Here is a 144,179-nt window from a genome sequence, read left to right as displayed (position 1 = left end):
AGCTTGTTTCTTCATACCATTTGCTTGGAAAATTGTTTTCCAGCCTTTCATTCTGAGGTAGTGTCTATCCTTTTCTCTGAGATGAGTTTCCTGTAAGCAGCAAAATGTTGGGTCTTGTTTGTGTAGCCAGTTTGTTAGTCTATGTCTTTTTATCGGGGAGTTGAGTCCATTGATATTAAGAGATATCAAGGAAAAGTAATTGTTGTTTCCTGTTATTTTTGTTGTTAAAGTTGGCATTCTGTTCTTGTGGCTGTCTTCTTTTAGGTTTGTTGAGGAATTACCTTCTTGTTGTTTCTAGGGCGTGGTTCCTGTCCTTGTATTGGTTTTTGTCTGTTATTATCCTTTGAAGGGCTGGATTCGTGGAGAGATAATGGGTGAATTTGGTTTTGTCGTGGAATACTTTGGTTTCTCCATCTATGTTAATTGAGAGTTTGGCTGGGTATAGTAGCCTGGGCTGGAATTTGTGTTCTTTTAGTGTCTGTATAACATCCGTCCAGGATCTTCTGGCTTTCATAGTCTCTGGTGAAAAATCTGGTGTAATTCTGATAGGCTTGCCTTTATATGTTACTTGGCCTTTTTCTCTTACTGCTTTTAGTATTCTATCTTTATTTAGAGCATTTGTTGTTCTGATTATTATGTGTCGGGAGGTATTTCTTTTCTGGTCCAGTCTATTTGGAGTTCTGTAGGCTTCTTGTATGTTCATGGGCATCTCTTTCTTTAGATTTGGGAAGTTTTCTTCTATAATTTTGTTGAAGATGTTTGCTGGTCCTTTGAGTTGAAAATCTTCATTCTCATCCACTCCTATTATCCGTAGGTTTGGTCTTCTCATTGTGTCCTGTATTTCCTGGATGTTTTGAGTTAGGATCTTTTTGCATTTTACATTTTCCTTGATTGTTGTGCCGATGTTCTCTATGGAATCTTCTGCACCTGATATTCTCTCTTCCATCTCTTGTATTCTGTTGCTGATGCTCGTATCTATGGTTCCAGATTTCTTTCCTAGGGTTTCTATCTCCAGTGTTGCCTCATTTTGGGTTTTCTTTATTGTGTCTACTTCCCTTTTTAGGTCTAGTATGGTTTTGTTCATTTCCATCATCCTTTTGGATGTGTTTTCCTGTTTTTCATTAAGGACTTCTACCTGTTTGATTAGGTTATCCTGTTTTTCTTTAAGGATTTGTAACTCTTTAGCAGTGTTCTCCTGCAATTCTTTAAGGGATTTTTGTGCTTCCTCTTTACTGTCTTCTACCTGTTTAGCAGTGTTCCTTTGTATTTCTTTAAGTGTGTTATTAAAGTCCTTCTTGAAGTCCTCTACCATCATCAGGAGATATGCTTTTAGATTCGTGTCTAGCTTTTCCGGTGTGTTGGGGTGCCCTGGACTGGGCGAAGTGGGAGTGCTGGGTTCTGATGATGGTGAGTGGTCTTGGTTTCTGTTAGTAAGATTATTACGTTTACCTTTCGCCATCTGGTAATCTCTGGGGTTAGTTGTTGTCGTTGTCACTGTTTAAAGATTGGAGCAGAAGCTGTGTTCCACTCACCAGCAGTCTCAAAATCCTGTGGCGGGGGTCGTGGGTAGCTGGCGGTACCCAGGTGCTGGTCCAGCCGGAAGAGGCCTGTGGTCCTACTCAGGCCGGTTTTCTGCTTCCCTAACTAATGCAGTCTCCGGTCCCGCGCGCAATTGGATTGGAGCAGAAGCTGTGTTCCACTCTCCAGAAGTCTTAAGATCCTGTGGTGGGTGTTGTGGGTAGCTGGCGAGTGTCAGCCGACCCTGCGCCCTAGCTACCCCGGTGCTTTTCTGACTGGAAGAGGCTTGTGGCCCTATGTAGGCCGGATTTCTCCCTCCCCAACCAAAGCAGTCTCAGGTCCCGCGTGATTGGACTGGAGCAGAAGCTGTGTTCCACTCACCAGCAGTCTCAAAATCCTGTGGCGGGGGTCGTGGGTAGCTGGCGGGTGTCAGCCGACCCTGAGCTCTAGCTACCCCGGTGTTCAAAGGTTAAATTTAAAAACAAAATAAAGACTTAGAATTGAAATAAAAGGAAGGGAAAGGAAAGGAAAGGAAAGGAAAGGAAAGGAAAGGAAAGGAAAGGAAAAGGAAAGGAAAGGAAAGGAAAGGAAAGGAAAGGAAAGGAAAGGAAAGGAAAGGAAAGGAAAGGAAAGGAAAGGGGGAAGGGGGAAAGGGGAAAGAAGAGGGAAGGGGGAAAGAAGAGGGAAGGGGGAAAGAAGAGGGAAGGGGGAAAGAAGGGGGAAAGGGGAAGGGGGAAAGAAGGGGGAAAGGGAAAGGGGAAAGAGGGGGAAAGGGGAAAGAGGGGGGAAAGGGGAAAGAGGGGGGAAAGGGGAAAGAGGGGGGAAAGGGGAAAGAGGGGGGAAAGGGGAAAGAGGGGGGAAAGGGGAAAGAGGGGGGAAAGGGGAAAGAGGGGGAAAGGGGAAAGGGGGAAGGAGAAAAAAGGGGGAAAGGGGAAGAAGGGGGAAAGGGGGAAGAAGGGGAAAAGGGGGAAAAGGGAGGGAAAGGGGAAAAGGGAGGGAAAGAGAAAGGGAAAAGGGGGAAAGGGAAAAAGGGGAAAGGGAAAAGGGAAAGGGAAACGGGGAAAGGGAAGAGGGAAGAAGAGGGAAGAAGGGAAGGGAGGGGAGGGGAGGGGAGGGGAGGGGAGGGGAGGGGAGGGAAGGGAAGGGAAGCCATCAAACCTCAGACTTCATGGCTTGGCTTAGGGCTCTCAGGTCTGGATTAGCTGTGGTTATCTTGGGCAGCAGACTTGGGAGCTAGATTCTTGACGCAGGTTAAGGGGAGGCAAATGGATGGTCTTCTGTGCTATGGTGGATTTAAGGGCACCAACTTCTAACCACCCTCTGCACCAGGGGACTTTGGGGGACACGGAGATATTTTGTGATCCGACAGCACACTTCACAGTGGGTAAGGTCGTCTGTTCTGAGAGGGTTGTCTGTAAGGCACAGGAGGAGGAAGCTGAACGTGATGGAAGAAAGAGAAAAACCTTAGATTGGAGGGGCCATGGCCGTTGGATTATAAGAATAAACAATTCCGGGAGCATCCTGGATCCATTTGAGCAGTTGAGTATAATAGGCCACTGTGTAGACCGCCTGACTTTTTCTTTTAAAAGAGACAATAGTTCAAAATGGCCTCAAATGTATAACCTTTGCAACTTAGCTTTCTGAGCACTGGGATTCCAGGGGTGCTCTCCCACTCTTAGCTCTTAGTTCCTTTCTTCCCACTACATGTACCTAAGAGACACCCCCATCACAACTGAATCTTGGCATCCCAACATCAAAACTGCAGTGTGACTATAGCCCGTGTTTCCAATAACCCAGATATTAATGTCAGTGACACCAGGGCTTTTGCCTTATGGTGATGTAGGTCTTTCTAAATGGCCACACAGTTTTCTCCTAAAATACTGGACCTACAGTTCTGTTAGCCTGAGCCTGAGCCATGCAGTCTAAGCCTATCACCCTGTCTCACCTCCGCTAGGGAATGTTCTCTCAGCCTCCCTATCCTGGTCTTCCATCTGTCTCCTGCTGTGACCTCCTCTTTTACAGTGACGCCAAGTTTAAAGACACTTTGAAACGTTATAGACATTTGAGCCTCCAAAGAGGACCTTAGCCAAGCCTGTGTTCTCTGTGCTGGGCCCTGGCCAACCTCGCCTCTCCCTCTCCCTCTCCGTCTCCCTCTCCCCCTCCCCCTCCCCCTCCCCCTCCCCTTCCTCCCTGCCCTCCCCCTCCCCCTCCCCCCCATCAGAATGGAAATTCTATGGGATAAAAAAGAACTTGACCCTGAAGAACCTTCACCTCTTTTCCATTGAAATACGTCCATGCTTCCCCTTCCTCTGATGGCTTGTAGGAAGCTTCCAGAACCCACCATTGCTTCTTCACTGGATCTTCCTGAGTCTGTCAAGTCACGATGCTATTGTATCAACCACAGGTTCTGGTATTAGGGGAACGGAACACAGACATATGGATTGGGCATTCCCATAGATGCTCATATGACTTCTTGAGCAACCAAGAGTTCGTGATTTCTGTATGCCAATGCTCTTCAGTGCAAGCCTGAAGGCTCCAGGAATCCAGATTCATCCTGAGCCTTTGTTTGGGGCTAGAGAGATGGCTCAGAGGTTAAGAGACTCTTCTAAAGATCCTGAATTCAATTTCCAACAACCACATGGTGGCTTATAACCATGTATAATGAGATCTGGTGCCCTCTTCCGGTCTGCAGGCATATACGCAGGCAGATCGCCATATACATGGTAAATACTTTTTTTTTTAAATAAAAGGAAAGTGTATTTGTCGACCTCAGAAAACAGAGCATTTACCTCTCAGTATCCATTCAACTCTTAGCTTAGTTTATAACTTTAAAATAAGGAAGTGTTGAGGAGAGTCTCTACTCATAACTCCTGCCCAAAGCGTTACATTCAAGGGGATAATCTGAGATTGAGTAACACACTGTAGATTTGTCCACTCTTGTCTTATAGACTCGTGAAGCCCTCACAGATAAATTGAGAAAGGTGTGAACGCTTTGATTGGCTTGGACTTGAGAGTCAAGAGTGGAGGCTAGTCTTCACGGGGCAGTAGCCCTGTGGCTTTGTGTGTCTTCTACAGTTCTTCAAATCCATGGTGTCCAGATGTTTGCAGATGTTCTTCTGTATCCATCAAGCTCAAGTTCTCGGAGCCAGCAAAACTCAAAAGCTTTTCAAGGGCTTCTTGAATCAATCGTTCACCCCTGCTCTTATCTGAAGGGTAACCACCTTTACAAACGTGTGCTTGAGGAATCCCTAGTGTGCTGACAGTGAGGAAGGGTCGGCAGCTGGACTGAGTTCGTTTGGTTTCCAAAGATGGATGGATGGATGGGCTTCCTTGTACTGCCGCCCTTCCTCTTCCCGTGGAAGGGAGGCCTGCTAGTTTCTACTGGCACACACCCACTATGGACTCACAATACAAAGTCATTTGCCAGCGAGAAGATGCTGCTACAAAAGAAGTGTTTCTCTGACGGGAATTTACACTTCAGGAATGTGTATTACGCAGAGCTCGGTGGTGCACACCGGTAATTCTAGCCACGTGGGAGGCTGAAGTAGGAGAACCTGCTGACCTGAGGAGTTTAAGACCAGCCTGGGGAATGGTTTTAAAAAGTGACCATTAATTCCTATTTGGTGGGAGTTTCTAAGAACTAATTTTCATCCTGTAAATATGCTTTAAATTTACAATAATATCTTTAAAAGAATAGACAGACTGCACAGTGTATGCACCATTATTGCAAATTGTACATACACACATACATGCACACACACACCTACATTTGATATATTATTTTGGGTGAGGTATAGAAGGTTTCCTTCTCCCTTGTCTGTGAAATCTGTGTGCTTCATACCTGGACTCTGAAATTCCTTCCGAAACAGTGACTGCTTTTGTTGTGATTGTCTTTAGCAAAACTCGAGTAGGTGAAGGATGAATCCAAAATAGTACTCACATTGCTTTGACTATTAGTTTCCCAAATTTGCTTTTTTTTTTTTTTTTTTTGCTTTTTGTCTTTCCCCCTCCCCACCCCCCATGCAAAATCTGGAGCAGTCTTTCAAAAGAAGTGTTTCACAGACCTTAGTTTAGCTCTTTCCTGCCTCCTCGGTTGAGTTCATTAGATAAAGCAAATGACGTTGCTTAGCACGCGATTCCTCAACAGCCTCAATACTACAGAGAAGCGGGGGTAAGGGGGCTCACGAGAAGTACATTCAGGCGGATTCCTCTGCTTTCCGTGGGACCCAATATGAATTTTTTCACAGTAGAGTGGACATTGCGCCAGACTCCGCTTGATCAACAGCTCCAGCGGCTCTTTCCCAAAGACAGGAGCAATACTGCCATCTGCTGTTCACAGTCGCATCGCCGAGCAGAAACTACTTTTAAAAGCGGAGACATTGAAAAGTTTTCGGGTTTTGTTTTTCTGTTTTGTTTTGGTTTTGTTTTTGTTTTCTTTTTCCCTATAAAACCAATAACTCCAATTTTATTTGTACCCCAGGATAAGTAGTTCTGCTGTACAGAATCTCAGTGTTTAAAACTTCCCGGGAAGTCCCTCAGTCCCCTCCACATTAAGCCTAGACCCTGGTTCAGTTTGGTCAAACGTCTCTCAAATTGTCTAAAGCGTATCTAACCTCAAATATCTGCCTTTAACTTCGGTGCATTTTGTAACGAGTGGCCATTTGTATGTGTTTTGCTGCCTCGACTCTGCAAGTTGGAGAGTCAGGAGATGCCAGGGAGGTGGCGTGAGAGATACCGAGAAGGAAACATTGGTGACCTTAGCTCAGAAGGATTTGTCATTGTTGGATAGAAATAAGAGCCTGCAAACGCGGACTCAGTCCCCTGATGCAGTCCTATGGGGTCCCTGGCACATCTAAATGACAGCAGTATCGTCGACTAAAACGCTTTCCTCTGCCGTTGGGGTGATCTCTAATGCACACTAACAACTGGCAGGCTCTGGACTTTGGGTTTTTTTGTTTTTGTTTTTTGTTTGTTTTGTTTCTTCTTCTTCTTCTTCTTCTTCTTCTTCTTCTTCTTCTTCTTCTTCTTCTTCTTCTTCTTCTTCTTCTTCTTCTTTTCTTCTTCTTCTTCTTCCCCTTCCTCTTCCTCTTCCTCTTCTTCTTCTTCTTGTAGGACTCCATTGTCTCAGGCTGACCTCCATCGTGCTACGTAGCCTAGGACGACTTCAAACTTCTAATCCTCCTTTGTCCTCCTTCCAAGGAATCAGGATTACAGGTGTGCTCCCATACGCCCATTTTATGTGGTGCTAAAGATTGAACTCAGGGCTTCGTGCAGTCGGAACAAGCCGTCGTCCAACTGCGCTGCATTCCCAGCCCCAAGCCGAGCTTTTTTATTAACTGTAAAGTGGTTTTGGAAGCATTTTTCATGAAAGGCACTTTGCAAAGTCAAAGGCACTTTTGCTGGACTAAAGTAAGAGAGGAGGCTCCGTTCTGTGTTGGTCTGCGAACATACTTGTCCGGCATGTTATTTTTCCATCACCTCACGCGGCTCAGGAAAGTATCTTTCATCTTGGTATGGCTCCCTTCCACGCTTCAATGCTAGATGGGTCCTTGGTGAACTGTTCTGGCCGTGGGCTGTGTTCCTCATCTACTAAGCAAAACTATAGGAATCCTATATAATCTGGGAGGCGTCAGCTCATTTTGCACAGACAATAAAATAATATAAAGTGCCTTTACCTCATCCCGGAATGGACTGCACACCCTCTCACCGAGAACAAGGCCCCCTTTCATACCACAGGCGTGAAGCAAGGTGGCTTACTCAGAGTGGGAATTCTCACATCTCAGAAACTGTGTTTGTCTCCACCACAGGACCAGATGGCAGCCCTTAGAGATTCCAGTTTCTTTTGGGGTCATTTCCCTCCAGGAATCGGGATCAAAGTGGTCAGGGTCCAGGGCCAGGCTGCGGTACACTCTCAAGGGAGGTGGCATCGTTTACTTTAGACCCGCACGGGGGAGTTTCCAAACCAGAATTATTAGGGAAAGCAGGGAGGGGACCGTTAGGGGGAAATGCTGCTAACACCTGATCCACACATTCCTTCCTCCACCTCTCCAGCTCGTAATCACTCACAGACATGGACTGTGTGGGAACCGAGGGGCCGCTTTGACTCACACAGTCCGGGAACAGAAAACCACAGAAGCCTGATCCAGACCTTGCTTCTAGCGTGATGAGAATTGTATTTTTATTTCTGGGGAAATAATTTGAAAACTGAAGTCAAACGCAATCTTACCGGTATTTTCTTCTCTGCATGTTTTTGTTTGTTTGGTGTGTGTGATTGGCAATTTTCTGCTTTTTCTTCTGCTGAGAGCAAAAAGAGGTCTGTTAAAAAACTCAGGTTGTGGATCTGTAGACAGTACAGAGTGCTGGTAAAGGGCTTGTGTTCCATTCTGTCTCCAGTGCCACCACAAATAATCTTTGCAAACTATCCATACAACAGGGAATTAGTGTTTAAAATATATAAAGAACTCTAAAAATTAAACACCTCAATTCATCCACTCAATAAATGGTTTTCAAAAGAAGAAATACAATTTGGCGTGGGAGCCGGGGAAGGGGAGGAGGTAGAACTAAACAATCGTAGTTACTTTTGAGATGCAGGGCAAATGGCTCAGTAGTGGGTTTGATTACCAGCACCCACACGGTAACTTACAACACTGTATAATCTTTTTTTTAATTAAACTAATAAAATATATTTTAAAATATACAACGCAGTATTGACATTTTTAAGTCGTCAAAATAATGTATAATAGTTAAATGCCTTTTAAATATACATGATATCTTCTGAAGCTAAAAGTAATATGGACTCAACCAGTTTTTAAAATCTATTTGGAACATTAAACATGATAAAAGTAGGGGGAAAAATCTCTTATGAAGTCCTCTATGAAAGGAAATTGTGAAAAGTTCCTGATTAGACAGAAATTGTTCCATCTCCAAGGAAGAATACTCAGTGTAACTGTGGCTTCATAGAATGAACTGGGCAGTGCTCCTTCTGTTTCTATTTTGTGGAATAGTTTGAAGAGTATTGGTATTAGGTCTTCTTTGAAGGTCTGATAGAAATCTGCATCTGGTCCTGGGCTTTATTTTTGTTTGGGAGACTTTTAATGACTGCTTCTATTTATGTAGGGGATATGGGACTGTTTAGATGGTTTATCTGATCCTGGTTTAACTTTGGTGTTTGGGATCTGTCTAGAAAATTGTCCATTTCATCCAGATGTTCCAGTTTTATTGAATATAGGCTTTTGTAGTAGGATCTGATGGTTTTTTTTAAATTTCCTGTTACTGTTGTGATATCTCTTTTTTCATTTCTGATTTTTGTTAATTTGGAAACTGTCTCTGTGCCCTCTAAGGTTAGTCTGGGTTAACCTATCTTGTTGATTTTATCAAAGAACCAGCTCCCAGTTTTTGTTGTTGTTGTTGTTTGTTTGTTTTGTTTATCTATTTTTTCGAGACAGGGTTTCTCTGTGTATCCCTGGCTGTCCTGAAACTCACTCTGTAGACCAGGCTGGCCTCAAACTCAGAAATCTACCTGCCTCTGCCTCCCAAGTGCTAGAATTAAAGGCGTGTGCCACCACTGCCTGTCAAAAATCTCTTGTTTGTTTGTTTCTGAGGCAGGGTTTCTCTGTGTAGCCCTGGCTGTCCTGGAACTCACTCTGTACACCAGGCTGGCCTTGAACTCAAAAATCCGCCTGCCTCTGTCTCCCAAGTGTTGGGATTAAAGGCATGTGCCAACACTGTCCTGCCCCACCTCCCATCCCTGCCATCTTTATCTGATCTTTGGTTGCATCTACTACCCTACTTAAAAGTCTAAAGCTCTTTAGTAATTCAAGAAGTTTGGATCCTTTTGAACCACCTTTCGTATAGTTTTCTGTTCCCTGGAGGCTTTTTAAGATTTTAAGATTTTCTTTTTTGTTCAAAAGAGAAAAAAAAAAAAACTTTCCTATTCTAAGTCTGTAAACTCCTGCAAGAGGCTCCAATGCGGTTCCATGTGCTCTTGCTTGTGAGCCAGGGTGTATCTAGTGTTCTTGAGAGAGCCATGTACCAGTAATCCATGGAGCAATAGAACTAGATAGCCACCCTTTCCTAGCATTCCCAGTATCAATATTCTGACATAAGGGTTAACCAAGTTCTTAGATCAATATTTTTAGACCATGTGGATATTGTATGTTTGGATTGCAAAGCCTTGTAAAAATGATTTTCAGCTTGTAATTCGGATTTTGTTTTCCCATTCACCCTGACCAAGAAATCACCCATCAATCCCTTTCCACAGTTAGCTGTTGGGTGAGCTTTCTTCTGGCTTGTGCTTATTGGACAGTTGTGGCTTTCTGAGGTCTGAGCAGCCTCTATGCCAGACTCCGGCCCTGAGTGCGACTCAAGCTGCATCTGCCATTCCGTGTACTGTGTGTGGCCCTGAAAACTGGAGCTCTGGCCGAGCCTGTGCCTTTCCTATAGATAAGCAAGCACAACCACAGTCGCTACCTACTTCTACTTAGTGTCTCTTAAATGGACTCAGTGCGTATAGGAAGTTCTAATGTTCCAGCATTGTGTTTTATAATCTTAGCTACACTGATGCATGAAGTGCTACTTCCCTTACTACAATTTGTGTCACAGTTTGTCTCTTCTTTTGAGATGTTTGATTTTATATTTAAAATTTTTTTAAATTAAAAATAGATTTTTTTCATACAATATATCTTGATTATGGTTACCTTCCCCTGACTTCTCCCAGATCCTCCCCGCCTCCCCAAATCCATATCCTTTCTTTGTCTCTCCCATCAGAAAACAAACAGGCATGTAAAACTAAAAAAAGATAAAATAAAACAAACCCGAATAGGACAAAACAAACAAAGAGCCAAAGAAAACACACACACACACACAAAGACCCCACACATAGACACAGAAACACACACATGAGCATGCACAGAAAGAAATCCCATAAAAACACAAAATTGGAAACTATAATGCATAAGAACAATACCTGTAGAGTAAGAAAGAAAAAAATGAGAACTTCCTCTCCCTCAAAAAACTCCAAAAATACTATTGAGTTCATTGTGGGTGGGCAATCTACTACTGGGCATGCGGCCTGGCCTTAGATTGGTTTGTCTATCCAGTGAGGCCATGTTGGAGAAAACAAAGTTTTCATTTGTAAGTGGTTATCATTTGTAGATAGTTTCTGAGTTAGGGATGGGAGCACACGTCCACTTCCCCTCTCAGCACTGGGACCACATCTGGCTTAGACCTGTGCAGGCCCCGGGCATGCTGTCACCATTTCTGTGAGTTCATATGGGCATCGGTGCTGCTATATCTAGAGGGGCTTGTTTTCCTGACCGTCACCATCCCCTCTGGCTCGTACAATCTTTCCGAGTCTTCTTCCACAGGATGCCCTGAGGCCTGATGGGAGACAATTCATTGTAGACCAAGTGTTCCAAGGTCTCTCTCTGTACATTGTCCACCTGCAGATCTTTATATCACTTCCTATCTACGGCAGGGGGATGCTTCTCCAAGGATGGCTGAGTGAGACACTCATCTGTGAGCGTAGCAGCGTGTCACTGGGGGTCATTTTGCTGCTGCATTTCTTTAGCTGAAGACTGGTTTGAGGTGTTTGTAACGGTAAGTTTTCGGGAGAACAAGGTTGCAATATTGCCAGGAGCTAAAGCCCTTAGCATCTTTACTTACAGTTTTTAACTTCTTTTGCATATTGTCCTTCAGAAAGACAAATCCTTGCGACAGATTACAAGATAATGACTTCCGTTCCCACACAGAACCAATGCTTAGAACTTGCCTAGGCCCTTTGGTAGACACTGTTAGCACCTCCTTGCTGCTATCAAGAGAGCTATACAAACAAATTGGACTCAGGAAGAGAACATTAGCATATATTGTTTCCATGTTGAGATACTTTCTAATTTACTTGTGAATCACACCTTCAATTTGATTTACTTTCCTTTGAATTTGTACCAGGGAATGCATTTTTTCCTAGACAAACCTTGGTGTCTGCTTACTGATATCAACTGGCATTTAAATGTCCTACGATGGCATTAAATTGTCACAATGCTTGATAATTTCTCGATAAAAAAAAAAAATCACCATTCTTGTATGCAATGAGCATTTCACAGTAGCCAAATAAATTTCTAGTAGATACCCAGGGGTTGGGCTCTAGAAGGCAAGAAATGACCTTTCCCTGAAATAGGGATGTGAAGGGTTAAATGAAGGGCACCACAAACTTGCCTTGCCTGGGACACTAAACAGAATCAAGTGTGGGTTAAGTTGAATTTGAGGGTTAATCCATGGCAGTAAAGTTAACTGAGATCTATGCGCAGGGAACTATGGGATAGTGGTTCAGGAAGCAAGGAGCCTGTACTCTTGGACCTGCATCAGGAGGAGTGGAGCATCGCCACCCTGAGAACAGAGCCTGCCTGGTGTGTCCCAGGCCCACAGGACAAATGATAGGAAAAACGGTGCCCCCCACACACACACACACACACCAACTTTTCATTCAAGGGAGTGGCGAAGGCATGAGTTCCTTCAGGGGCCTGTGGCTGCCGGTTGTTCTTGGACTTAACTCAGCAGTGGGTTTCATTGCCACAGAGCTGCCCTCCAAGGGTGAGCCGAGGGGACTGGGCTTGCAGAAAGCTGTTATCCTAGTTGGTTGCCCCTGTGATAGGAAATGCTTGCCAGCCTTTGGACTTCGCATGAGTGCCTTTCCAAATGACTTCCTGCTCTGAACTCTGGACCTCCTTGCTTAGCAGACAGTTCTCTGAAGAACAGGGGTTCTCGTGCTCTGAACAGCAGTCTGGCTTTCAGCAGGAGCTTAACTCTGTTTTCTCTGCCCTCTCTTTCTCTCCTCTCTGCCTTCACCATACATGGCTTATAGAGGAGAACATGGATGTGTTTTCCTTTTGTGATCTGCAAGCGCCACAGTCCACAGACAGGAAGGGGTTTCTACTTCTCAAGCAAACATTACGAAACTTTGTCAGCTGTGTTGCCATCAGGTGACACCTCTAATAAAATGGAGTTTCCTAGCCCCATAAATTACTATAAATAGCTATATAGCATCTGTCCTCCATCTCTACCACTACGTCAGCTCGTTTGGATGAGCCCAGCCATTCACAATCTGAAAGCCCATCCCAGCACTTGGGAGGTAGAGGCAGGTGGATTTCTGAGTTCGAGGCCAGCCTGGTCTACAGAGTGAGTTCCAGGAGAGCCAGGGCTATACAGAGAAACCCTGTCTCAAAAAACAAAACAAAACAAAACAAAACACACAATCTAAGAGCCCAACTCCTTGGATTGCTTACTTATGCTCGGTCACCACCTACCACAGGCATTCGAGAAAGAGTTAAAAGAGCATGTGTTTGCTTTCCACTCTGAAGTAGAGCTGAGTGCATGAATTCTGTTCCTCGGTGCACAGGATTGAGACACTAGCCATATATAACCCTTCTTCCTTCCAAGTCAAGCAGGTGCTATTGAACACTGAGCACACTGTCCTAACCCAACTGGCCTGTGAAACGTGGCTAAGGCAGCATTTAAGTCCAAAGAAATAATGACCTACAGCAGAGAACAATCACAAGGAAAATTTGCAACACTCTGAGGCAAAAAAATAATAAGCATCCCTCCTGGGCCTTAACTGCTGCACTTAGGAATCTGCCAAGGACAGCACACGCTGTGCTCAATTTCCTTTGACTCCACTTTCATCATAATTATATTTAAAATACAATACCATACTGGGCATCGTAGCCGGGCTGGGGCTGCCAACCTCTGTCACTGGGCCTGCTGCTCACCTTCTGGTTGTGACTGCCAATCCGTTTTCTCCTGGGGATTATAAGATTATAGTTGGAGCTGTGGACTATTTAAGATTTTCTATGCATTTCCTTTCTGCTTCTCTCGCTTTCCGTTGTCCTAATACTTCGTGATTCTCGGGCTGCTTCTGTGTTCTTTCCTGAGAACGTAGACTCTTCTCACTCATGGAGAGGTGAAGAGGAAGTTTCAAATCCACCACCAGACCCTCTGGGCAGAGTCATCATTTCCACCTATTTAGAATGCACATGTTAAAACTTAAAGAGAAACAAACCATCCCTGGAGATGCTTAGATGCCGGGCCTGCCGATCTGAGTTTGCTCTCTGAGGTCCAGGTGGTGGGAGGAGTCTACTTCTGCAAGGGTCCACCCTGGAGCCACAGCACACACATTCCCCACCCCCGAAAATGGATAAACGAAAGCACATAAAATATTCAGTGTGCACATCTCCTAATGAGAAAGCTCTTTGTAAACGCTAGCAGAGGCATTTCTCCACCCTCACATTGGGTGAAGCCATTTATGACACAGGACACTATTGTTTAGCATTCCTTCAGCTCCCAAACCATGAATCCAGCAGAATGAATGGAGAAGGATAGTGGCTGGTTCTATAAAAGTTCATTTGAGAGAGAGAGAGAGCAACTAGAAATGAATTAAGCAAACCATTTTATTCAACATGAACAAATTTTAACAACCACAAAATTCCAAGCTTTTATTCCCCCAAATCACAGTATGCCATTTAAACAAGGTAGAGATTCTAAATAAATGGAAAAAAGAATCCAGGCTGTAGCAGGAGAGCTGAGTTCTGATGGTGCCATACTACACTGGAAGAATGGGAATGACAAGAAGGAATGGAAGAAGGGAAGGAAGAACTTCTGGTCCACACTTCTACCTGCAATCACAGATCTGAACCCCCAATCCCCAGCCCACGGTTCTGCCTGCCAGCTGGGAAACCTGCTCCCACCTGGGACAATATTCCACCAGGTAGGATACCCACAGCTCAACTCCCACCCTATAGAGGCTGTGAAGTCTGCCCCATCCTTTCTGTGCTCCACCTCCCAATCCAAACCTCTACCAGCAACTGAGGATCCATACTCCCTGGGCTACAGCTCTGCCCATCTCCTGGGAGGCCTGCCCTCTTGGGAGTGGGGGTGGGTGGGTAACTAGTCCCCAGAGGCCTGCTACTCCAAGGGACTACCAGGCCAGCCAACACTAGAATAAAAAACAGATGGTTAAAGCCAATTGCACAAACATAATCAGCAGAAGCCAGTGCACTATGGCACCATCAGAACCCAGCTCTCCTGCTACAGCAAGCCCTAGATATCCTAACAAACCTGAAGAGCAAGACTGTGACCTAACATACCTGAAGAGCAGAGAAGGTACCCATCACCTACCAAGAACATATCAAAAACATCATCCACTGGGACCAAGTAGAGTTCATCCCAGGGATCCAGGGATGGCTCAATGTATGAAAATCCATTCAACATAATCCACCATCTAAGAAAACTGAAAGAACAAAATCACATGACCATCTCATTAGATGGTGAAAAGGCCTTTGGCAAAATCCAACACCCCTTCATATTAAAAGTCTTGGCGAGATCAGGGATACAAGGCCCATACCTAAACATAATAAAAGGAACATACAGCAAGCCAATAGCCAATATGAAATTAAATGGAGATAAACTTAAAGCAATTCCACTAAAATCAGAGACAAGACAAGGCTCCCCACTCTCTTCCTAGCTATTCAGTATGTTACTTGAAGTTCTAGCTAGAGCAATAAGATAGCCAAAAGAGATCAAGGGGACACAGATTGAAAGAGAAAAGGTCAAAGTTTCACTATTTGCAGATGGTATAACAGTATACATAAGCAACCCCCCCCCCAAATTATATCAGAGAGCACCTACAGCTGACAAACACCTTCAGCAAAGTGGCTGGACACAGAATTAACTTGAAGACATTGGTAGCCCTCCTTTATGCAAATGATAAGTGGACTGAGAAAACAATTAAGGAAACAACGCCCTTCACAGTAGCCACAAATAATATAAAATATCTTGGTGTGACTCTAAAGTGAAATACTTGTATGTCAAGGACTTCAGCTCTCTGAAGTAAGAGGTTTAGGAAGATATCAGAAGATGGAAAGATCTTCCCTGCTCACGGATAGGTAGGATTGACATAGTAAAAATGGCCACCTAACCAAAAACAGTATACACATTCAATGCAATTCTCATCGAAATTCCAACACAATTTTTTTTACAGACCTTGAAAAAGCAATTCTCAACGTCATATGGAAAAACAAAAATCCCAGGATAGCTAAAAACAATCCTGAACAATAAAAGAAGCTCTGGAGGAATCACCCTCCCTGATCTCAAGCTATACTACGAAACAATAATAATAAAAACTGCACAATGTTGATATAGAAACAGACAAGCTGACCGATGGAATCAAATCCACGACCCAGAAATACACCCACACAACTACAGACACTTGATCTTTGACAAAGAAGCCAAAACCATACAATGGAAAAAAAGAAAACATCTTCAACAAACAGTACCAGTCTAACTGGATGTCTACATATAGAAGAATGCAAATAAATCCATATTTATCACCCAGCACAAAACTCAAGTCCAAGTGGATCCAAGATTTCAATGGAAAACTGGATACACTAAATCTAATAGAAGAGAAATAGCCTTAAATTCATTGATACAGGAGACAGCTTCTGAACAGAACATCAATGGCTCAGGCTCTAAGATAAACAATTGATAACATGGGACCTCACAAAACTGAAAAGCAGCTGACTGTAACAGATGCACAAACCCATAGCCAAACATTGGACAGAGCGGAAGAACTCTTATGGAAGAGTTGGGAGAAGGTCTGAGGACCCTGAAGTGGATAGGAACTCCACAGGAAGACCAACAGAGTCAACTAACCTGCACTCTCTGGGGCTCTCAGAGACTGGGCCATCAAACAAAAAGCATACAAGGCCTGGACTGAGCTCCACTCCACCTCACCCCACCCAGCAGATACATAAGCAGATGAGCAGCTTAGTCTTCATGTGGGTCCTGGTAACTGGAGCAAGGGCTGTCCCCGAAGCTGTTGTCTGTTTGTGGCATCTGTTCCCCTAACTGGGCTGCCTTGTCTGGCCACAGCTGAGAAAGGATGTGCCTAACCCTGCAAGAGACTTGATGTGCCAAGGTGTGGGGATACCCACCCTCTCATAGAAGAAGAGGAGGAGGATGGGGGAGAGACTGTCTAAAGGAGTACTGGGAGTCAAGGCAGTGATCATGATGCATAATTAATTAATTAATTAATTAATAAGAAAGAAAGGGGGTGGAAAGAAGACAGAGAGGGAAAAGAAAAGGGGGAGGGAGAAGTCAGAGTTGGGGAGAACAGAAAGGTTGAGGGGTGAAGGAGAGAGGGGGTAAAGAGGAATGAAGAGAAGAGGAGAAAGGGAGAGAAAGGAAGGTAAGAAAGAGATAAATGAAAAAAGAGAAAGAAGTGAGAGGCAGGAAAAGAAAGAAAAAGAAGAGAGGAGTATTAGAGACAGGGAGGAGGGACAGAGGAACAGAGGGAAGGAGATAGAAGCAGGATAGAGGGAGGGAAGGAGGGACGAAGGGAGGAAGAGATGAAGGGAGGGAGAGAAGAACGCAGAGGGGAGAAATTACACCAGAAAGTCTTCTGTTTTGTACTGAGGTAAGTCCCTTGGTCCCCTGGTCAACTTTCAAGACGCAGAGTTAATATCCTTTGGCGCCACACGGGGGCGCCCCTAGCAGCGATTCAGAGCTCTTGGTTCTCTAAGCTGGTAAGCAGGAGATTTGCATCCCAGGGAGCCTGTGAGACCTGGTGGTCAAGTTGGCCCTCTGCAAGCTCCATTCGGTCACACTAAAGACAAAATAGGAAACAAAAGATGCTTTTAAAAATGTAAGACAAGGGGCTGAAGAGATGTGTCAGTAGTTAATAGTGAATCATGCTCTTCCAGAGGACTGGAATTTAGTTCATAGCCCACATCTGGCAGGTCACAACAGCCTGTAACTCCAGCTCCAAGGGATCTGACACTCCCATCTGAACTCTGCAGGCATCAGTACCCACGTGCGCATATCCACATGCAAACGCATGTAAATACAAAAAAAAAAGTCAAAATTTAAAAGTAATTAAAAATAAAGTTGAAAACATTTTTAAGTCATGTGCATACCCCAAAGCACGCTGTGTGTCCCAAACCATGAAACTTACGAAATAGCACAGAGAAAGCAGAGGGAACAATGTTGCATCGCAGCTATAGTCGCACGAAAATTGCGATGTGAACAGGCGTGAAAAGGGAAAGATGGAGAAGAGAAAAAAGAAAGGAAGAGAAGGAGGAGGGGAGGGAGAGAGGGAGGAGGGAGGGAGGGAGGAAGGACAGGAGGAGAGGTGCATTTTGCTAGTGTGAACCTGAGTTGGGGGACACTGCAGATTTAGCAAAAATGTCCCAGTTCTGTTTAGAACCCTGTGACACACCTCTGTTTTACTGCTTTTTTTTTTTTTTTTTTTTTTTTTTTTGGTCCTGTTTAGCTGTGGTCTCTTGGCAGTCTGCTCTTTTCTGGAGATGAGTCCAAGGAGAAAGAGTAGATGACGGGGGAGAGGGGAGTGGGGGAGGGGAGCTGGGAGGAGTAGGAGGAGAGGAACCTGTAGTCTGGATGTGTATTTGTGTATTTTATGAGAGACGAATCTATTTTCAATCAGAAAAGAAGGCAGGTTGAACGGAGGGTTTGCTTCCATTTCTTTGCTTGTTTGATTTTTAACACAAAGTTTTCCCAAAACAGTAGGGACTTTTAGGGCTGGATTATCCAATAATCCTCAAAGAAAAAAAGCCACCAAGACGCCTTTGAAGGTGCCCAAACTTGGACAAACAGGTAGCTAATTCCTTAAGCAAACACTCGGGCGCCTGACTAAATACTACCTCCCTTCCTTCTTGACTCAAGACATTTCAAATCAGGTCCCAGTGTCACCGGAGTTTGGGGAGTCAAAGCCCTGCCAGGGGGCAACCCCAGCAAGGGAGGTGAGGTCCTTGTACCGGTTCCTAAGACACCAACTGAAGAGACAAGAAATTTTGTGCAGCACGGGAAGGAGACAACCTCAACGAGGACGTCCTGAGAAACAAACCGCTGAGCCACCGCTGTCTCAATTCCAGGCTCTCCTGAAAAACAGCCTAAGTTGTCAGACCTGGGTTAAATCTTGCCCTGGGGACAGTTCCTCCTCTGGCTGAAACCTTCCGGGTGCCTATCCACTAACAGGGACTTCTGGGGAATGTTTAGTCATCCAGGAGCCATTGTTTCAATAGCCTGGTGGCTAAAGAGGGGCTTGAGTGTCTCTTTAGAATAGCTACTCTCCAGGCTGAGTGGCTACACCTGCACCTTTTACTCGCTGGGGTCCTTGAGGTCCTGGGAACACCTGGGAACACTCAACTCTGCAGACCTCGGCTTTACAGAAGCTGTGGCCTGGGTCTCTGTCCTATGTCCCAGCCCTGTCTTTCAATGCTCTTAGCCTCTTTTCTGTTCCTCCCAGGTCCTCTGGCCACTACCCCCTCCCCGTGCTCCTTCCACCAGCTCCTCCCCCAGTGCCCATCTCTTTTCTCTTTCCTGTTCTCCCCCATTCTACCAACGTCTCCTCGTCTCTGCCCTAGCTCTCCTCTAGTCTTTGTGATGTGGACCAGACAGAAAAAGGGGTTCAAGACCACTGCTATCTTTCAATTTGTTTTGATTATATATGTATATATACATATATATATATATATACATATGTATGTATGTATGTATGTATGTATGTATGTATGTATTACACACACACACACACACACACACACACACACACAGGTCTCATTATGTAGCTCTGGCTGACTGTCCTCGCTCATCTGCTACGTAGACAAGGCCAGCCTTGACCTCACAGAGATCCTACTTATCTGCCTTCTGAGTGTTGGGATTGAAGGTATCCATCATCACGAATAACTCCATCCCTATGTTGGCCCGGCTGATCTCAGACTCAGACAGCCCAGCCTGTCCTCCTCAACCTAAGCCCTTAAGCACTTTCATGCAGGAGGTGTTCCCAAGCCCACAGCACCAGAACCGGGGAGCCCTGGCAGCATCTTACTCTCATTTTTTTTCCTGAGATAGAAATAATGGGCATCACCAATTCTGGAAGCTCTGCTTTCTCTCTGTGAGACCAGGTAGTAACACAGTGATGGTAACCTGGAGGTCAGGAGCTTCCAGGAAATAATACATGAAAACAGTAGCTCGCTGTTCCCGAGTCCCCGTGACCGTGGGGCTTCCTGTCCCCAGTTTGTGAACCTGGTCAACAGAAAAGTTAACCTGAATTCCTGAGATCCTTCTGTGCTCCTCGAAGCCAAGCGTTCTGACCTTTTCCTCCAACAAGTGTTTTTCAACCAAAACCCTTGCGGTGCTATGTCTGGATATTGACATTACTTGTAGCTATTTATAACAGGCGGTTGGAACTTTCTCAGAGGTAGGAAGGACAGTGCCCCGTTCCTGTCCGTGCTTTGACAATTGACATGGCATCTGTGATGGGGCAGTTCCATAAATCTTTGCAATATTAATTGAACTGATGATTTATGTAGGTCATATGCATAATTCATTACCCTATCGGCAGATGGAGCACAATGAACCCCTGGGAGACAGCCAGTGCCCAGCCTGACTCTCCACCTCCTGAGCTCCTTGTCCAAAACCTAACAACTAGGGGGAAATGGCGTAAACGAGAGGCTTCTGGCCTTGGTGCTTTACAGCCCTTGTTCAGAGTCGTGTAGAACAGAGCAGGAGAGCAGGTTCTATTTATTTTATGTGCATTGGCATTTTGGCTGTCTGTGCATCTGTGTGAAAGGTATCAAAACTCCTGGTGCTGGAGCTACAGACAGTTGTGAGCTGCCATGAGGGTGCTGGGGATTGAACCCGGGTCCTCAGGAAGAGCAGCCAGTGTCCTTTACAGCTGAGTCGTCTCTCCAGCCCCCTATCTTTTAAAATGAGCTGGTTTTGTTCATTACTCCAAAACCATGTTTACAGAGTGTCTACTGTGTACCAGATACTGTCCTGAGTGTTAGGGATACAAACCATTGAGTGTTCGTTAGATCATGGCTTATTAGATAACCCCTTCTTGAAATAGCAGTGCCCTACTTAAGGCTAACATAAGCGGCACATGCTATCTTAGATACCTTAAACCAAATACTTTGAAAACAGGCCAGGAAAGGTATTTAATCACACTAGGATCCTTAATTAACCAGGCCAGAATAAACAAATGGACCTTCACGCAAAACAGGAAGGTCCCGAGCGTCAACTCAGTGGCCAAAAAAAAAAAAAAAAAAAAAAGTAGGGGAGCTATGTGTTTAGAAGCTTCACCTTGCTTTAGTGTCAAAAGAGTTTGGAATGGGAGGGAGAAGACAGCAGCAGATTCATTAAAAAAAATTGAAATTGGTCAACCTACAAAGCCCCCTCCAGAACTGGAGAGCTAAAATGATTTATGCTTAGTTTCTTAGGCCCGTGCTTGAGTTTGCTGAATAACCAGCAAGGAGACACTGTGGAGGTGTCATGGTATCACTCAGGGTTGGCAGACACAGCTCTGGGATCTCATGGGAGCACTTCAGTGTACACGGCAGGTGGTTGGAAGGCCCTAGGGAGAAAGAGGCCAGATAAATGCTCCGAATGGCATAGCCAGTCTCTGGGCTTGATACCTGATATAAAGGCGTGGCTCAAAGGGTGGATAAAGGAAGAGGGAGACTAAAATAGCAGGATCGGGTGAGGCACTGCACCTGGCTGGACTCTAGAAATCAGAGCCTACAGAGTATGCAGTGTGATCAAGAATTCCCAGTGATTCCAGAGACATGGGAGAAGTGGAAGCTAACAGCAATCACCACTGACTATATCGGCCTTATTGGCCTATTTCAACCTATTGAAACCCCATAAGAGCCCTCTGAAGGGGAGATGGCATCCCAATGCTAGAATTTAAGAGCAAAGTGCACAAAGGCTAGTGAGCATTGCCCTGGTCATTTGTTACTAATGAGGACAGCATGAGACTGAGACCAGCTTCCTGCAAAGCTAGCCCAGACCCCACCTTCTCTCCCAGGTGGGCTCTGGCATATTCTAATGTCCCACCTCTTACTGCCTTCAGAGGAAGAATGGATGGCCTTAGTTTACCGTGGAAGGCAACGCTACATTCTTACACAGATCTAGGCTGGCGTATTTTAGATCCTCATTGTAAAAGCTTAGGAGCGAACTCTGACTATTAGCTGGTCTGTATCTGGCAGAACATGAGTCCTCTCAGCATGATCTGAGACAGATCCACAGCCTGCTGCCAAGCAGCTAACTTGTGCCATCCCTTTTAGAGATAGGCTTGACTTTGATGTTTTGAAATAGCTAAGCCTGTACAAGATGTAAGGCTGACTCTTACATGGTGTGCAAGACAGTGGGGATTCTGGGAAAGCAATGGTTTTATCTCCAGAGTCCTATTGTCATGTGTAGTCATGGGCTTTTTCTGCGATCCAAGTGAACAAGCATATCCCATGTAGCTTACATCATTTCAGACAAGTGAGGGACCACAGGAGAAAGCCTCTGCTGATCCCATCTGCCACCATGACTGAGAACAGCAGGGATCAATACGAAGTTATCTCTTTCAGAAAACAGAAACAGATCTTACCAATACACGGGAAAATGAGTGTGCACCCAAACATGAGACCAGAGTGTCTATGGCTGCATGCTCTACCCAATTGTTTCATGTTTTTTTGTTTGTTTGTTTGTTTGTTTTTTGAGACAGGGTTTCTCTGTATAGCCCTGGCTGTCCTGGAACTCCCTTTGTAGACCAGGCTGGCCTAGAACTCAGAAATCTGCCTGCCTCTGCCTCCCGAGTGCTGGGATTAAAGGCGTGCGCCATCACTCCTGGCTGTTTCATGTTTTAACTTTTAGAAAATTTTGGGTTTTTGACACTGAAGATAAGCATTGGAACCATCTCCCCTGCTCCCTCCACACCCTGAATAACACAACCAGACGTCGCCTTCCACGATCCAACAATAATCAGACGATGTTTTCTCTTTCCTTTTGCCAGTTCCCCCACCCAACCACAGTCTGCTCCAATACTAATCCTGTTCTCTTTCATTATCAAAGGTTTGGTGATTAACATGAGGGCCTCTGGCCCAATACTCTTGTCATCTGTGTGCGTGTCTGTGTGTGTGTGTGTGTGTGATATGTCAAGAACTGCAGGAGGATAATTCTCCAGTGTAAAGAGTGGCCCAGGGCTGAGATGCATCATTTGGACACAAACCTCTGCCCATGTAGCAGGCCACAATCACCCCTATCCTGCACAATAAGCTACACTGGACTCAGCCTGGGAGACGTGACCCTGTTTGAACTCGACTTCCTTCAATGACCTGCTCTTGATGAGAAAGCTATCTCTGCTGTGGCAGCTTGGGTATGTGGCCTCTACTGTGTGGTGGGTAAAACTTCCCTTTCCACGGTAACAGCATACTTTTGGCTGTTCTGGAGATCCTACCAGTTTTGTGTAAGCACAGGTGGAGGTTGGGTTTTATGCAGTACAAAGGACAGGAGGGGATTTTGCAAAGAGCTCCTCACTGAGCAAACACAACTGGATGATATCAAACAAACGTTTCTCAGTATTCAAAATCCCAGTGGTGAGTTGTGGTCCAAAGTAAAGAGTGGAAACTCAAAACATGGGCAAAATTAGAAGATGCGGGAGACCTGGGAGTTCCGGCTATCTCTTCCTCTGGATAGCCTGCTCTGCAAGCCTCTCTAACCAAAGCAGAACAATCTGGTTGTAACTGGTGGGAACTGTCTAGAAGCTCAGGTGTTCTGCTGGAAGGCAAGGGTGGTATGGGTGATCTCTCTAAAGATCCTATTGACCTGAAGGAAATGAGAGGCTTCAATTCTTCAGACCCTACAGAAGTGTGGGATTCCTTGCTGTGGAAACTTGGGGTTTACGTATCATTTGAACAATAGGATCCCCAAAGTGAGCTCCAAGGCAAAAATACCACTCCCATCTCAAGGAGAATTGAGAGTTTTAATTCTAGAGCTAAATATGAATGGCCAGGGCTGGAACATAGACTCAGTTCTCAGTAACCCCATGAGGGCTCACATCCAGCTATAACTCTAGTTCCAAGGAATCCAGTGCCTTCCTCTGGCTTCTAAGGATACCCACATGCACACTCAATCACCTTCCCACCCACATTCAATTATTTTTTTTTAAAAAAAGATTTTGCTTTTATTTTTTTAAATTGTGTGTGTCTGTGTGTGTGTGTGTGTGTGTGTGTGTGTGTGGTTTCTGTGTGGCTGTGTATGGGTTTGATGATCAGAAAATATTAAAATTCCTCTTTTCCCATGATACAACTACCATGTGTCTAGCAGAACAGAAAACTTTGTATGTAAACTAAAAATGCTGACATTGTAAGACTCAATAGTCTGGAATCTGAACTTCAGGGCTTCAGGCAGCATCTCTTGGTGCTATGTATCGTGGTGGCAAGACACACACAGTGCACAGTGCATGCTGTGTGTTCAGTAGCAAGGCTGCATGGGGCAGTAAGATATGATACAACTGGAGACATTAGAGGCAGTATGTGCTTGAGGGGTTAATCCTTGGTGCTTGCATGCTCAGAAATCTTCTAACGTTGCCAAATTTCTCATGATATTGTGTGACATTCGGTCAGGATTGCAATTCAGAGTTTCAGACAAGTATTGCAGAACGGGTCCCTTGAGGGGACAGGGAACACGGTTAAGTCCTCTGAGCTCTGAGCCTTTGCTGCTGTGTGCGCTTGACCAAGCAATTCTGTTAGACATTTACTTTGTGCTAGGCATAGATGTTTGGGCTTAGTTACTGAATTGTCCGATGTGTTAAAGTTACTTTGTTAGTTTGTTTCTACATTTTCTGTAAACTCGTAGAGCTTCCTTCTAGCATTTGGTGTTTTGTTTGTTTGGTTAGTTAGTTGGTTGGTTTGGTTTGGTTGTTTGGTTGGTTTCGGTTTTTTGAGACAGGACCTCACTACAAAGCTCCTGCTGTCCTGCAATTTACTCTGTAGAGCAGGCCTTGAACTCACATAGAACTGCCTGCCTCTGCTTCCTGAGTGCTGGGATTAAAGGCAAGCGCCACCATTTGCCCACATTCTTAAAGACACTTTATTCTGGGTTTTATTGACATGAGTTAATTCTATTTACACCCATCTCAGCAGTGATATACACTAAGTTCCCTTCTCCTTACTGCCTCTTTCTTGTCACTGCTGGTGAGGGGTTGAACTGTCTGATGCTGGCTTCCTCTTTCTGACCGTCACATGGTGTGAGGCAGTCTTGCAGGCTTGTGGTGACTTGTATGTATAATTGTATTAGAAATTAGTCAAAAAGCTAGGAACAGATCTATATGTTGATGGGATTATTAAAAAAAAAACACCTTGACCTTTTCTGTGTCTAGTTTTATTTATGAAGCAATGTTAACTATGTGGGGAAAGTTAAATATACTTTGTGGGAGTCGGGCTAAAACCTGCTCCTAGTTGAAGTGGTAATTAACTTTTAGAAAATCAAATCTAGAAAAACATCCCTTGGAGGGAAAATAAAAGATTCTATTTAAGTACGACATTAGAGTTGGGGAATCTTTTCAGTAACTTCACAAAGAAAAAATAAAAAGCTGATAAGCTTGGCAGTGTACAAAGCTTTGAGTTTTCAAAGCTGGTTTACTATTACCTGGTTAGGCTAAAACCTGTTGCTGATGGGGGGTTGTAAATCAGTTTCATATTTACAGAATAATCCTCAACTAATGAACATGTAGTGTTTTCTGGCTTTAGGGGGGTTGGCAAGAAGAAAAGCCTAGGTGTTACAGTAATATATGAGTTTACTAGTGATAATTTTAGAGATGTGAGAAAATGCGGAGGTGTGAAGAGATGGTTTGTAAAACAAATGCATCTGAGTATGAAGATGTGTGTTTGCATGTATGCATGTTACATGTGTGTAATACTGTGCATCATAAAAGCGTGTTTTCCATCAAGCATGGTTGAAATAGCACCTTATGGTTTATATGTAATTTTCTGACTATTCAATGAAGTTCAGCTTCAGGGTACTTGACAGCATCAAAGCCTTGGTAACTATGCTGGATCCTAGCAGCCCCCCCAAGTTAAGAACTTTCAAGTGCATAACAGCACATATATTTGTGATAATGGGTTGATCTGTCGTCAGTCTCCTGAGATGTCTCATTTAGGGCCAGTGAGTAGGTAATGACCCTTTGTTACAATGGCCAGTGGCTATGGCTCAGCATGAGGAGAGCAGTTCCACAGCAGGCTGCTGCTGCCTGACTGAGATCGGTAAGCAGGGTGGCAAGAATTTGTTAGACCTACTGTGTACAAATAATAATATTATATCCTATGTAAGATTACAAATTAAGCTGACCACAGTGGCTTCTTCCTTCATCTCAACTTTTGGGAAGATGAGCCAAAAGGATCACCCACAAATTTGAGGCTAGCCTAGACTACATAGTGAGTTTCCAGGCTAGCCTGGGATACAGAATGAGACTCTATCTCACAAAAATCAAAAATCAAAACAAAAAATAAAAGACAGTAATATTCACCCAAAAAGTGAGACATTATTAAATAGTTTATGGACTATGTGTACTTTCTATAGGATTATGTACATGCTTGTTTGAATAGGGAATTATAGATGTTAGGTCCATTTCTACCTCTCAGTCTCCTGTTCCCACAAGTAAGACTCAAATTCAAAATACATTTATAAATACCTTGGCCATATAGCTAGACTAGATCATCTACTCTGACTAGATCATAACTAAAGATAACACATTTATTTTAACCTACATTCCTCCATGTGGCTGGTCACCTGTGCTCAGGTACCATGCCTCCATCTCCTCACATCTTCCCAGGCTGATCTCCTTCCTGTCTCTATCCCAGAATTCATTCTCTCTCTCTCTCTCTCTCTCTCTCTCTCTCTCTCTCTCTCTCTCTCTCTCTCTCCTTGCCTAAGCCATGGGCCATAGGCTTTTTAATTGATGGGTGATGCATCCATACAATATGTGAGATATTCTCTCTACAGGGAAGAGATCTGAATTCAATTAAACATTAATGTTTATTAATGTTAATTAAACATTAATGTATGATTTCTTGCACACATATACTATACATGAGGTAAGACACTCATAGAGTTTGTTGAAATTTATATTATTATGTAGTAATACTCATATAGTACTTGAAAACAACACATGTGCTTCAAGAAGACCCAGGGAATACCTGAAGATGCGTCTCTGATTTGGAAAGGCAACGGGCTTCCTCCTGGGCTGACCTACAGAAGTTATTTTTCCACTTTGCTTAATAATACCCAAATATCTGCTCTTGTTGTTAGAGAGTTTGCAGGTGTACTTTTATTTTTTTATTATTTCTATTTTTATTATATATCACAACAAACATAGTCAAAGTCAAAATCAAAGGACAGTGGTGATATGCTCACTTGCGATGTGCAATTATTAATAACCTCACACAGTTTTTGGATCTGAGCTTTCCCAGTGCTAGTGCAGACAGAAGCACAAAATCTAAATTCACTTGAAGGAAAAAATCTAATTCCTTTATGTCCAAAGGAAACCAAAACTTTTTAGCATCCAAAGCTAAGGGAAATTCTTCCAGATTATTAACAAAACTAAAAGTTCTTCTAAGACATAAACAAAATATCAAATCATGGTACAAATGACATAAATAGGCGATTCAGCACACTGTTTTGTATGGTTTTAGTGTAATGGAAACTGGATAATTCTATAGGAAATCAAAATAATGTAATCAACACCTGTGATGCCTAGGATTTTATTTTGATCCAGGACCAGAATATGAACAAGGAAAGAATTGTGAGGAGGATACTAGAAATGTATGTATCCATAGAAAAACTAATGAAATGACTCCACATAGGGGAAGGGAGAGTTGTATGAAGGAATGATGTGTAGACTGTCATTTTAGATAGTTGTGATGCACCAGGAATGAATTATGGTTATGTGTGGTTATGAGCATAAACAACTTTGCCCATGCCAGGCAAACAGAGTAAGTAATCTTTAGTGGTAGATTCTGATGTAAGCTTGCAGGTGACAACTTGAGAAACTTTGTTGGCATCAGTGTTTGAATATAAAACACACCTGTGCTGTGTGTTTACTGGGCTGGGTGGGGATCAACTGTGAAGTTTATGTCAATAATACTAAAATCCCAGATGTGAGAACATAAACAAAGATGACCTCCATGGGTGCACCCAGGAAGCAGGCCACGGGCATCATGTAGGCTGTCGTGCTGAGCCTGGGATCACGTAGCTCACAGGAGATGCTGATTGGATCAGTCTACCTTAAAAACCAAATCAGGGAATGAAATGACCTCCATTGTTTACAATTCTCTATTTTGCAGAGGGAGATGTAGCTGTGAACGCTTAAATTTCAAAGAAAAGGCAAACCGTTGACTCTATGAGCTTCTTGGGGTGAGTGTGGCTTTCTGTCCTACTGTCATGGGTGTCCTTCCCCGTTCCCAAATCATCCTTATCATCTTCTAAATATCGTAGCAGAGCATTTTAGGAATTCAAAGAGTATTCATGGTTTAAGCGGAATAATAGTAGACTGAACATTTTGTAGACTGAACAGTAATCAGTTTCATTTCCTGCTGGGCTGTGATTCCACCAAGATTCAGAGTCCCATGAGTTCTTTCTGGCTGCCTCTCTCAGTCTTCCCTTCCATCCAATCTCCGTTTCTTCATTTCACCCACTAAACCCCAGGAACACTTCCTACCAGGAACCTCCTTAGTACATATGCTTGGCTGGGGGGCAAATGATGATTTACAGTATCCTTCCTGACATCCATTCTGGTCTATCTAGACAGTACTGCTGCAGCCTGCTTGCAAGAGCTCCTTCCCTCCCCTTACCTTTATTCCCCGGGAACTTTGCCTCTTGGTGCAGACCTAAGGTCTCTCAATCTACTGCCCCCTGCCCCTCTCAGCCTTTCCTCCAAGTTCATCTCCATTCCTTTGTGTCACCTGCTGACTCTACCTGGGATATTCCAGCCACCACACTTGCCTAGAAATCCAGAGTGGGCAACAGCAACCCAACAGAAGATTCACCTGTATTAACGAGAAGCCCGGATAGCCACATTGAGAAGTAATCCAAACACCAAAGTTCGAATGCCTAGATTCCAGAACAACAAACACAACACAAACAAGAACAGCCAAAGCATTTGCATCATCCAGAAGCCAGAAATTTTATTGTAATAATAGGCCCAGAGAAAAGTTACTCAGCTGTAGCACAGGACAGTGACTTCAAAATAGTTAATTACTAGTATGTTCAAGAACCTTAAAGAGGATATGAATAAATGTCTTAATGAAGACCATGGAAACACAGTTGAATGAAATGAAAACAATTCAAGATATGAAAGTGTAATTTAACAGTGAAACATAATTATAGACGTAAACAACACTGAAATCAGCTAGAAATAAAAAACTTAGGATGTCAAACTACAATCTCCCAAGTAGGTCTCGCCAACAGATTAAAAGTCATGGAAAAGAAAAATTCAGGTCTTGAAGACTTGAATAAATGGATAGCTTACTCAAAGAAAAAAAAAGTTAAATCTTAAAAAAAAAAACAACAACAACAAAAAAAAACAAACCCAGTCACAAAAATATCCAGGAAATCTAGAATACAATGCAAAAACCAAACTCACAAATAACAAATAATAATATATCTTCCTCGGGTATAGAGGAAGGAGAAGAAATTCATACACAAAAAGACACAGAAAATATTTTTAACAAAATCATAGAGAAAAATTTCCCCAGTCTAAAGAAAGAGATGTTTAGTGTGTTACAAGAAGCATAGAGAATATCAAACAGAACCAAGAAGAAATTCCCCATGAAACATAATAACACAAACACCAAATGCACAGAACAACAAAAGCAAAAGGATACTTAAAAGCTGCAAGGGGAAAAAGACCAAATAACATAAAAGCAGGCCCATTAGATAATACCTCGCTTCTCAAAGGAGACTTTGAAAGCCAGGAGTGGATGAATGTTCTGTGAGCTAAGGGACCACAGATGGCAGCTCAAACTATACCCAGCAAAACTATCTGTCATAATCAATGGAAAAGAAAAATATCCTATGATAAAATCAAATCTACACAATATTAATCCAGCTCTACAGAAGGCACAAGAAGGAAAACTGCAGCCTGACGATGTTAGCTACACCCCAAAAGGACAAAAGGAGTAAATAACCTAAGAACAGAAAAATCAAGAAAATAAAAATATCCATACCACACCAATAAAATAGCCGGAATCTTACAGAAATACTACCAAGTATGGCTTTGGAACTGAAGTTTGTTCAAATATGACCACATGACTCCATCTAACTGCAAAGAAGGATGGGCAATCCCATCGTTATTCTATACTCAACTAAACACTGGAGCTGTCAAGCAGAAATAGATGGAAAAACTAGAGCGTTGTAAAAAATAAACAGAAATCAATAAATCATCACTCTTTGCTAATGGCTTTCAATATTAATTGCTTCGATTTTCTAAGGAAAACATAGAATAACAGACTTGATTAGAAAAGAGTATCCATATCTCTTCTTGAAGAAACACAACCAAGAAATACACCTCACCAATAAGGATACATATCACCTCAGGGCAAACATGAAGAAGTATTCCAAGCAAATAGACCCAAGAAGCAAGCCAGTACAGCTATTTTTAAATGTGGCAAAATAGACTGTGACCCACTACTAGAACAAAGTGCAGAGCATGAGAGAGTTTGGAGTACGGAGCCCTAAATGAGATGCCTTTATCAGACCCTACCCCTCAGGGCTCAGGAATTTATGCACAAGATGGGGCAGAAAGATTTTTAACAGTCAGAGGTGATGGATGACTCAGAAGAAACAGCATCTTCCAACTACAAGTAGTGCACACATAAGAATTTATAGATTGTGGAAGCACACACAAGCCATGGGTAGGTTCAAGCCAGATGGGATTCCAGCACTGAGAAGGAAAAGCAGACATGAGGTCCCATTCCTAACAAAGAAGTTATTTGCAACTGATAATGGAGCCAAGGGAAAAATAGTTTCCTCCAATAGATCATGGTATACCAATCACACTCCAGAGCAGGCCCCATGCCCAGTAGCTGCCCAACACAAAACAAACTACATTTATTTTTTGTGTGTAGACTTTTTGTTTCAATTTATTTGTCTTGCTGGTCTGTTGCTTGTTTTGATGTTTGTTTGTAATGGGTATTTTTGTTTTGAAAGAGAAAAAGAATATAATGCTGGGATAGTAGAAATGTGTAAAGAATGGGAGGAGTTGGAAGAGAGCAAAAACAAAATACTCAAAAGAAAAAAGAACTTGGGACTTACTGGCTATTCAATATACCCAGTGGTTCTCAACTTTCCTAATGCTTTAATACAGTTCCTCATGTTGTGCTGACCCCAACCAGAAAAGTATTTCCATCCCTACTTCATCACTGTAATTTTGCTACTGTTATGAATTGTAACCATCTGACATGCAGGACCGATCCCAAAGGGTTGCAACCTACAGGTGGAGAACTGCTCACTCTCAAAACTGGATTACTGCTTGGTTTCTTTGGATTTAAAATGTAAAAAGGCAAGCTCACTGTACTGGCTAGTTTTGTGTCAACTTGACACAGCTGGAGTTATCACAGAGAAAGGAGCTTCAGTTGAGGAAATGCCTCCACGAGATCCAGCTGTAAGGCATTTTCTCAATTAGTGATCAAGGGGAAAGGCCCCTTGTGGGTGGGACCATCTCTGGGCTGGTAGTCTGTTCTATAAGAGAGCAGGCTGAGCAAGCCTGGGGAGGCAAGACAGTAAAGAACATCCCTCCATGGCCTCTGCATCAGCTCCTGCTTTCTGACCTGCTTGAGTTCCAGTCCTGACTTCTTTCAGTGATGAACAGCAATGTGGAAATGTAAGCTGAATAAACCCTTTCCTCTCCAACTGCTTCTTGGTCATGATGTTTGTGCAGGAATAGAAATCCTGACTAAGACAAATTGGTACCAGCATAGTGGGTTATTCCTGTGACAACCTGACCATGTTTTGGGGAGGACTGTGGAAGGACTTTGGAACTTTGGACTAGAAGATCCATTCGGTGTTAAGAGCTCTGTCAGATGTTGTGTAGGAGCTCGGAAGATAATGTTGAGAACAGTGCAGAAGATGGAGGCCTGGCTTGTGAAATTTCAGAGGAAAAATTAAAGACTCTTATCAGGGCCATTGCTATTTTGGAGTTTGAATATTCTGTGGTTCTGGTTAGCTGGGGCTGAAGAATCAGCTGTGATTAACAAGATACCAGAACTACTAAAGCAAAACCTTTGCATTACTGGGACTATTGATGCTGGTTAGCTGGAGCTAAGAAATTAGCGGTGATTAAGAAGAGACCAGCATCGTTGAGGTGACATCTTCTGGGAAGTGTTTTCTGAAAGCACAAAGAGACTGTGTTCCAGAGATAGCCACGGTTGTACTCCTGCTGCAGCGGGACTTGGTAATGTATAAGGGTCACCCAGGTGGTACTTGTTTTGAAGGCATGAAGGGGTCATGCAGAGCAGCTGAGGCTCAGCACTCAGAGGCCATGGAAGGCCATTGGTGAAGGTGCAGCCTCAGTTCCAATTGGCGGCCCAGGACTGAAGGGGTCATGCAGTGTTTTGGAGATGTCAGTACCATGAAATGACCACCAAGAGCAGCAGCAGTGGAGTACAGGCATCTGGAGCCTAGAGGACAATACATGTGCTACAAAGGGCACGGCTGGAGAAGTGACCCAAGCCCTTGGAGGAGCCCAGAAGATCATGAGTTGGATCTCAGACATTGGACGGTTGGAGATTGATTTTTGCTTTTGATTGTGACTGTGCCCTGATATTTTTCCCTCTTGAAGGAAGAAACTATTTTAGTGGAGCCCACAGTTAAGAGACTTTTAATTGTAAAAAGACTTTGGGTTTTAAAAGAGATGAATATTTTAAAGAGATTGAAATTTTAAGAATATGTAAAGACTGTGGAACTTTTAAAGTTATCTAGATCTTGGGGATGAATAAGAATGTAAGGGTTGAGGCTTACTAGTGATGTGTTTGTGTGTCAAGTTGACAAGGAGTCAATTGTACTGGTTAGTTTTGTGTCAACTTGGCACAGCTGGAGTTATCACAGAGAAGAAGCTTCAGTTGAGGTAGTGCCTCCACGAGATCCAGCTGTAAGGCATTTTCTCAATTAGTGATCAAGGGGGAAAGGCCCCTTGTGGGTGGGACCATCTCTGGGCTGGTAGTCTCAGTTCTATAAGAGAGCAGGCTGAGCAAGCCAGGGGAAGCAAGCCAGTAAAGAACATCCCTCTATGGCCTCTGCATCAGCTCCTGCTTTCTGACCTGCTTGAGTTCCAGTCCTGACTTCCTTTGGTGATGAACAGCAGTATGGAAGTGTAAGCCAAATAAACCCTTTCTTCCCCAACTGCTTCTTGGTCATGATGTTTGTGCAGGAATAGAAACCCTAACTAAGACACTCACCTTCTATCTTCTTCCACATAGCTCTGTAAATATGAAACACTGCCTTTTAAACTTTAATATTATCTTTGTGTATGTCTGTTATTAAAGATGAGAAAGTTGAGTCTAAAGTTAGCCTATGAGATGTTTTTTTCTTTAGACTAAATTCCATCTTCTTCCAGGACAAAATCTTAACAATTTTCTAACAAATGCTTCAGCAATATTTTGATACAACTTCACTGAGAAATGAGTCAGGCTTTTAAACCAAGAATCACTCACTCTATTTCATGGATTGTAAACAGTTTAGCTTTTGGTTGTGGGTAGAGCATATGGGACATTTGTACTCATGGGCAAACATCTGGGAAATGGGTCCCTGGTCTGTAAAGACAACAGACTGGGGTACACCTACACACCAAGGAAGTGACAAGTCTACATCTTCTCTAGAATGACGATTCTGAAGTCTTATTTTGCCACCAGATTTTATAAAAACAATTAGACTGATCATCACAGCTCAGCTATTAACACACCTTGTCTATTTACTGTCGGAGACAGAATAGGGCATCTGAGGACTGCAGTGCCTTCACCATGGGCTGCTTCAGACTACTCTACCTACCTCCTGGTATATATTAACAATTGCATATCGACTGTAACATCCCCTCGTCAGGAATGAGTAACCCCTACTGGTTCTTCTTTAAAATTAAAATGTCATAGTGACTTTTGAATCCTTATTAAGTTCCCAAAGACCAAGTAAAGGGACACAAAGGGGAGCGTACTTGGAAATAAATGAAAACCGCAAGTGGACGCTCATACATGGCCTCAGATCTTTGATGCAACCTGGAACAAGGATCTATCTGCAGCTGTAATGTAAATGCTAGGCAGCCCTGAAGGGCAGGGTGGAAGGGGAGTTTGCAAGGCGTGCTGGGTCTCAGATGTCTCACTGAACAGCAGTGAATGCACAGATCCCTGGCTTGGGCCAATGTCTTTAGCAACTTCTATAACCTTTAGCAAACTTTGTAACTGCTCTAAGTTGCTTTCTTAAGAGTAAAAGCACGTGTAACACACTGAAGGGTCCCAAATGAGCGAGGGAAAATGCTTTGTAAACTGCAAATCAGCTTACCAGATAAACAAACAAACAAAAAAATCCCAGGAGCAAAAATATACAACTTAAGGAACATGAATCCCTTTTAATCGTTTAGTTTCCCCCTGAGAAGCCTGGCCCCAGACTAGGAATTAGAAAGGCTACAGCAGTGCCCTGAACAGTTTAGTAAAAAGTCAGAAGCAACAGTCAGCCATCCGGAGACTAGAGGTGGAAACCAGCTCGCTCCACTTCACCATGGCCACTTCAGACACAGGCACCTAAGTGACATGACAGGTAAAGGCAAGAGTAAGTATTAAAGTTGTGATGACTCCACTTCCTTTATTGCAGTAACTTCTGTACAAAGCAGCAACCGCAATGCTCAGGGTTAAAACATTACAAAGGCATCTGTCACAGGAACAGTACAGTATTATCAAAATATTACATTTCAAACTTAGCAGATAATCACCAGAGCTCAACTCTTTAAATTATTTCCATAGTCTTAAAAAAAAAAAAACCACACACACACACACACACACACACACACACACACACGTCAGAAAGCAATATGAAAAAAAGTAAAGAGGAAAACTTAAAAGCATAAAGAAAAAGACGCAACAAATAAATATCTGATTTAGTTACCTGTTAATAATCAACACCAATGTTCTCTTTGAACCCACCGGATTTTTTACCTAACATAATAATGAGCTCAAAGGCCACTGCATAATTATTTTTAAGTTATTATCAATGATTAGGACTAAAAAATAATTTGGCATCAAAATAATCAAAAGTCGGCATAAAATAAAAATAGCTTTAATACTAGCTAGCATCTCTAAGAACTAATGGTTGAGAATTTTCACTTTAGAGTACGACTGCAACCTTGAGACTGTTTGACCTGGCAGCCAGTGTTAGCCAACGTAATGGTAGTTTTTAAAGGTGGAAACCTGCTGCTAACATTACGTCACAAACAGTATCACCCTCCCTGTTAGGTGCATGGAGATCCATTGTGTGTCCTTTAAACACACGTGTAACATGTATGATATTTAGTTTCTGTCGTACAGCTCACAATGAAGTTCCTGAATGGGGGGAAAAAAGCTTTAAAAGTAAAAGGCAGGCAAGACTACCTGTGCACATTTCAAGATAGCAGCGCTCGGCCCACACCCTAGCTTCCATTCAGCAAATTCACGCATGGTATGGTTTCCTGATAGGACTCTTTTATACTGCCCTAAACTCTGCAAAATTTACAACAAATGGAAAATATTGTATTATAATGTAAGAAAAACTTTTTTAAAAAAAATCATTTAACCTGTTTTCTTAATATTCTGAATGGAAATGAGAAGATATCCGGCTGGTACTGACCCAGTGTGCACCCACGCAGCACAAATACCCCATAACTGATAATGCTTTTCTGACATTTCCCTTAAGATGACTAAAGTCTGGGTACGTTCTCTACCGAAACTTAGAGATCATCCACTTGTCAGCCCTTTACCTAACTGTATAACTGTATGAAGTCACACTATGGTCTTCAAATTGTCTCTGTCCTCCGTGAAATCTTTAATGTCTTGCTTGATCTGATTTGAATGTTTACTTAAAAAAAGAAAAAGAAAAAACTAAAACAACAACAAAACAAATCTGTAATCTACCAAATCATGATCACTTTAAAATCTGAAACACTGGCAACATAAATTTCATTACATATACACATATGCACCTGTGTATGTATATAACATACACACATACAGACATGTAGCTATGAATCCCTTGAAATGTTTTTAGAAAATCCTTCCTTGAAGCTGAGAAACTTCACACTAACAACTGTATATAAAGCTTTCAGGATAGCACGTGTGCACATGCGCGCTGTCTGTCTGCATATAAAGCTTTCAGGCAGCACATGTGCACATGCGCGCTGTCGAGTGCATTAGCAGACGACAAGGTCAAATGCACAAACTGGCAGTTTTCTTTAACACAAGTTTTAAAGTATTAAGAATGGATTAAATTTCAATGTTCAGAATAATCTGTTCAAACCTGAGTGTATTAAGACTAACTGTACTTGATACTTGAATAAATTAAGCCTAAAACCATTTCACTAAGGAAACAGTGGTCCATTTAACCATTGATAAAATTTTAATCTTTTTTTTTTAAATAAAGGATGGCATAGGACAGTGAAATCCCCATAGTGTTTATTGAAATGTTCTATTAAATGGCACTGCTTTGTCTAAATTTCCTCTAAAAAATATGTTAGCATGTCATAAAAGTCCCTCACATTTGAGAGAAAATTCTAAATCAAAAGAGATCTTTTAAAAATAATACAAATGATCTCACGGTTTTGTTTAAAAAAGAAAAACATGATTTTTTTTTTAAGCATTATACATGAAGTACTGGGTAGATCAGTCATCTCTTATGATTTAAAAGAAATAATAATAATAATTCTAACCAAAAGTTAGAAATGGTGGTCTGGGCCTCTTTTTCCTAGCTCTAAATGTATATATATATATTCATATAAACCTAACCTTGGGCTCCATTTTTTGGATACTTTCCCCACATATTTTACTAGCTTGTCTTAATCCTCTTCAGTATCTAACAGATACTTTGACAAAAGTAATACAAAACACACAGTTCTCAACACTAACTGGTCGGTGGGAGGAGAAAAGCAGTGTCCACTTAGGATGACAGAGATTAAAAACAAGAATAACATCTGAAGGCAGAGTTTAACATTCTAGAAATTTACAAAAGACGACAGATCTCTGGATGAAATTTGGTTATTTCAGAAGGCACCTCAAGGCTAAAGGCTTTGCACTCCTTTCAGCAATCAAAAAATAACTCACTCTTATTGCTTTCAAGTAGCAAAGGAAAATTTTACTCTCATGAACTCCAGTCCAACAAGAAAGAATTAGCAGTCATTAAGATTGAGATCTGGAATAGACTACAACTGAAGTCTCCATCTATTTATCAATGGGGCAACTTTCCATGTGCTTTCCAATAATGTAGTGAAGCAGTCCCTGTTTGCCACTGTGATGTTGTGGTGTTCCTGACGATTCAGTCACTTTGACTAGGCACAGAAGTGCCATTCTTAGAGGAAGTCCACGGTGCAGAACAGTTATGAGTAGAAGGTAAGGACGCTCTGATGATTCCCACGAACCAGGAGGACTGGTGGCAGGTCCTTCGAGAGAGCTTCTAACCAAGCCATGTACAGAGCACTGGACACAGCACCTTTCCGTGCGACTGGAAGACTCCTAGGACCAGAATGAGAGAGATACTGAGACGAAAATGAAGCCATTATTAATTAGGTCCCAATCAATGGAGGGATTCTGTATAAATGCAGCAGTGACTTCTTACAGACTCACTTCACTGTCCTCCGGTTTCTAGGTTTGAAAAGATTTTCAAACATTTGTCCATAAGAGTAAGAATTTGTTTGAACTTCAACACCTAAAATTCCTATTTAATATTGATTTCAAATTTTCCCTTCACTAAGGATTCTTTAGAGGAAAACTGTGAATGGAAGTTATAGGTGAAAGATGAATTATAATAAGCCTATTAACTTTACCTTTTCTTGTGAACTTGTATTTCTATCTACGGAGCATGGTAGTGACTTTTTGGCCTATAAGGATCCATTCTAAATTTCTATGGTTTACTGTCTCTCCCACCAACAACAGAAACTGAAAATGTGCTCCGTCACCCTAACAGTTCTTTAGTGTTTTAGTGTCACCATATTTTATCATGTGTCTTGGCATCTAGTTGCCTGAGCTCTTCTTTTATCCCAAGGTACACAGGATTCAGAGTTGAAGAAATCCAGGTTTAAGTCATGTCTACACAACACAGTTCAGCAGAGGAAACATAGGCTCAAACAGGCACTGGCACTTGTATCTAATTCATAGTCAGCCTGTCTGAACAGAAACCAGCTGCACGGGCAACATGGGGCAGATTCACACATCAACCACTACCGAAGTAAATCTTCTAAATAGCATAGAGTTATCTTCATGAGAAAGTTGTCTGGGATCCACATTCTACTGCCAGAGCCTTCCCCGTGCCACTCACACTTGTGGCCCCCCCAGGAAATTAAATATGAACATAAAAGTTCAGAATAACATAAAAAAATTACTTAGATTAATACAAGGGTACAGTGAGTCTCTTATCCATGTATAAATTGCTAGGTCCACATCATGAAAGCAACTATATTTTAAAGTTTGAGTTTTCCTGTTTATAGGTAATGTCCTTTTGACTAACTCCAAGCACTTATTAGCCAGGCCTTGTAGACTGAGAGGCAAAGGCAGAGAGAACTGCTCCAAGTTTAAGGTCAGTCTGAACTATAGAATAAACAAACACAAAATGTAATAGAAAAAACACAAACCAACCAACAGTGGTGTGACCACATGTCAGGATCTAAGGCCTTCTCTACAGGAGGGAAATCATGTCTGGTCCTGTGAACAGGGTTAGAAGCAGGGCTGGGGATGTCAATGGCCCTAGTGGGTAACCTGCTTCTACTGTTCTGCTAAATAATCATGTAGTCTAACTGCCTAAGCAGGTTTACACCTGTAGTTGGTGCTGCTCTCAGCTTTGGTTGGGGGTCTCTGCACAGGGCAGTCGTTAATGCAAACTCACAATTTATCAAAGTGCCTAGTGAGTGACTGAGTTCTCAGGCATAAATGGCATCTCTTATCACATGTGTGCCCTCCACTCTCCACCCAGGACTCAGAGAGCACTGAGGAAGGCATGGTCATAGTGTGCAGAACAACAGAACTCAGGGTACTCGACGCCACTTGATACATGTGTTCAGGGAATATGGCTTAGGAGGGGACAGGAAGATTGTAAAAGCTAGAGGGCTGTCCCATGTCCAACAGTGACGGGGGCTGTGCTGTGACGTAGGGCCTGACAGCACTCACTGGCCTGCCGGTGTGGAGGGGGAGCTTCAGGAGCCATCACCGGGATTAAGAAAGCTAAAGGTGGTTAGTCAGTCTTCTCCAGGAATAAGCCCCTCCTTCTTAGCCAACTCCAAGTGCTCAGACTTAAAAACATGAGTGACACTAAATGGACTTGGTGGTATATGTGATGACAACTTATTTTAACTATTATTATTTAATTCATCATAACAATAATTAAAGAAAAGGGCACAAATTTGAGAGGAAGCAAGCTGGACATGTGAGAGTTAAGAGGGGAGGGGGAAGAAGAGAATGTATAAATACAATACTCAGTATATGAAAATCTAAAAAGAATCTTTTAAGAATCATTAGTACTATTGCCATAGTATGTAGTTATAGCAGAAACAGACACAGAGATACACAGATGCACTTTCATAAAAAGCTTAAACCATATTCCAACAATACTTACATGACAATAATGTTAGCTGTGCTTGAATGCTCCTTTAATAATTCATTTAACCTGATCTGTCGATATGTCTGAAATGAAAAATGACAGAATCATTTCTAAATACCTTGCAATTAGAATTGTGCAGTGTAAGGCAGGTTATAACTTTGTGTGCAGTGTGCATGCCCATGTACCTATGGGCTAGATCTTTAGCACTACCAAAGAAGAGGGAGGAAGACAAACAAAGAAGAAAAAGAGGAGGAGGAGGAAGAAGACAATGAGGAGGAAGAGGGAGAAGAGGAGGAAGAGGAGGAGGAAGCAGCAGCAGCATGGTTTGTAAAACAGCAAAACAAAAATAGATTTTGTGTAATAAAGTAACATTTAGAAATATATTGGATGCTGCTTCATTCATATATTAAATGTCTTTAATGCAAGTTTAATTTATGTAGCTATATTAAATCACAGTGCTTGGTATTTACAGCAGCAGTAATTCTATTGAATTCTATGTAAGATTAATGAAAAGGACACAGGAGGGAAGAATAAATACCTTAGTCTTATAAAGCTCAAGCTCATTATCTGTGATTCGCCAAGGCTCATCTTCTTTCATCTTATCTGCAATGTCCTGTTCTTTATCATCTTCGTGAAGTCTGTACGGCTCGATCATGTCATCAAAAGCAACAATGCTTTAAAGAGTAGAGAGAATACCAACAAACTTATTTTGAATTACGTATCAAGAACATCTTAAATAGTAAACAATAAGTTGTAACAATCTTTATAATTTAGGTACAAAGCAGTAATTCCCAAGCTCACCCCCTAGGCAGACTTAGCTCTTCCCTGTGTCAGCCCCTCAACCAAACAGTGCTGCGTTAGCCAAAGTGACGCCTCAGATTGACACACCGAGTACAACTCTGCTCACAGCAAATCATCTCCAAATCAATGGGAAACATAACTCTTATCCCAGCTCTGTAACTTACTCAACATATGCCTAAAACTAATTACAATTATATCTAATAAAATATGCACAGACAGAAACTGCCTCTTTGTGCCATTTTTCAGGAAGACAATCCCAGGAGTAGTAACTTTGAATAAAAGACTCTTGACGACAATGGTTATAGGGAAACGCTCAGATTTTCACAGTAAAAGTAAACAAGGGATCTGATCGTATGAAAGCTGCGATCCTATGAAATGCTTTCAATGACTGTGGGCAAGAAATATCAGAAACTTAAACCTCCCTGGAGCTTCTGTTGCACTAACACTCTTCAGAAAGCGTGTAAAGAAGTGAAATCCCCTGAGAAAACTAAGAATTCCTAAAAGCCTGCTCCGGTACCACTGGCAAGCCAATTAGTAGTACATCATTTAATGTAACTCAGGGCAGAGAAAAGGCGCAGGTAATCATTTCAAGTCAAATTATCTGCATCGGCACAGGCTACTGGAATTGGAGATGTATAGAGAATAATTTATCCAGCAACTTACTTTTCTTTTTTTGGTTTGGTGTTGATATCTCCAAGGACCATGATATCAGAGAAGTCTATCCGGAATTTACTCAATAAAGTAGCCATCCTATGACAAGAACAGAATCAGACATGGTAAGGATGTTCACAAGCATCACTACTCCCTACACATGTGGTAAGATGACTTAGAGGGAAAGTCTATCAGCTGCTGCTCAAATTTCCTGAATTAGCTCATACTCTCCATTAAAAAAGAAAACATTGCAACTGCCCAAGTAGAGATGACTATAGTCTGTGTATCTCCCTGCTTACTGTACGTGGTAAATCTTCACCCCATCTGGAATCACTTAGGAGGCGTACTTTTGGCTGTGTCACTAAGTAAATTTCCAGAAAAACTGAGCAGCGATGCTTCTGTTTCCTGGCTGCAGACACAATCTGATCAACGGCTGCATAAGCAGCCAGCATGCCTTCCTCCTCTGATGGACTACTGTACCCTCGGACTGCGAGCTATCACAAGCCCTTCCTTCTCTCAACGTGTCATTCAGGCACCTCATAGCAGTGAGGAAGTAACGAATACAGCAGCTAATTATGGCTGAGCAAAGAAGGCTGTCCATAATGAAACGGGACAGCTCGCTTGATGAATTTTAGTCAAAGCATATTGCAAACATAGATTTAATAACAATAAAGCCTCTTTTAAGTTATCTTGGGTTATTACTTATTAGATTTATCTTAAAATATCTTAAGGCCCAAATAAAACCTTTAAAGCCATGTTTAAGATTCAGTTCATAAAAGAGAAAAAACTCATGCTATTGTGTTTGGAGATGGTGAGAGAAAGTACGCCAAGTCTGACATTTGGTAAAGACCATGTTCAAGGTCTGGGTCAGGAGTCACGAAATACTAGGGGTAACAACAGTAAGCTCGAGCACCCAAGAAAAGCAATTAATAAAACAACACCTATGTTTCATAAAAAGCTTTAAAAAGGAAGGCATGACAAGTATATCCTACACAATTTATTGTTGTAGTAAAAATACCTAACTAAATTCTAGTGTATCTTAACTACCAAGTGTTACAGTGCTAAGTGTTACAGAGCCTACAAGACTAACATTTAAGAAACGCAATGAGTGGTCTCAACTATTAATTAGTTACTTCAGGAAAGAAATGTGCTGGAGAGAGGAAATGGGGAGATACACTCAAGCCTAGTGCTGAAAACTGAGATGGGTTCAAAACAATGAAGCACTTTGTTGTATAACACTTTCCTCCCACCCTGATACACTCTATCTTGCAGAGAAGTGTTATCTTAAGTAGAAAGATAACTCAAAAGACTTCAAAACCAAAAAAAAAAAAAAAGGAAGTTCCTGAAACTGACCATATTCACTGGGCTCCTCTCTCCCAGAGGAAGCAATAAAGCTGCTGAGAGTCACCCTCAGGCAAGCCAAGCTGCAAAGAAGACCCTGAGACCAGAGGACCAGCTGTCTGGAAGCAAAAAGCAGCTAAAGCTGCCAGGATGAGCGTTAGACCTGAGTTTCTTGCAAAAGGCAAAAACAAGGCCACTCTTCAGCCTGCTGACTGCCTGCAGGCTGTGCAGTGTGCTCTAGGTTTCACAGCTTCTGTGAGCTATCACCCATGCTGGGGTGGGCTTTGGCAATGTAGCTGTCGTTGAATCACTTCTGCTCCTGCAAGTAACCCCTCACCTATACGTCTGTAAGTAACCCCAATAAAATTCATCGGTTCACAAGTTGGACATTGGTAGTATGTGTATGGTCATGTATTGGGATCCCTATCTGGAGTGAGTACATTGTGTGTTGTGTCTTGCCAGGAAAAGTCTTGTTGTACAGCACATTTACATAGAAGTGTAAATAAAGAGATATGTACAAGAGATAAAATGGGTCGACCAAAATGCCTAAATTGCCCAAAACGAGAACAGCATGAAGAATGTATTTCAAGTGGGGACAAGATGGAAAAAGAGGAGACAGACCATCAGAAACCCCCACTGCCACGCTGCAGCACTCACACTGTCTAGAAGTGGTTACAGGATTGTGGGAAGATGGGTCAAAACTCTCAGACTTTCTACATGAAACTGGGAGCAATGTGGGCAATACCCTGTGGGGACCAGGTCAGCAGAGAAGCACCAGAAACCAGAGTCCTGGCAGTGCGGACTGACACGCAGATGAAACAGATGCTGAACTCTGGGCATCTCCAAGTCCATACAATTTCTCCATATATAAAAAGGCAATTTCCATGCACTTTCTCTCAAAAGATTAAAGATCTGCTTCTAACATCTGACAGAGCAGGTATTAGTAAAGACTTTCTAAAATGCCAATGTGTTAAAATATAACATGTAAGGAAAGGTATTTATAACTTAATCATGGAGGTTAAATTAAAGAGAATCATGTTCTATTTAATGAGACTTTTGCAGTGTGCTTAATACTTCAGGGCCGATGTAGCTTTTATTTTATCAAATCTCTATCATGATAGGGCTATTTGATTAATGTTCTTCAACTTAAAACAAACTTACGCTCTCCGGTCATGGTCTATTCTGTTTATTTTTCCACCAATGAATACTCGGATCTTACAATCTTTCCACTTTTTCTTGGTAGTCAGAAGATAGGGTATCAACAATGTCAAACCTGAATTATAAAAATACAGTAAGTCCTTTTTTAAATGCTAATATTGCAAACATAAGAATCAGTTTCAACTTGGTCTCAAAAAACTACAATTCAAAGTAAAATTCTTTTTTTTGTCTTCCCTTGACAAGTCTGTCACACAAGGAGGTCCAAGAATCGAGGTCCAGTCTAAGAACGATAGTTCTTTATGTAAGCAATCAAATCAGAGGGTGTCCTAGGCAGTCAGAAAATTAGCTGCATATAGAAAGGGGTAGGAAATGAATACAGCCTAGTACGAGCAAGCTTCACACTGAAATAGAAAGGGGGAGAAAGTAGATTGGCATTGGCTTTGAAGCTCTATGTAGTACATACACATTATAAGTTTTCTCCAGTTTGGTTTGTGGCTGAGGGAGCCACAAGCATGGCTTCATCTAAGTACTACTCTTCATTAAAAGGAACCAAGAGTTTGTGGATAAAAGGTTCTTTCCACGACAAGGAAGAGATAAGCCTAAAATATATCTTATTTTAGGAGGGGACTCGCAAAATGCATACCGTTTGACAAATGAACACATTAAGTCAGCCTAGGGAAGCGAGGGAAGATCCTGCTGGCTGGATGTAGAAACGCATGATGACAACACATTATATCCTTTTGGATAAAGCAAGAATCAATGACTTAAAATGAAGAGACAAGCTCTTCGTTACAATGAATGCCCGACAGTTATGAAGAAGGACTGATGGGAGTGAAAATGTATCACCCAGAGTCACAGAGTTGGTTCAGAACCATGAGTGAGGAGAATGGTTTATTTGCAGAACTTCCAAAGCCCTACCACCACATCTGTATCATAAAGAGGATAAAGCAAGTTTTCAGGGGTTAAGCCTGAAAAAAAATACACTTAACGTGACACTCTTGGTGAGACATAGACAGAAATGCACAGTACCACTCCTGTGCAATTTCTGCTACAGATTCATAACCTGAAACTGACTGTGATCAATGTAACGGCATTCCAAATTGAGTGACAGTCCATAAACTGGTCTATAATAGTTAATAAAGTGACAGTCATAAAGTTCCAGGATGAGCCAAAGCCACCTGCTCTATGACAGACCCTGAGGAGACCCCCAGTTCTCATAGTGATTCTTACGCTGTCTGAGGATGCTAGTGAAACCTGAACACAGGAAGAACGCATACCATTTCTTAGCACTATTCTTACATTTTCAGTAATTTTTTTATAAAATAAATACATTAATGGCCTTACCTCCATCATCAAAAAGCCACCAGACATCTATAGTATTCTTCCCTTGTTTTTTCTGAAACTGTGTGCTAGCTTCAAGAAGCTTTTGGTCAGCTACATTTAAAGGCACAATAGGGCCTTTGGATTCTGAAGGATTAAGCAAAAAATGACATAAGGGAAGTAAATATGAAATCTCTTTTTACCATATTCCTAGAATTTCATAGCATTTCTAAATTCAGATACTGATATGCAGATAGCTGTATATGGCTTCCATCATAAGCCTGAAGGAGCTTATAACAGATAATTTCAGTACAAAAAAGTTCCTTTTGTTTTACAATAGGTAAACTTATCCAAATTATCCAAATGTCTAATATACTGGTGAATATGCAGGAATCCTAAATACCAAACAATTACTAACAAAGCTTGTTTTGATTTTTTTGGAGAAGTTATTTTAGGCTAACAAACCAAGCTTATACTTGTTCCTTAGTATTTCTTTTATTATCTGGTATCTCAGTGAGTTCAAAAGTATTAAATAAAAGCTGTAATTGCAAGATGATTGGAGAAATACCAATCACTCTTACAATTATCAGGGAGATGTGTTCATTTATCATCTGTCCCCTCAATATGGGATGCCCAATTTTAAAGCCATATAACTACATCTTTCTCTGAGTAACAGAAAGATGGTGGGAACTCCTTGGAAAGGATACAAACTTGCTGCATGTCTGAAAGAAGTTCCCAGTTACATTTCTAGGAATTAAAAAAAAAAAAATCAGCATTGACTCTGTGAGCAAGCAAATGACTATTATGAAACTCCAGTAGCACAATTGTAAAAACAGAAATTCATAGAAGGAGCTCTGGTCATTTCCCAGAAGTCCATCATTCACTTTCCATGCTGCCAGGGTGTAAGCAAACAGGACAAATGATTCTGTATGATGAAATATGGCTACCAAACCACACTGCTCCATAACTCTCACCTCTCTCTCCTTCTCATAAAATTCATGTACGCTGACATGACTGTATCTCCCAAACGCAGCATGACTGTGAGAAATATCACAATTTTTGAAACAAAAATATATTAGTACCAAAATCGAGAATTTGGCTGGGTACAACTGATGGTGAAGAATGCAAGTGGCACTGCACAGACCCTCCCGCAGTGTCTGCTTAGCCTCTCAGCCATGCAGTTTAATTAGGAAAAACCAGAAACAAAACCCCTGCCTTTCCAGGTTTGAGTATTTCAGAAACACTATGACGGTTCAAAAGACTGTGAAATAACAGCTTGTCCCAGTGACATTTAATGCTTTAGTTGGAACAATATTAATTTTGCTAATCTGCATTTAATAGACAACTGTAATATCACCTCACCATGAAAATTAAAACTAAATTAAAATAAAAGGAAAATAACAGGGTTGGAATTAAAGAGTTAACAATATGGAAGGGAATAAAATAAAATGATGAACAATGCCTGCCTTTTTTCAACAGTGGCTGAGTTGGAGTCTTGCCATCCTCTTCCTCATCTAGATTATGTTTAAAAAACACAAAATATGAAGTTAATTGCCTGTATAATCATAAAGTTTGGAAATGCAAATAGAGCACATTATAAACAAGACAGTGTGAAGCAACAGCCCAGGAGAAATGATTAAGACTGAAAATTAGTTATCTTTTTATACTGAGTGTTTAATATTTTAAAAACATATTTTCTATATACCACACAGAGTGAATGATTAACACCCACCCTGAAATTTTATTTCTGCAAAATTATTCAAAAAAGCCAGATTTTGTAAACTTTTAAGTTTTCATACTTGAAATTAGTTGACAATGTCAAACTACAGTGTGTACAATGGAAGCTGTTATCTCTGCAGATAATACATAGCCTTAAACATGTCACTATGTCACCACACAAGACCAAAGGCACCTGGTATTTGTACAAGTCAATCTGTACTTGAAATATTAAGGAATTTAATCAGAGATAGAAGTCTTGTATGTAAATGTCAGTTTGTAAAGGAGTCATTTTCTTCAAATTAAGTTCACATACATATGCATGTATGCATACATTTACCAATTTATGTTTAAATATTCACCAATCTGTTTTCTGGTTTTCTGTAAGCAGTTTTCCTAACTCCTTTCCCCCCTGAATTTAATTTGTTGCTGTTGTTGTTTAAGGCAAGCAAAACTCAAGACTTACAAAAGACAGACCATTCTGCAGTGGGATCCTGAGTAAGCCTCCCTGGCTTCCAATGCCATCACATGCGCTTGCCTAGTATGGGCCAGAGCTGCTTAGTTAATGCCTTGCTTTCTCAATGGTAGAAAACATACCTACCTCCTAAGGCTATAAAATTTCAGGCATTGATTAAATGAGATTAGGACTGGCACAAGCAAAGCAATTACAGGGTATTCTTATGTGTGTGTCCTTGTATATTATATGCCTTAGTAGGCAAGACAGATAAAACTAAATACTGTGCCTGTGTAACTATATTATAATGTTCCAAATACTGAAGAGCTTTTACATAGTATCTATCCTTATATATGCTGATTTTGAGAATTTGTCAAATAGAAAACAGAAAATCAAACTATATAACAATTTTATGTATGCTATATAAAGATAACTAATTAAGCTATAAATATTACTGTCATAAAGTAATAAGAAGTATTTCTGCTTTTGAAAATATAGTGGTGGGTAATTTATAGTCATTTAAAGGAGTTTAAATGTCAAAGACACAGTGGCATTTGAAATGGTTTATAATATTACTTCTTTGTGCAGGTGAATGAAAGCAGAGGATAGCTTGTAGGGCTCGATTCTCTCCTTCCACTCTGAGGGCACCAGGGAGCAAATTCAAGGAAGTCATAAGACTTAGCGGCATTTTTCCAAGTGGGCCTTCTTACTCGCTCCCAAGATGGCTCTTTAAATTGGGGTAACGCATCTAAATTTTTACAACAGAGTAGAAATGTACTAACCTAGCTTCCTATTGTTTAAAAATATGAAGTTGTAGCATACATTCATAAGTTGATGCACATGTTAATCTCTCCCTAGATGTGATGCATTTCTAGAAAATGATCAATATGACTGCATACATTGATTCCTCATAGACTATTCAGAAAGGGTCTGTCTCAGGCAAGAAAATGGAGGAGGGTAAAAAAAAAGTACATACACATTAAAATAAATGCAAAAAATGAAGAGAAAGAGCTCATGAAGTGTCGAGACAATACAGAAAGGAATACGAAAGCCACCAAGGACCGAGAGAGGAAATGTGTGCAGACTGCACTTTCTATTAGTACTCCAGGCAAGTTACACAGGAAAAGAAAAGAATAAAAAGCAACATTAATGCGCTCAAATAATCTAAAAGATAAATTGCACAGAGACATGGTTTGTCCAAGGCTATCATTCATGAAAAGGATAGCAGCCATCTTAGAGAAATCAGAAGCACATTATGGCTTGATGATTTACAGTGCAGATTTCTTTCTTGTTGGTATCAGCTGGAACAGGACAGATGGAGATACGAGAGTGAGGGTGGGAGAGTAAGATTTGGAAGTCATCCCCCTTCCTTACAACACGATCCACAATTTGAGATGAAATTATCTGTAAGCCTCATGAAAAAGATAATGTGTTCTTCACACTTTCAAACAAAAATACTAAAACCAAACAACTAAAGCTCATGTTAGTAACTGATCAATTGGCATGACTTCTTTTCTTATTTAAGGCAAGCAAATACTATAAAATTGCTTCTCGTTTTGTAGTCAGTTTTGAGGCACAAATTTTACCCGGCCAACTAGAAACAAACAATTCTAGCTTAAGAAAAGGGACTTTGTTGTACACATTATACATGAAAGGCAGTGCCTCCATATTAAAATATCCCTGTTAATAAAATCTTGTTTGAGTGAAACTTACCTTTCTGTGTAATGGGTTTTTCACCGGACGATTTGCCAGTATCTTGATCTGACTTTTTACTGTAGTCCACATTGACTACCACATCCTTGGTACCAGGTGATTTTTCTTGTGAAGATAATAATTCTTCTATAGATATGAAAGTATTTAAAACAGTTTCAAAATCATATTTTAACTATTCAAAGTATCATGGTTTAATAATTAAAAGGTAACCAGTATTCCTTGTGATGAAGGATTTGAGAAACACCTATAACGTTTAAAATGAGATTCCATTTAAATATGCCAACCACAAGTGGCTAAGTCACATTCTGGGGAGTTAAGCAATGAATGAGAATTAAGACAAAAATAGAACATAGTAGGCAAAAAGATGATATGTAGGCTTTCAAAAAAAGCTCTACTCTCAAAAGGAGTTATAATATAAAAAAAATGTAGATGTGACAAATGTTCACATGCACATAGAGGACAGTGCCCTAGGAAACTATTCTACAACTGCAAGTTCCATGTCTGAGGTACAGCCTTATTCATAATAATCGCAGTAGAGGGACCAATTCTTCTAACAGCATTTTCAGATTTTGGTAAATAATAAATATTTAACTTCTACTGTAAAACACATATAAAGAAAGATATGACATGAAATTGATAATCTGTCCATAATTCCCATCACTGATGTGTGTGGATGGAGAGACACACGAGAAGCTGCAGGAGCCAGGAGCCAGCATTAAACTAAGAAGGGCTGTCAGAATTTACCAACCATCCTATGAGGGTGCCACTGGGCAAAGCTGCCCGGCCATGTGGGCCCAACACCACATCTCAGCAATGAACAAGGCTTTCATAACAGGACTTCATTGTGATTATAAATGGATAAAGGTTTTTTCTTTTTCTTTGAGACAGGATTTTTCTGTGTGATAGCCCTGGCTGTCCTGGATAGAGATCCACCAGCCTCCCAAGTCCTGGGATTGAAGGCGTATGCAGCCATACCTGGTAGATGATAGTTTTAAACTATTTCAGTCATATTTAATTCCCAGCAAATAATGAGCTGAGTAATTCGTTACTTTCTGGTGGAAAGGGAACAGCACTTTTCTAATTACACAGTGTTAATGAGTCACCTTCTCTAAACTTAGTCACTGCTACAAGACTTCAAATGAGGTTTTGCCAGGTTCATTCCAGAAAAAGAAAACACATTTACAGCAAGCCAAGCTTGCCTGTTTCATAGACCTCAAAGCATTTCTTCAAAGTTGTAGACTACTCTGAAAGAAGAGTATAAGGTTTAAATGCAGAACAAATTATTAAAGTTTATGTTTCTTATCAAAACGTAACTAATCTGATGACCTCACGAATTATCTGATGAGAGAAAATGGTAGGTATTCAATTTTTTTTAAATATGTAAAATTCTTTGAAGGATATAGAAATTCCCACTTTCATAAAGTTGGCAAGTAAATTATATCTTAAATTTAACCTTTATTTTAAAATACTTTAAAGATTATACATTGTGCTTTTAATACTTTTACAGCCTAAGTAGTAATTTAAATATTTTAATAGTGATTTAAATATTTTTCTCATCCTATTTTTTTAAAACAAATTTGGCCAATTTACAATCATAACTAATGTCTGTTTCTCTTAAGGCTATGATTTATACTAAATTTTATACTCTCCATTAGTAATAATTAATGGAAAATAAAGCTATCATATGAGCTGTGCAGAGAGAAGACACAGACATGGTTGGCGGAAGCACACCTAATCTTAAGGTGGTGAGCTGTGTCATGAAGAAAATGGCATCTATGAAAGTGAATGAAGAACTTACAATTAGGCACAACTTTCTAACCAAGTAACTCCTACTTTGGCTCTGCAAGAGCCTGACCAAAACAGATGCAGATATCTGCAGCCAAACACAGGACTGAGCGTGGAGACCCCAATGGAGAAGTTAGGGCAAGGACTGAAGGAGCTGAAGGGGTTTGCAACCCCATAGGAAGAACAACAATATGAACCAACCAGATCCCCCCAAAGCTCCCAGGGACTAAGCCACCAACCAAGAGTACACATGGGAGGACCCATGGCTCTAGCTGCACATGTAGCAGAGGATAGATGGCCTTCTCAGGCATCTATGGGAGGAGAGGCCCTTGGTCCTATGAGGGCTCAATAGATGCCCCAGTGTAGGGGCATCTAGGGCGCTGAGGCAGGAGTGCCTGGGCAGGTAGGGGAGACCCTCGTAGAGGGAGGGAAGGGGAAGAAGAGAGGTACTTTGTGGAGGGGAAACTGGGAAGGGGGATAACATTTGAAATGTAAGTAAATAAAATAACCAATAAAAATGAAAAATAAATCTTACTGTAAGGAGTACTCACCCTGACCTTGGAGGTGTGATATATCCAGTCCCTCCTTCAGGCGGATGACCACAACTCCAAATTGTATGTCAAAAGCATCGCTATAATGGAGGGAAGAAGCACAGTAACTGTTCATGTTTTGTGTAAAATGAAGGGAATCACAGCTCTCTAAAATGACTTTCAGCTCTAAATGTCTGCTCTCTTTCATATGCTCTGAAAATCAGTCAGTGAGAGATGAATCATGTTAGGTTCTAATCCCACCCCTTTCTTCTGTAGCACCCTAGGAAACTATGTAAGTGTGCATTAGAGTGACATGCCTCATGATGCTCTGGTCAGGAACTTATGCACACATGACCTCACATGCCACAAAGCCTTGCTGTGGTCTAGTTTTCTGTACCTACTCTCAACAAAACCACCTCCCAACTTACTTCCCACAAGGCGCGCCCACCATAAACTCCGGTGACTGACTTCTGTAGCAACAGGTTTGTCTGGTTGTTTTTTTTTAGACTTTATTTTGTTTCTCATTATGTGTCTGTCTGTAGGCATGTGCACTGAGTGTCTGTCTGTAGGCATGTGCACTGAGTGTCTGTCTGTAGGCATGTGCTCTGAGTGTCTGTGAAAGATTGCAGCTATAAGCAACCTGAAGCTACAACTAATGCAGTCGGTGTATCTCAACCATTTTCCACACTGCCGCGTCTCTGTTTTCTAGGAGGAAAACAGTACAGCACAGCTCTTACACTTTGATAGCCCGTGATTTCATCTTTCTTTCTACTGTCTTCCTTTTCTGAGCTATCATATACACAATGTGCACAGTACAGAACTAGGGAGCTACAACGAGATTCTCCTCACCAAATAACACGAGGGCACAAAGTCCACAAAATCACCTAACATTTAAAGGATTCTTGTTTGTCACCTACTGTATGACCTCTGATCATTTCTTAAAAGACTTTTCAAATAAGTTATGAAAAAAATCTGTAGACATAGCAGGAATTGCAGTAGAGAGAACTCCAGTGAATTACGAGGAAAACTGGCATCCCAATTCCATATTCAAACCACTCTGCTAAAGACAAGATTTTCTCCCTGATGTTTGGTTTTTTTTTTAAAAAAAAACTAATAATATTGTCTGATGATAATGGCACAATGCGAATTCTCAATGTAAAAATTTATTGAGCAAATCCTAGAATACTAAGAAAAGTACTTTTCAAATGTTAACAACTCTATCTGGCAAAATTCAAGAAACTCTGATTAAAGAATTCAGTTCTACAACAGCATTGTTAATATATACACAAAAGTCTATGAACCAGAGACGCAAAGTAAGGCAAGAGCAAAAGGAACGCGCTGGATAAGCTATAATCCGGAAGTTAAAGTGCTGTGAACAAGCTAAGCTGCACGATAAACACCGCCGAGGAAATAAGAACCATAAGCTCAGAACGACACGTCGAGAGGAAAAGATAAACACATATGTGTAACTGCAAACAATGACGATAACTCAGGGGAAGTGGGAACAAACTCAAATCTTCGCAGCATCTCAGTGTAGGACATAGTAAACACCTTATAAAGCAACATTCTGAAATCTAACGCTGCTCAGTCACAGCTACAACCTAGGAATAAGTATGTGTGGTTACTTACAGAGAAAGCAGGGTCTATACAGGCCACTGTTGTAGAGTTCACATCTAATATATATCTATGAAAGATTATTCAGCTGTTACGAAAAATAAAATTATGAAATTCACAAGTAAATTGATGGAGCTGGAAACACTCAACCCGAATAAGGTAACCAAATCCAGGAAAATAAACATGATACGTGCTCTCTCACTGTTGATGCTACCTTTAAATGTTCAGAGATGCAGCCGATTTGTAATGCCCTACAAGTCAGGAATTTATTAAGAGGGCACTGGGGAGGAGTGGCCTTCAAGAGTGGGGAAACAGAGCACAGTAGTATAAAATACAATAGGGGACCAACAGAATAAGATGGGTTAAATTGGGCTGGAAGATGGGAGGCAAGGAGAGGAGGGAATCTGGGGAGGAATAACTACCATAAAAGGCATTTTTAAAAAATCATTTGGAAACCTACTGTTTTAGAAGCTTTGTAAAACAGATATACATATAGTGAGTGCCCTACAATGAGAGGACAATACCCCAACTAGATACCCCATTCTAACAAATAATCCTGGTACCAAGAATGGGGTACCATTTCTTGAGCTGTTAGCCAATGGGGTCCTCCAAGTAGTACAGGCTACACTTCAGAGCTTGATAATAAAAGCCTGTTGCTAAAGCACCACATACTTAAATCGCAGATCATGGAGACATCAAGCTGGTATTCGCCTGAAATCTTTTCATCATTACTGGCCAGTGTTCATGGTGCTGGAAGGTTCTATGCACATTGCTAAAGGAGACAAGGAAGCCTCAATCTCACCCAGCTAGGAAGCTTGCAAACTCCAACCATGACTGTCCTGACAAGATAATGGCCACAGAGCAAGAGTGACAGAATGCTATGGGAGCAACCAACCATTTTCTGACGGTATTTAAGACTTAAGTCTTAAAACATTAAACCTTTAAGGTCTTGTCTATGAGAAAGAACCCATAACTGACACTATTAAAAGAACCAAAGAACCTATGGTTCAACAAGACATAGACTCTAGGACAGGATTCATATTAGTTGGTTTAATGGACGGAGTACTGAGTATTAAAACTATTTCTAATGCCTTATTGCTGCGCCCATAGACATGAGCATCAGAATCCTTGCAGTAGATGCCAATTAAGAGACCCTAACCAATGAACATGCAAAAAAAAAAAAAAAAAAAAAAAAAGTTGGACATTCACATCACACCCTTTACCCCAAGGCTCAATCTTTGCCAAAGAGAGGGCAAAGGATTGTAAGAGCTAAGGGTGGTGGATACCTTCAAGGAAACACTTTTTCAAGTCACAACAGCACAGATGCACTATGAATTCACAGTGATTGTGACAACATGCACAAGCTACAGCCAGACAAAATCCCAAGACAGAGGATTTGGTAGTGGCTGGGAGAATGAGTCAGGTTTTTTAATGCCGCCTCTAGCAGACTGAACACACTAGCTGGGGGAAAAAAAAAAAAAAAAAAAAGTCAATTAGAAAAGGGGGGAGAGATAATCTCAAAATTGGATGGGAAAGGCTGGTGGAAAGGAAAGAGTTGAAGGGGATGCATATGTTTCAATGCACTGAAATTATCAAAATACTAATAAAGATATAATGAAAAAGGCAAGGGTAGCAGAGGATTTTGCACACACAGAAGCGGCTTTGTAGATCTGTTTGCACATTTACTGTACACATCTGTCTGTGCTTTGTGTAAGAGAGACATCAGTATTTTGTTAATAGATCCTCATTTTAAAACCCAGACAGTTCATGGGGTCGTTCATTTTTCTGCACCTATTAAGAAAACACATGGAGGGAACCATGGCTCCAGCCGAATAGGTAGCAGAGGGATGGCCTTATCTGGCATCGATGGGAGGAGAGGTCCTCGGTCCTGCTTGATGCCCCAAGTAGGGGAAGGCCAGGGTGGGGAGGCAGGAGTAGATGGGTGGGTGGGAGAGCTCCCTCACAGGGCAGGGGGGAGGGGGGAGGGCATAGGAGGCTTGAGGAGGGGAAACCATAAAAGGGGATAACAGTTGAACTGTAAATAAATAAAATAACCAATAAAAAAAGAAAAGACTATATAAAAAAGTGTTTTAAACAAATGAGTGAATGCTTTTAGAAGTTGCATTTTTTTCTGCCCAGTACATAATAATTTAGAAGATACTTACTGAAATAAGTTTATATACATATCCACATCCCTCATATCTGCTTGTAACCAATCTTTCTTAAATCCTAGGACAAGTGTGTTTGGCTTCATACGACCAAGTCCAGCAGCCTAAAACATACAAAGACAACTTCAAAACAGACTATTCAACAGAAGAAATTTTAAAAGATGAAATATTTTTACACTGAGAGTTTTAATTACAATATGAAATTGACCCCCCCCAAAAAAGAAATTGACCCAAATTACTCATACTAAAACACAATAAAAATAGACACTACAATTAAACTTTCGAAAATGTCTAAATTCATTTTTATATCTTAATGACAAAAAGAAATGTGTACTTTTGCTAACCAAAATAACATTTAATTAAAAAAAACAAAAACAAAAACAATGTATTCACCTCCATGATATATTTTAATAATAGCCACTAAGGCTTAGATGTAAGACTATTATCTGGAGCTCTGAATTCTGAGTTAATTTTACTTATGCAAATATTCCTTCTAAAATCTCTTTGATTCCCTTCCATAATAGTTCAAAGTATTTTTCAGTGTCACCAAAAGCTACAATGCAAGCCAAGCATGGTGGTACCTGCCTGTAATCCCAACACTCAGGAGGCAGACAGGACTGCCATCCATGGGTTTAAAGTCAGTCTGGTGTACATATAGTGAGTGTTCTGGGCTACATATTACAGAAACATATAAGGAGATCCTGATTAAAAAAAAAACACATTAATGAAGACACACATACACAAATTAAAGAGCTGTAATTCAACATAATTAACAGTTATCCCTCAAAATCCACTAACATCTCTTTCCTATGTGTTTTCTTTTGCTTTAAGTACAATGAGAAATTGTGGAAAGCCATTTGGGGTACCGCTTGGCAGTAGTCTGACATTGGCTAAGGACAAAAAAATGGGCTTCAGGCAGGACTCTGACATTAGCATAATAAGGAAGTTTCGACAAGAATCTAACTTTAGGCTGTGATAGAGAAGTAAGGTAAGGCAGGGATTTAGTCTTAGGGTGGAACAGAAGAACTAGGAGGCTTCAGGCAAGATTTGGGGCTTGGACAAGGAAGTGGGCTCAAGAACCATGGCAGCACAGCACATACAATTCCATGCTGCTTTGTTAGTTCCTTATTGTACTGCTTGCCCAAAATACTTGCATGTAATTAAAATGGTATAAAAAGTAGGTTGGAAAATAAAAATTTACCTTCAGTCTCAGAATTGACTGGGGTCACGCAAAATGTTGTCTGTCTTTTTTTCCTTTTAATTCTCACTTTCACGCTGGAGAGAGTGTTGACTGACTGAGCGGGCTTGGGTTTGGGGACGTTATGGCATCTTAAAAATTGTGATAGGGGCTGAGGAGATGGTTTGAGGAGAAACTGACTGTAGTCCGAGTATGAGGACCATATTGCAACCCTCAGATCCCATGTAAAATTACCAATGGTGGGCTGTAAAGGCCAGCATTTCTTTGGGGCTTACAGGCCAGCCACGCTACACAAATTGTCAAGTTCCAGGAAGAGAGTGAGAGACCCTGTCTCCAAACAACAACAAAACACCATGAGGGGATAACATCCACAAATGGATTGGAGACTGACCTCCGGCCCACCTCCAAGTCCACACATGTAAGTGAGCTGTGGTGAGAAGTGAACACGCTTAGCACTGAAGCAGCATGCATCACGTCCACAGTGCTGCCAAGTAATCATCGCCCCAGTCAGAAAGCCTACAACTGCTACTCAGGCTTTCCCTTGTGGCCCCTTTGACAGTTAATAGAATTCTCTCTGGTCACTTCATGAATGAAATCGTGGTATTTAGCTTTCTGCCCTTAGCAGGCTGTCTTCTAGGTTAATGCAATTGGTATAACTCACTTCCTTTCTATAGGCAAACACCATCGTGTATACATGCCACAGTTTGCTTTATTTGATGATGGGCCCTTCAACTGTTCTAGTTCATACCTTTGTACCTTTGGCTACAGTGATGGTGGTGCAGCGAAATATCTCCATTAAAAACACTCTGCCTCAGTTCTTTCCTTCAGTTTTGTAAAAGCCAAGGAATGTAGCACTAAGGTCATTTCAAATTTACCTTTTTTTTTTTTTTTTGGTTTTCCGAGACAGGGTTTCTCTGTATAGCCCTGGCTGTCCTGGAACTCACTTTGTAGACCAGGCTAGCCTCAAACTCAGTAATCTACCTGCCTCTGCCTCCTGAGTGCTGAGATTAAAGGCATGCACCACCATGCCCGGCTCAAGTTTACCTTTGTAAGGAACAATCAACCTAATTTTTAAAATTCAGTATCATATTATATTCACAATCAGAAAAGCGCAGGGTCTCAGTTTTCTACTGAGCTGTAATCCCTTAAAGCTCTAATTTTATAAAGTTAGGAATAAACACCTTCTAAGATACTCAAGTACTGAGGCTTTCAGTGGCATTACTGCAGTAACTAACTCCCTTTATGTTTTTCATTTCCACATATATCTCTCTCATCTTCAATCCTTTACTCAGGGTAGCTATTATGAGAGAGATTTTATTTCCAGTTTCCATGAAGGAGTATGTCACTAACAACAGTTTACTACTGAAGAAATGATCTTTTCCAACACATTCTTCACTAGTGCTCTGAAAATCAGTTTGCAGACTCCACCCCTATGCGTCACCTCACAGTGCAGTCACCGGGCTTCTTACACACACCAGCCTTCCCTCCCTCCCACAGTGTTATCTTTAGATCTTCAGCACAGATCTCTGTGCACCTTGTGCCAGAACTCAGTGATCAGAACTGCATTTGCTGTGTCAGCTTCTATGTGCCATCACAACCATAACAGAAGGAAGAATAGGCTGTAGTTTTCATTTCTGTCTTCAACTATTAAGTAAAAGCATTTCCAAATATTATGGCTAGCAACATAAATGGAACAACAGCAAGAGAAATCCATTAGATTTAAAATCACAGAGAAAGTAAGTATATGACTATCTGTTTGGGGGTTGTCTGTTTGTCTTTGTTGGTTTTTTTCTTTTCTTTTTTTTTTTTTAATTTTTTGGTTTTCTGAAACAGGTTTTCTCTGTAGCCCTGGCTATCCTGGAAATCTGTTGACCAGGCTGTTCTCAAGCTTACACAGCCACCTGCCTCTGCCTTGGGCCTCACCACCTGTTTCACTGTGACAAAGAAACAGAAATCTATGTGCTAATGAGATTTAAGTAAAAAATTACTTCATAAAAATTATTATACATACATAGACAACCCTGGCCAACCACTCTAAGGTTTCTTGTGCCTGGAACATAAATTTCATAGAGTTTTCTTTACATGTAAAAAGGTGTGTGCATGAAGCCTCCTTTTGTTCTCTAGTGTGATAAAAGAGGGAGGGAGGGAGAAAAGGAAGGAGAGAGAGATTGAGATTGTCCAATAGCGACTGTGACATGGATTACATAACAGTTCAAAACACGTCCCACTTCTCTGTATGTGGCAGTAGTGACCCTTGTGGATATGGGCACAGGGTCGCTGTTATTTTTCTCTAGCTTTCCTCTCTGATTCCTTTCACTCCTTTCTGTTTTGCAGCCATGGAAGGCTTGTTCTTACCATGTAGCCTACGCAGGTCTCCTCAGCACCCCAAACTCTGGGATTATAAAGGCACACATCAAAGCTTGGTTCAATATGGCTTTTGAATAGTCTTTGTAAGGACTTATTTCACACTTTTTTCACAGACAAGCAATTATTACAGATAACAACCACTCGTGTCATACAGTGAATACAGTGAATACTCGTGTCATACAGTGAATTTTCTGTGTAAGCGGCCTCTCTTCTATTTTTTGCCATCTATTGAGTTACAGTAGTTTCCATATAAATGTGATAATTACTTAGCAATCCTACTCGGTGCCTATCCTTCTTAAAGATTACTGATCATTCTAAACTAAATTCTAACAAGTTCAACAGGACGGGCTCAAGACAACACTGGGGACCTCGCTCCACCTTTAACAGACAGCTCCATGGTCACAGTCATTAAAAGCTGCTTCTACTTTTAATGGTCAGTTGGTTGGTTTTTAAGATAAAGTGTCAAGTGCTGTCTCCATTTATAATCTCCCTATTATCTTCAGGACATAGACAGAAGAAAGCGGCAGCACTAACTCTTCACACTGGGACTCACTCTAAACTTCCTACTGTGGTGCCTGTAAACTACACAGAGTGAAAGGAAGGGAAGTCTAAACTTAGAGCTAGCAAATGAACAGAGATACGAAGGACAGCAACTTTTTGAAAAGTCAAATAAAGACAGCTATGACTCAACACTGTAAAAACAAACCTAGTGGGTGGAGGAAGTGAAAAATAACAGAAAGAGACTAACAAGCTCAGGTGACACCCTACAACACAAAATGTCTGTAGTTTTCTAAACTATAGGAAAAAAAGGTGATTTAGAGATCTTTAAGTGATATGCACTTATAGCACCACGAGGAAAGACCTGAGGAGGACACGGGAGTTTTAGCCACATGCACCACAGGAAAGGCTCATCACCTGCATCAAGTATTGGGCACCTTCCCGCAAGTCATCTGCGTGAACCGGAGCATAGAACGCCTTCATTTTGTTTTTAATGAGCCATCGCTGATATTTGGCTTGATCAATGGACATCTCTTTCATAGCTTGTCTTCTGGGGCCCTTTAAATTAAATTATCAAGATTTGTATTTAAAACATAATCCATTTTACACAAATTCACATACAAAAGCCATTCTCTTATACTAGTATGAAGGAACATGCTGTTTAGTGTTGAGACGAGAAAAGCGCACAGTAACTGCCTCCTGTTCTCCAGGGAAGGAATTCTAATAAGTAAGATTATACAAAACAGGGGAGCTCTGCTGCTGCCTGGAGAACGGAGACTGCAAATAAGATTTTAAACAAAATATTTCAATCCTAAATTAATGAGAGAAATTTGCAATTACGAAAATGGAAAAGAGATTACAGAAAGCAAAATAAGAGCCTTCTATTTCTCTACAGAAAGTTTACTAGTTTGATTTTTGTTTGGTCTAAGTGTCTGGGTTGTTAAATCACAGTAACTTGAGGATATAATTGAAAATCAAAGGAAAACATATTCTGCTCCTAGCTGAAGCAAATGAGCTTTGCTAACTCAAAATTCTGTTTTTATCCTTTTACACAACATATAAAATTTGTTAGGCATGAATATATAATACAAAAATGTCCAAATATTTAAAAGTATTTGTCTTAAAAATAACTATGTAGAGGAAAATTCAATCTTTCCTAAGTATGTTGTCCTTTTTGTAACATCTTGGGCTCAAAGCACTAGCTTCCAGGGATGAGTTCGAGACAAACTGGAAACCTCTACATACCCTATCTGAGAGATCAGTGCTGACAACAGGCCCTCCACACAAGCCCGTGTGGCTTCGCAACTAAAAGCAACTGTCACAGGCAGTGCAAAAGAATGCACACCAGAACTCCTGGTGCCGGAATAAGGGAGCAGTGCTGTGGAAGAAATGGCACTCTAGTTTTTCTGGTTTTTTTTTTTACCCCCTCACCCCCCAATGGCCTATCATTTGCTACTCTTAAAGGCTTGTTTTTAACTGCACTCAGATTTAGAAACAGTTCTCAGTGAAGACAGCCTACATTTCTTGGCAATCTTCCTCACATTTTTCTTTGGCTTCCCTTCATTCTCTTGCCCAAATGGTTATTTAACAAACTCTGCAGCCCCCTCATTCACTTAGTGTTGTTTCTTCAGAGCAACACATGTGCATTTGTGTCACAGGATGTGTGCAGTAACATGGTGAGTCTGGGGTGCTTTGGCCTGGGCTTCCCACCATCTTTGTTCGATTGTTTTCTGCTAACACACTGGCAGACGTTGTCATCATCATGTTTAGAAACCGAAACATTTTCAGGTTCTAAGAGTAATTAAAGTATCCTCAAGGAATCTCTATATACCCAACCCTCTCCCTCTCCCTCTCCAGTAACCAAGTTGAGAACCCTCAGATTGGCATCTACAATGTATCTCAAACAGACCTGAGCTTCTTCAAAACTCTCCTTGGCCTCTAACAGCATGCTGCTTACTCGGCAGCAGGCACACTCTGTTGTGCATCAAGACAACTTGCTTCATAGAAAAACTCTGTCATTTCTGCCAATGATTTGGACCACAGAACCTTTCCCCAGCATCAGCATCAGCAGCTACTCCTATTACCATGTGCTCCTTACATAAAGTGCAAAGTTTGTACCGAACTTCAACAAATTCCCAACAGCCGATTAGGGAGGAGATGTTCAGCTTCATCTTAACACAACTGACCAGGGGGTACCACAAAAAAGAGCCACTTAGTTCCTTATGCAGAGCAGGTGAAGCATAAATTCACAATTATTTTCAATATTGAAAATGATCTAAGAGAAAAAATGCACTACCTTTGGGGCGAAAACATATTATTTTAGACATTTTACTTACTGGTTAAAATAACTAAGGTATAAAATATCCAGATCTTTTAAAATATGTTATTTTGCAACTGTTTAAAGAAAAAGGTATTTTGAAGAAAATATCTCAAAAGTTCCTACAGATCCGTCTAATAATTTCTAATCTAGAAGGTATATTAATCACAGCCCATTTGATGAATCAAAAAGTTTACTATAGAGAACAAGAGCGATACATACCATATGCACATGGCCACAGATCATTAAACCAACATTTTTCGTGAAGTCATGAACAAGATGAAGTAAAGCAGGCCGTGAGTTTGGAGAACCTGTCATTACAAGGCACTGTGGTCTAATTTAAAATTAAAAAAAAAAAAAAATTAGAACAGTTTGAAATTTTTATGTAGTTTCTCTAAGAACAAAGCTACACAAGAACTTTAAAAAGATCATCTTTATTTAATCCTTCCAAAGGACGCAAGTTCAGATCTTGGCAGCCAAGTCAGGGGCTACAACTGCTTATAATTCCAGTTGGCCATCAAAAGCACCCACAGACACAGGGCACATGCACAATACGCATAAATACAAGCAAATGTTAAGGAGAATGCAAACCTCCCAAGCAGTTCTGCTAAGAAGATACCTCAAAATAAAAATAAATAACAACAACAAGAAAGCCTTATAACAAATACTGCCTACTGAGTTTCTGGGAAGACTACAGAAATTACCATGTTGTTTATAAATGGCATAACAACTTTTATCTTCAAAGGTCATAACTATCCCAGTCACTTTGTAGATATTGGATACGTAAAATCAAATACAGCAGTTTGATCTATCTAGTCCAGTTAGTTCTACTGGCTAAAATCTCTTAATTCTAGTTAATAATGGCAAATGCCAAAACTGCACTCAGTTATCTATATAAACATGAGAAGTTGACAAAATACTTAGATGTTTTATTTTTATTTATTTATTTATTTATTTATTTATTTATTTATTTTTGGTTTTTCGAGACAGGGTTTCTCTGTGTAGCACAGTCTGTCCTGGCACTCACTTTGTAGACCAGGCTGGCCTCGAACTCAGAAATCCTCCTGCCTCTGCCTCCCGAGTGCTGGGATTAAAGGCGTGCGCCACCACGCCCGGCTACTTAGATGTTTTAAACTACTGTTTTTTGGTTGGGTTTCACCCCAGCACACAGGAGGCATAGGCAGGCAAACTCTGAGTTTGAGGCCAACTATAGCAAGTTCCAAGATAGGACTACAGAAGGAAACCCTACTTGAAAAAAAAAAATTGATTTTCATTAACTAGAGGAAATCAATCTTGTTTATATAACAGTCAATATCCACTTTATCCACCAAAAATGACTAGTGAAGTTTCTTAAATTTGCCACATCTATACGGACAAGCAAAAACCCGACTAGAGTTCCTGAGGTAAGAACGGGAGAAGCGCTCAGCTCAGCGGGGAGGAGCACTTCCGGTTCTGACAGAGGACCACGGGAAAGGCTTCTTGGCCTGCAAAAAAACACCTTTCAGGTTTTTTTAAGTTTAAAGTTGTCGACTAAAAATAGCCTGCCATTTCTGAGGATTTGATGCCCTCTTCTGATTCACACACATAGATACATATACATAAAATAAAACTAAATTAATCTTTTTTTAAAATTCTAACTTAGCCACTGTTATAGTAGTCCCTAAAATAATAAAAGCATTAACAAAGATTTTTTAAAATGCCGACTTATTTGGAATTTTAGTCAAGTAGGTCACATATCGACTCTTTCAGAGAGAGGTGCTCTGGGGTAATGAAAAGTAGCGTCATGGCCCAGCCGGCTCAGGGCCCTCTTCTGACCATCTGTATGCCTTTCAGTTAGTTTCTGCAGGGGGCAGGAATTTCTAGCTACAGAAGATGACCCCTCACCTTCTTAGATGAAGTAACTATGAGTAACTTACAACCTGAAAGGTGTTCCTTTCCAGACCTCCATGGACATAATGATCACTCTGATCATAAGAACAAGTCGTATCTTTTAGGGACCAGCAGAATGCCAATACATAAGGACGAGGGGAGCCAAATGACCAAATCTGCCTACCTGCCAGGAGCCATCCCTGCCTGGACATCTACCAATGCCTTTCTTATTCAATTATTGCATTTTTAAAAGCTTCCTGAAGGTTAAATTAAGGTTAAGAGGAGTCTCCTCTTACCATTATATAATTTCTGTTAAATGTATAGAATCACAGAAACCCATGGAAAAAACACCGGAGAGTAAAGCTCCACAATCCCGAAAGCTATCTATACAGCAAGCAGAAGAGGGAAGGGGCAAACCATCAGGAGACACTGAATGAGGCCGTGAGGCCGTAAGGCTACTGATTCTAAACCGCAAAGGCAGCAGCATGAAGCTGTCAGCAACCAGGCATCTCCAAGCATCTCTGCAAACCACAGTGAAGCTGTGTCAGAGAAACCAAAATCAAGAACCCTGGTCTCGTGTGTACATAAGAGGCAATAGGCAGTGCCAAGTCACTTCCATCACTCTGGGGACAACTGCCTACATCTGCTCAGCTAAAGGCCTCTGTGGTGTAGACACTGGAAGGAGCCGGGGCAGGGTCAGCAGTCTTAAAGTTAAGAGGACTCAGAAAGTTACTCATGGGCAAAACTCTGAAACCTCCACCTCCTTCCCCTACCTGGCTCTCAGAACTCTGGTAACAAGGACACACAAACAGCTTAAAATATTCATTTCTGAGAAATCTAATCAGATCAAAAAGAAAGCCTTTAAGATGTCTTAAATTCCGTGAAGAATGAGCAAAGCCACATTAATTCACAGTGAGGACTTGAGTGGCAGACCTCAGCACCAATGCCCAGACAACTTCATTGGCAGGGAGCATAAGAGCTGCACTTCAGATGAATCCAAGAACCCAAACTAGGGAAAAAGGAAATAGTGAGAAAGAAACTTCAAGTAAATCTAATTTTGGGGAGCACTGATGAAGGCTGAGATAGATACAAACTACAAAAGGTGTGTGTGTGTGGGGGGGGATTATTAGTTCTAATAAAACAAAAAAGCCAAAAAGAAAAAAGAAAATTACACTGTGTCCACCTTGTTTAAAGTCATAAAAATATAAATGCTAAATATGAATTAATCAAAGTAACACCATAAAATATAATTAAAGTGTAAAAAGAGGGACAATAACAGCTAGGCAAGAATGAAATCACATGGCCAACAGTTTTATAAAGTCAACACACAACAAGGAGGTAACAAAGCAGCTGAACACTGAGCCTGCTGCCTGTGGACAAGAAAGCAGACATGGAGGATTAAAGCACGCACTGGTTCTCACAGCAGATTTTTACCAACTCTCTTCTCTGTGCCATGTTTATTATAATTTTCATAAAAAACTCAAACTCACATGATGCCTATAATCTCAGGACTTGGGGGGTGGGGGTGGATACAGCCAGAATCCTTGAGTTATGGAACATCTGGACTATACAGATAAGTAAACAGCAAAAAGCAAACTTGGACTAAAAAAAGAACTTCAAAGAAATCCAATTATAAGTGCATGTGAGTTTTTGCTGGTTTAAAATTGTGACCTTTGTTCATATCTTTATTGATGTTACACAACTCACAAGAGAATAATTTCTATTTTTTGTCATACTTGACATCAACTGCCCAGAATACGCTAACATTAAAGACTGTCTACAAGGCTTGCATTCCTCTACCCCCTCCCCATTCACATGCAAAGCTGTGATCTCTGAGATGTCTTCACTCTTGAAAAAAGGCACAGTAGATGGGCAGGCACCCAAACAGCAATACAAGGAGCATTCAATCTTTAGTCTTAATACAATGACAAAGATAGACATCAAAACAGCCCTATCCTGGCCAGTTATGGTGTGGTTGCCTTTAATCCCAGCACTCAGGTAGCAGAGGCAGACAGATCTGAGTTCAAGATTAGCCAGGTCTACACAAAGGGGAGTTCCCAGGCAGCCAGAGCTATACAGTGAAACCCTATCACAAACAAAGAAACAAACAAACAAACCTCTTATGAGGGTCAATTCCCAACACCCACATAATAGTTCATAACTGTCTGTAACTCCAGTGCCAGGGGATCTAATGGCCTCCTCTGGCCCCTGCAGCACCAGGCACACAAATGTTACACAAACATACATACAGGCAAACATCAATACATAAAAAATTTTACAGAAACTTATAAATAGGTATACAACATGGTTACAAAGAGAAGACATATTAGTTGTCTTCAAATGACAGATCCTTTTTCGAAAGAAGGTTTTAACTCATCTGACTTGGTTCTGAATAACGCTGTTCAAGCCCACCCAGGGTACTCTGTAGTCCTCCATACAGAACGTCACTGGAGAATGATAGGTTCAAGAATGACGGACTTAGCAGAATGGCACCCATCACCTACCTGAAGTTTTTCACATGGTCCTCCACCCCGGAAAGACGGATTGAATGCTGCAGTGCACTCAGGTAAGTCAGCGCTTGTGTGGAGGATCCCCAGTTCACATCTGTGGGAAAACAGCGTCGTGTGGGGTAATACCAATGGCAAACAATTCAAACCCATGAGACAGACAGCAAATTGAGTAGAATTTTAAAATGTTAAAAATGTAAAGTAAACAATTCTTCTATAACCTCACATAATTCCAGGATGTAGTAGAATAAGACTACCATCATGCCTGTTGTTGCACTTGAGAAAAGGCATAACTTAATAAAGGCTTGACAGCAGGGCGTGGTGGCGCACGCCTTTAATCCCGGCACTTGGGAGGCAGAGGTAGACGGATTTCTGAGTTGGAGGCCAGCCTGGTTTACAGAGTGAGTTCCAGGACAGCCAGGGCTACACAGAGAAACCCTGTCTCAAAAAAACCAAAAAAGAAAAAAGAAAAAAAGAAAAAAAAATAAAGGCTTGACAATGAATGGCACCGCAAGCGTGCACTTAACTCAAAACAATCTCTTAGCAACAGTAGCGGAAGACCTGAAGGAAGGGGGCAGATGAAAGTACAGTGAATACACTCAAGCTATTTAAACATGAAAATGTCCTTTCCTACTGAATGAAAATGCTGGGCCTTCAATGATTTTAAACATATTAAAATATGCTTCAGAGGTACTTTAGAGTAATAATTTAAAAACATAGTTCCCTTGTCCATTCATTGTAGAGCCTCCATCCGAATCCAAAGCTTATCACTTCATATAAATGTTTCATAAGTGTTTCATCACTGCTTAAAACGACTGTATTGTAACTATTCATCTTCTGGTTCCTAACTTTTTTGACAGATCTTTTTTCTGTATTCTGAGGCACTCCTAATAGCACTTACCCTCATAACCTAGACATTTGAAATGGTATTCACTAGCTCTCAGTTTAAGAACAATTATATTTACATATTTTAGAAAATCTTTATCTTTCCAATACTTGAATTCCATGCTATATAGCAGTTCTAAAACAAAAAGAGGCAATCAATACACATATCTGGATAGTAGCTACGACAGTGCTGCAAATCTGCAACTTACAAAGAACAATTTTAAAGCATACTGAGTGCAACAGAACGTTAGTATATTATTTTTCTTAAAATAAGGTCAGTCATAATTAATTCATGGGTTAGAATGAAATTCTATAGGAATAAAACATTTTAAAATAGTTTACTGATGCTAAATGTTGTTCAAAAAGAACAAAAAACTTATTTGGAAAGAGGGTATTTTCAATTTTACATGTGAGACCTTTTCAAATATACAAAGAATGCTTAAATAAGAAAAGTTACATTAAAAACTTGTAAATATTTTCTAGCTTACAATACTATAAACAAAAGTCTACTGACCTGGTTTTTTGTAAGTAACATAAATGTACAGCCCAAGGACTATCACATACGTGAGCAGTGCAGCCCACCAGTTAATGACAAACATCACTATGCAACAAAGAATTGCTCCAATAAGGGAGATCCACATGTTGTAGTATTTGAATGCAGGACGCCATCCTAACAATGACAGAAAGAGAACATCTCTCAGGTCTCTCTGCCTTATTATACAGTGGTGCTTAATCATGTATAACAAAGCTTTCTTTATGGCTGCCACACCCAGATGACTTTACACACTAAATGCAACGGTCATCCCTAAGACAGTAAAGTCAATGACTGTTATTGAACACAACTGCTGTTGATAATTTTTAATGACTGAAAACACTATTTTCCTATTACTGCTCTTCTCGGACCTTCAGTCAATCCATCTTTTAAAAATTGAATTCAACCAACCACAGTGAAAACTAGAGAAGCAGCACACAGAGGAACGACTTCATTCTGCCGCTTAGTGGGGCAGCTTTACGCTCTGGTCTTCAGCATGAGACACACTTAGTGGGGCAGCTTTACGCTCTGGTCTTCAGCATGAGACACACTTAGGTTGTAATAGATAAAAACATTTCAAGAAACCTACCCACCTAACGAAATCTAGGTGTAAGCTCATTCATACGTTTCCAGTTGGTGTTTATGAACTTAAACTACTCATAAAATATTAAAAGATGTTTTAAACTTGTCACTAATAGCTAAAAATATTTTAATTAATTCAATAAATTTTAATTTTGAAAGTAAAACTGAGGCTCAAACATGGATGTTCATGCTTCCTTCTTCTTCTGAGAACCCCACATGATTTAGCCTGTTCCAACAAACTTAAATGCTTCTGTACTTTCTAAACATTTACTGATTTTCAACCCTTGTCTGTTCATAACAAAGGGCACCATGATCCTTTTTCAGTTAATAAAGCCCCCTTATGTTAGGATTTCACAGAACTCATTGTGTAAAACACTCGCTGGGGGCTGGGGCTTAGGTTCATGGGAAACTGTGCTTGTCCAACATGAAGCACAGGCTCAATTCTTAGCACCGTGGTTAAGTAAGAACAATGCTCTGAGAAATGAATCAGGTAAGCAAACAGTAAAGACACTTTTAAAATAGGAAATAATTCTTTAGTATGGCAAATGTCGTTGTCAATGTTCTGAAGGAAGCTACAGCGAAGGGAATAAGAGCTTGTCATTAGTGCACTTCAGGGCAGAGACCTTGAATTTGACGTAACAAAAAGAAAACACTTTAATGAACAAAACTCATACAACCCAAATTTTAGAATCGTGAAAATTTGGTTTCCTCTGAAATAAAAGCCATTAATACATACAAATTCTTAAGATGTGAAATCACCTGGAGACTTTGCAAGTGATGCATGGAATACTGAAAAGTTGATTAAGGCGTATGATGCAAGGAAGAAATTAGAGATAATTGGAGCAATAACGTTCAATTCAGCTGCAAAAAAAGAAAAGAGAGTTAATGGTATTTAAAACATCAAAATTTGAAGTACTTCTAATTTTTAAATAGCATCATAACATCCTTAAATCTACTACAGATTGATAACTTATATTGTGTGTCACAATTGATGGCATAATTGGACTTTCACAATCAACTAATTTGAGTGGCTACACAAAATTCTTCATTAAGTCTCTTGTTATCTTAGCAGTGACAGGTCTATAACTCTACATATGTCTGTCAGAGGCACCACCATTCTTGGGGACACCAGCATCCTCTTCCTTACACTATCATCATATGTATTTTAGGAAAAGGATATTGTAGTAGTGTGTGCCTATAATCCTATTCCTTACAAAACAGAAGGGAAGGGAAGGGAAGGGAAGGGAAGGGAAGGGAAGGGAAGGGAAGGGAAGGGAAGGGAAGGGAAGGGAAGGGAAGGGAAGGGAAGGGAAGGGAAGGGAAGGGAAGGGAAGGGAAGGGAAGGGAAGGGAAGGGAAGGGAAGGGAAGGGAAGGGAAGGGAAGGGAAGGGAAGGGGGAAGGAGAGGGGAAAGGAAAGGAAAAAGGAAAGAAAGAAAAGAAGAAAACAGAAAAAAAGAGAGAATGTAATTCCTTCTAGCCCTAGTTTTTACACAGTGGCAGTAAGTTTAATAAATAATATCAGGGATTACTATCTGCAATATTTTACTTTGATTAGAAAGTGACTTAGTATACTAAATCAAGGCACATTTTGTTAATAATGTCATATTCATGATTATAGGTAACACTATAAACATAGCAAAACCTACATGATATGCCATTCACAGAACTAACCAATTAGGATGAATCCAAGTGCGATCAGGAATGTTAAGATGTAACCACGAAGAGGTTCATTATTTTTCCCATAACCTTTAGCAAACATCTGGAAAGCTGGGTAGATATTGTCCTTACATAGAGCCTAAGCCGAGGGAAAATATAAAAACATTAAAACACATGAAAAGTAAGATGTACAAGTTTGCAAACAGTTAAAGTAGGTTAATCAAGAAGGAAGCCCAAGTCTCTCATTTCTGATACTTTTTGTTCCCTGTCTCTCAGTGTTTCACTCGCAGACTATAAAGAACATGTAAATAGTTCAAACAGCTGAAGGGTAGTTGGTTTGTAACACTGCTAAAGATTTTGTTTGTCCTGCCTCATCCCATGTTAAAACTCTATGAAAAATCAGAAAAGCATTCATTCAAATAGTCAAAAACAAAAACAAAAAAAAACTAAAATTTGTCATTACAATACAGTGTACCTATGGCTTTAAGAAAACCAACTCCGGGGCTGGCAAGATGACTCAGCAGGTAAGAGCACTGACTAATCTTCCAAAGGTTCTGAGTTCAAATCCCAGCAACCACATGGTGGCTCACAACCACCTATAATGAGGTATGACGCCCCCTTCTGGCCCGTCTGAAGACAGCTACAGTGGTGTTCTAATGGATAATGATAAATCTTTGGGCAGGAGCAATCAGGGACTGAGCAAGTGGGACTGACTGACCGGAGCCAGTGGGATGGAGCAAAACAAGCAGAGGTCCTAAAAATTTCAATTCCCAACAATCACATGAAGGCTCACAACCATCTGTACAGTTACAGTGTACACATATAAATAAAATAATAAATAAATAAATCTTTAAAAAAAAAAGAAAACCAACTCCAAATCTGAAACTGAAAAGATGAAAAAGCCTAAGTATAAAGTTTAACTAGTTTTCTTCAAATCTTAATAGATATTGCCTTAAAATCCTATGAGATGCCATTACTATACTTTCTGGCTACAAATACAGTTTTAAGACGGCTACAAAATCAACATTTATCTGATATGGTAATTAAAGCAATTTCCTAATTAGTATTAGATGCTTAACGATCACTACAGGAAGCAGTATTCATCCTAGATATCACTTCATCTACTATAATTAATGTAATACGAGCCACATAAAACATTTAAGTTGGCATCATGCTAACTGAAACCATTATTTACTAGTCCTAACTTACAGTCTTACACTGCACTCCTAACCCTGACAATAATCCTAAACCTTTATGTTAAGTATGCCAAAACACAAAACCTATTTCTATCCCTAAAATATTTATTTTTATCATTTTCAATTATATATGTATGTCTAGAGATCCAGCAGATTATGTACATCCAATGTACATATTGGAAACTGAATTTGAGTCCTCTGCATGATACTGTACTGGTAAGCAGTCTCTCCAGACCCTCCAGTCATCCTTTCTAAAAAGACACTTCAAGACATGCACCTTGACAGTAGGAAAATGCACAAATGTTTGAACAGTCCTACATAGCAATTATACAAATAAAATTTATACCAATCTTGATATACGTATATGCAAACACTTTCAGATACAGGTAATTTATCTGAATATAACAACAATCTAAAATTTGAAATATTATTTTAACATCTCCTTCATTAAAAGTAATATGAAAATATTTACCTGAAATATTTTGGGAGCACTCACGAGAGATGCTAGTGCTGACGAGAGCGTGGCTGAAAAGATCCCTGCAGAGATCAAGGGTGCAAATCCTGACACCATGCTCATCACCTTAAAGAAATGACAGAACAGAGTAAGTAGTCACAATGTGAAGTTTCTAATAAAGGAAACTAACACTAGAAATAATCGGAGAGGAATCTGGTAATAGCAATGAGAAGTAAATTACAAATTATTAAAGTAGGTCTACTACTAAAACATCCGGCTAACTCCTGGCTTTTTAATCATAAAGGTTCAGTATGTATCTCCTAAGACACAAAGACTTATGAAAAGTATCACTAAAGCCATTAGTCCAGCTTATCTGGCCTTTCCTTCACAGTATCCCTATGTTGTCAGCAACCAAACTGCCTCAACTGACCCCATTTTCTTGGTCATTTTAAAATGGTATTTGTTTGTTTGTTTGTTTTTAAAACAGCTCTCAAAAATGACTGCTACTATTTGATGAATGTGTTTTCTCAATATTTGTAATATATGGTTTCATACCTTTTTAGTTTTTAATTTATTTCCTGCCATTCTCTGGAGCGCTTATCCTATATCCTGTGATGTGCTAACCCTCTCTCTCCATTATATAATCCATTTCTCTCATCCCAGGTTCTAGAAATATGATCTAGAACCAGTATATGGTTAGATCTAGCCAGTAAGTCAGACTAAAGTTAAGCTCTTATCAAAGTGTATTACATCAAGATAGTTTGTTTGTATGGGCTATCAGTATTGTAGATATGAAGTTATTTTTAAGTATGTAACAGTTAAATGTAAAAGTGTTAAACCAAAAGGTTATGATATAAATTCTATTCTGCTTCTAAATAACCTGGGATACAAGAAATTATAATTAAATCACAATTAATCACACACTGATAAATGATGAAGGTGGGTGATATGTACATTACCCTCATTACATTGCTTTGCCCGTGCATTATGTCTAAACATCTCCCCACATGTGTGCACTCCTCCTCCCAGACTCAGAGTTAGGCATGAAAACTTTAGACTCAATTCTCCACAAGCCTTGTCCTTTGCACAAACCACATCAGTGTCCTATGCTTAGAATCAGACAATACTACGTCAAGAGCCAACTAGACTTCTGCCTTTCCAGTTTAATATTTTCCCTCAGCACTTTCCTAAAATTTAATGGTGAAAAGAGTAGAAGGACATGGTGACACTAAATGAAAATAGTGGTCACATCACTGTTGTCCACAACATATAGCAGTCAAGATGACGGGCAAGATGGCTCTCCAAATGCAGCGCTGAATGGAGGTAAGGAATGGTAGCGTGAGCGCGCAGACGTGCATAAACACAGTGACCACGTCCAGGGTAAACAGAGGGTTGGGAGAGACCACCTATGAGGAACTATGACTGACAAGAAAAAAAAAAGAGGCAGCTCACACTTTGTTTATCATACAATGCATAAGTCAAATGCTTCACAGGACATCAAAATAGATATACAAGATAAACATATGTAATTCAAAATTTAAAACCAGTAAGATATCCTAAAAGCCTCTACGTCCTTGAGTGTGAAGTCGTTTATATATGAAAATTAGCACTGAAAGTGGGGCTTGTGTGGACTTCCTAACAGCCCTCTGTGGAGCCCTCACAGGCTCCTGTACCTGCATGCAAAGCTCCCAGCTGATGAAATGTTTGCAAGGATCAGGAAGGTGTCCTTTTGGGAAGCCGTGTGTTGCTGGGGTGGGATTTAGGTTTCAAAACCCTACCTAGTCCCAGAGTCTGTCTCTCTCTGCCTGCTGTCTGAAGGTCTGGAATTCAATCTCTCAGCTACTTCTCTAGCAACATGCCTGCCTGGTCACCACAATGATAATGGATTAAGTCTCTGAATCAGTCAATACTACGTCAAGAGCCAACTATTAAACACTTTCCTTTATAAATGTTGCCTTGGTCACAGTGTCTCTTCCAAGCACCAGAACACTAAGGTGACATGTAACTTACAGACTGCTTAGTTATTTATACTCTGTTGACAATGCTCACTTTATAAATAGCACAGGATTTGTACAGGATTGCCCCATCACCAGCATTGTGTATTTTTTCCCACAGCATTTTTTTTTATAAGTTTTCCTTATTTAAATTAACACAGAGCTTGACTCAAATGTGTCTGTAAGAAAGATCATAAAGAACACAGCTTTGTATTTCCAGGAAACACAGAAATCTGACTAGCACTTAAGTCACTGGGTAGAGGCCAATGTTTGTATCTTTTTTTTTTTTTTTTAGACAGGGTTTCTCTGTGTAGCCCTGGCTGTCCTGGAACTCACTCTGTAGACCAGGCTGGCCTCCAACTCAGAAGTCCACCTGCCTCTGCCTCCCAAGTGCTGGGATTAAAGGCGTGCGCCACCACTCCCAGCTGCATGAACGTTTTTATTTTTACCATATTGCCAAATCTTGGGACTAGAAAATACAAATTTGTATCATATAACTGAATCCAACACTTACTAACTACAAATAAACTGCTTGAAACTATACAATGGAATATTAAATGTCATCAAAGTACACTTTATTTAGAAACTTTATTTATAAAGTTGTATTATAAATATTTACACATTGTAAATAGTGATGTAAGTCCTAACAATATGCAGACTCTCACGACCCTTTTAATTATGGATTGGTAACAAAATGTTTATTTTTTTACTTGGGATCTATAGAAACCCATATATATATGTATATATATATATATATATATATATATATATATACATACACAATTATTATTTGTATTACCCTCTTAAATCTATATGTATGTGTTTGTATGTGTTTGTTATGTTCTAAGACTGATATATCTGACAACTAAAGCTTCACTTCGTTATGCTATCTTTTCCAAGAACAGCCCTGGGTGTCCTTCCTCAGGCACTGTCCCCTTTTCTCCAGGCAATCTCAACACCGGCCTGCAATGTGCATCGGAAGAGCTGGGCTTTCTGCCAGGAAGGCCCAAGCACTTAGTAGTCTTCCCTCCGTGGCTCCGAGACAACAAGCGTACACAACTACACTAGGTTTTTTACATGCCTTCAGGGAAGCAAACTCATGTTCATGTGTTCCAACTAAGCCATTTCCTCAGTCCTCATATATATGTATATGTATATGTATGTGTATATATATATATATATATATATATATATATATATACACACACACACACACACACATACACACACAGAGGTAAATAATAAAGAATAGCAGTCTCCAAAAATTTAATTCTCTAACTTTTATGCATCTATTCAAAATAAAATTCTCTTGTTAAATGATGGTTTGGTACAGCATGCACCTCCACAGACCATACCTAATCAATTAGTATTACTATTAGTACCTAAATATTAACACACACACACATTGAGAAAAGGTATCATGTAGTCAAAGTTGATCTCAAAACTTGCTACATAACTAAGGATGACTGAAGCTGTGATCCTCCTATCCTACTTCCCAAATGCTGGGATTACAGGCACGTGCCACTTCACTCTGCTTGTGTGCTGCTAAGGACTGAGACCAGAGCTTTGTGAATGCTAGACGAGCACCTACCAACAAGCCACGTACCCAACTCTATTGATTAGTGTATCCTAACAGTTTATTTATACAGAAACAATGAGCGTACTACTAATTACTAGGAAGCTAAAATTGCTAGAACTAGTTTGGAAGAAGTTAATCTGACTTCAGGACTTACTATATACTAACTACATGAATCAGGACGAACACTGATGAACAAACAGACCCAAAGCTCAATGGTATAGAGCAGACAGAACCCAGAAACAGACCAGACAAAATGACTTTTATGAAGGATGCTTGTTTCATGGTTTTCTAAACTAGTATAAAATAGTAAACCCATAGGCTACATGTATACGCACTGTACACTACTAGAAAAGTCTAAGTGTCAAGGGCTGTGTTTTATTCCTGAATAGTTTAGAATTTACTCCTCGGTGTTTTTCCATTTGCCTAGTTAGTAACAACAGGGTTTAGGAGGGGCAGAAAGTAACAACCATCTCCCCAAATGTATACGGACATTCTGAATGGCCAGATATCAGGTGGTCTAATCCCTAAATACAGAATGTGTATATAATATAAACTCAATGCTCACCTGAAAGTTGTTCATTAGCCCGAAAGAACAAGTATTGCTCTCACAATAAGAAAAGTCAAAGTTTAGTTTGCAGGCTGCAGAAGTACAGTTTGTCAGCTCTGTTGTAATGGTATCATTAACATTGCCAGTGGCATCCCGAACAACACAGGAACCTGAAGCACAAGTAACAATGAGAGTAAGTCATACGTGCACTCCTCTTACAATTATTCATCCATTCATGGAGAAGTCACAGTACTGTCTAGGTACACACTCACAATAGCATACGCTGCACTTATACATATCTTTACTCTCAATGAGGTAAGAGAAGTTTGGAGGTGACTGAAATTTAAGTAATGAACTTAAACTTCTAATTTTTTTTTAAAGTGTTTCCACAAATGCAGGAAAACCTTGTACAAACATTTCAATGCCTGGATAGGCTACAGAGCACTTGGCTGCTTTTGTTTCCCTCTGTCTTTCACCCATGCTGGCAAAGGCACCTTTCCCTCTACATGCACCTGAGACCTTTCAGGACTGGAGAGAGACAAGAGCCCTGGACTCCATCAGCTCACGTGCAGTCACACTTTCATGTCCTGTGCCTGGCTTCTTTTGGAGACAGTCGCTGCCTATGCTTGGCTGGGCACACTTAAGGGAGAATCCTGCTTCTGTCTACTGAGCATGAGGGTCACACACAGTGTGGCTGGCTGCACCTGAGCAAGAGGATCACTCAGTGTGGCAATGCCTGACATTTTTGGGTGATAAAGGTTCTGTTGGTCTGAACTAGTCACAAAACCATGGTACAGAGCTTTCGCTGGCCCCTCCTGAGCACAGAAGGGGCAGCCACTGCTTACTTAGCACAGATGGAATGAAGATAGCATGAGGTCCAACAACTAGAGGGTCAGACATGTCAGACATGTCTCCTTGGCAATAAATTATTTTAAAAGTTGGAACATAATCAGTTACTCCATTACTTAAATTAAAAACTAATTTTATTTAGTTCAGCTACATAATATAAGCATCCTTGAAAGTTTTAGGGAAACATAAACTTTGTTAAACAAGTATGCTTATATACATACCTGTTTTCTCAAACAAATTTAAGAATTATGTATTAAGAATATGTTATATAGGAGAAGAGGTATGGGATGTGAGACAGTCAGAGGAAGGACTGGGAGGGGGATAAAGACTGGAGTGTAAAAAAAAATTAAAGAATAAGAAAAAAAAGAACATATCATATCCAAAAATCATTTTTAAAAGGCAATTTGGCCCATCAGTTAGCATTTCTAGCTTTTGTTCAGTTAAATTTCAAAATTACACTAAGAGATAGCTATAAAACTTGAAAATAGAGTTCTGTTGCTACTTCTGAACAAAACAATTTTTAAATGTGGCAAAATTACAGTATTTTTACTGAATATGCATGGAAACATCTGATCATGAAACTAATAAATTCAAAACTTATAATTTTGTTTGAAAATGAATTAGATACATGCAGAATAGGGTTCAAATGATTGTCTGGGCTTTCCAATTCTTTAAAACTTTATTTAATATTAAAGAGTAATAACAATAACTAACTTAACAAAGCAATGAATTCTATAACTTTTTTAACCAAAAAATAATGGAATAGTAAAGGCAGAAAATGCTGTAATAATACTTATGCTATGAACATCACAAACTTCCTGAGACGCATAAAGAAACAACAGCTATTTACCCACAGACACTGCAATTCCTATGTAAACCACTGTAGTGATCAAAATGGCTAAGAGTGTCCCTTTGGGTATGGCTGACTGAGGATCCTGAAAGACAAGAAGACATTTTTAGTCTATCTTTAAAAACAAATGCACGCATAGCATATTTTTTACAGTACTTCTAATACTTACTGCAAGATCACCTGAGATATTTGCTCCAGCTAGAATACCAGTTGCAGCAGGAAAAAAGATGGCAAATACAGAGAAGAAAGTCTCTTCTTCTCGAAAATCCGGCCCAAAGTTCTCGTTAAATATTTCAGCTACAGAAGACAAAATATTTTAGCAATTACTAGACAGTAAGTAAGAGCAAAATAACTTAGGTCAAGAGTAATCAGTATAGATGGTCTGCACACAATTGCTCATTCTTACTTTTTATGCTAATTTGGGTATCAGTGTTCCTGTTTTCCGGTGTGAAGGAACTGTTGGTAGTCACATGGTGAGCTAATCTTTGTTATATCCTACTTTTTTGGCACCTCTTACTAGTACTTTAAGGAACTCCTGAAAAGTGTCAGCATCACAGAACACAAAAAGGCTGAATGAGATGAAGATTACATAATGAGCTGTGGTTTTGTTTTGTTTTAAACAGGAAAAGCAAACAACTTAATGCAACTGAGCCTGGACTGAAAAACCAGCTGTTGCTATTAGGAGGCCCGTGAAGACTGACAAACACCTGTGCATTCGTGCATCAGACCAAAGGTACGTTTCCTAAAGTGCCATTTCCCTATGTAGATAGAAGCTGAAGAATTTAGAGATTAAAAGTCATGATTTTTGCAACTTCTGTCTGCTTTCACAATCAATAGCACTGTTAAACTGTTATGTTTAAAATGTCACATAGCAAGTAAAATTTTGGTTAATGATAGACAATATAAATACCAGGTTCTGTAACTTTATGCAGTCCGATGACATCGTAGACATTTTAGAGTGATGTGTGTGCAACAATAAAATCCCCTAAAGATACTTTTCACATTCCCAGTACCAAGAAACACAAAACTGGAGACACAGCAGAGCCAGGCTGGTGCCTCCTCCTCAGTAAAGCTGCTTCGCTACATTCTACCCCCTGCTGCTGTTAATATTCAAACACAAAAGATAAAAATGAGAGTGATTTTACTCTAATTGTACAACCTATATATAAAGAGGGCAAAACCTGAATTATTAATTAGAGTGAATCACCAGACCAAACATAATTACAGTATAAATTACCTAAAATGAACTAAATTTAGTTAACAGCACAGTGCTGTAATTTGCACTTAAGAAAGTATTCCATCTTTTTACTTACATTTATAGCCGAAGAAACCCTTGGGCTTCTTGCTCTCCAGTGAGATAAATGTTCCTATGACGAAGTCGGCGATGGCCAGGAGAAGAATCACCAGCAGCACAATCTGAGCCTGGGGTTTCAAACAAAACATCACGACCTGTCTCCTGTGCTTACTTCCATCACACAGGTAATCTGTCCTATTCTGTCCTTCTACCTCATGTCTTAAAGAATGCAAACTATTCAGTAGGTACTCAATAAGTGCTGTTACATGAATAACAGCTCTTAAAGAACTGTAGTAAAGCTAGATGCAGTGCCGTGAGCCTGAAGGTTCCACTTGTCAGATAGTCTGCAGACAGAGGATCACAGTCTGTGACTAGTCCCAGCTCTGAGATTGGTAGTGAGACCCTGCCTCAGGCAAAACTGAGAATGTTCCAGTATGGATAGAGCCACGCCACCCGTTTCCAAAACAAGTCCTAAAGACGGGCAAATCCCCACCCGAGCCACAGGCTTTTCATTCTATACAACTCTCCATACCTCCCTGCACAGACTACCATCTTGGGATGGTAAAGAACATGTTTGTTGTCAGCACAAGTTTTATATCAGGCCAAAACATAACGCTGTATCTGTCTGCAACTGTTCTAAGAAAGAAGGAAAACAGAAGAAATGCCAATGGGGAACTCAGGGAGTATTTAAAAATATGATTATTATGGAAATGGAGACACCTGTGCCACTGCATGTGTGTGGCGCTCAGAGGACACTTTAGGAAGTTGGATCTTTCCTTCCATCTCAGATCCAGCTCAGACCACAGGGCTTCCCTTCCATAGCAAGCACTGTCTTGCTGCTCCAGCAAGAACTTCTTACACATTAATCATGGCCCAAGAAGGATGAAATTATAACCTTTTTCAATAAAGTCAATTTTTACAGTTGTAAGTAAATGAAAGTCTGGGATACACTCAGTGGTAGACAGAATGCCTACCACACAAGGGGCCTTGGGCTCAACTCTTAAGCACTCAAAAACAAGCATACAAAGAGGGAAGCAGTGTTTTTTAAAATGGATTTAAAATGGGCTATCAACCGGGCGTGGTGGCGCACGCCTTTAGTCCCGGCACTTGGGAGACAGAGACAGGCGGATTTCTGAGTTTGAGGCCAGCCTGGTCTACAGAGTGAGTTCCAGGACAGCCAGGGCTACTGAGAAACCCTGTCTCAAAAAAACAACAACAACAAAAAAAAAACAAAAAAAAATGGGCTATCTTCAAATATAAATGCCAATACTTATATATCATAAATTTTGATAAAAATGGCCACTTTTTCCACTAGAGTCTGAATACATCACAGTTTGAGTTTCCTAGAGCACTGGCTGTGTGGACTAAGTGCTGACAGATCCATCTCAGTCACGGCTCACCTTTGCTTCCCACTCCATTCCAGCCACTGAGATGCCCAGAAGAATCACTACTGTAATGGCTCCAATAATCCGGATATCATTGATTTCATCTATCATAAGTATGGAATGTTCCTACAAAGGAGAAATACAAAGAACAGCTCTTTACATATAGACACTGCATCCCTGCTCACTAAAGCCATGGACAGAGTAGGTATAATGACACATGTTTGTGTTCCCAATACTTGGAAGGCAGAGGCAGAACTATCAAAGTTTCAAGGCTAGCCTGGTTTACACTACAAGCTCCTTGCCAGCTACACTGCAAGACTCTGTCTCAAAAATCAAAAGAAATAAAAGAAAAAAAAGAGAGAGAAAAATACTAATTACTATTAGTTGTTGTTCAACTAATATCTTAGCTATCTAATGCCTTATTAAATTACTATTACTGGTATATCTGATATGGAACCAATAAATCAAAAAAGGAATTACCAACCAAGAAAATTATAATCTGACCAGTACTGTTAGGTTTTATAATGTGACATTATCAGAAATGTATTCTGTGTTTGATATAATTAGTGAGCTTATGCTTTAATGGTCTTTTATGATATAAGAGGGATAGAGAATAAACCCCCATGCTAGTGTCAAAACCGCACAGTAAGTGTTAGTAATGTAGATAGCATGTTTTATAGCTCACATATGGGTTCAGGTGTGTGCATGTATCATCTCCGTGAAGAGCTGGCAAATGAATGACAGGTCCATTACCTTAAGCAGCTCCACCACGGTCTCTGCAAACCCAACAACATACATAGCAACGGCCACCGCATTGGCAAAAGCAAAGATCAAGCCAATTGCACCACCAAATTCCGGCCCTAGACTTCTAGAGATTAAATAGTACGCTCCTCCTAAGAAAAAGATAGAAAACTGTCAGGGTTTTAATACCACTAGATCTTCCAATTATACCAAGGAAGTCGCAGAGCAGATTCAGCCAAGTAGGTGAATGTATTTTCAGAAAGACTGGTATCTGAGATGCTGTGTTTACAGGACGTATTGCAGTGAAAACTGCCTTAATAAAACAGGAACTTTGGACTTCTGTAACTCATTTAAAGCTTATGATTAGAAGAAATGTCCCTATCATAGAAAGAAACTATGGTACTTCATGCTTGGTAATACCAGTAATCCACAGCTAAACAATGGAATAAAGACAAAACAAGCTGACCACCAGTGATAAACTCATTTTACTAATGTAGTACTTTTTGTCACATGTAACAAAATGTCAAGTTTTCCTCAATTTCAGTGTTTTGGCTTTACTGATAACCAAATAAGGAGGTTTCCAATAATTTCAGAAAAAAAAAAACCAAAACTAAATTCTCATTTAGACATGAGACCAAGCAGCACAATCTTTTTCCAGATTAAATTTTGCTAAAATGTAAATATAACTGTTTCCTTTCTGGTCTCATTAGTCATATAAGCAATGAAAGTCAACAGCAATGATGCATTCAAGATCATGTATGTCAAAACCATGGCATCACTCCCAGCCTTTAGGTGGCTACTACTACTATATGACCTTAAGTCTTAACCACACTGGACCGTGCCCAATGCAGTTACCAACCCAGCATGTGCCAAGTGCCAAAAGGTGCTCAGCAACTCTCTGGCTGACTGAAGTACAGGTGAGACACACTGCACCTACCCCGCGGAGCAGGCAAGTTCATACTAATTTCAGGTGGAAGTTCAAAAACTAGAGCTTACACAGCGGTCATTTTAAAGGGTGGCGGTGGCTGTCATCTACTTTTGCCATCTGTTACTCAGCTGAAGACAGGAAGAGGCTGGTCAGTACAATGCCAGAATGCGGGTCTGAGTGATGGGACTGAGAAGCCGCAGTATTTAAGGGCAGAATCCACAGGACTCTAGCAGTCTGCCAAGTGCAAGCTCTCAGAAACACCAATGGGATTTACAGGCCAGGGAAAGGCACTAAGGGAGACGCAGTAACTTAAAAAGCATGGACGTGTCTTTCAGGTAGGGCCTGGACCAGCTGGGCTCACCTCCTCTCACGAACCCATTGGTAGCTATTGCTGAAGTAGACAATCCTGTGATAGTTGTCACAACAGTGGCCATTGCTATTACAACGACAGACAGACCTTTAAAAGAGAAAAAACAAACCAACTAAGAACCTTATACCCCTAAATGTGGCACTACCTACAACTGGCTGGGCTGGCTCAACACTGAAGTAACAGCATGGTCTGCTGTATTGAATGAGAAAGGCCCCTACAGGCTCGCATATCTAAATGTTTGGTTTCTAGTTGGTGGACTATGTGGGAAGGGTTAGCAGATGTGGGCTTGTTGGAGGAAATGTGTCACTGGGGATGGGCTTTAAGGTCTCACTCTCAATGTGCTCTGCATGTGAATCATGTAATGTAAGCTCAGCCACTGCCCCAGGTCATGCTTGCTGCCATGTTCCCCACCATCAAGGTCATGGGCTCACTCTCCAAAACGATAACCAAGCCCTCAATTAAATGCTTTCTTTTATTAGCTGCCTTGGTCATGATATTTCTTCATGGAAATAGATAAGTAACTAAGGCACAGGCAATAAATTATCTAATTTTAATCTCATTTTTGAGAAAATCAAAACTATGGAAGCCAATTATGGTAGCAATCTACCTAAAGGGCAACACAACTCAGTCAGCAGTTGTAGAAAGGCAACAACTATTTCAGACAGAGATCAAGTGTGTAAAGCTCGCCTTACCTATTCCAGCTTGACCCACGATCCATGACAATCTAATAAAGAGCATCACACCCCAAATGTTTAACATGCAGCGGACCTGGGAGAGAAAAGGTCACATCAGAGATAAACAATGCAATTAAGACACGATACAGCAATAAATATTAAACAAGTCAAAAATAAAATGCACTTGAAGCCACAGGTGTTTTGAAATGCAATAGCCTTACGTTTGTCTAAGGGGCTGAAAGCTTATGGCTAGCTGATGTAAGTGCAATGTAAATGTGTTCACCAGACATGTCAGAAACACAACAACTATGTAAGATTTTAAGATTTTAACACTTATTTGTTATGATTTTTATTTTTCAGACAGAATTTTTCTGTATAGCCTGGTTGTCCTGGAATTCACTACAGACCAGATTAGCCTTGAACTCAGATATCCCCCGCCTCTGCTTTCAACTGCTGGAGGTAAAGGCCTATGCCACCAGGCCTGGATAAGACTACAACAATCTTCCTTTGTATGTTTTGTATGTGTATTCATAACATCTGTCATAGTGTTAAGGCAGAGTTAAATACTGCACACACACCAACACACATGTCAGTGGTCACACCATTTTTAAACATTGTAAACTGAGTGTGATACTCTCACAACTTGAACATGGTAACTTTTTATTCTGAGTTCCTGTCTATGTATTGTTGCAACTGATTCAGCCCTTAGAAAGCAGAAATAAAAACACTGACCACAAAGTTCAAGGCCTGCCCAGTATACTTTGCATATTCTAGGCCAACCAGGGCTACATAGCAAGACCCATTCTACCAAAAATTATAATTTGTAACTTTACAATTTCTATTCAGATGATGTGTATAATTAACATTTCTACCCTTAAAAGAAAGAAAGAAAGAAAGAAAGAAAGAAAGAAAGAAAGAAAGAAAGAAAGAAAGAAAGAAAGACACAAGGTATTAACTGGGCCTTCCATAGTACTCACAAGCAAATTGTTAAAGCAGAAAAACAATAATTCTTTTGAGAATATCAACTAAGTTTTCTAGTCCACAGAAGGACTGTAGCCAGAGGGAATCTATGCATACATACTAATACACCCTTGATCCAGCCAAACTTTACAACTCCTTTACTTTCGGCAGTGTATGCGACCACAGCATCTCTGGTTGGAGTACTTTCTTCTCCATTCGCAAAGCCATCCTCAAAAGGTTCCTGGTAACAGAAAGAAATATAAATGCAGAAGAATTAGACATAGGGGACTGGGGAAATGGCTTGGTGGTTAAGGGTACTGTCTGCTCTTCCAAAGGACCTGGGTTCAATGTCCAGCAACCACATGGCAGCTCACAGCTGTCTGTAACTCCAGTTCCAAGGGATCTGGCACCCTCACACCAGTGCACATAAAATACACAATTTTAAAAAAGAATTAGATATAATTTTGAATCACTTGATAAAAACATATATAAACATGATCAAACATACGTAGGATGGCATAATAAAAACTTCCAAGAGTGACGTGACAATTCACGTAGTTTCTAAACCTGTATATTCCCATACAGGTTCGTGAACTGACAGTACCCACTGTAGTGGTACTAGAGATGTGGACCCACAAAGAGAGAGTCCTAGTTCAAGGTCCCTACAGCACCAGGGAGCTGCTCTGTAAGCACGTGTCCTAGTGTCATGCTCACATGTGCACATACTCCTGCTGCTGTACTGCACTATAAGGTGACACAGTCAGGGGAAGCTCTTACCAAAGCCTACGACATGCTGTCTGGGCTTTCGAAATCAACTGTGAGCCAAATAAGCTTTCCTTCCTGAATAGCCTGGCTCGAGTATTTCAATACAATAAAGACAATACTTTACCTAAGAAAGACCAAAGCAACAAAGTAAAAGGCAATGTAATTTTTAAGTGTTTCTATGAAGTAAATCCACTTTATTGATCCCAAGCTTTAAAAATGAGCTCTAGTGGTAGAAACCTATAGCCTAGCACTCAGAAAGGAGACTAGATGATTGTTTGAGCTCAAAATCTGGGTATCACCCTGGCAACATGGCATGATCACGTCTGAATAATGAAAATAACAAAATGAATGTGTTTACATTTTGGTGGTATGTGGAGCATCCAGTGACTGCTGCCTGCCTGCTGCTAGGGGTTATGGTGGGGTTGTCCTGAAATCCTAACACTCCAAGGACAGCCTGTCCCAGTTCTAGGTAATCTTGAGCTATACAGTAAGAACTCAAAGATGACCGACAGACAGGTGAACATAAGGGCAGACACACAGATGGAAGGATAGACGGACAGATGGATGGACGGACGGGTGGCTGGGTAGGTGGATGGATGGATGGATGGATGGATGGATGGATGGATGGATGGATGGATGGATGGAGGGACGGACGGACGGACAGATGTGTGGGTAGGTAGATGGACGGATGGATGGATGGATGGAGGGAGGGACAGACGGACAGATGGGTGGGTGGGTAGGTGGATGGATGGATGGACGACGGACGGACAGATGGATGATAAACAGAGTCAGGCCTTGGCTCTTTACCACAGGCTATCCTATCATCTGGCTGCCATACCCTTCCCCACATCTGAAATACCAACATTAACTATGTAAAATCCTTTTCTGATTGTTTGTTTGGGTTTTTTTTGTTTAGTATTTGTGTGTATGTGCTTGTTTGTTTTTAATTTTTCAAGACAGGGTCTTTCTGTGTAGCCCTGGCTGTCTTGGAATTTGCTCTAGAGCAAGCCAGCCTTGATCTCAGAGATCTGGCTGCCTGTGCCTGAGTGATGGGATTCAAGGCATATGCAGCCATCTCCCTGTTCAAAATTCTTCCCCACCAACCAATGCAGAAGGAGTCACAGGACCCCAGATCCACTCTGAATGACTTCCACACTGACCCTGCCTGCTCCTGGTCATCAGCTCCGTGGACTTGTCACAAATCAGAGTACAGTCTCACTTCTCTTTCTGGGCTAAAGTTCCATATCTAATTCTGTAGCTCTTCGTTTCTTATTCTCTATCTGTTCAGTTCTCATTGGAACACAGGCCTGACATCTCCAAACTAGTATTACAAGACCTCATGAAAACATGATGGGTAAAAGGAGATGGCTTGGAACACAGGTGCTCGGTCTAAAGTTAAACCTTCACATCTTTACTCCGTACTCAACACCGGATAACAAGACACAGCTATTATCGTTAGATGTACATAGACTCTGGTGTAAAGACGACAACTCGTCAGCAGACTTAACCTTAACAGAAATAGAGACAAGTAGCTTTTCTTTAAGGTGACCAGATGTCAGTGCATCATAATCGCAATCCTAGTCGGGCTTTACATGGCTGGCAAATGCTTTCCAGACAGCTGAGGTCAATGCTGATTCCAAACAGAAAAAAGAAACTCTTAGCCAATTTCACCAACTCCCTTAGCTGTTCAATTATTCAAATAAAACCACAAAAACCAGGCCTGCCTGGCAATTTATTAACCTTTTTTCCCCCAGTTTTCACTCTGGAATATAAAGTCTGTAATATACACAAAAAAGACATCTCTTTCCATCTCTGTCATAAGAAAACTGAATATGTGTGTTTCTAATCAGCTACTTTTCCCAAAGCTAAATAGCAATGTGGGTGTCTTCAACAATGTGTAAGTATGCAGGCATCCAAAAATGTTTGCTGTGGGTGCTTATCAGAATTTCACATCAGAGCTGAAGGTCTAGCAATTATGCTGGTCTCTCTATACTGTGAATACTGTAAATGACTATTTGAGAAACAAGTATTTTCTAGCTTGTATGAAATATTGCTTTATAAACTAATGATGTGATCATAGCCAACAAAAATTATCTACCTTCCTAATTATCCTCTAACAACCCAAAAAACAACTAAAAAAGTTTTAGTTCTTGATCTCCAAAACACAACTAAAGCTAGGTAACATGGTGCATACACAGGGACTTTGCTTGCTGCTTCACAGGACAGGCTAGCTGGCTCACAGGTCTCCAGGGATTCTGTTCCTGCCTCTCATCTCACCCAAGCAAGGAACACTCATATCAGAGACACAGGTTAACGTGCCTGGTTTGTAGGGATACTTCAAGGTCAAATGGTGAGCTACCCACTGAGCCACAGGAGGACTGCTGTGAATCTTACGCATGGACTGCAGAGTCAACACCAGGCCAACCAAGGCTAAAAGACAGATCAAAGACCATCCAACCAACCAAACATCAAAAGTTAAACAAGTGTGCTATTTGTGGCTGAATTAACAGACTAAAGTGTAATGAAACTGAGGTTAGAGCTAAACTAGACTCCAAAAATAAAAAGAAACTAGCCTTTATTTTGGTGGTGCTGGGTATTCACAAGGCTCCACTACTGAGCTACATCTTCAGCTTTGGGTTATTTGTTTAATATATGAGCTTCCAAGGAATAAAGAAATTCTATCTACCCTCGATCCATATATATATATATATATATATATATATATATATATATATCACAAGTTAATAAAAGTTCAGTTATAAACTATGAGGCCAAAAGTACAAAAATGATGTCTTCAATATTTACTATCTTTTTCACAATAGCAGGTGGAAAAGCAAATGCAACTGAATGAGCTGTTAATGAGGTATATAAAATTTAGTATTATTCAAGGAAATAAGCTTTCAGAAAGTAGCACAGGGATTCTGAGTTTGGGATTGCAATGAAAATAAATTAAGAGAGGGAGAGATGGGGGAAAAACGGAAGACATACGTAAGTTACACCTAACTGCAAGAATTTCTCATAAAAGAAACAGACCTACTAGTGAGTCATATTAAACTAAAAAAGAATATGCAGGGATGTTTATAATTCTAGCACTCGGGTTACAAGAGGATTATTAATCTACAGTCAGCCTAGACTACAAAGCAAAATTCCATTTAAAAGGAAATTAGAAAAAGACACAAGTAGACTGTGTAGACCAGGAGACAAGAGTCTAAAAGGCACCTTAAAATTTCATGAAGGGGGGGGGGTGTATTGGGGACTTTTTGGATAGCATTGGAAATATAATTGAGGAAAATACCTAATTAAAAAAAAAAAATTCATGAATGGAATGTAGAAGAGGAGCCAGGACAACCAACCAACCAGTAGATGAATGTATACATGGAAACAAAATAAGAGCAACATACAGAGAGGAAGCATGGGTTTGCAGATGAGTGCTTTCATGAGGACACAGAAAATACAAGAATGGAAGAAGCTTCCATGGTTATTCTTTGCAGGAAGTAGGAAAAAGATTTTTTTTTTTTAAGACTAGATGAGTTTTGGTTTGGGGGGTTGTTTGGTTTGGTTTGGTTGTTTCTTGCATATTCAAAGGTCTCCTTCAACCAGGGCCAAAACTAGGGTATGTATATATGGGCGCCCATCTTTGCCTTCCACCTTGTTTGAGACAGGGACTCTTTGTTTGCGGCTTCACAGGCCAGGCCAGCTGGCTCACAGGCCTCCAGGGGTTCTGTCCCTGCCTCTCAGACACAGATTAACATGCCTGGTTTGTATGGTCTTCAAGGTCAAATGGTGAGCTACTCACCCAGCTACCTTCTTAGCCCCCAAATTGAATTTTTTTTAAATGCCTTAGATATAAACACATTTTAGACTTATTCCTGGATGTATACATCTTAGGAACAAAAACTCTACTAATACCAACTTGTCTTTTGTTTTACTAATGTATATTTCAATTCTACTGGCTCTGAAAGAAAATATTCCTTATTAAGGTATCAGTTTGACATAGTGATTTTTTTTCCATCATATAACAGAAAATGCCCCAATCTACAATATTAAGATTTACCACAAAATAGTCACAAAAGTTCCTACAAATTGAGCTAATTCTTCCTAACACTGTGTATTTTAGAGACAATCTACAATAAAACGAGATTTCTTTAAAAAGTCATGAATAAAACCTTACCTAAGAACAAATATATGCCCAAGGGCTTTTCCCCTGAATTACAATTGAAAACCTTAACACCACTTTAACTACAACTATTAACACCACTTCAATTACAACTATAACACGCACAGGGCGTGGTGGCGCACACCTTTAATCCCAGCACTCGGGAGGCAGGGGCAGGCGGATTTCTGGGTTCGAGGCCAGCCTGGTCTACAAAGTGAGTTCCAGGACAGCCAGGGCTACACAAACAACTATAACCCACAATAAAGGGAGGACCGCCGCACACACACACACACACACGCAGTTATTAAGGCATGCACACTAATCTACTCCACTGGGCTCCTTTTGTTCTTCTGCATGACCTTGACCTCCTGTTCCCGCTCCCCAGCCTCGGAGTGGAGGAATCTCTGGTCTACACCACCATGCTTGGGCGACTTCTGCTTAAACGCTAGAAGCTCTTCTGTGGACCTCCCAGTTATAAAGTCCAAAAAGTTTTCTCCACATGTACACAAAAGAATAAGACAATCTTTATCTCAACTCTGGACAAAAATATTAATACCAAGGAATGAGGACTATGCAGCCACCAGGGTTGATTTTTGTTTCTTGAGATAAGGTCTGGCCATGTGGTCCAAGGTGGCCTCAAACTCAACCTTCCTTTTACTGTATTCTCTCACGTGCTGGATTATAGAAATGGGTCATCATAGTCACCTACAAAACGATTTTTGTCACATGCCCTACCCCCCACTTGGAGAGGCCTTAAGACTGAGAGTGCAGCCCCTGAGCACACTTTAAAGTAGACTTGGGCCAATGCTTATTATCATCAACTCATTTTAGCCAAACTTCAGCCTGCTTTTTGTAAGAAGTATCTGTACTTGGTGACTTTAGGCATAAAAGGCACAGATAATAAACTGAATAAACCTTTCAACCTGGGAGGAAGGAAGGTCTTTAGTTGTCTTTCATTTTAAAGAACAGTGGGGCAAAGCTGTACTAAAGTGTGTCTTCAGGGCTCAGGAAACTACCATGACACTGTCTCCAGAGTAACTTACGGCCATCCAAATATCAATACCTTTTAAGTAGGGAAATTGGCCAACCCCTTAATGGTGCCAATATGCAACAGGAGTCCGAAGCAATGCTGACATTCTTCCACGCTTTGCAGATCTGGCACTTAGAAAGGCAGTTTCTGGGCATAAATGACAACACTATCATTTCACTCATTCTTTAGACATAGAGAGTAACACTGTCAGTCATCATGCTGGGTACTTTCCAGCCCTCTTAAAGTATGATTTTTTTTTTTTCTTGCCAATTAGAAGGCAAGTCTCTACCATCACTGGAGACTTCTTGCATACTCAGTGCAGCCTCCAATAACTATTAACCCTATCGAAGGTTACATACCTTTTCAATAAAGTTCCTCTCCTGGAACTGGTTTCCTCATCTAAATGGAGAGAATAATCCTTAGCCACCAACACCATGTCTTGGAAGGCCATAAGCACTCTACATAGCACAACAGACATATATGAAATGGGTGAGAGGTCTAGCTTTGGGCAATTGAACTGACACACCATGACTATAAAACCATAATTAAAGTATCAATGCCACATTTCAATTGTGACACTCAGGTCTACAGCTAGGCATTTCAATTTTTTTAAGTCAGCATTTTAGCGGGACAGCAATCCTTAAGTGGCCTGGCTTTTTAATTCCAGACTACTCTTCGGAAAGAGAAAATTTACCCAGCTGATCCTATGTAAGGGTAGCAGCTTCCCTGAACCACAACATGTATTGGTTCTGGTCAATTCTGCTCTTGCTGTGCCTGCTTAGCAGCTCTGATCCATCCCAGTAAGAGAGGATCAAAAGCAGACCCTGAGCACTCCCAACTCCTCTTGCAAATGATCACAGCTGGAATATACATGGATCAACTCACGATGGGTTATGTGGACAAAGAACAAACCTGCTTTGGGGCAAAGAGATATTTAAGAGAACACATTTTCCTTTTAGCATCACCTATTAAAAAAACCTGAATTGTAAACTAATGTTTTATACATTACATAGAAAATAGAAGACAATAAAAGTCATTCATCTAACAAATACACAAGGATGGCTACTTATTGAAGATGAGTAATGATAATAAGAAAGTTGCATATAAAAGGTTTTTACTTTCAGTAAGTCAAACTACATGTACTAGAAAGCATACAGTACATTCTCCTGACATGGCAAGATATGTTCAATACTCCTTTCCATGATAAAAGAGGGCAAAGGATTTTTATACTGAAAGCCTTTCTCATATTTTAGCTGTGAAATAAAAGTCTTGATTTTAGTCACAATTTTATTGATATACCTTTTATATGGTATATCAAATCTTATAAATAATAGCCTAAGGAACAGCAAAGAAACTTGGACAGGACAACGATAAAGAGCCGAATGCTCAGAAGATGGAGTGAATGCAGGATAGGAGCTACAACAGAGGAAAAAAGGACATGTACAAGTCAGAGCCAGGCTCTCACTGAGGTTTTACCATTTCAGATTACTCTGAGGTCACACCAAATAAATTCTCAACACTTCAGGCAACTGTAAGTCACCAAAAGAGACAAGTCTAATAGCAAAGAGGAATACACATAAATAAAACAATCCTTTTCTGAGTTGAGTTTTAAATGATGTCACAAATTACAACATGTATGCAAAAGAAAACAAGATGGGAAAGCCAAAGTAGTGAAGCGAGCTGCCTTCCCAGCTTCCCACCCACCACTGCTGAGGTCCCCCATCTGCGCCTCCAACTATCAAGTCCTTTGAAAAATGCAGTGAGCAAGGGTTGCTCTCCCCATTGCTGCTGCAAAGATGTTAATGGTGGGAAGAACTGGTTTCTAGGCTGGGGAATAACCTGGCTCTTCCAAAACCTGGGGAAGGGACCCTGGCAGACTCCAATCCAAATCAACCCTGGTTTACTGTGGTAAACAACAGATTCTTCTGGGCTAACACAGCAAGACACAAGCTTTTACCAATAGGAAACAAGACACAATGACTATAGATCACGCCACACCACTTTCAGAGAAGGAACTGCTAGATAGATATAATCCCTCCAGGAAGGCATATAAAATATACAACAGGAAACAGATGAGTGTTCACTTCGGAGGCTCTTTTGATAGGTGGACGTCAGGCAAACTGCCCAGCATTCAGTGTCTGTGTTGTAATGTCTCCTTTTCACCAAGGCTCCCAGTCCTATGCAGCTCTCCCATTCCCTTGTACACTTTCCCATCGCAAGCCTGCCCCCCAAGCCCAGAGTGTCCATGCCAGTTCTAGAATGCTGGGAAAATACAAGATTTTCTTTTCTTTCAATAAATTATTTCTTGAATTTTTCATCAATTTTTTTTAAATAAATAGTATCTGACATGTTTAAAGATAAACATTAGTCATACTGCTGACAGAAGGGAAATTCTCACACTTTTTCTATTAAGCATACTTTCTTTTGAGGAATGAAGGGAAATTCTAACTTGAGACTTCTCTAGTCAAATCTACAAACCCATGAATTTGTATTTTTTCAGTGTCTTCGGAGTTTACTGACCAATGAGACAAGCAGAAATGTACATGAAATATGATACAACATGACACTTATAAAGCCAACCAAATCCCATAACTTTTTATGCTGAGGCAGCTATCTATCCACTAATTTTCTTTGAAACTCCTCCCCTCCAATTCTTATGCTCCAAATTGAGAAATTACTGCAAGTTCATATCAAGTATCTATATCTAACTGGTACAATTTGACTTTAAGTGAAAAGTTGGATTTTTGTTTTGTTTATTGAGAAATGGTCTCACTACGTAGACCAGGGTGGCCTTGAACTCAGATCTGCATCATCTGTATCTGGAGTGCAGGGATTAAATGCATATGCCACCACTCCCAATCTAAACGTTTGTTGTAAACTATTTTCTCTTAAGGGACTTTCAGCTTGAGCTCCCTCTGCCTGTATCTTAAAGGGACCTAGCACTGTCTCAGACCAAATCCTAGATTGAATCTCACCTCCATAACTGGGTTAGTCACATAACTTTCTAATGCTCTTGTAGTTCCTTCGTAGCACACATCATATGCTGTAATCCTCTTTGTAGACAGTACTCAGATTTTATAGTGCAAGCATTTGCCTCAACTCTTCCAGACTGAATGAAAACAGAATGTCTAAAACAGTAGACAGTTTTCCTGCCATTGGTACTAAAATACAGTAAATTAACATTAAGCTTGATAATTAACCTGTTTTTTAAGTACCCTGAAATAATGCAACGTGGTGAAAGTGTCAGCTCCCAGTCCTGATACTCAGTGTCTATAGAATTTAACCCCCTAAAAGCTTAGTTTCACCATATGTGATAGAGGGTAGGTACTATCACATATTGTTTTAGAAGACAAAACTTTAAAAATTGTTATTTTATACAACACAAAATTTCTCATACCAGCTAATAAATAATTTCAAGAGGGGAAAGCTGGCATTTTAAGTTTTGTGTCTCAGGATTTCATCATAAAAGCTTGGGCTAGCCTTGAACTCACAGCCTCTGAATATTGGTTATTATTACTTTAAATAAATTCAAAATAATACATCAAAAATAAGAAGTTTCATCAAAAAACTATTTACATCCTAAAAATATTTGGGGGGTTACAATACTGATAAAAATCCTTAAAACATCAAAATTTCTCTTACAATTTAACAGCATCTGCTTTAGACTATGCCAAAATATTATTTTTAAAACAGTTTACTTAGCAGTTAAAATATATGTATACATATGCATATTTAGATGTCAAAGTAGGGGGCTTATTCTAATAATTGTTCTAATTTCTTAGCAAGTACTAGCTAATTATATCATCCCAAAGCTACCAACACTTCCTATCCGTGCTGTCGGTGATTGGTGTATTCAGTGTAATGCTCCCCATACAGACTACGCTTTCAGAACAGAGTATTGTTTTACACAAATCCAACTTGCTTTGGTTAACAATGCTCTATTAATATCCAGTGGCATTAATGCAAAGCTCAAAACTCAAGTGCCACAGATAAAAGTGGACAGTGTGACCATGTGACTTCACAATGAACCAAGTCAGAACTGCTGATCCAAGTCAAAGAATTCAGTACTGGAACTAGCTCTGAATGTTCTTTACCAAAACCTCAAGACCGAGTTACAAAACAATGTTTCACAAATAACACAAGCATTACTTCAAATCCCACACAACTTGCTAATGTCAACTTGGAGCTTAGGAAACCTTACACAGAATTCCCAGGAAGCATGTACCTTCTGTTAAGACCAAGCAGCGGCATGTGCAAGTTTTCTCTGATTGTTTGGAAGGAAGACCTGAAAGTCTGCATCAGAACTAAGTCAGCACTGGGAAAGGAATAAGTATGGAAACCCATGGGCGTCTGACAGCACTGGGTGTTTCAGGCAATTCTCACATCAATGGAAGCTATCTTCTGTCTTCTTTCCCATTTTCAATTCATGGGAATCACAGATGCTATATCCTTCTGAAGATGTATTAAGTGGAATGGTCAAGAATTTAAATGACCATTTAATGCTCAAGAACTGCCAACTGATAGCCCAACTATTTATGCATGGAAAGAACCCAGGGAAAGTGGGGAAAGGCCCAGAACAGAGGGCAAACAGATCCATGAACCTGCACCAGTGAGAGCACGAGCTTGCTGCTCTGTCAGAGTCTTCTGCCTGTGGCATACATAGTTAAGAGAGAAGCCACATCAGCCTGAAATAACAGAACAGACCCCAAAATGAGCAGAGGACATGGAAAATTCATTTGATTTTTCTAAAAAAAAAAACAAAAACAGGAGAATGAGAGTAAGGGTAAAGGTTGTTTGTCTGGGAGCCAAACAACAGTTATTGGCAGAGGCAGGTATAGAACAGAGGTACCAGTTATTCAATGAGGTCTGAGCCTAGCAACGTGGCACACAGTTGTGATCCTAGTCTGGGCTGCACAGCGCATTCCAGGTCACGGTAAAATACATAGTGAGACAATGTCTCAACAAAAAAGGGAAAATAAATTGAAGAATATTAGAAAGTCCAGGGTCACCACAATGTATTATCTACATATTCATTTCTCTCCTCAAATTAATAAGATGAGAAAATGTTTCTCATTCAAATGTTTGTGGCAGGGACCAAATATTTAAAACTATTAAGGAATATTAGGAAAATATTAAGGATTATTAAGGAAGTCAACAGTAAGTCTGAGTACCAATAGGAAACTGATAAAAAAAAATGAAAGCTGCATTTTAAACTCCAGAAATGTGAGACTTTGGTACAAGATTTTAAAGAAAAGAACCAACATTTAGAAATGATAAAATCACTGAATGGATTTCAATTCAGAGTGGAAAGGACAGAAGAGAAAAGCAGAATAACAAAATAACTCATTTACAGTTGCAAGAAACACCTGGGCAAGACACAAAGCAAAGTATCTGCAGCTGCAACCTGCTGGAAGTCAAAAGCAATGAGAAGATCTGCAGCCCGAGGAGTCACCCATCCTGACTTCCTTCGGCAGCAATGGAGGCCAGAAACACTGGGACAGCATACTCAAAGGGATAAAAGAGAGCCTGCCCACCAAGGCTCTATTCTGCAAAACTATCAAGTATGAAATAAAGACATCTTAAAATAAAGATCTATGTCACCTTATGTCATGGTACCTTGGTTCTACTGCAAGATGTTCTCAAGGAAGGAAAGCAACATCATGTGGAAGAATGCATTTCTAAAACAACAGGAGTTATTCTGGTCTTGGTTTTTAATAAAGCTATGTGACTGTTAAGAACAAAGAGTATAGCAGTGCACTCCTGGGTTTACCATTGTATGGCAATGGCAAAGACACTGAAGAGAAAGAGGTATACTGGCTTAAGATTCCAGTATTTTAACCGGATAAATTCAATGTACCTAGTAGAGCAGGTACCTAGTAAAAATCTTAGAACCTTAGTTACTTTGTAAGATCATGTCTCAATTTCCTATTCTACAGAGGGAGGTTCTTACAAACTGCTACAATGCGAAACTGTTCAAGTTCCAATTTTGGAGAATTTTTCTCACTGTAAAACTGATTTACAGAATGGTATCCCACTGATTCTGCCTAACCCTGCTCTTCCCGGTTCCTGTCTTCTTCCATAAATAGCAATTCCATTCTAAAGAACCATAGCATCTCTCTTTCCATACACTTTGTGATGGTTTGTATATGCTTGGCCCAGGGAGTGGCACTATTAGGAGGTATGGCCTTGTTGGAGTAGGTGTGTCACTGTGGGCATGGCTTTAATACTCTCCTCCTAGTTGCCTGGAAACCAGCCTGCTAGCTACCTTCCCAACAAGTGGTAGAACTCAGCTCCTCATGACCCATGTCTGCCTGGATGCTGCCATGTTCCTGCCTTGATGATAATGGACTGAACCTCTGAACCTGTAAGCCAGCCCCAAGTAAATGTTGTCCTTCTTAAGAGTTGCCTTGGTCATGGTGTCTGTTTGCAGCAGTAGAACCCTAAGACACACTTCATCCAAACTATAGCAAAATACCTCCCTTTAAAACCACCTTGGTCTGAGCCTCTGTCCTACCCACCATCTGACCTCCCTGGTGTCTAAGTCACACCATCACATTCCTATCTCAGTCTGGGGTGCCTACTTCTGAGTCTAGAGGATCCATCCTGGTATTTGCATAGGGTGAGCCCTCTCTTTGCTACTGTCTTATTAAGACTGTCCCCAACTACTCTAAAGTGGTACCTAGCTGCCATTTTCTTATCTTGCTTTAGTTTCTTCACAGCAGCACATCTGCCTATTGTGTGCTACAATTAGAAATCCTGTGGCTTTTTTTGCTCACTGCTATCTGTATCTGCCACACTTAGAACAGTGCTGCTGTTGATGTTCAGTAAGAATTTGACAAATAACTGAATTTACATGCACTTCACTCAGCAAGGAACTAAATTCAACTGGTATTATAGACTTCCCAGACACATTAAAAAATATTGATGGGAAATCACTGCAAGCAAAGATACTACCCCTGTAAGAACTAACTCAACTTACATCTTTCAGGTTCTAGTTTCACAGGACAGGCATGAACTTATACATGGAGATATGGCATCAAATGTGACTAGTATGTACAAGTCTTCTTCTTTGCCTCATTTTAGATCCCCAAATTTATCTTCTTTTTACCCAGGTAGTCATCTACTTGGAGAATTAATATAGAAACTGAAAGCCAGACTACAGTAGCCAGTAACATGAACTTGGCAGATTGGGGCCCCAGCAAAACTGCAGTTTGACTTTGCCACATGCAAATATTTATCAGGGTCCCACTTTTAATCCTATCTGGAAACTATTCCCAGATACAACCTGTTCTTGTTCTCCCAGGGTGACTTTCAAAGAACAAAACTTGAAATAATTAGCAGGGCATAGAAGTAGCTCAGTGTTAGAGGCAATTGTTCAGTGTTTTACTTACAGCCCTTGTTAAGTGACAGGAACTGCCAGCCCTGACACAGTCACTGAGCAGATCTATACTAAGCACCTAATCTCTGTATGAAAATTAATGAGACAAAAGCTGATTCTAGTGAGGGATTAATTAACAATTGCATCATCTCAAGTATCCTCCTCCTCATTATCCTCAGGATGTCAACACGCTGAAGTGATGATGGCAAAGTCTCTCTTTTAGCAGCTCAAGCATCTTTCAGCAGGTCTGAACGATAGCCAGAAATATGTGATAAAGAGAAAGACCCTGGAAAAAAATATTCTAGCATCAGACAGAAAAACAACTATGAATTCTAGTTCTGTAGTCCTCAATGAAATGACCAGTAAACCAGTTTTAGTTTCTATGAGATCATTTTAGTACCAGTAAAGTGTGTAAAAGACTGATCTCTTAGAAATTAAATGAAAAAAATCTAAATAATGCAATACTGTTGCCTCTTTCCCTCCTTTCCCCTTTTATTAATGAGAAAGACAAAAAGAGGTACATTTCATGATTTGGTAACATAACATCTCCAGCAGGATTCTAAGCCTTGGTCTCAGAACAACTGCAAACGTGATATTATGAAACATATCTCCACTGGAAGGGGTGAAGAGATAGCTTAGTAAAGTAAACAAGCTGGATAGTAAACTAGCCCATGCTTGTAACCCCAGACCTGGGCTCAGTGGTCAGCTAGCCTACAGCCTGACCTGTGAGCCTACTCCCAGGTCAGTTAAGGCAAAAGGTTTCTGATGAACAACACACCTCAAGTTGACACACACACCTGCAAACTTAAAAATGTTTCAGCACAGTGGTTCTAACTGTAGTTACCAAATACAGTCACTGATGATGGTGATGGTGGTGATGGTGCTCTAAGTCCAGCAGTAAGACTGTTTACCACCTCACATTTGAGAATTATGCTCACAATCACAAGTGTTAAAGTCTTTGATACTTTTCTGGTACTATTTCTTCCTATAGGAGAAATTGATACTTTGATTGGGGGTGTAGAGGGAGGCACAGTAATTTCTTTTTAAAAAAATGTCAATTCCAAGTATTAATTTTTAGAGTTTCTACCCTTTTAAGAGAGTTCCTTCCACTCCAGTCTGGTCTAGAACCATCTAAACAGCCATTACTTGCCTGTACCAAAAGGTATTCTTACTTCAGCCTCCCAGGACTACAGGCATGTACCACCATGCCCTGCATAGTGTCTGCCTACTTTAAAACTCTTTTCTGTCCTTCTAGGGCACTGCTTTCGAGGCTATTAGAAGTCCCCAACCCAACTTTACATGTTCTCCAGGCCCAATAATCCTGGGCCACGTTTTCTGGTCCTTTAGCAACACAATCTTTCACTCATAACTAAGCTTCATTCAATTCAGTCTGACACACACACACACACACACACACACACAGAGTCACATACACAGACATACACACACTTACACACACTCTCTCTTACTTTCTGACACATTCCATGACTCTTAGAAAGAAAACAACTAGATTACAACTTAAGATCGCATTTACAGCCACACCTTAAAAGCAATTCTCTGGCCAGTAAAGATGTTCAAATAAAATAGATCATGTTCTCTGTCACACAGAACCGCTAAACTGCAACCCACTACATTTACAGTACAATAAACTGGCCACTGAACAGAGCACTGTCCTTACTACCTTTATAAATACAGTCTTTGTTCTGGAATGTTGATCCACCATCAACTTATCTTTCAGGTCTCAGCCACAATACCACAGTTATCTCTTCCCAAAGCTCAGTTAAACCAAGGGTCCATCTTACCCTGTTTCCTTTCGCTGCATTTATTTGTTATGTTAATAACTATTATTTGTTGTGTGACGCTGTGTGCAGGCATGGTATCTGACTTGCTACTCACTGCGTCATCTAGCATCCCACAGTTACAACACAATCAACAGCTCCTAACTGGAAAGCCATCAGTCCTTCTTCCTAGAATGGCTACACAATAATGCTGTAGCAAGGATTTTACACCCCTGCAGTCAGATATTAGGGGAAAGAGTAACGGGCCAGCGACAAGACAGTACTACTCCTTTAGTCCTAGAGTCTTTGCCTTTACTTCCTCGGGCTTTCCACGGGTCTTTGCACCTGTCACTTAGCTGGGGGATAGGAAAGCACTCAGCCACTGGAGGACAGTGACACCACAATCAAAGAAACTCGAATTATCACTCTTCACCAAGGGCTAGAGCATGAGGAAGTGCCTGTCAATCTGTATGGATGAAGAACAACTTTGGCAGCACCAATCAGAGGTCGTGGTAATGTGTGACGCCACTGCTCACCCTTCCACAACACTGAGCAGTGGTTTTGTGCTACTTAACATGACAGGTATAACCCACTTGCTGTAACTATCTTCAATATTGGCTTATGAATTAACTAACACCAAAACTTTCTGGTTGCTATGCGGAATCTGGGTAGAGGCTGAGGGTCCACCTACAGGGACAGCACCTACCCAGCACATGCTATGAAAAGGAAAGGCTGAAGGTTTCATGATGCCGCTCGCTGCACAGCCACAACTCTGAATTGAGCATTTTATAAACTATATCCATCTAATGATGTAATGAGGAGAATCTAAAATTGAAATCTTAAGAGTTTAGCCGTGTACTGTGAGAAGCCAGTTAAGAAAACAAAATAAGAACTGCATTCAGCAATAATATATACATATTATATATTACATAATAATAATAATATACATTCCACGCACTCAGCATGGCCATGGCCCACTATGTCTGCGTATTTTCTTTCATCTTCACCAGAAATAACCCTGGAAACCTGGGCAGCGGAGTTTGAGGACTCAGGTGACCTTTTCAACTGCGAAATAACTAGTAATGTGTCTATTTTTCAGATGTTCAAAACTGAACAAAACCACCAAGATTTGAAGTGCGCGGTTACTAACAAAATATAAAATTGCAAAAACTTTCAGAAGTCTTTGACATCCCTTTCTACTTAAATTCTACAACTTTACAGGTATATTGCTAACTTTGGTTTTACTGAAGAAAATCTGAGATGTACTGTATAGAGACTCTGAGTACTTTAAATGCTGCAGTAGCTCCACTACTACATGAGCCTATAAAGACTTAGGGTAAGAAAGAAAAGACTGGATATGAAAAACTACATGTGGATAAATGATTCAGAAAGTGTTAGCTTCTGATATCAACAATAGAATGGTAATATTCTCCAAGGTTAAATGATGTCAATCTTTTATACATCCCATAAGCTTATGAGAGCTGGGACCTAGGCACCTACTTCATGAGAGCTACTTTGTCACAGACAAGGACAGATGCACGCTCATGAGACATGAATGTATGAGATCAAACCATCAGTCAAATCCAATCACAGAAACTTCTTCAGAGGGATCACTTCGAGCTGTGGGACCAACTCTCAAGTCACAGAATTCCATTATGGACTGGCTGAGGCAGATGTCAAGTAATTCAACTCATAAAAGTTAAATATTAATCAGATCTCAAAAGCATCAATGTTATCTTCAAATAATTATCTGAACCTGGAGGAAATAAAAGCCTTATGAGACCATAAAAAAACAGAATTAGTAAAGTCAATACGAGTGCATGAGAATGGTTTTCTATTTGCAAAGTAAAAGGGCTTTGGCGAGGACCCCAGACTATTTCTCTGCACATCCTTGAGGGGAGAAAAATAACATTCCCATGTTTCCTTTTTTCTCTAAGACTCAAAGCTGTCAGTTTTTTGGTTTTTTTTAAATACAGCCCTCTTTTAAAGATTTATTTTATGTGTATGAATGTTTTGCCTGCATTCCTCCCAGATTAACACCATATGCATGCTTGGTGACTGTCAAGGTCAGAAGGCATCGAATCTCCCTGGCAGTGGGGTTACAGATGGTTGTGAGCCTCCTTGTAAGCTCTGAGTACAGAAAGCCTCCTGGTTCCCAGCAAGAGCAACAAGTGCTCTCTGAGACATCTTTCTACCACCCCCACTCCCATGCAGCCCTTCTCTGCAACAACTTTACAAACAAAAACAAAAGGATCCTGCCATTATCAGGCAAGACTTTTCCCAAGATTTGAGATTTCTATACTCTCCAGGTCTGGAGGCACGGGCCTTTAACCCCCAGAGTTGGGAGGCAGATGCTTATGGATCTCTAAGTTCCTAGCCTGGTCTTCATAGCAAGCTCTAGGACTGCCAGAGCTACATAGGGAGACCCTGCTTGAAAAGGAATAAAAAGAAAAAGATTTCTACTGCCCTCTGCATATTTAAGATTGCAAAAACTGAGCTTTAATAATTAATAGACTACAAATACATGCTATTAAGGCTTTCCTTCAAACACCAACCTTTCTACTCAGGACCTCTAATGGATAAACAGAAGCCATACACTACAATCTAAAAAGGACCCAGATGGTAGCAGGTTCTCTCCACCCTGTCTCTAGAGAAAGCCTTTTCTAAACCTCTCCCACACTCCCTTCTCTGGTCCCTGACATGTGTAACTCAGCGAGGTGGCACATCGTTTGAGACTCGATGAAAAAGACAGTGTACACAAGATATATAACTGATTGGGAGAGGCCGCTAAGTGCTGCCTCTGCCGTATCACATAACCAGCCTAACCCGCTGCAAACTTTTGAAGGATTGAGTTACATTCCGCTGCAATTCCACACTTGACAGCTGAATCCATGGATGCCAGCGAGTCGTTCCTTGGGTCTTGCGCTGCCACCTCACCAAGGGAGAGTCGGCGGCTGCATCCTGAAGCCAGCACGCGCCAGGGCATGGGGAGGGAGGAAGGTCTGGACGAGCTCACCTTTTCCAGCTCATCGTGGAGCTCTGCCAGGCTGGGCCGGAGCAGCTTCTCGCCCAGCTGCGCGGCCGTGTGCCGGTAGTGGTCGATCCTGGGCACCGCGTCCATGGTGTTGTGGCCGAAGGTGCGCAGGTAGTAGGTGTTGGTGTGGGTGTCATAGTAGTACTGCTGGTGGTGTCCACTGCCACCCCCCGAGTGCAGGCTGCTGCCCTCGCTCAGCACCGTGTCCCCGCCGTTCTGGAAGCTCACGTTGGGCCCGTCGCCACCGACCCCCGCCGCATCCGACAGGCTGTCGTCCGCCGACGACGAGGCAGCCGGGTCCACGAAGTTCACGCGGAAGCGGCCCTTGGCTTCCTCGCTGCCCTTGGCCACGCCGCTCTCACCGCCGGCTTTCCCGGCCGCGGGGGTCTCCTTGCCCGCCGCCCCGGCCGCAGCTGCAGCCGCCGCCGCAGCCGCCGCGGCCCGCCCGGCGTTCTCGGAAACCGGGTCCACCTGGAAGCGGCTCTGGCTGGGGGTGGGCCCCAGAGGTCTGCCCAGCCCATCGCCCGCCGCTGGGGTTCCCTCTCCGCGGACCCCGCCGCCGGCCTGCCTCCCAGCCATAGTAGCATCCTCTCGGCCGGAGGGCACGGCCGTGCCGGGCAGGTCCACCCCGGCGGCGGCAGCCAGCGGCGCGTCCCCATCCCGGGCGGGCCGCGGGGCGCCAGACGAGGGCGCCGCGGGCCCGGGCTCCATCGCCGCCCGACGCTCGGGGACCTGCGGAGCGGCCGGGTGGACACTGCGTACCGCGCGGCTCGGGTCCCTGGCCGGCGCTCCCGCTAAGGAGCCGGGGGAGAGTGATAGAGAAAGAGTCACAGCGCCACTACACAGCCGCGGCACGCTCGTCGCCCGCCGCCGAGTGCCCGCGAGCGCGGCCGGCCCCGCGGTTTAAAGGCGCGGCGGGGCCGCAGCGCTCGGTGCAGCACGCGGGAGGCGGGGCCGCTCAGCCCGCCCCTCAGCCCGCCCCGAGCCGGGCGCCGACCCTGGAGAGCGCCGGCCTCCTCCGCACCGCAGCGAGCAGGCGCGGCCGCACGCGCCTCCGCGCCGATCTGCGCGCCGCCGCCGCCACCGCCCCTTCCGCCGCCGCAGCCGCCGCGTCCTCCCGCCCGCCGGTAGCCGCGGCTCCGGCACCGACCGCCGCTGATGCTCCCCCGAGCTGCACGGACTCCCTGGACTCCTCTCGCTTCTTTTTTCTTTTCTTTTTTTAAGTTCTAAACTCGCAGTACTTGGGGGCGAGCCGGCGAGATCTCGCGAGATGCTGCAGGGCCTGTGGGCGGTTTCCCTTAGGGCGCGTGGTACCCAGGCCCCGCGGCGCTCTGGCTGCGGGTGATGCTGGGGGCTTTCCTGTTGGGCCCGCGCGCGCTTCCGGAGGCGCTGGCCCACGCGCGCTCCCGGCGAGCCCGGCGCGCTCCCGACCGGGCTCCCCCCGCCGGAGAGCTCCGTGCCCGCGTTTTAGATTTGCATAACCCAAGAGTAATTCCAGCCGCGATGCGGTGGGTGTGTCAACCCTTGGGTGGCGCCTTTATTTTAAAAGCTGGTGTTAGAAGGTGAGGAGGGAACCTCATTTCGATGTTTGATGACATTTTTAACTTCAGCGTTAGGAAATGCAGTCCTCTGAATACAGTGACTGCAGCAGCCAATGCAACAATTACTAGTTTCCCATTTCGCTGCGGTAGTGAAGAATTCCTCGGCTTTTAACACAAAAAGGCACTCCTCTTCTGCAGGCATGTTTTGGCTGAAAATAAAGGAACACCTGTTTTTCAACTTAGTATCAGTTATCCCCCTATATCAACCTCTCCAACGACCTAAGAGAAAGTGAGTGACCACAAGAGTTTCCTCTGGTCATTGCCTGTTATGTCTGTGTTTACTCTGTATTTAAAGGATAATTGGAATAAACACCAGTTTGGTGTTGTTGACTAAGCAAGATCAAAGAGCCTGGATTTGCAGAAATGGAAATGTGTGGAGAGAAAACGCAGCCAGTCACCTGTGATCTTAATCACCCTTCATAATTTATCTGCTGTATTTTCTGTATTTTAAAGATGAAGATGGAAAAGAAATGATCTTGGGTCGGGCAGTGGTGGCACACGCCTTTAATCCCAGCACTTGGGAGGCAGAAACAGGTGGATTTCTGAGTTCGAGGCCAGCCTGGTCTACAGAGTGAGTTCCAGGACTGCTAGGGCTATACAGAGAAACTGTCACGGAAAAAGCACGTGTTCTTTAAAGGTGTGTCCTTTTTTAAACTAAGGAACTGATGTGTTAGTAACAGCTCTGAATTGTGCCTTTCAGCCTAAAGCTAATCTGTAGCTGTTAGAATTCACCACTAATTTACCTAACAAATGTCAAAACACCTGCTATGAGCTCCCCCACTCAGCTCCTCCTCACCCACCCCCACGCACCCCCACCCCCACCCAGTCCTTAGGCTATAGCTAAATCCATCTCATGGGGGTTCCTAAGAATGGATACGCTAAAGAGGTACACACAGCCTGTCTGTCAGAAGCAGATGCTAAGGGACAGGGGTGGGGTTGTGTGAGATTGGAATGCTAAATCTTCCTTAGGGTGGCATCACTGAGGTGACCGTTGAGTGAGAAAGCATATTATGAAAATATTTTGGAGCGATCTATTCTGAGTAGAGAAAGCAGGAGCACCATAGTGGGAGCAGTCGTGGCATGGAGTTAGTTGCATGCAGGGTGTTTGGACTGGAACTTCTCAAGAGATGGAAAGAGTCAAGGGCCACGAAGTCAGAGTTTGAGGATGTGGGAGATGTGTCGTCTCTTGTTGTCGGATATACTCCGACTTTTACTTTGAATGGACTGTTCAGGCTTCCGCAGTAAAATGTTGCCATTTTTGTCGCCTAGAAGAAGTAGGCTAAGCAGTATAAATGCTTATGGTGTAAATTGTGGTGTAAGCCATATAGGTTTGAGTACCTACATTCTACAGTGATCCGTCAGTATTGCCAAACAACTCATTTGTCCCTCTAGGTAACCAACACAGAAGGCCAGTGTGACTGTCTGGCACAGAAGTGGCAGAGACAAAGAGCAGTGTGCAAAGGTGTATTAGAAACTGCTACATTATCTGATCTTTTATTCACCTTCTGCTAATAGCCCAGCCCTGCACGGCATGCTCTCAGCAAACTTAGCAATTTGTACCAAATGTACTAGGTAGGGGGCCAGATAGTTCTTGTGCTGTCATATCAAACTTCTCACATCACAAATGGTAAGTGTCTGGTTACTTTTATTGTCAACTCTCGACAACCTAGAGTTCCCTGGAAGGAAGGAGCCTGATGTGAAGAACTGCCTAGATCAGATTAGCCTATGGGCACATCTGTGGGGCTCAATTGATGTAGGAGGCCCCTGCCCTCTGTGAGTGGTATCATCTCAAAGTGGGCAGTCCTAGGCTGTAAAAGAGAACTTAGCATAGCATGCCCCTACTCAAGGCAACTACCAAGCAGCATCCACTGTGGCTCCTGTAGGACTTCTTTTGGCTATAGGTTCCCATCCATGCAGGAGGCGATGCTATGTGAATAGCAAGCAGTCCTGCTTTGGGGGTCCAGCCTTGAGTTTCTTCTCTCTGTGGATTGTGATCTGGAAGTGAAACTCAAATGAACCCTTTCCTCCCTAAGTTACTTTTGGTTAGAATGTCTTCTCAAAGCTGAAGAAAGGAAGCCAGAACACTAAGGTACTCTAAATGGAGGCATGGATGCTGGTCAGGATCTTTAATCTACAGAACTAGAATAAATAAAGTACAAAACCACGTAGAACCTTTCAATGGTTTTGAGACCAGGTTTCACCATAGCCCAGGCTGGCCTAGAACTCACTGTATAGGACAGGTTGTCCTCAAAGTTGCAGCAATTCTCCTGCCTCTGCCTCCTAAGTGTTAGGGTTGCAAGCATGAGTCTCTACCTGGCTTTGTGTGGAACCTTTAAAATTAACACACACACACACACACACAGAGAGAGAGAGAGAGAGAGAGAGAGAGAGAGAGAGAGAGAGAGAGAGAGAGATCCTGAGCCAGTGAGTTCGGTTAGACAAGCTGACAGTCTATCTGGTTGTGGTTTTGTGTTTTTACTGACTGGCATTAAGCACACAGCTGAAGTCAACCGGTGTTTCCCTAGAGAAATAAGGTGATTATCCTATCAAGGGAAAAAGAAAACAGTTGCCTTGGAGAAGCTTGCTCATGCTGTAAACCTGATTTTGTTTTCTTACCTAAGTCCTGTTCACGTTCTTCTTCCATAACAAACATTGTATAATATTTCCAAGTCAGAACTAAACATTAATCCAAACCTAATAACGGTATCCTTTTTCACTGCACAATATTTAAATTCTTGCTTATAAGTTATCCCTCTTTTTTTTGTTAAGTTATCCCTTTTTAAACAAATAACCCAAAGCTACCTGTCTGTCTGTCTGTCGATCTGTCTATCTATTTACCTATCTATGCATCCACGTATCTATGTGCTTCTCTGCCCCCCCACACACACACACACACAGATTACCAGGCCTGGTGTCTCATACCTTTAATCTCAGAGCCCATGAGGCAGGAGCAGGTGGATCTGGATGAACTCAAGGCCAGCCTGGTCTACAGAGGGAGTTCCAGGACAGCCAGGGCTACACAGAGAAACCCTCTCAAGACAAAACAACAACAAAGAACTAATATTTTATTCCAAGAAATGGCCATGAGGCAAGTCTTTTAAATAATGTCTTCTGTGTCTCTTTTCTCTGTATATAGGGGTGGAGGGGCTCTGTTTAATTCTTTCCTTTTGCTTGCTATTCAAGGGTATTTAAACATTTTTTTTTTATTACCATGTAACTGATGTTTGATGTGTTTTTGTTTGTTTCTTGTTTTTTCTCTGGAAATGAATTGTTAAAAAGTAGTTTCTTAATTCATTATCCAGCTACTTCATGTGGAAGCTCAAGCAGTGTCCACATTGTATGCGATCCTTTCTTATTTACTTTCATTTTTAACCTTTTTCCACCGGTCTCTTTAGGACTAATAGGTGCTCACTCTAAAGACTGAGGCAGAAGGATCTTGAGTTCCAGAACAACCTGACCAGCACAGCGAGACCTTCACATAACAAAACAGAGCTTCATGGGTACTAATACACTATGGATGCGTAATATGTAATTAAAATATACTATAGACTGACCCCAATATACTACAGAATAAACCACATTCACTGAATTGCACTAGATTTTCAAAATGATTTATAATGCATACATTAACCCAAGGTACACACCTGTAAAAAATTATGTTGATTTTTCATGTGTGTGTGTGTGTGCATGTATGTATGTATGTGTATGTATGTGTGGTGTGCATGTCCCACTGCATGCATGCCTTAATGCCTTACAGGGTCAGAGGACAACTTCTAGGAATTGATTTTCTTCTTTCACCATGCAAACACGAACCTTCCCTCCCCCTCTTTAATGGTAAAATGAGTATATATCTTTAATGTGCTGTAATTTAAAAAAAAAAAATTCTCATGTAATATATTCTGATCATGCTTTTCCCCTATCCCAGGTCTTCCAAAATTCTCCCCACCCTTTCCCTCCTCTCTCTCTCTCTCTCTCTCTCTCTCTCTCTCTCTCTCTCTCTCTCTCTCTCTCCCTTTCTCTCTCAAAACAAATAAGAAACACACACACACAAAATAATTCCATAATTCCATAAAACCCACAAAACTAGAAACCAAAATATACAAACAGAAGACCAAAGACCATTAAGACAAAAAGAAATAAATGCCTAAACAAAGCAAAATGGGTCAAAAAGTCTATAAAATCCCATCAAATGTTTCTGCGTTGGCCAAATACTCATGTGCATTGTGTCTTTCTAAAGTGAGATTAATATACTTATAGAGACGCCATAGGAGAAACCCTATTTTGCCAGGCAGTGGTGGCGAATGCCTTTAATCCCAGCACTTGGGAGGCAGAGGCAGGTGGTTTCTGAGTACTAGGCCAGCCTGGTCCACAGAGTAAGTGCCAGCACAGCCAGGGCTACACAGAGAAACCCTGTCTCAACAACAACAACAACAAAGAAAGAAACCCTATTTTTTCCTTTGTCCCTGGGTATCATTGCAAATAGCTTCTTGGTTAGTGGTGGGAGCCCAGAGCAACTTCTTCCTTCCAGTCTTGGGAGCCCATCTGGCTCGAACCTGTACATTCTGTCACCGTCCTGTTGTGTCTGGAAGGCAGTGTTCTCTTGGTATACTCCATGACCACTGGCTCCTTCCATACTTCTGTCTCCTTATTCACAGGGTTCCATGAGGGGAGGGGAGGGATTTGAGAGATGTCCCCTGAGGTCTCTCACTCTGCACATTGTCCGTTGCAGGCCTCTGTGTTCTTCCCATGTACTACAAGAAGATGATTTTCTGATGATGGCCGAGTGAGGCGCTGATCTATGGGGATAGCCAGTATACCCATATCACTATGTTGTATACACATATCAATATACTTGTATCACTATGTTCCCTGGGCAGGGTAGTTTTGGGGGTTTTCCCTAGGCACAGATTCCTGTCTACTCTAGCAGTGTAATGCATGGATTCCAACTCATAGAATGGGCCTTAAATTGAGTCAGAGAGTGGTTGGTTACTTCTGTTAGCATTCTGCCTAAACTCTACCCCACAGTTCACTGACAACAGCCAGGTATGCTCCTCCCCACAGTTACCTAGCAACAGCCAGGTAGGCCTGCCTGACCCACTATAAATGGGGCTGCTTGCCCCTTCCTCTCTCTCCTGATCTCTTACTTCCCTCCCTCTTGCTTCTTTCTCTCTTGCCTTCTTGGGCTCTTCCCTTCCACCTTCTCTTCCCCCTCTCTCCAGGTGTTCATGGCCAGCTTCTATTTCTTTACTTCTCTACTCTCTCTGCCTTTCTCTGTCTCTACTACCCTCTTAACTCCCCTATGTCCTGAGTAAATTCTATTCTATACTATATCGTCATGTGGCTGGACCCTCTAGGGGAAGGGATGCCTTGGCATGGGCCCCCTGAGACACTCTCTTCCCCTGTACCTTACCACATACCCATAGAACATATCCCCTTTTCTCTTTATCTTTTTATAAACACATCATAACGACTTCCCCCTTCCCCTGGACGGAATAAAGCCATACATTCCTTCATTAAGCTGCGTACCTACATGTCCTTCACCATTAATGAAAAGAAAATCCTTAATAGTTTAATCTTCTAGTACATTCCTTAATGATTAATCCACTTTTCACCTCAAAAAAAAAAAAGCCACAAATACAATTGAGATATATTTTTATAAGTGCTTTAAGATGCCTGAAACCCAAAAAGCCATGAACGTGAAAAGTATCTTTTTTGCAATGCCAAGGCTCAAGCACAGGTCCTGACACTAGCCAGGCAAGCATTCCACCCCTGAGTTTACCCCCAGGCCTTGGACAGGGTCTTAAATGGGTGTGAGTAAGCACTTATTTAAAAAAAAAAAAAAAGAAAGAAAAGAAAAGAAAGAAAAGAAAAGCTGGGTGTGGTGGCACAACCTTGAATCCCAGTGCTTCCAGGCAGAGGCAGACAGGTTTCTGTGGAGTTAGAGGCCCGGCCCTCTACACAGTGAGTTCCAAGACAGCCAGGGCTATGTAAAGAGACCCTGCCTATAAATAAATAAATAAATAAATAAATAAATAAATAAATAAATAAATAAATAAATAAGGGGGAAAAAAGTAAACTGGAGAGATGGCTCAACCGTTAAGAGCACATGAATACTCTTGCACTGGACCAAGGCTCAAGTCCTAGCACCCACATGGCAGCTCAGAACTGTCTGTATCGTCAGTCTTCTGGCCTCTGCTGTGCACTGCGTGGATGTGGTACACAGATATATATGCAGACAAAACAACCATACACATAAAAATAATCAATAAATAAAATGTCCAAAAAATAAAAATAAAGAGATTTTAGCTGAACACAGTGGAATACACCTTTAATCCCAGGACTCAGCAGGTAGAGACAGGAAGATCTCTGAGTTCCAGGCCAGCCTGGTTTATGTAGTGAGTTTCAGGACAGCTACATAGTAAGACCCTGTCTTAAAACACAACAAAAATCCTATTTAACACGTTGTAAAGATGACATTTTTCTTTAGCAAGACAGTAAATCATTTTAGTCATTCAATATTGTCATAATATTAAACATGTAAGTCACTTCAGTATTTTAGCCAACTCAAGTTATTTTTTTTGTTTGTCTTTTTTTTTTTTTTTTTCCGAAACAGGGTTTCTCTGTGTAGCCCTGGCTGTCCTGGAACTCACTCTGTAGTTCAGGCTAGCCTCAAACTCAGAAATCCGCCTGCCTCTGCCTCCCAAGTGCTGGGATTAAAGGCGTGCGCCACCACGCCCAGCTGCCAACTCAAGTTATAACAAACAATTCATAGTTTTGTTTCTTATCATAACCAAAGATTATGGCAAAAAAGCATAATAATTTCCAGTTTTATTTTCTAGATGTTTTCTCCTAGTGTGTCATTATGGAAGTCAGTTTCTAAGCATATGATTTTTTTTATCACTTTCTTCTGTATTTTCCAAGTAATTTAATGTTTCATTAAGTGTAAGGCAAAACTATTAAGTTTGATATTACAGTTTAAAAAAAATAAGGAAGCAATCCCCACTAATGATTATAAAGGTAAAAACAAGCTTTTATAGTTCAAATAATGTTTTCATTTAAAATTGAGCCATCATGGAGAGAGAGATGGCAGAGTTCATAGGGACACTTACCACCAAACCTAATGACCTTAGGTTGCATAAAGTGGAAACAGAAAACTGACTTTTGCAATTTGTTCACTGACCTACATATGTGCATTTCAGCATGGCAAGCGCACACACACTCACCCACCCACCCACCCAGCCACATGTAAACATTTCTTTTAGTAGGCTTTTAGGTGGATGTTGTAGCTTTCTGGTAAAGAGCTTACCCAGCATCCATAGGCCCTGGGTTCAATCTTCTACATGGAAAAAAAAGGAAACAAGAGGCAAAGACAAAGAAACAAATCTTTAAATTATACCGAGCTAACTTCCAATATGTCCCTGAGCATAAGCTCTTTCGATTGGTCGAACCTTTGCAAGTTGACCATAAAGAATCACGTATAATTCTACAGCTTGGGAAACTAAAGACAGGAGAATTACAAGTACCAGGCCAGCCTGGACTGTGTAGTTCCAGGTCAGACTCCGCAGGCTGTGGGGTGAGAGCCTGTCTCAAACAAAACAGTAAAACTACCCAGCTCAAACTGTGTGTGGAGTGTTGGTACCCAGGCATAATCCTAGTTCTTCAGAAGGCTAACACTGAAGGATGGTAAAATTTTGATGAGCCTGTGGGTAAAAATTTGAATAAGAGTGCCCCCCTCCTAGGATCTTATGTTTGCAAATGGCATTCTTTGACAGGATTGACAGGCATGGCCTTATTGGAAGAAGTGTGTTGTCCTTGGGAGTGGGCTGGGAGGTTTTAAGAGCCTAAGCCAGATGCAGGGTTAATTTTCTCTCTCGGCCTGCAGCCCAGGGTGTGGCTTTCAGCTACTGCTGCCCTAGTATCAAGAATACTGTTGTGCTCCCTGCCTTGATGATAATGAACTAAGCCTCAGAAACTGTAAGCAAGACCCCAATCAAATGATTTCTTTTCCCAGGCAGTGGTGGCACACACCTTTAATCCCAGCACTTGGGAAGCAGAGGCAGGCAAATTTCTGAGTTCAAGGCCAGCCTGGTCTACAAAGTAAGTTCCAGGACAGCCAGGGCTATACAGAGAAACCCTGTCTCGAAAAACAAACAAACAAACAAACAAACCAAAAGATTTCTTTCATGAGATTTACCTTGGTCATGGTGGCTCTTCATAGTCATAAAATGGATTAAGACACTGAGCTATATAGAGTGACTCATACCCCTCATTTTTAAAAAAAAATCCACCTTATTATAATTAGTTTCTAAAAATATGAAATTATAGACTGTATACCAAACACTTCAGGTAAGATCCCAAGTAATTAGGCGAGCGTTACTTATCATCTCATAAAGTGATGCAGGCTGACGCTTTGTGTTTTGCAGTCGTAGGAATTGAATCCCTAGGATTCATGCATGGGAGGCAAGCACTCTACCCCTGAGCTATTTCTTTAGCCCACAGTATAGATGTAAAATAGCCACAGAGAAAAACAAAAGGAAAGTAATGATGTCACCTAAAAAGAAACACCTTTTGGGTTTGGTATAAAAATAACTCCTCAAATGTTTTGTGCTTTTGAAAAATTACCAAGGATGTGATTCTTTTTCCACATAAAGTAAAACTGGATGTCTTATAATTACACTTTCTATTAGCTTCATAACATTGCATTTACCACAATTCACTAAATCTGTCATGTTTGAACATTTATTTCCTTTGTAAATAATTACAGTCCAAGTTGCATTTAATGTCTTTGTGTGCGTGTCCTGCCTGCCCCCTGTCCTCATGCCTGCCTTTGTTGGCCAGGCAGGTCTCAAACTTCTAGGTTCAAGTGATCCTCCTGCCTCAGACTCCTGACTATCCTCACTATAGGCAGACACCACTTTCAGCTTTCATGACTTTCTCCCTGATTGATTTTTCCTAAAAATAAAATCCCTAGAAATAAAATGACAGGATGTGTGTATTTTAAAACTTGACATACATTGCAAAACTCATTTTCAGAGAACTTATTCTGTTGGCATTGTGTCTGACTCCTGCTTCCTACTGCTCTTCCAGTTTCTGAAGATGGCCTCTTCCTCATCCTGGGATGACTTGATCAGCAAAAGATATTTTCATTTTCAGATCTTAGAACTAATGGTCTAAAAAAAGAAAAAAGAAAAAAAAGAAATAAAAAAAAACAAAAATGAAGAATAAAAGAAAGAGGAAGGAAGGAAGGAAGGAAGGAAGGAAGGAAGGAAGGAAGGAAGGAAGGACTAATGGTCTAAGGATATGCTTTCTGGAGTTTATTAGCCTCACTCCCATCCCTAGGGGGAATACATCTGTAGTCCCAGCTATTCAGGGGAAGTGGGATCCTCAGAGTTCAAGGCCATTTAGGACAAGAGAGAGAGACTTGGTCTCAGGAACTATGCCTCTCACAAAGAATAGCCTTTAGCAATTATTTATGCATCTTCTGAATTGCCTGCTGATGCCTGTAATAGACATTTGCTGTGTCCTGAAAGTCTGGCTTCCATCCTGTTTTCTATTTTTTTTTTTTTTTTTTTTTTTTGGCTTTTCATGGTAGGGTTTCTCTGTGTAGCCGTGGTGGTCCTGGAATTCATTCTGTAGACCAGGTTGGCCTCGAACTCAGAAATCCACCTGCTTCTGCCTCCCAAGTGCTGGGATTAAAGGTGTGCGCCACCACGCCCGGAGTTTCTAATCCATCCTGTTTTCATGTAAACTTATAAATGCTTCTTTAGTTCTTATTCTTGTTTATTTGCTTTTGTTCCCCACTTATTCAGTGGGGTAGATGATTACCTCTGTGTATAGTTTTGGAAGAACAGAAATTAAAACCCTGCCCCATCCAAATGGTGAGCACATCACCAAAATGTGCCAACCTCTTTGTCATGTTTTGAAGTCTGGGTGGGTGGTAGGATGCAAAAATAAGACAGTAAGTCAATTTGCTGCAACTGTTACCTCTTCCTAACTTACCATCTCCTTGATTGAGATCTGCTGTGCCTGGGGTGGTCCAATGTGGGCAACTGGCTGGCTGAGAGAGAATACAAAGACCCTGGCTGCCTGGGACCACTCTGAAAGGATACAGCAGTGAGCACCCAATGGGAGTGGCTGAGGCCTCAGCATCCTCCTGCTGACCCTCTGCAAATCCTGCCTTCCTCTCTCTTCTGAGATACATCTCCTGAGATTCAGAAACCTCTCCCTCCCTCTCTCCTCCATCTCAGTCTGCAACTGGGGACTGCCCATCTGGTTCTGGTGACAGCATTCAGAAGCACAGCTGTCCTCACAAGACCTTCTGGAAGTACTTCTGTCCTCTTTGGATCTGGCTCTTTTCCTTTAGCTTTCCCATAGCAATACCCATCTAGCAATTTACCCTGTTTTGAATTAAGCAGAGCTGGCACTGAACCAAGAACCAGCATCTATGTCTCTCTCTCTCTCTCTCTCTCTCTCTCTCTCTCCCCCCTTTCTCTCTCTCTCTCTCTTTCTCTCCTCCTCTCTTCCCTGTGGCTACGAACTTTAAAGTAAATTGGTTTTCTCTAGCTCATGACTGGCATTGTAGTTTCTAACCCTCTGTTGTTAGCAAGCTCAGTAGGGTTTTGGTATTTTCCTGTGTGACTCTTATCTTTAATAGAATGCTTAGAGAATCCTTTACTGTCAAAAGCCCTATAAATAAAATGAGTCACAAGATCAAAGAAATAAAAACTGGTGTGTATGCATTGGTTCTCATTTTCCCCTCTTCTCATAGTGAGTTTTATTTTAGTACATGCCAATGGTATAACAATCCACGGGACATATTTTGAGTATTCAGACTTTTATGCTTTGCTCTCACAGTAGTTTCAGCTTAAAGTTCAATGCCTAGAAAAGGTGTATGTAACCTTGTCCCCCACAGGCCTCTCCTTTTCACCGGGAGACTAGAATCTCAGAGTTAGAAAGGAAAGCCTTCATTTGTTGCTGTTTTCCAATACAGGAAAAGGGAGGAATAGAGAACATAGAACAATCTCTCTCTCTCTCTCTCCCTCCTCTCTCTCTCCCTCTCTCTCTCTCTCCCTCCCTCCCCCCTCTCTCTCTGTCTCCCTCCCTCCTCCTCCCTCCCCACCTCTCTCTCCCTCCCTCCCTCACTTGGTCTCTCTCTCTCTCCCTCCCCCTCTCTCCCTCCCTCCCTCCCTTCCTCCCTTGGTCTCTTCCTCCCTCCCTCCCTCCCTCCCTCCCTTCCCCCCTCTCTCCCTCCCTCCCTCTCTCTCTCTTCCCCTCCCTCCCTCTCTCCTTCCCTCTCTCCCCCCTCTCTGTCTCTCTCTCTGTCTCTCTGTCTCTCTCTCTCTCTGTCTGCACTTTACATAGAAGGTGGGATTTTTGTTTTGTTGTTGTTGAGGTGTCCTGGGAGCAGAAGGTTCTTACCTGTCAATCACAGGGCCAGCAAATCCCACAGCTTTCTGGAATTCCTCCATAATGATGGGTCCTGCCAGTAAATATAAACCTATCTTAAAAGGGTTAGGAGATATTTGCTTAATATTTAAATGTCTACTATTAGAAATGATAATTATGATAAACATGGAGCTGAAAAATATGCTTACAGCTGCAAAGCAAGAGCATATAGCTAACATTTTATGAGATTTTTCCTCAAGCCTTGGACAATCTTTGTGTGTGTGTGTGTGTGTGTGTGTGTGTGTGTGAATGTGTGCGAGTGCATGCCAGTGTGTGCAAGGGAGCACTCATGCACACATGTGTGTCAGGGATAAGAATTCTAAAGGTCTTGTTCTTCTCCTTTGCTACCAACGGTGCTGTATACAGAGCTTTGTATCTTTGCAGAAGGAGCACAGCTTTACAGGTGTGTCTTCCTATGTGGATGGCTTAAGCTGCTGATCAACATGTCTGTAGCCTTTCCTTTTTCCTCTTGTGTTTTTGAGGTTGAGCCTATGACCTCAGGCATGCTAGCTAGGAAGGATTCTGCCACTTAGCTAAGTCTATTTTTGTTGGTTTTTAGTTTCAGAAAGGGTCTCCATATTGTCTAGGCCAGTCTTGAACTTCTCAGACAGTCCAGATTGCTTTGAATTTATGATTTTTCCCGATTTGGGCCTCCTAAGAAGCTGGGATTACAGACTTATACTACCAGATTTATCTGGTCATACACTTCAACTCTCAGGTTCTTTCAGTACAGGCTAGACATGTGGTACTGGTGGTAGAAAAAGAGGAGGAAGAAAGGGGTTTTTTTTGTTGTTTTTTTGTTTTTTGGTTTTTTTTGGTATTTTCCTCATTTACATTTCCAATGCTATCCCAAAAGTCCCCCATACCCTCCCCACCCACCCACCCACTCCCACTTTTTGGCGTTCCCCTGTATTGGGGCATATAAAGTTTGCAAGTCCAATGGGCCTCTCTTTCCAGTGATGGCCGACTAGGCTATCTTTTGATAGATATGCATCTAGAGTCAAGAGCTCCGGGGTACTGGTTAGTTCATAATGTTGTTCCACCTATAGAAGAAAGGTTTACAGTTGGCAGACACACACTCACATTCTATAAGGGCAATGCGTTGTAAAATGTTAGCTGCATATTTTCACTTTAGAGTTATAAGCACATTTTCCGATCCATGCTCAACATAATTATCATGATAGAATATATTAGTAAGATTAATAAGAGAACCTGGCAGTTTATGAGATAAATTTATCATGAAATGTAATATCCTTGAAAAAAAGATTGCTCTGTATCTAATTTAGGAATGAATATTAAAAATCTAGTCCTGAAAGAGGAATTAGAAATTCTATCTTATAATCTAAATATAACACTTATTCTTGGGCCTGGAGTGTGCCTTCTCTATGGTGATTTAGACACGGTTCCATATTTAGCCTCTCTATGCTTTATTTTTGGATTATTAATGTGTAAACCTTGGGATTCTTCCTACAAACTTACGTCTGACTCTGTACACTAGTGTAAGATATTTTTTGGTATTGTAGACTATTAGTCTAGAAGTCTTTGATTTAATGTTGAATGGTGTAAGATGTTCATAGAGAGGGTAGTTTGGAGTTTGTTTTGCTTTGTAGGTTTTTAATTTTATTTTACTTTTGTATTTTGTTGGGCTTTGTTTTGGCTTTATCGGGGGAGCTTTTTAGTGTTGTTGGGGACTGAACCAAGGTCTTGGACATGCTAGGTACATACTCAGCCATGGAAACATATTCTCTGCCCTATTTTCTTTTATTCTTATTGGGTTCTATTTATATTTTGCAATGGGGTTTCACGGTGCAGCCCAGGATAATCTTGAACTCTGGATTATCTTGCCTTTGCCTCCCTGGTGTGCAGGTTACAGGTGTGTACCAGTAGAGGAGTTTTAGACCATGTATGTACATTTTGATTAAAATTATAAAATAAACACCCACTTAAGTCACTATCTGTGAGTGTTCGCTGATTCGCCCGCGAATGAGGACACCACACACAATAGGGTTCTTCTGCAGCAAGCTTTATGCGTCTTGAGAGGGAGAGCATAAGCTTCACAACCGGAGACCCCAGGCAGTCCGAGCCCCTCCTTTTTATAGGAAATTCTCCCCGCCTCGGACGTGGCAAGCCATGATTGGCTCAACACTGATCACCCCATATGATGTTATCCCTGAGGCGGAGCTGCCCGGGGCGGGGATTTCCAGCACAGGCGCAAACTAGTTGTTTACTAGTTGGTACTGAGGAAATGACTCAGTACCGGAAGAGCGGCGCCCCACATCTCCCCCTTTTTTGTCTAATAAAACCAACTGGACACCCAGTATGAGAGGACGGGAACATTGGCCGAATCCTCTTACTCAGAGATGTAAGAACTATGTCCGCAAGCAACAACTAGGCTTGAGTGGGACCCGAAGTTGCTCCGACCTGTCCCTCTGCCATTTTTTCGAGGAGGGGAAGACTAGGGCAGGAAACCCCCACTAGACGGCATATTCCCCAGGTGGAACGGGGGGACCACCTGTGCGATGCATTGCTCTACAATCCTCTAGGGCTGCTGAAGCTCACCCGCTAAGGCGCGGGCAGCCAGCGACCAGTGGTGCAAATCAATTTTGTTTAAGCGCCGCCAACCATACCTGTGCAGATTGCCCCTGCTCCAGGGCAGCAAGCGCCTGGGATATCATGATTTTGTCTCTATTATTTTTCTTATATAATTTGCAAATTAACCATAAGCTAAATACCGATCCGAAGCAAAGGAGAATTCCAAACAAACCCACCCCCACCCATTCCTTAAAATAAGAAACAACAGAAGAAATCCATGACGAAAAGCCTTCGGTCAAGGAGAGGTCAAGTCTGGTGGAATTGATTTGGACGATGGCCAATCTAAGTTTCTGGAGGGTTTGATCAAAATCAAACGTCCAATTGTGTAGCAGCTGTTGAGACAAACTCTTAGAAAGATTAGCGGCGTATGTGAAATTATTATATTGTACTGATGTGATGCATAACCCTGGCATTCTGACTTCACATCCCAACTGCGCGAGTTGCCAGAGGATATCAATTTGTTCTTGAACCAAATCTATACGTTGATTAACCAGTAATAATCCTCCCCGGAGCTGGGTATAGGCAAGATGGCTATCTTCAATTGCTGCAGACACAGCGGCCGACAGTTGATTAATAGTGTCTGCAGTCTGCACAGTCCCTGACAGGGCCAGAGCTGATGCAGTTATTGAGGCGGTTATGCCTACAGTAGCCACAATTCCTACGATCACTGCAGAGACACCAAAATCCCTCTTTTCCCTAAAAAGGGACAGGGAGCTGGGGGCCACCACCGGGACTGGAACAAAGCGGGGCAAACGGACAACCATGGCAAAAGAAAAAGCCTTGGCATCCCAGCATGTAGCATAAAAGCAGGAATAATTTTGACAATAAATGTCAGTCAAATTATTAGGCAAGGTAGAATTACTAACAAGCCAAAGAAAAGGGGGCCAAACACAAACAGGCGTAGGGGGATATTGAAACTGTTGAGGCGATCCTACCCACCACGTGGAGGAGGAATTTAGGCTGAACCGCATGAAACCCCTTTGGGACCAGCCTCCCTCTATTAATGCCAGAGGCGCAATATCGGTGCAGCTCCCATTAATGCCACACAAAAGCCATAAATTGAAGGGATAGCCAATGGCTGAGGGATTATCTTCGCCATTGCGTCTTGCCACATTATATGAACCATTAATCAAGGGTGGGGATAATGTGAAATAATCATTAACTCGCCCCACTCGACGCGCTTGGCAGCCGGCCCAAGGCAGGGTGGAAGACAGCTCTTCCTTTGCTACACAAAAGGGGGCTAACCTTGGTTGCTGATACTCAGTATGATTAATAATTTTGGTTACCTTGGGCCAATCTCCAGACAAATCAACAAGATCTCCACCATAAAATGTATCATTCATAAGTGCATTGGGAATATGGACAACGTACTGATAGGATAATCCAATGCACTCGGTCAAAGAACTATTGAGGGAGAAACATAAACTCCCCCTCAAATTATGTCTTCTCTGTTCAGTGACCTTTTCGAGCTGGGGATCCCACGGTAAATATGGAAGCCCATGATTTTCATTGGTAGAAAAAAGGCGGGGAAATACCTGAGCATTATACATTACCGGCATGGGGAGTGGGAATGTTGACATTATTCCCCATCGAAGCCCTTTTTCCTGGGATATCACTTGCAGAGGCAGGATGATTCCCAATATCAGCAGGGCGATCTTCATCATCTTGGGGTATTGATCGTGTTAGTCTTTCTGGGACCCAGAATGGATTTTGTTCGTTCTGCGGGAAAACACAAACAGCTCCCCTGGATCTTATTAGAATAGGATCCGGGCCTCTCCATTTGTTGGTTAGGACATCTTTCCATTTTATTAATTCCTTGGGTCTAGTTGGTTCAGAGCAATGTCTGTCAGCAGCAGTACGGCCATGTGCATCAAGATTTAAAAAATTGAGGGTGAATAGTGCCAATGACACAGACACCTTTGGCGTACGGGGTATAGCTTCATCAGCGCCCCCTTTTTGTTTAACAACATAAGATTTAAGGGTCCGATGTGCTCTCTCAACAATGCCTTGACCTTGTGGGTTATATGGGATACCAGTTAGATGCGTTACTCCCATTTGGCGACAAAAGCTTTGAAATTTTTGTGAAGTATAAGCTGGTCCGTTATCAGTTTTAATAAATTTAGGTTGTCCCCAAGCGCTCCAAGCCTCGAGGCAGTGTTGGATCGCATGTGTTGCCTTTTCTCCCACATGGGGAGATGCAAAAATAATGCCAGAGCAGGTATCGACGGACACATGAAGATATTGTAACTTGCCAAAGGAGGGGACATGTGTGACATCCATTTGCCATATTTGTAAAGGCTGAACGCCGCGGGGGTTGATCCCCACATGAGGGAGGGGCAGAAATTCACAGCAATTTTGGCAGCTAGTGACGATGTCACGAGCTTCTTTCCTAGTCAAGGAGAAGCGACGGCGCAACGTTTCTGCCGTTACATGAAAGCGATTGTGGAATCCTTTTGCAGCTTCCACAGAGGATGACAGGGCTGTGGCTATTAATTTGGTGGCTTTGTCTGCCAAGTCATTACCCAGGGACATGGGGCCAGGTAGGCCTGACTGAGCCCTGATATGAGTGATGAAAACTGGGAATTTTCTTTGAAGCAACACTGATTGTATTTCTTGAAAAATTTGTGCTAAAGTGCTAGAGGGTTTGATTACCCCAGCCACCTCCAGCAAGTTTACTGCATTTACTACATAACTAGAATCTGACACAATATTGAGGGGTTCAGAGAAGGTTTTTAATACCTCCAGAACCACTAGACACTCTATTACTTGAGGTGATGCTTCTTTATATTGTTTGGAACATATTTTGCCATTGACCACAAAGGCCCCTATACCATTCTTGGAGCCATCGGTATACACCATGAGCCCTTCCTTAATTGGGTTTCTTACCGTTACATGCGGGAACACAATTGACTGGCTCTGGGCAAAGTGTAGGATCGGGTGTTTGGGATAGTGATTGTCTATGCTTCCAGGGAAAGTTGTAACTAGTATAGCCCAGTCATTAGATGTGGCGGCCAAAGTCTGAACTTGCACAGAGGTATAAGGCACCACCAAGAGGTGGGGGCTACGCCCGAAATGGGTGATGGCTGCTTTATAGCCTCTGAGTGCAAGCTGAGCTATGGCTTCAGGATACCAATGTATTATTTTTGCTGGGGATACATTTGGGTGAACCCATAGCAGGGGCCCATTCTGCCAAAGAACGGCAGTTGGCAAATGGGCAGTTTGTAAGACACACAGACTAAAGGGTTGTGATTCTTCGATACGGAGCAGCTGCGCTTGTGTCAGGGCCATTTCCACCTTTTGCAGGGCCAGATCAGCAGCTGGAGTCAATGTTCGGGGGGACGTGATGTGCGAATCTCCTTCTAAGACAAAGATCTTAATTCCGAAGTGGGGATTTTTAAAAAGGGTCTAAGCCAGTTAATGTCCCCCAACAATTTCTGAAAATCATTTAGGGTATGGAGGTGGTCCCTTCTTATCTCTAATTTTTGAGGTATGATGTTATTTGGTGTCACCATAGTACCCAGGAACTGTCCAGTATTTGAAATTTGGACCTTTTCTACAGCTATTTGAAGTCCCCATTGACTCAAAGTTTTAAGTAAAAGGGGGTAGGCCCTTTGAAGCAGGCCAAGGTCCTTGTGGCACAGAAGGATGTCGTCCATATAATGGAGCATGACTAACGAGGGAAATTGATCCCTTACTGGAGAAAGGGCCTCCTGCACATAAAGTTGGCACATAGTAGGGCTGTTGGACATTCCTTGTGGTAGAACCTTCCATTGGTACCTTTTATCGGGTTCCATATGATTAACAGAGGGTATAGTAAAAGCAAATCTGGGCCTATCTATTGGACATAGAGGTATAGAAAAGAAACAGTCTTTAATATCTATTATAATCAAATTCCAACCCCTGGGCAGGGCGGAGAGCACAGGAAGGCCTCTTTGCACAGGGCCGAACAAATGCATTTGTTCATTAATGGCTCTAAGGTCATGGAGCAACCTCCATTTCCCTGATCTTTTCTTAATAACAAATATGGGAGTATTCCAGGGGGAGGTAGAAGGTTCTATATGATCCAATTTTAGTTGTTCATTTACTAATTGTATTGCGGCCTCCATTTTTTCAGAGGATAGGGGCCATTGGGGGACCCACACCGGGTCCTCTGTTTTCCACGGTATAGGCCGAACCGTCCCCATGGCCCCTAGGAAAAACCCAGTCCTTGTCGGGCTATATTTCCTACTGGTGAAATAGGCTCAATTCCTCCTTGCTCTGACCGTCCTAATCCTTTGCCTGTCCTGTAGCCCATCTTTAGCATCATGTTTTTTGCCTTGTTCAAGCCTTCCCCCAACACGATTTTTTCATTGGACAGGGTTAGGCCCAAATGTTGCATAATGTCTCTCCCCCAAAGGTTTACTGGGAGCGGGAGCACATAAGGTTCGAATTTACCCTTTTGTCCCTCAGGAGCCTTCCAGGTCAAACTCATTGAGCTTATGGCAGGGCATGAATGATATCCCAGGCCTTGTAGAGAGTGGGACGATTTCGTAGTGGGCCAAGCTTTTGGCCACCAGTGCGTGGATATAATACTTTTGTCTGCCCCGGTATCAAGAATACCTTCAAACCTTTTTCCATTTACTTCGAGGCAGAGTTTGGGCCTTTCATTCAGGGATACAACAAGGTAGGCTGAATCAGTTCCTGACGACCCCATCGTTTTGGGACTGGGGCCTGGGGAGCCCTCCCAGAGGGTGTCGGGGAGGAGCAGCAATTGAGCTATCCTATTCCCTGCACTGATGGAAAACACGCCCCTGGGGCTGGAACATAAGACCTGTATTTCGGGGGAGTGTAGGTGGTCAACAACCCCAGGATGGACCACTAGGCCCCGTAGGGTGAGTGACCCTCGTCCGAGGATAAGGCCCATGGTCCCAGGGGGCAAAGGTGACATTGGCTCTATAGGTACTGGTTGGATACTCATTTGGGGCATTAGTAGGAGGTCGGAGGCGGCGCGCAGGTCCACCCTTGTGGGTCTTCCTGGGTCGCTTCTTCCGCCATCCCGGAGGTTCTGACAAACCGGTTCCCATATCTTTGAGGGCCCTGGGACCGTGGGCCCAAGGACCCGTTTTTTGACACATTGGGAGCAGGAACATTTAATGGAGGCAAAAGCCTTCCCTGTATATCTCGCACTGAGCGACATTGATCTGCTCTATGGTACCCTTTACCACACCTCGTGCAGAGGGTCAAGACCCCCCCTTTCTTGTCTGGGGCTTTGCAATCTCTTTTGAAATGTCCAGGCTTACCACAATTAAAACAGGTCCGTTCACCGGTCTTCTTTTGTGGAGGATGCTTTTGTGCTAACATGATGGCGGCCGCGAGGCCAGTATTGCTAAGTGGACCTCCAAGCTCTCTACACACTCTTAGCCATTCTTGCAACCCTTTTGATTTTCTAGGAGCAATGGCATTCCTGCATTCTTGGGTGGCTTGTTCAAAAATCAGTTGCTCAATAAAGGGTCCTATTCCCTCTGGGTCCCCAAAGATTTTTCCTGCCGCCTCCATCATGCGTGCGACGAAGTCGGCAAAGGGCTCCTGGGGCCCTTGAACAATTTTTGTAAGCTGATTGGTGGTTTCTCCCTTGCGATTAAGTGACTTCCAGGCCCGTATGGCTGTGCTGGAAATCTGGGCGTACGCCCCCCAATGGTAATTAATTTGATCTGCGGCCCACGGGCCTTGGCCTGTTAAAAGGTCAAATGTCCAATCCCGCTGCTCTTGCGTAAGGGCTATTGCGTTGGCCCTGGCCTGGGACTGGGCTGCCTCATGCCACAAGGCTTTCCATTCTATGTATTGTCCCATAGTAGGCAAGGCGGCCTTAACCACCATTTGCCAATCACTAGGTGTCATGGCAGTTTGTGCCATTCTTTCAAGAATCATAATAGTAAAATTAGCATTGGGACCATATTTTCTTACTGATTCTGCAAGATCTTTTATCTGACTATAGTCTACAGGAGCGTAGATTCTCCCCCCTTCTTGTTCATAAACAGGAAACGCTAATTGTAGCTTGCGGAGGATCTTTTGGGGAAAAAAGGAAGTTGTGGATGACCGGGCCTCATAAGGTGGGGGAGCGGAGGGAATGGCGGCAGCCAACAATCTCCTATCCTTAAAGGAGACACCGGGCGCGGGCTTACCTGACTTAGGTCGTCCGCCTTCATCTGGGTGATACCTTTCTCCTTTATATCTAACTGCTTCTTCTTCTAACTCGCCCTCTTCCTCCGAGGTCAGTTTACTGTCCTCAGTTTCGGAAGAATCCGAGGTATCTCTTAGGTGGAGGGCAGCCAGTTCTCGGGTCGGATATAACCCGGGCCTGCTGCTCCCCTTCTCTCCCTTTCTGTTTCTCCCGGGAGGTCCTTTTTCACTTCCCTTTTTTGCCTTTTTTACAGTTTTTGTGCGCACACCCATCCTCTCACTACGCTCGGATTCTGACATACCTTCCTGCATAGCTTCTAAAACCTTTTGCCCTTTCCTTCGCTCCTCCTCACAGGCCTCATCTTCAAGACAACTCTTAACTAGTTTCCATATGGCCTTAACTCCCAACCTGAGGTCTGAACAGGTTTCTAGATCGTTGCCTAGCTTATTCCATGACAGCAGCGTCAGAGATCCTGACACCGCATACCAGGGAGCTACTCGATCAACTTCCTCGACAAAGCGGCGAAGAACTCTGTCCCCAAGCTTCAGGTCCCTTCTTTTGAGAAGTTCTTTTAATGAAGTTTGTACTGATTGAGAAGCCCCCATGATACTCTAAAGGAGACTGCAGTTTTATGTCTCCGAGATCGTAAGAACTTCAATTTAACACAACCTTCTATGTTCACAAAAGAAGAGGGCTAGGAACCATACAACCAAGGCCACGAGGACGATAATTAAAGCCTCGGGCAATCCCTCCCACGGCCCGGTTAGTTGAAGGGAGTGCGAAAGGGTCAGGTAAAATTCAGGCATACCTTTCCGAGATGTAGTTCCTGCAGTTCTGGACCCTCCCCGTCACCGAGGGATCTCCGACGGTGCTCGCGATGTTCTTCTGTTCTTCGTTTTCCCGGGATTCCGGCACCAGATGTGAGTGTTCGCTGATTCGCCCGCGAATGAGGACACCACACACAATAGGGTTCTTCTGCAGCAAGCTTTATGCGTCTTGAGAGGGAGAGCATAAGCTTCACAACCGGAGACCCCAGGCAGTCCGAGCCCCTCCTTTTTATAGGAAATTCTCCCCGCCTCGGACGTGGCAAGCCATGATTGGCTCAACACTGATCACCCCATATGATGTTATCCCTGAGGCGGAGCTGCCCGGGGCGGGGATTTCCAGCGCAGGCGCAAACTAGTTGTTTACTAGTTGGTACTGAGGAAATGACTCAGTACCGGAAGAGCGGCGCCCCACAACTATCTAGTCTTGAAACATATTTTTAGATGCCCAAAAGGCCCGAAGTGTGCCCCATAGATCAAGATCATGTTTCTCCTTCCCTTCCAGAGGACAACCCTTTTCTCAGTTTTACTCTCATGATCCTCAGAACCACTATGACTGCATCTGTACTGTATGCGTCTCGTTTCTTCTCAGAATGCTATGTTCTCCTGTGTTTTCTCTTCTTAGTGATCTGTAAAACTAGTATATTAAAGAAACTATTTTTAATTAGTTTTTATGGCAAATACTTTTCCAATTTCAACGCTAATATTTTTGTATTTTGTTTTGTAACTTTCTTGTATGCTAATACTATTTTTGAGTCTTTTCAGGTTACACACAACATTCACATTGCTTGGAAGCCAAGTTCAGGAGTTATCATGTGTTGGATAATAATGTCATAAACTGAATTATAAATTACTTCCCGTCGGGCAGTGGTGGCACATGCCTTTAATCCCAGCACTTGGGAGGTAGAGGCAGGTGGATTTCTGAGTTCAAGGCCAGCCTGGTCTACACAATGAGTTCCAGGACAGCCAGGGCTGTACAGAGAAACTCTGTCTCAATAAAAAAAAAATTACTTCCCTACCTTTTCAATGTCTATGAGAGCATTCCTAGAAAGAAATTCTTCAGATGCTCGGATGTTGTGAGTTTGAATCATCAAAACAAAAATATATTTAATATTTAAGTTACATCTGCCTCCTTTCTTTAGTCTCCCGAAAAACCAATCAGTAGAAAAGTTTTATTACCAAAGAACATTACCCAGGGAAGCATAAGAAAACCTCTCTCCAACTCCCCTTCTAGCCAACTGCCCTCATCTTCCTGAAGCCACCGTAACACTGGGTCACTTTACCATGAACCACTGGCTTGCAACAATGACATTAAGCAGATTTATTTGGACATTTTCTAAGCTTCTTCACCTTAACCAGCAATCAAGGTTGGTTGTGATGGCACAAACCTGTGAGTCCAGCATTTGAAAGACAGAGGCAGGGAAGTTGGAGCAAGTTTGGGGCCAGTCAATTGAGACTCTGTCTTAAAACCAACAAAACTATCCTGTATTGTTATTTTTATGGGATACTTGAAAGATAATCTAAGCAAAACACTTAAGTGTCTGTATGAGTTGGTATTTTAGTATATAAGAACAGTCTCTGTGAAATGGCCCATGTGAACCTAGCCCCTGCTTAGTTCTCAGCAAAATGACGTCAAGTAAAGCCAACAAGACACAGTGGGCAAATCTAAACAGGAACACTGAGAGGTCACAGAGAGTGACTAGCCATACAAGTCTTTCCTAGTTTCTTAATATGTTCTGGTTTCCTACCTGTTGTAAAGCTGCTTACAAATGACCAAGTAAGATTAACGAGAGAAACATCAAATCAATTCTGCCACTTTGTGTTATCAGCCTGTGGTCCGACAAGTACAGATCAGACTTGGTCTTGGTCGGTTGTCAGCATCGAGGTGACCGGTCCTCTCCAGGGCTCCTTTAGCAGCAGCAGAGCATTCAGATGAGCTCCTTTCATACTAGAATAAGGGAACTCTGCTGACTTTTCCATGTATTATGTCTACAGATGATCTACTTTTAATACGCTTACCGCTTTCAACAAAGCATTGTTAAATATGCAACCAAATGGCTGGTTATAGACTTGGAAAACTAGAGAATTTTTAAAAAAATTATCTTAAGGTTTATACTCTTCTATTTATAATGCTTCAAGGAAACTGCTTAGCCTGATCTGCTTCTAGAAATTAGATAATTAATTACCTTCTTCCTTCTCTTTCTTTCTTTCTTTCTCTGTCTCTCTCTGTCTCTGTCTCTCTCTCTCTCTTTCTTTCTCCCTTTCTTTCTTTCTTTCTTTTCTTTACTTTTTTTTTTTTTTTTTGAGACAGGTTTCTCTATGTTGACCAGGCTGTCCTCTAACTCGCAGAGATCTGCCTGCCTCTACCTTCAGGGTGCTGGAATCAGAGATGTACATCACTGTCACCCAGTGATGATAATTACTTCTAAGACATTAAGAAGTCTTATTTTCTGTCTCAAAAAAAAAAATCTTCTTACAGTATCTGACTTTCATCACATTCTTCAGAAAACAGAAAATGTAGTCTGGACACACATTCATCCTCTTTCTCTCCTGATAATGAGGGTGGCTGTGGTGTGACTGGCTGCCTCAAACACCCGCTATCTTGACTTCCCCAGCGTAACTCTTAAATTGTGAACTGAAGTAAACCCTCCCTTGAGTTGCCTGTGCCATGGTATTTTAACCACAGCAACGAGAAAGGAAACTGAGACAGCTACATATCTCCATGTCCTCATGGGGTTCTGTGTTCTCATCTCACAAACAGACACCGATTGCTAAGCCAACCTGTCTTTTCTTAAATGTATAGCAAAGAGCCCCAGAAGACTGAGATAACAGCTCCCTGCTGGTTAAAAGCAGGTGTGTTTATGGTCCTTTATGAAGGCTTCAGAGTTCTGAGCTCAGGATTTCTTTCCTACTGTGCAAGCAGGTGTCTGTCACCTGGTTCCCTCTCTCCTACTCATTGGGAACCACACCCTGTTGATATAAACTAGTTCACATTTTCTGACCCTGGATTCTTCTGTCTCCTGCCAGACCCACGGCAATGCAGTGGCCAAACTTGTTAGCTTGCAAGACAAAAATTTCAGAACCTTCATTGGTTGTGACTAGACATGGGCAGCAGGCACGACACGTTTCTTTAGAAAGATAGATAACATGTGGCTTCTTAGGTGAGCATCTTTGATTTTTGTTGTGGTTATCCCTTTAAAAAGTAAAAGCCACTCTGAGTTTGCAGGCCATACAAAAGCAGTTTGGGGGGCAAGGATTTGGCCCATGGGTCATACAGACCTCCACTGGAGATTCCTGGTCAAAGGTCTGCTCTGCTGTCCCAGAGCTCTTACCACAGAGCTCATTACAACAGAGTCATTACAGCTGTTGGCATTTCTCTAGGCTCTGCCTCACAGTTACCTGGCAACAGCCAGGTACTCTTGACTCACTATAAAAGGGGCTGCTTGCCCCCTCCTCACTCTCTTGCTCTTCTTGCTCTTTACCCCCCCCCTCTCTCCCTCTCTCTCTCTCTCCCCACGTGCTCATAGCTGGCCTCTAGTTCTCCTCCTCTTCTTCCTTTTCTTCCTCCTCCTCTTCTTCCTCTTTTTCCTCCTCTTTTTCTTCCTCTTCTTCCTCTTCCTCCTCTTCTTCATCGTCATCCTCCTCCTCCTTCTACCTCCCAACCCCGGTCTTTCTCTGTCTCTACTCCCTCATACCTTAGAGTGGGGGAGGGATGCCTCAGCATGGGCCCCTAGAGGTATCCCCTTGTCCCACACTGTACCATGCCTCCACCAAACATATTCCTTTCTTTCTTTCTTCCTTTCTTTCTTCCTTTCTTTCTTACTTTTTCTTTCTTTCTTTTTCTTTCTTTCTTTTTCTTTCTTTCTTTTTACAAAACACAACAGCTTCTTTTCTTTTTTTTTTTTTTGCTTTTCGAGACAGGGTTTCTCTGTGTAGCCCTGGCTGTCCTGGAGCTCACTTTGTAGACCAGGCTGGCCTCGAACTCAGAAATCCGCCTGCCTCTGCTTCCCAAGTGCTGGGATTAAAGGCGTGCGCCACCACTCCCGGCCCTTCTTTTCTCTTAAAAAACAAACAAACAAAACAAAACAAGACAAAACAAAAACAAAAGCAAAAACTTGTATTCATCCTCTGACTTCATACGTTGATCCCACCCACCCCACCACCCATAGCCACGCCTCTCAGACACACCCCGAGTGTCTCCTTCCCACCCCCATAGCCGGTCCTTTTTAGTTTCTTTTTTTCAAATATGATTTTCCTATGACTCATTAAAACGAATCCTGTACAGCTATACCTCTGCTTACCTACGAACTGGATCATGATCAGAAGCTGTCCTGTCTTCCCAAGTTTTTTTTTTATTTTTATTTTTTGTAAAACGTTATCCTGGGCGTGTCTCCTAAAAAAATCGATTAACTGCGGGGCAAATAGCTCTGATTCAGACCTCAGGCAGCCTTGGCGATTTCCATTCTATAACATAACCCTTGCAATCATAACTGACACTGAGTTTTATTGGAAAATTTATCTCAATGTAATATTTTATCATCTCAGGAAGAGGTCATATTTTTATCTGTGAGATTCAGATTCACAGTTTGTGTGAGCAGATTTTCCCAGACAATAAATGTTGGGTCAATAGTATGGATGTGTTAGACCACTGTTCCTCAACTTGTGCATCCAGACCCCTTTTGGGGAGGGGGGGGGGTTCAAACAACCCTTTCACAAGGGTCACCTAAGACCATCAGAAAACACAGATATTTACATTTTGTTTCATAAGAGTAGCAAAATTACAGTTATGAAGTAGCAATAAAAACAATTTTATGGTTGGAAGTCACTACAATATGAGGAGCTGTATTAAAGGGTTGTAGCATTAGGAAGGTTGAGAAGCCACTGTGTTAGACTATTTTAACCAACTTTCCATCTGAAAATACTTAAGATTTTTTTTTTTTTTAAGTTTGAGGATTGGCTGGGTGTGGTGGTTTGTACCTCTAATCCTAGTTATCAGGAGACAGAGGCAGATGGATGTCTGTAAACTTGAGGCCAGCCTACAGTGGGCTTTAAGCTATATAGTGAGTCCCTATTGAAGAAAACAAAATTGGTAAGAGGGTATCTCAATGCTAACTCAGAAAAATCTGCGAAACCGAGCTGCTTTTCCCCTAGACCAGCCTGGTCAGGGTTTCCTGCCTGCTGTATAGTTAAAAAGGATGAATGGAGTCTAGGACCTGTCAATCAAGAACCACAATGAACTACTTGTCCGACACTGTACACTGTGACCCAAGGGTTACAGCTTAGAGGGAAAGGAGACATGTAAGGATTGACACCCTCAAGCACTGTTACCAGCTTTATGCCATCTTAGAGTGTGCAAGCACATAGATAAAGAGAAGACCCTCCTTGGGGGCTGGAGAGATGGCTCAGTGGTTAGAGCACTGACTGCTCTTCCAGAGGTCCTGAGTTCAATTGCCAGCAACCATATGGTGGCTCACAACCATCTGAAAAGGGATCCTATGCAAAGACCTTCCTCAATGCAGAAGGTAACTTGAGGAGTCTAAGACTGGCTTCTCTTTGAAGGTTGTTTTTGCTGTGGCTGTTGTTGCTTGCTTGCTTGTTCTTTTACATCTGTGAAGATTCTTTTCCCCCTAATTCAGGGTTTGCCAGTTTGAAGAAAGATGGGCTGGCTGGCTGGTCCACAACTCCTGTGAACCCAGGTCCTAATGTGGCCTTGAACCTGATGAGCCAATCCATCAGCAGGGGCAGGACAGGCAGGAGAAAAAAAACCCACCAGGCTTTGACTCAGGTCAGGAGTATGAGGAAGACACCATGTTGGAAGGTCACCATCTATCTTTATTACCTAGTTACTGGCCCTCTCTGTCAGTGTGCCTAGCAGGGAATCTAACTCAAACCCCAGGGACACCACACCTGCGGCTGTGCATGTTTATTGGTTTACAAGAGGAGGAAAATCACCGGAGTGTGATTACTAAGTAGCCAATAGAAGCAAATACTTATGCATCTTTTTTTTAAATGGAAAGGTAAGGTGACTGGAGAAAGGAGAGAGTGTCTGAGGGACTGTAAGTAGAGACTGAGAGAAATTAGAAGTTTGAAGAAAAAAAAAAAAAGACTAGAATCTGAACCTGGGATACAGGCATTATCTTGATATAGGGATTATTTGGAGCTAGACAGTGAGGTTTCCAGAGGAGATGGGAAATGGGAGTTCAGGAGGGAAGGGAAGGGCCTTCGTTTCCTTTCTCAGTTTGTGCTTAATGCAGATAAGGGGACTGCAGAACAATCCTGCTTCTATTACAGATTACTCATTGTGCCCCAAACTACCATATTTAGGGGCTTATTCTAATCCTTGACCATATCTCTATAGCATCAAAATATGCAAAAATTAAATTTGTGTAAAGATTCCACCTCTGTCATGGGACAAGCACATTTTAAAATGTATGCATGTGATCAACAACAACTTAGAAGTTTCAAATAAAAAGGTCAAATTTAGGATTGTGTGGATATGCACACCGGTGATCCTCTGCCTCACTTGTGTTCCAGAGGATTCTGAGTTCCAGGTCTGCTTGGGCTAAGCAAAGTAGACCCTGTCTCAAGAACAAACAAATACAATCACACCGCCATTTAATCTCCAATTAAAGATTTTTTTTTTTTTAAAGAGAGAATAGCCCTATTGTTCTGTTCTCTGGAAGCCATAGACAAATACAGTGCTTTTAGAGCCTCTCAATCTGCAAGGTAAATAAATCAGGCTACTTGCATGAACGCATGAAGAGAGTCAGCCTGTTTATAACCTCTTCAAATACCCAGGGAATGGCTTTTCTAGTATCTCCCAGATCCGAAAATGAAAGCAGCATCAACATGGGTGATGGATGCCCTGAAAGGAATTTATAAGATGCACTGAAGTCCCTCACTCTCTTCCTTTGTCATCAGTTGTAGCTTCATGCATGTGTGTCTTGTAGTCAGAATAGATAGAACCCAATGATAGACTGCATCCCTAGCATACACACACACACACACACACACACACACACACACACACAGAGTGAAAGAAGAAAGGCTCTCTTTTCCAAAGCCAAAGCTCCCCTGTGGGGGAATTCAAAAGCTCTGACTCACAGTCTTTCATGCAGAACTACCCTGTAACTTTAAGTAAATCACTTTGCCCAGGGCTGGGGCCAGGTCGTCTGCACTCTAACTTTACCAGCAGGAAGATACTTAGTAGCCAGGTGTGACTTCTGCTCAACCTTTCGTGCAGTCCAAATGGCAGCCTCTTTTTCTTTGTTGGCAGGAGTATGTTTTTGTAGGCCACAGCAGAGCAGACTAAGCAGCAGTGACTAGGATCAAGTATTCTTGGAACTCAGGTCTGCCTAGAAAGATCACCTTCTTGCTGTCTTAGTTTCTCTAACTGTAAAAGAAGAAGGTGACTGTGTTGACCATAGGAAAGGCAACTGCCATTTTCCTGCAGTGCCGTTCAGAATCTCACGCAGTTAGGCAGGTAAACATTAGGAATGAAGAATCGGGAATTTAGCCTTTGCTGATCATATGCCTTCCTGGTCCTTGGTGGCCATTAAGATCACTTTGGTGTATATTGAGGTATACAAATGGACAAGGCACAGATCTCACAAGCAAATACAATGTGACACAGCCTCTGTAGTGGCCAGCCTGGTAAGCTAAGTGAGAGGCCCCAAAGGAGTCCATCAGCGACCTAGACCTGTCAGGGCTCAGTCAGTGAACTGTCAGGGCTCAGTCAGTGATTGCTGTCTTCAAACTCGGGACCAAAATGAGAAAGCCAAATATAGAACCACCCCCACACCATCCAATCACAAGGGAAATCCTACTTCTTGTTAGCCTAGTGCCCCTCGATTCTCAAGTAGTTTCCAACTAGAGCATACTGAAACGTTCCTTTCATCATCATTATTATTATTATTATTATTATTATTATTGGTTTTTTCGAGACAGGGTTTCTCTGTATAGTCCTGGCTGTCCTGGAACTCACTTTGTAGACCAGGCTGGCCTCGAACTCAGAAATCCGCCTGCCTCTGCCTCCCGAGTGCTGGGATTAAAGGCGTGCGCCACCATGCCTGGCTTTTACAGTCCCTCTTGAAGAGAAGGCAGGGCAGGCATCCAAGCAGCTACCTGGAGGCAGGATCTAGAGCAGAGGCCATGGAGGAGTGCTGCTGCTGACTTGCTCTGCATGGCTTCCTCAGCTTGCTTTCTTATACAACCAAGGTCCACTTGCCTGGGAGTGGCACTGCCCACAGGGGGCTGGGCTCTCCAACATCAATCATTAATCAAAAAAAATACGCCTCCACAGGCTTGCCTATGGGCCAATATGATGGAGGCATTTTCTCCAGTGAAGTTCCCTCTTCCCAGATGACCTCTAGTTAGCGTCATGTTGACAAAAAGCTGAACAGCACAGTATCTCTCCAGCTTTAAAACAAAACAGAACAGAACAAAAACCGCAAAAACGATACACTTTCGAATAGACATCTATATTTACCGTTTGGAAGTATGTATATCATTTTGTGAATTTTTTTTCACTTTCTTTTTCAGTGTTGGGGATAAAACCCAGGGTCTCACTCATATTAGGCAAGTGCGCCACCACTGTTCTGTATCCCCAGCCCTATGTTGTGGACTTTTATAAACAAAGTAGTCCCTATGTTCACATAAGCATGCACATATGCACATCTGTATCCTCAAGTCCAGTCTTCTGATGTCAGCTCTGGCGGAATCACCATGCCTGACCTACAGCTGTACTACAGAAGAGCAATTGTGATAAAAAAAAACAAAACAAAAAAAAAAACTGCATGGCGCAGGGCGTGGTGGTGCACGCTTTTAATCCCAGCACTCGGGAGGCAGAGGCAGGCGGATTTTTGAGTTGGAGGCCAGTCTGGTCTACAAAGTGAGTTCCAAGACAGCCAGTGCTATATAGGGAAACTCTGTCTCGAAAAACCAAAACAAACAAACAAACAAACAAACAAACAAACAAACAAACCCTGCATGGTACTGGTATAGCGACAGACAGGTAGACCAATGGAATAGAATTGAAGACCCAGAAATGAACCCACACACCTATGGTATCTTGATCTTTGACCTTCCTGTTTTAATCCTTCTCTCTGCTGCAGTTGATTCCTTATGATCCTGGCTAGTTCCTCCCTTAGAGCTGCTAAGAACAGGCAGTTCCAGGCTGCTGTCCTCAGTGCTGGTTGAAGGATCCCTGGGGGATACCCAGGAGGCGCTGGCCTCAGTTTAGCCCATGTCTAGTGTATCTGCAGCTAAACTTCCTCGTTACTGACTTGTGACAAACTGCGCATCTTACTCATGCTGGATTCTTTCATCCTGAGTCAGGTGTTCAGTTGTATGTAAAGAATTTTTCCCAGCGAGAACACGTGTCAACCTTAGAGACCGGTTTGTGAAGGAAGTGAGATAAAGTTAAATGCTTCATCTATCTTTGCTTTTCTAATTAAATAGTTTGGGTGAATTTTGCAGTCACCCAAATAAATAGTGTCCCTCCCTAGTGTGTGAGAAAACATTCAGAATTGAGATAACTGATAGTAGGTGTAAGAGTTACCTGGTTTTGTTTGTATTATGGTTGTGTGTGTGTGTGTGTGTGTTTGGGGGGTGTTGCACTGGGATTGAACCCAGAAACTCTTACATGCTAAACATGTATATACTCCTTTGCTTAGTCAAACTCCCAGCTCTGTAAGAATTACCTATAAAATCTGAACTTTGGGCCCAGCACATAGTGCATACCTTTAATTCTAGCATTCAGGAGGCAGAGGCAGGTGGATCTTTACAGGTTCCAGGACAGCCAGGACTACATAGAGAGACCCTGTCTCAAAAAAATCTTAAAAGAGCAAAATGCTGTGAAGTTTGAGGCTGGAGGTGGTGTGGGGCTCCGTAGAAGAGTGATTTCCCACTATCCTGGCTCCTGGTTCATCCACAGCACCACAGGGAACATATATTACCATATCTGACTTAGCTGACAGTTTGTGTGGGCTACTGCAGCCTCTGGACCCAGTATAAACAATTTACTTAAGTAGTGTAGTACAGATTCTAGGGTAGCATAGTCCTGCATTTGAATCCTTACTCTGCTTCCTTGAACTGGAAGAGTTTCCTGAATTTGAGTCTAACTTATATCCATGATGGAGGTGAGATTACTTACCTACCCCATAGAGTTTGTGATGGGGGAAAACATTGTCCTCCACCCTCAGGATCACTATTTTGGAATTGTTAATTAATTAATTAATATTTATTAATGTTTTTATTGAGTGACATTGTTCAGGTGGGAATGGGCATGCATGTTTGTGTGTGTGCATGTGCATGCATGTTTGTGCGTGTGTGCATGTGGTCACGCAATGTAGAGGCCAGAGGTCAATATCAGATATTCTTTTCTATTACTCTCAACCTTATATTTTGAGGCGGGGTCTCTCATTAAACATTAAGCTTATCAATCAGGCTAGCTTAGCTTGTTAATGAACTCCAAGGACTGAAGAATCCCCTTGTTCAGCACTGGAGTTCCAGCCGGGTGCCATTTTCCCTGGGAAGCTAGGGCTCTGAGTTCAGGTTCTCCTGCTTGTACAGACTTTATTCACATTTTGCTGACAGCCATCTCCCCCAGCCCTGTGGTTATAATTTAGATGGAAAAAAAGACAAGATAATAATTTAGGTGTTTATTTTCCTGTGTAGGAACACAGAGAAAAATATGAGTCTCTAGAGAGCAAGAGATGGAGACTTAGATGCCTAACTTCAGAGAAGAGGAAGAGAGGGGGAAAAAAAAAAGGCTACTTTGGAAAAAACAAGTAAGTAGCCAAGGGAACGGAGGAGAGACAAGATTTGGGGCAGTGTTTGTTTTCACAGGTGTCAGTGGTCTTTTCTGGGTCTGGCCAGTACAATTCCCTCCAACAAGATTTATGACGGCCTTACTTCTAGGCGGTTCTGCCTCTAGTCAGATACAGGAGGGTCTGAAAAGAAGTTTTCCTGCAGCTGTTGCATCTCAAGTGTCTGTAGTACAATCTGTGAGCCCATCTGGAGTTTCATGAGAAAATCTGTGGACTGCTATGAGGGTTACTAAGACCACCTAGCTGTGCTCTGAGCACAACGCCCCATAAATACGGGCTTTTATCTCTGATAGTCAAACACGGAGCCATCTTCATTGATGAGAAATTATGGTGAATTTTTGTTCTCCACCAACCAACATGCTAGATCTCAGCCAGTTTGCATCTTTCTGGACCAACATCTCCTCTTTAGATGCTAAATCATCACTGTTGGCTCGTGGTCGGTTACGGTCTCAGTCTCACTTTCCAAAATAACATATTACAGGTGTAGACTCCGTTGTAGTTGTCTGAAGTAATTGGAGCAACTGGAGAAAATGAATGTCTGCTAAGATTTCCTCTCACCTTTCCTAGTTTCTGCCTGGCTTCTCATGAGTGAGACTCTGAGATGTCATTCAAGAGTTGGCTGGGTGTTTTTCACCTACAGCCTTTACTTTACTTCATTTGACTTCTTGACCCTTAGAGGAGAGACAGAGTTCCATCTCTGCATTGGCACTGAGGAGAACCTCAGCAAAAGTCATTTCTAAATGCTTGCCATCCAGTGGGGCACCAGGGGTCAATGAGGAAAAAAAATGCATCTCTTCAACACACATCAGGGTTTTTGCTATTTGAGAGTGTTGGGTGTTTTTCATGTCTCTGTTGAAGAACAGAATGCGCAAAAATCTTAATATGGTAAAGATGGGTCAGAAGATTTGTGTCATTGACTGCACCTTTATGTCCTTGCACAAGTCACATGTTAAAACTTAATTTTTAACATTATTTTTTCAAAAGAGAGCCTTGGGGAGGTATATTATTCACGAAGGGATTAGTGGTCTATCTCACAAGTACAGACCAGAAAGCTAGCTAGCACTCATTTCACTATTTGAAGATTTAAAAAGTGTCTGCAACTCACAAGATAACCCTCACCATGTTGACACCCTAATCTCGGACTTGCAATATCCAGAGTTTTGAGAAATAATTTTGTATTTATTTTTACAAGCTACCTAGTTTGGGGCACTTTGTGACAGAGGCACAAACTGTCTTATATAGCTTAGAAATGAGGTTTTATTGCTTATAGCAGGTATGGAATTCCTTGAAGCATTTAAACTGCCTATGCCATCTTTTTGTCTAAATCTAACAGATATATGTCTGGTTTACTTTGTGGGGTTTGTTGTTGTTTGGTTGGTTAATTTTTTTTTTTTCAGATACACAGGGTTTCATTCTATAACTCAGGCCTGGTCTTAACTCATCATGTGCTCAATACAGGCCTTGAACTTGTAGCAATCTTCTTGTTTCATCCTTCAAGGACTGGATTGGATATATGAACCAACATAGCCAGATTGATTTATTATGTGTGCTGGTTTGAATAGGTTTGGCCCCCACAGATTCATGTGTTTGAATGCTTGGCCCATAAGGAGGGACCCTACTAGGACTTGTGGCCATGTTGGAGGAAGTGTGTCACTGTGGGGGTGGGCTTTGAGGTCTCCTATACTCAAGTTCTACCCATTGTGAAAATCCAGTCTCCTCCTGGCTGCCTGAGGATCAAGATGTAGAACTCTCAGTTCCTTCTCCAACACTTTGTCTACTTGCATGCTTCCATGCTTCCTGCCATACTGATAACAGACTGAACCTCTAAAATTGTAAGCCAGCCCCAATTAAATATTTGCCTTTGTAAGTGTTGCCTTGGTCATGGTATCTCTTCACAGCAGTAAAACCCTAAGACACTATGTTTGGGAAAATTACTTGTAACAAAAACTTGTGACGTATGATTGTGAAGGAGAGCAAACAATGTGGTTCCCTTCCCATTTTAAAGTACTAAGAACTAGACAATTATGTGAAAAGTATAAATATATTAAAACTGTTTACAAATTTCTAAAGTCACACATTATATGTTTCTTAACAACAACAACAAAAAATGGTGGGAGGTTTTTTTTCTTCTTCTGTTGTAGAGTGGGGTATTGAACCTATAGCCTTATACATGCTAGACAAATACTTTATCATGTTATGTCCTCAACCTGTTAAAATCATTTTAACAGTATTTTAGTCACTTGATATGAAAATCTCATTCCAGTTTAAATGATGAGAATTCCATTTTGATTGGCCCAAAGGAGAAAACATGTAATGCCATTCCCTGAAGAATCATAAATTCCTAATTAGTGAGACCACCAAGGAAGTGAATTCAAAACCTTCAAGCCTCTCTCTGATCCTTCAGTAGACTTGAATAAAAAAAAAGGCCTGCATCCAGCTAGCTTGCCAAACAGCTGGCAAAATGCAAGAGAAAGAACTCGTTTGACAACCTTGGGAAAGAGTTCTCCTAAGTGATCTCAATTTCCAATTAAGTGATTGATTAGATTATTTTAACTCCAGTCCACATCTTCATTTGATAAAGTCATTTCATAATAGAGAACTACAATTCTGTCTATGTACCCGGGAACAAAAATCACTTTTAATTTCTGTATTTATAGATGTGGATTTTGTTTCTGGTTTATTAACAGCTATTGTAGTACAAGGCATGTGTTTGTATGTTGGGTATACATGTGTGTGCTCGGGTGCACTTGCCTGAATGCACATGCCAAGGCCTTAGATTGACATCAGATGTCTTCATTATTTCTCCCCTGTATTTTATGAGGCAAGGTCTCTCACTATACCTAGACTTTATCATTTTGGCTAGGTTGGCTGGTGAGTGCATTTCCAGGATCCTTCTGTCTGCATTGCCTCAGTTCTAGGGCCATCAACTCACTACCACGCTGAGCTTTTACTTGGGTTCTGGCTATCTAAACTTAGATCCTTATGCTTGTGGAATAAGAAAGGAACACTTTACTCATCGAGTCCCACATGCCCTGCCTCAGCCTGAGCAATCTTCAGATTTTCTTTTCTCTGTCTCCTAGGAGAGAAGTTGAACCCTAGGATCTCATGGAAAGAGAGTCCCTATCCAAACTAAAACATCCTTTATGATGAAAAGACCACAGCCTAGGATTACAGCTGTAATTCATTCCGAACAGGAAGCATTCATTTTTAACTGCCAAGATAACCGAAGTGTTAAGGAGTCATTTAGATTGAATGATCGCAGTGCTCAATCGTAGGATTCAAATAAATGTGACAACTCACTCCGTATTTCACAGATTCAAGGCATATGTTGAAAGGGTAACCTGTGTTAAGATTGGGACTGTGTTACTTAAAACTTGGGAAAGTTAGTTTCAAGTATTTGAAAATCGACCGAAAGGACTTAACATATCTTTCCTTGCTCGGCTGCACTTGAATCTGGAGATTACATTTGGTCTCATGATCATTTCTCCCCTGGCACCTTATTTCTTCTTAAATGATGACTGTGTAAACTCTGCCCTCTCAACTTGAACAACTGGTCCTTTCAGTCTCTCCCAGACAAATATTTACAAGAGGAGGAGTCAGGAAGAGGTGTTGATAGCCAAATCACTGATGGGCTCTAATCTGCCTCCTTAAAGGCTCGGTCTAGAAGGATATTATGGACTTGAGAGAATGAAATATCCAGCTCTCCGTTCTCCTCGGTGACTGGAAAGAAATCTGGGACCAATGCAGGCAGGCAGGCCAACATTGGGACCCAGGCCAATGTTGAATTCTGAATAACGGGTAACAGATAGCCACACAGAACCCTTGCTTCTTTAGACCCCACCTGTTTCTCTGTCTTCTTTATGTCCCTGTAAATGGTGTCTCCTTCTATCCCCTCGTTATTCATTAGACTCTGTGTTGCTGTGATAAGTACCTGGAAAATATCAACTTAAGGAGAGGAAAGATTTGCTTTCCTTGTGATTGAGGAGGGATCGATCTGTGGGTGCTCAGGCCCCTGCGTTTGGGCAGACAATCGTGATTGTAGGGACCTGTGGCAGCGGAGCATCTTCTCTTGAAGCAGCAAGGCTCTGAGGGCGCACAACCTAGTGACCTACTTCCGTCAAGATGGCCCTACTACCTGTTGGTTACTGTCAACAGCGCTGTCTTATCACGAATCTATCAAAGGATTAATTCATTGAAAGGTTAGAGCCCTCAAGCCTCCAATACATGAGGGCAATTCCTGTTCAAACAGCCCTGGCCCTTCAGACTTATTAATTATCAGTCAGCTCAGAAGTAGTAAGACAAACAAACAGAGACTTAATTAAACATTAAAACTGTTATAAAAAGTGTTTGCAACCTGATATCTGGTTTTATTTCTTTAGCCACAAAAAGAACTTACTCTTATAAACCTGGGGCCAATCTCTACTCTCTGAAAGGAATAGAAAATATCATTTTAATCTCTATCCCTATGGGTGCAAGGATAAAGTTGACAAAATAGTATGTTCCCCATAAATTGTTAGAACTTACCTTTTAAACTACAAATAAAATGGGTGGAATCCCATATTACGATGGACTACTTATTTATATTCAGTATATAAATTACTAGCAAAAAACATTTTCCTGAAAATACCCCCCCCCCACACACACACACACACACTGCAGACAACATACTCTATCCTTTTTGTCTTGTTTTTGCTTCCTGGTTTTAATAATTGCTTAGTGTGAATTGTATCAGTTCTGTCATATGGAAAATGAATAATGGACGTGAGGGACCAATCTTATGGCTTTGGTTGACACTGGTAGACATTACAGAAGGCCACTGTTTTGTGCTAAGCTTTTCCAAGTAGACTTGAGCTCATGAGGGTAAAAGTCCAAAGGAATCACTCCTTGGAAAGTTCCACCAAGCCGAACCTAACCTGTTTATCTGGCCTGCCAAGAAACAGGGAACAGAGAAGACAAGAGGTCAAATTTCCCCGAGAGAACATTTTCAACTGGCACAACTAGTTTCTTTTGTGCTGTTGTTCCTTTGTTTGTTTGTTTTCTTTTTTTAGATAAGTTCTTAGTATGTATGTAGCCTTGACTGGCCTGGAACTCCTATATACCAGGCTGACCTTGAACTCCTGGAGATTTGCCTTCCTTGGCTTCCCAGTGGTGTTCTGACCACCATGCCCAGCTTGAAAAGTCTTAGTTTGAATCCTTAGGCACACAGAAAAGTAACAAATGCCAACTAACCAGTATTTTCCTATTGCTCTTGTTCCTCGGACCCAAATTATCAAAAACAAACAAACAAAACAAAACAAAAAAACACACAGACAAACAACAACTTTGAAATGACCAGTTCCATCTTATGTCTGATTTTAGAATCCAAGATGAAGACAACTGAGATCTTAACTACACAGCTGTAAGCCTGTCTTTTGAAAAGGTGCATGGCTACCCCAAGGTTTTTGGTTTTTTTGTTTGTTTGTTTGGTTGGTTGTTTTTTTTTGTTTTTTGTTTTTGTTGTTTTGAGACAGGGTTTCTCTGTATAGCCCTGGCTGTCCTGGAACTCACTTTGTAGACCAGGCTGGCCTCGAACTCAGAAATCCGCCTGCCTCTGCCTCCCAAGAGCTGGGATTAAAGGCGTGTGCCACCACGCCTGGCTGACTACCCCAAGTTTTATACCTCATGCTTGACTTCCCGTTGCGAGCAGGAACCTGGATCACTAAATTCCATCTCCAGTGAGACACCAGAAGGCTTAGCAGCTTGTAACCAACATCAGTCTTATGCATCAGTATGCCTCCGAGCAGAAGAACAGAAAGATCATGACTACATATTCTAAATGATTCCTCTCAGAGCAGACAAAATGAGAGCGTGAGCTCCTTAAATTACCTATCTTGGTTTGGTTTCCATGAACCTGTTGACCTGCCCCACAGAAACATTTGTATAATATGCTGACTTTGGGGGTAGATAACGTGATGGGTGAAGAGGGGGAGGTAAGTGACTAAGACAAAAGTTTTCAATGCTAACCTATCCCCATGAGAACATTTTTTTCCCTCAGAGCCTCTCTTCAAAGCACCCAGGCACTATCTCCATCAAAGGTTGACTTTTCTCTTTTCAAAGTTTCTGTTTCCTCTGCAGAATGGTCTACATTCCGTGTAACTAGACAGGTGTGGTGGCTCATATCTTTAATCTCAGGATGAGAGAGAGAGAGAGAGAGAGAGAGAGAGAGAGCTGCCTGGTTTAAATAGTGAGTTCTAGAATATCCAGGAAAACATAGAAAGACCATGTCTCAAAACCAAAATAAAACAAAACAATTTTTTTTTTGTAAATAGGAAAACAATCTATTTTCTAAAAAGTGATGAACACAGTCTGGTAGCGAATTTTCACACAGCACGCTTGTTATCACATAGATATTTGTTGAATGGAAACACATTCTCTAATTTTTGTTCTATTTTTTTGTTTTTGTTTTTGTTTTTTTTTTTGTTTTTTGAGACAGAGTTTCTCTGTATAGTCCTGGCTGTCCTGGAACTCACTTTGTAGACCAGGCTGACCTCGAACTCAGAAGTCTGCCTGCCTCTGCCTCCCAAGTGCTGGGATTAAAGGCGTATGCCACCACACCCGGCTCCTAATTCTTAAAAAACATTACTGATGTTTACTTGTGGTCAAAAAAACTTCTACTTTTTCCTTTAGGAGACATTTTCCAATAACTTTGTCTTAACATACAAAAAATCTCTAATGAAAGAGTAAGGAACCTGACAAATTCTTTTGGCTGTTATATTTTAATCAAAGGATAAAGAAGGTGAATTTGTTTTCTCTGTCTCATTTTGAGAATATTCTAAAAATAAGCACTATTTGCATGTAGGACATATGCAAAGTTTTCAAATGGAGTGTTTTCATATGATTTGTGCATAGTAGGAATTCTTGAGGTCTTCCAACTCATGTGGATGGAACAGAGGGAAGAATTTAATATATATATATATGTATATATATGTATATGTATATATATATATGTATATATATATTTATCAAGTAGGTTGTAAATATAAGTAAATGCAAGGAGGATCAACCTAAATTACTGAAGACATTTGACTTTGGTCTAGGAGTAAAGAGTTTAAAATCACCAGGAAATGATGGTACTCTTAAGTCTCCAGCACTCAGATGAAGAGGCAGGCAGATCTCTTCGAGTTCAAGACCAGCCTGGTCTACAGAGCAAGTTCCAGAGCATCCAGGGGAAAAAGGAAAATCATCTATGTAGTCTTAGTGAAGCTGAGTAGGAGGATTAATGCAGAATTAATAGCATTGCTAACCTGGGCAGATGTTCCGGATGATGCTCTATACCCCTAAGGAATACCAGATTATAGGACCCTTATCTAACATGAGAAAATACAACTATTATGAGAAAAACAACTACATTCCAATCTTTAGTAACAGTGGGCAGAAAGTATTTGGATATAGATATGTAAGGGATAGGACTGAAAAGGAGACGTGGGCATATGGAACACTTTCTCTGAAACTAATCATTTATTGAGTCACCAGAGCTTGGAGATCTCCTCTTCTAGCATCTAGAGCAAACTGACTGCTTTTGTTTTGAGACAGGGCTTTTTTGTGTAGCCCTGGATGTCCTGCTTGAAAAGGCTAGAAGGACTAGGAGGTGTGGCCTTCTTGGAGGAAGTGCATCACTGGGGGTGGGCTTTGAAGTTTCTAAAGCTCATGCCAGCCTGTCTCTCTCTTCCTGCTGTCTGTGGGTCCAGGTGTTAAGCTTTCTGTTACTTCTTCAGCATCATGTCTGCCTGTGTGCTGCTATGCTCTCTGCTATGGTCATAATGGACCAAGCCTCTGAAACTGTAAGCAAGCCCCTAAGAAATGCTGCTTTCTTTTATAACAGTTGCCTTGGTCATGGTGTCACTTCAGAGCAATAAAACAGTGTGACATAGACAATGCAAATTTAAAAGACCAACTCTTAAAAAAAATTGATAAAGCTTAGCAACTGAACAATGAAGAAAGACAACAGCTTTGAGGAGCAAGATGATGGCTTTTATCTTAGATGAGACCCATAGCTTAATGATAAGTTTGACAGTTGTAGCAAAGATAAGGTTCTCAAGTGAAAATTGAAGTCTTGAGAGCATATATGAGTTCTCCAAAATATTTCAGAGGATAGTTAGACTCCAGGAGTCAAAATGAAAAGAAACGGGAGGTGCTGGGTGGGCAGAAACCTGGAGGGAAATGTGGGATGAGAGGTGAGTGGAGGAGAGGTTGCAATTCAGTTTCACATGGAGCCAGAGGTTAGACTAAAGAGGTTGGAGATGGAAACAGTAGACAAGGAAGAGAAGCATCCAGTAGTGTCTATAACTCATGGGAGACAGTTACTCCTGCTAAGTAATAAGTCTGTTAGGTGTATACTGAAGGAGAAAAATTATAGTTCATCTTATTTTCAAATAAACTTTATTAAAATAAATGGCTCACTACATATACAATCTGACATTTATCTCAGCTTCTCACCTTTATGCATTTTTAATGCTTAGAACACCAATTAAAAAAAAACCACACTCTTATGCACTTTCTCTAAGACGCTGGCCCACAGAATAGCATCATTGAAAAGCATCACCTCTCTTCCAGAAAATATTGGAAGAATTTCACTTGAATAAATATTGCATAACCGAGTGCCTACTTTTACGTACCCATATTTGTAGCAAGCTAATCCCGGTTTCCAAAAAAAGGTTTTATACTGTTGAAAAGCATTTCTGAAATGCTGCCAGTCCCATCTTGTGATTGACATTGCTTAGTATAACGTAGGTTAGCACGGGTAAGATGCCAAGCAGGTAGCCAGAGAGAGAGAGAGAGAGAGAGAGAGAGAGAGAGAGAGAGAGAGAGAGAGAGAGAGGTGGTTTCATCTGCATTTTAAAAACAATATTTGAATGAGTCATAGTTTAGATAATTTGTATTTGCAAAAAAAAAGTTTTCCTTTTGCAGTCTCGTTGTTTTCTACCTTTCTCTTGGTATCTTTCAATTTCTGCTTTAAGCATAAATGGCAGATCCTCAGCATGAGCTCCAATTTCAGCCCACACCTTCCCTCAGGGGTAGGTTTATCATCTGTAGGATTTACATTTTGGATTAAAAAGTCACTGTCATGAGTGAGCTGTGAGACAGTGACCATTTGCACACACAGTATAAGAGGCTTACAAACCACACATTGTTTATTTAGTTACATGTAAGCTTCTGGCTTAGCCACACAATATAGCTGTGACAGTCAAACTGTGATTCATTTTCAGGGGATATTTTTCTAGGTGCACATTCTCCTGACTATCACAGGCTGCTGCTGAAGTCTCTCCTGTTTCTCTTTTACATATTTCAGTTTTGCTTATCTGCTTACTCAGCTTCTATATGAATAAATATCACACCCAGCCTCTTCATTTTGCGTGAACTTCCTTGTTTTTGAATGTGAAAGACATGCAGGCTTCTTACTGATAACAGAAATACTTTTTAAAGTGAGGAAATAAAAATTTTCCAGTTTTGCCATTCAGAGAAACTTACTGTTGACATTTTTTTGTGTGTGTGTTCAGACATTGCCAGTATGTCTGTGTGCCAGTGTACAATGCAAAACACAAATGGGGTCATAATTGGACATAAATGTCCCTCACTTTTTTCATTTGAGTTCCAGGACAGCCAGAGCTATACAGAGAAACCCTGTCTCGAAAAAACAAAAACAAATCATTTACATATAATATGTACACATATAATTTTGTTGAGTATTTCCCCACAGCATGATTTATATTGGTCATACTGAATGTGGAGAACATTTCTGATTTTCCACTGCGTGTGAATAACTGCACACTTAAACCTTTCCCAATTCCTGCTTCTCTTTTCAGGTGAATGATTACATTGTTTCTATATTGGCTAAAACTCTTATTTATTTTCCAGCAACAGAATCCTTTCTGATCTTAAGGAGAAGTGCAAGAAGAAAT

General features: G+C 41.5%; 1 protein-coding gene across 2 annotated transcripts; it reads right to left on the bottom strand.

Annotated features, from left to right (window-relative positions):
• Positions 1 to 36,176: 36,176 nt before the first annotated feature.
• On the bottom strand, positions 36,177 to 101,724 carry Slc12a2 (solute carrier family 12 member 2). Of its 2 annotated transcripts, XM_021150686.3 has the most exons (27): positions 100,773 to 101,723; positions 82,771 to 82,890; positions 81,708 to 81,783; positions 81,007 to 81,102; positions 79,730 to 79,869; positions 78,992 to 79,102; positions 77,611 to 77,719; positions 76,467 to 76,594; positions 76,298 to 76,382; positions 74,617 to 74,768; positions 70,497 to 70,604; positions 68,844 to 68,967; positions 67,931 to 68,032; positions 66,572 to 66,727; positions 65,170 to 65,269; positions 61,019 to 61,130; positions 58,897 to 59,037; positions 54,414 to 54,520; positions 50,656 to 50,735; positions 48,320 to 48,445; positions 45,903 to 45,950; positions 44,461 to 44,583; positions 43,120 to 43,231; positions 40,630 to 40,716; positions 39,704 to 39,839; positions 39,181 to 39,248; positions 36,177 to 37,088 (listed from the first exon to the last, which is right to left on the bottom strand). In XM_021150686.3, the coding sequence occupies exons 1-27, from the start codon at positions 101,499 to 101,501 to the stop codon at positions 36,953 to 36,955; spliced, it is 3,612 nt and encodes a 1,203-aa protein (XP_021006345.1). In that variant the 5' UTR covers positions 101,502 to 101,723; the 3' UTR covers positions 36,177 to 36,952. The 2 variants fall into 2 exon arrangements, with proteins under 2 accessions (XP_021006345.1, XP_029327764.1); XM_029471904.2 differs by lacking the exon at positions 45,903 to 45,950 and having other exon boundaries at positions 100,773 to 101,724.
• Positions 101,725 to 144,179: the final 42,455 nt, after the last annotated feature.

This window comes from Mus caroli, unplaced genomic scaffold (genome assembly GCF_978045245.1).
Source record: "Mus caroli unplaced genomic scaffold, Mus_caroli_1 scaffold_19, whole genome shotgun sequence".
In the NCBI taxonomy this organism is placed as follows: domain Eukaryota; kingdom Metazoa; phylum Chordata; class Mammalia; order Rodentia; family Muridae; genus Mus; species Mus caroli.
Note: the sequence above shows the minus strand (reverse complement) of the source record. Positions and strands in the feature narration are given on the sequence as shown.

What these genes read in the sequence shown, in the direction of transcription:
- Slc12a2 (XM_021150686.3), bottom strand. Translation starts at nt 101,501, where the DNA reads ATGGAGCCCGGGCCCGCGGCGCCCTCGTCTGGCGCCCCGCGGCCCGCC. An exon ending in GGGTTTCTTCGGCTATAAAT is followed by an intron (nt 76,595 to 77,610) that starts GTAAGTAAAAAG and finishes TGTCTTCTGTAG; the next exon opens with CTGAAATATTTAACGAGAAC. An exon ending in AAAACCCATTACACAGAAAG is followed by an intron (nt 45,951 to 48,319) that starts GTAAGTTTCACT and finishes AACATAATCTAG; the next exon opens with ATGAGGAAGAGGATGGCAAG.